Source organism: Pinus tabuliformis, chromosome 6 (assembly GCF_031772625.1).
Source record: "Pinus tabuliformis cultivar Carrire ecotype Pingquan chromosome 6, CPIR1, whole genome shotgun sequence".
Taxonomy (NCBI): domain Eukaryota; kingdom Viridiplantae; phylum Streptophyta; class Pinopsida; order Pinales; family Pinaceae; genus Pinus; species Pinus tabuliformis.
Genome location: NC_142292.1, coordinates 1,041,511,414 through 1,041,636,324, shown reverse-complemented (window position 1 = coordinate 1,041,636,324; position 124,911 = coordinate 1,041,511,414). Strand labels below are relative to the sequence as shown.

At 38.2% G+C, this 124,911-nt stretch overlaps 2 protein-coding genes across 2 annotated transcripts; one reads left to right on the top strand and one right to left on the bottom strand.

Moving 5' to 3' along the window:
• The first annotated feature begins 4,552 nt into the window (after nucleotides 1-4,552).
• LOC149262549 (MAR-binding filament-like protein) lies at nucleotides 4,553-106,661 on the top strand. The gene is made up of 6 exons (XM_089424888.1): nucleotides 4,553-5,023; nucleotides 32,344-32,552; nucleotides 75,183-75,489; nucleotides 76,394-76,501; nucleotides 105,876-106,120; nucleotides 106,389-106,661. The coding sequence occupies exons 1-6, from the start codon at nucleotides 4,751-4,753 to the stop codon at nucleotides 106,519-106,521; spliced, it is 1,275 nt and encodes a 424-aa protein (XP_089281014.1). The 5' UTR covers nucleotides 4,553-4,750; the 3' UTR covers nucleotides 106,522-106,661.
• A 3,938-nt stretch (nucleotides 106,662-110,599) lies between these two features.
• LOC149262548 (uncharacterized) lies at nucleotides 110,600-111,193 on the bottom strand. The gene has a single exon (XM_089380423.1). The coding sequence runs from the start codon at nucleotides 111,191-111,193 to the stop codon at nucleotides 110,600-110,602; it is 594 nt and encodes a 197-aa protein (XP_089236549.1).
• Nucleotides 111,194-124,911: the final 13,718 nt, after the last annotated feature.

Genomic DNA, 124,911 nt, shown 5'->3' with positions numbered 1-124,911 from the left:
AGAGCATTTATCTTATCTTATCATTACTCCTAATCCATGGATCTAATTCTTAAAACCAGAAGTGATATTGTTGCAGAAGGTAACTCAATAATTGCATTCATTTAAACATTCAATCATTCAATTTTGGAATATGATGAAATCAATCTCCTTGAAATGATTTTTCGAAATGTCAAGTGATGCAACTAAGTAAGGACCTGAAAGTAAAAGAAAAGGTAAAAGCATGTAAAACTAACAATGTACTGAGTAAATTCAATCATTGCATGAATTAGATATTTAACCATTTAAGTTAGAATCATCATCATTTTGAAATGGTTTTTGAGAACATCTATTAATACAGCTAATTGACAGTTATGTTCTAAGAAAATGAATAACAAAACAATAAGAAAACTAAGAAACTGTGTATTCTTATTACTTCAATCTTCATTCAATCATTTTTCCATAAAATATCTCAGAAGAACAAGGCTGCACAATTGTGATTTTATCCTTACACTATTGGTTACAAATTGAAATGAAACATCATTCTAAATTAGAGAAAACAGACTTGTTGAAAACAGAGTAATAGAAATTAAACTGAAAACAAGTGAAAAACCTCCTTCAGTGCAGGGGCCCTCTGCAACTGATGTGGCTGGAATGCTAGCTAGTTAAAGATGCACTTTAAACCACCATTGACAAAACGAAGTTTGTATTATGAACAAAATGAAGTCCGAATACAGAGTATCAACAAAAAGCCTGTAATTCCTTCTAGCTTCTAACTACTTCTCGGTTTCATGCAACCGATATTTATAGGAAGATAACATGTTTTAAGAGAAAAACTTGCAACAGGTGGCTAATTCGAATTAAATCTAACATGATTGTTTATGAGAAAAAACTTGCTACAAGTGGCTTAATTCGAATTGTAATAGGACTATTTAACTTCTGATTAGCTACATGTGGCTTAATTCGAATTAACTCTTCAATAGAACTGTTAGACTCTTGATTAGCTACAAAAGAGCAGATCAAGAGTCCTACTGCTTCTAGATAACATATTTGACTCCATCTTTGACCATGACTTTAGGCATGCTTTTTTGTCGATCTGGACTGAGTGAATAGGATAGAATCCATGTGGAGATGATTCTGGAAATGCCCATGTGGCCCAGTTCTTCATTTGACACCTGTAACTTGCTAAACCATGAGAGTAGCTACAGAATCCACAGTTAGCTGCAGAATAAGCTGCGTTCTGTAGCTAATTTGTAAAAATCTATTAAAATAGCAAGACCGTGAAAATATAATATGGTGATCATTTTAATGCTTTCCTAAGACAAAACCTAGCATTTATCATTGATTGGGTTTGTAGTCTTATGAGAAAATGAGAGAAAAAGGTGAGAACAAATGTCAATGAGAAGGTAATTCTGAGGTTCAACACCAAGCCAACTGCATTCCATCCTTATACTAATGGCCAGACAAAGGTTGTTAATAGAATGATAGTGCACATACTCTGCATGTACAACTCCAAGCATCCATGAACCTGGGATGAGGGCCTTCCCTATGTGCAACATAGTTATAACAAAGCTCTCTATAGCTCAACTGGTTGCAGTCCTTTTCAAGTGGGTCTTGTATTTCAACCATTGTGTCTAATAGATGTTGCCATGCCTCACGCGACTACACAGGCAAAATCTGCACATGTACAGTCCGAGGCTGATAAAGCAACCATGTTTATTGAATGCATCAAACACATCCACCAACAGGTTCATGACATCTTGGATAAGTCTAATGCCAAGTACAAGCAATGACATGATCAATATTAGGTGCCACATAAGTTTCAAGTGGGTGGCAAAGTTTGGTTGCATTTGCAAAAAGAACACCTTGCCAAAGCCCATCAGAAATTCCAACTAATTCGATACGGGCCGCACACCATCACCAACACTGTGGGAGACAATGCTTTTGAGCTCAACATTCCCCCTTTCCTTGACGTGCATCTAGTCTTCAATGTGGACCGCCTTCGGCCATACTTTCCACAACTGCTGGACACCTCAGACATTACTAAACAACTAACACCAACATAGCTCAACCTAGACTGCATGGAACAAACCACAACCGATCGGATCAGGGACACACAAATCAAGACCACTCGCCAACAAAAGATCCAAGTTGGCCAACTCATGCACCAAGGCAAGTGGCTCACTAGGGGCCACACTCATAAAAAATTTTCCCATCTCATGGAGGCACTCAACGCAATGGGGACCATTGCTTCCTAAGAGGGGAGGACTGATCCGGGTGGATATTGGTGCCCACCTGCCTATTCCACTTAGACCCCATCGTGTTTCTTTTAGTTTCCTTAATTGTAGCACAATTTACTATTTTTGGCAGTTTTTTCGAGCCTTGAACTTCCAGAGTCGTTTTGAGGCCGTAAACGACATTTTTATTTTTTATTTTTTATATTTTTTTACGAGCAAAATCATAGCTTGTGGCAAGGGTTTGTAGTGGAAAGTTGTAGTCATCAGATATATCTTTCTAACAAGGTATCACACGCTCAAACGAAGATCGTATGCCAAAGTTACGACTCCAAGAAGTTGGCGTACAAACTAACCCTAAGGGGACCCACAAACTTTTGGCGCTTCATCTTCTAGGGTTAGGTTTTTTGATGTTTAAAGTTTTCCCTCGTTTCTCAATAATAAAAAGGTTTACGAGCGTCATTATAACACAGTTTAGAAGGCATGTAGCCATCACATCTCTTCTCAAAGATAAACTACCATCGCCTCGACTAGTTTGTTTCCATTATGCATGTAAACAATTTTTAGTATTTGTCATTAATCAATTGAAGTTTAGTTTTCGGTGTAGCTCTGTGTTTCTGTTTAATTCTATTTTTCATTTCGTTCCTACATAAATTCAGATCATATGTGATCATATATCTTATGTGATTCTTGAATATCTAATTGGAAACACTATCTTCATAGATATAATCTTGTACTAACTTAAAGTTAAAAAGTATATAATAACAAGCCCTACCTTCCTTTGTTCCCACTTTGAATCAAATCTGCATCCTAAGTAAGCTTAGTCTTAATCCCTTCAACTATATTGCTTAGATCCTTATTCAATAAAAACATTTTCATTACAAGCTTCTACAAATTAAACCCAATACCATCCATTTATTCTACATTCTCCAAAAATCTTCTGTAACCACATATTTATTACACCTTCTAATACTCCTCTGTGAAACTTTGGAATCCCTACCTTCACCCAAACTTAATAGCACTTCAATCATACTATCCAATAAAACTTTGATACCATGAAACTATTTTTTTTGTGTGTAATACAACGAAAAATAAAACTTTGATACCATGAAACTCATTTTTTTTTTTAATACAACGAAAATAAATACAATAATATAAGATATACATTGTAAAAGTAACTTTTGTTTTGAATACATAAAAAAACACACTATCCAATGAAACTTCGGTAACACTAAACTAAAAACTAAACCTAGAAAATAGATAAAAAAAAATATACACTATATTGTAAAACAAACTTTATTTTTTAATACACAACTAAAACAAAAGTACATGCTTTATATAAACACTGGTTACCACCTTTATCTCTACTCATTCCAAAGGTTTTGAACCCAAATTTATACATTAATAAAGTACATGCTTTATATAAAAGCTTGTTACCAACTTTATCTCCACTCATTCCAAAGCTTTTGGACCCAAATTTACACTTTAATAAAGTACATGTTTTATATAAACACTTGTTACCACCTTTATCTCCACTCATTCCAAAGGTTTTGAACCCACATTAATAAAAGCTCTATCACCTTATTAGTTACGCTAAACCATACACCAAACAACACCCATAACAATTGCCCTATATCTACTCATTAACTTACCAAAATTTTATTCTTTAACATAATACAATTTTATTCTTACTACATGTATAGATCCATGTAATTAATTTGTTTTCTCAAGAAATCCTTAAATCCCTAACCAAAACCGCCAAGTATTTGACTACAATTAATGTACATTTCACACATATACTGAGTAAAACACAACCATACATTGTAAGGGTAGGAAAGACAAAGTCACGCTCCATGGTTATCAGCTTTTCACAAATACAACGACATAGATAGTCGTTACCAAGGTGGACTCGTTACCAGCTGCTTCCCATTAATAGCAAAGTTCCATTGGTCAGTGTATATATTAAAACCTCCATCTTCCATGGCAACCACTAGGGACTTCACCGTCGTGACTAATAAAAGACAAAAAGAGGGATTTGATTTATATTTTATATTACCCGAATAAAAATTGCCCCCACTACCCATCACATGCCTTGACCACCCGCTCGTATTATTCTTTTGCCACAGAATTTACGAAATACACGCATCTCCGGATTTTAACGCCATTCCACACCTAACCGACGCGTTCCACCAAACCATAGCCTCGGTCCCCAAGCCCCGGTGAATCTCTCTGTGCCGATTCTTAGCCCCCAGCTTCCTTCCCGAACGTCCATCTGCGATCCCGAACCTCCAGGGGGGCTGTGCCGAGCGTGGGAACCCCTCACTTGAATTGAAATCATTTGGGTATAATTCATTCGGATAGGAAGAAGCTGGGGGGGCGAGGGAGCACTGCTTCTGGTCATGGCGATTCAGACATGGAAAGCTTCGCAGAAGTGGAACCATGGACATCTTTTATGGCCAAGTCCTGCGCACTTGCATTAATGGAATGAAGCGTAACCCATCGGTAAGAGCGTTGAGCAATTCGGTGGTGTTTTGCGGATCATGGTGACAGGTTTAGCGTGTCCTTCGGTTGTGTTGCCCAGGATCCCTCTTTTAACTCGCCTGGCAGGATTTAACTTCAGAAATGGAGGGTGCAGGAGCCCCAGAAAATTGTGGACTGGTTTTTCTTCTGGCGGAAAGTCCGAGAAAATCGGGGTTCCGAAGTGTCTGATCCATGGCGTGGGCGGTGGAGGAGGAGGCGGCGGAGGGTTTTGGGAAGGAGCGGATAGTAGTGATAACAACCACTTCGCCTTATCCAAGGGCAGTTTCAGAAAAGTATGGATTCCTTCGCTTGGCCTTGGCCCTGACCCTTTTGTTTTAGATTCATTCATATTTCCAATATTCCCGTTACATGAATCCGAGCACTGGTGGCAGTGGGAATTTTAATGAGTGGAATATATTGATGTTATATGTTGAGTTGGTAATCTGTTTTTCTCAAAATTTTTAATCTCTAAATAAGATACCCCATCTTATCTCTGTGGCAAATTTGCCTCTTTTTCTTTCATTTGTGACGAGATACTCTCTATTGACACTGCTTGGCAAACTTTCCCATGTATACAATACTCCAGATGGATGGGATGTATACATCACTCTACAGAGATTCCATCAACCAAGAATTTACTATTTATTCTGCTAAATTCCCTCATGTCTTTCACCTGGTCTCAACCATTGCACCATTTGCCACTAAGTGCATGAAATGGCCCAATTACACGAGCAAGATGGCCCATGAGGTGAGTTATCAACCGTGTCTTGGGTGGATTTTAACATTGGTTGGGTGTATGAAACACCATCCACTTGACCAACTAACCATGACCTGTTGTTTACGAGTTCATTTTTTTTAAAACGTATGTATTGCAGAGAAATGCTTCTTAAAACATAAGCTGCTATTACTAATCCATTGTAAAAAAACATAACAATTATTACAAATATAAATGGAATGAGTTCAGGCAGCCAGCTGATGTTTCAGAGATTGGTTTTAATCAGGAAATTCAGCCTCTTAAAATGCTGAAAAATAGACGAGGTGATAATGTGTTGTATACTGTTGAAAAAATAGGGAATTAGTAGCATGCAAGAGTTTCAGTAGATTTGTTTGGCTTGAGAAAGTGGGTTTGGACAAGTAGTAATAGTCAATAATTGGTTAATTTAATTGGTGGCTTCAGTGTTCATTTTCTTGGAGAAATATTTGCAGTTAGCAGTTATTTGGGATGAACATGCTGACAACTCGGATATGAGACTTATGAAAACCTCAATAAAAGCTTTATAATGGTGAACATTGTGCAGAAATCTAGGTTGAGGAATGAGTCTGGAAAATGCACGTAATAAATTAAGAAATTAATTTAACAATGAAGAAAACCAGAGAATTATTTAAAGAAGAAATACAATATATAAGCGCACTGTGAACGAGTGTTGTAATTTTGAATTTACAAATGCTTTGAAAATGCCAAATTCTGTAATATGAAAGTATCGACTGCTTTTATCCATATTTCCGCAGATCTAGTTTTCCCAATGCTCATTGTTTCTTACATATAGGATTCTTACAGCATGCAAGAGTTTCAGCAGATTAGTTTTGGCTTGAGAAAGTGGGTTTGGACAAACAGTGATAGTCAATAGTTGGTTCATATAATTGGTGGCTTTAGTGTTCATTTTCTTGGAGAAATATTTTCAGTTAGCAGTTATTTGGGATGAACATGCTAACAAATGGGATATTAGACTTATGAAAACCTCAATATAAGCTTTATCATTGTGAACATTGTGCAGAACTCTAGATTGAAGACTAAAGTTGGGAAATGCATGTGCATAATAAATGCAGACATAATTTGACAATTAAGAAAACCATAGAATTATTTAAAGAAGGAATACAATATGTAAGTGCACTGTGAATGAGTGTGTAGTAGTTTTCAATTCACTAATGCCTTGAAAATGCCAAATTATGTAGTCTGAAAGTATAGACTAATTTTATCCATTTTTCCACAGATCCAGTTTTTCCAGTGCTCACTGTTTCTTAGAAATAGGATTCTTACAGATGCGAAAAATGGCAGCTGAATTTCTGTCTATCAAAAATTCAATAAGTTGGGACTTTTATTGAGTTGAATACCAAAATTTGTGACCATAACAAAACCACAAGAAGTGAAGTGGAAAATAAAAAAAAAACCGTGGCCATGGTGGAGCCAATGTCAGAAAATAAAGATGGTTAGGGCATGTAAGAATGAAAATTGAAGATTGGAAGGCTGTGGAGGTGAAACAAGAATGCAAGATAAACACATGACAGCTTAGTTATGAGGTACAATTGCTTCATTTTAAAATGAAAACTAGAATGAAAAGCTGAAAAGAATTTGTGGAGCATCAAATTGACCGATTTTTAAAAGAAAAATATCAATTAGCTACAAATATATGTGCATACACTTTTACATTATTGGCTGCTCATCATTAACCTATTGTGCAATCTCCTCTACCTGCATGCTTAAACACCCTGGGTTTTCTATTCTTGCATGTGAATTTTTGCATTGCTGTTGGTGCTCATATCAATTGGTATCAGAGTCTTAAGATTAGGACCCCTTTAGCATTCCACAATTTCTATCTCCTTGGAGTTTTTCTTCCGCAAAATTCTACTTGGGCTTCAAACTGCAAGTGATTTGAGCAATTTGTATGTGTGTCAACACCGCTAATTCTTCTCTTTAGGCCATCGAGATGCAGGTAACTTATTTTTACTTGGGCTCTACCCTCTCCATTTTGCTTTGCTGCAATCTATTTGCATAAACTTCTTGTAGTTGCAGTTCTTGTTCATGACTGCCAGTGTTGGCCCTTTTTAGTCCGTTCTGCAGTTTTTTCTGTCTATTCTGCTGATTAAACCCACTGAACAGTCTTGCAATTGTGATTTTTTTTCTTGTGCCCATTTTTCGCATGCAAACGTTGAATCATTATTTATGTCTTGAAAATGACAAAATTTTCATCCAGACCTGCACTATGACTCTGCACAATTCTTCAAGAGAGTTTGTTGTTTGCTAGGTTCCTTGCATTACTCAACACCTGGTAGATCAATGGTGGTGGAATCATCTCTTAATGGAAAGCCCTGGCACAACAATAACAAGAGTTTCTTTCCAAAATGATGGAAGACTGGATGGCCATATTCCGGACCCTGTTAAGCTGTTTACACCCCTTTTGACATTAGCTGCCCTCCCTCTTGCAGCAGTGTCCACACCTGAACACCATACTTTAGCATCTTCCATCTGTTCAACTATAATCTTGCAGACACGAGCTTGCATGAACAGTATGGTAAGCCAAGGAGACCTACGTTGCAGTGTGTTCTCATACCTACTATTTTTCAGGACATACTTCATTGCCAGTTTTTCAAGTTACCCAAACAACTAGGATGTCTCCATACATATGATATGTACCCAAAACAACAATCCAAATACTCACACACTAAAATGGAAAACCCAAGAGAGGAAGTGAGAATGCAAGTAGAAAGGAGATTGCCATAATATACAGTGTACACATCAATTGTACACTCATTTGTATTATCTATATATAGGATTACAAGTTGTGGGGGAGTGATCAAGTGTGATAACGTCTCCAATAATATAGGTGACTAGTCAATTTAAACCAAGTCACCCAAAAGTGCAAATGGTAAGTATAAAAGTACAAAATAGATAATGTACAAGTTTACCAAGGTACAATTATAAGAGAGGTTCACTAGACTAAGTCTCATTAGGCACGTAGGTTCTGTGCTGCATGTGGTGGATTGTTGGATTGATGTCTCATCAAACACATAGGTCCCTCGATGGTATTGTTACAGACAATGACACTACATTATGCCCCACCATATATAAACTCTATTTGTAAATATCTTCTGAGTTGACATCCTAAAAACTTTTGTCAAGTTGTAAATTTTATAGATTAAAACTTAAGTAGGAACTCTTATAATCTATGAGATAAAAATAGATTGCAGTAGCACTCTGTAAGGGTTCTAAATTTGCATACAATTTAGAGTGAAGCCCGATTGTATGTTTCAAGTTAGATATGTACTAGTATGGAGACACAACCGACATAACTGTCATGTACTAGTTGTGACACAATCTATGTTACCGGATCCGGCACTCCATGGTCTAGGATCCACGGATCCATGGATCTGATCCGGATCCGGATCCGCCTAGATCTGTCCAAGAACCAGCAACGTTGCGGATCACTGTTGGCCGGAAACGCATCCCTGAATTTAGAAATGGATCCTGCAAAATCGGAAACAGTTCCTGTGATATTTCCGGATTTCAAATTTTTTGCAACGTGGTTTTTAGTTTGTAAACTTCAGTTTTAGGTTTTTATTTGGCTTTATGTCAATCATTGTCTTTTTCACTGTTTGTCGGCACACATTGACATTTTTATAGCAACAGAGAAGGACAGTGAGACGACACCAGTTTTCGTTTCAGAAGATGGATAGCATAAATTTGTTTGCTGGCTGTGGCATTTATTGAAAAGATAGTGCCTGGAAAGACAGCGCCCGGATAGCGAGCATGAGCACATTATTCACCAGGCAGCACACTATAGGGAGCATGAGCATTTGTCTGCTGCACACTATTCACCAGGCAGTGATCACTCTTCATAGAGCGTTGAGCAACAGCGATGTGCAACAGACTCAGGACAATTCACCAGGCAGCGACTAATTGTTTTAATTTTCTGAGGACGATTCACCAGGCAACAATTCACAGTTTGATAATTTTTAATGTTAAATTAAATTTTTTAATCGGGTCTGAACTCATTCATTTTTTAATTTTTTTTCACGTTAAATAAACATTGAATAGTAAACTGTCTCCGCTTTGGGTCCGGAACAGACCTCTTGTTCCCCCTCACGGTCCCGACTCCCAATGGCGTTAGTTAATTAAAAATTTCACGTCTAATTTTAACTCAGCATCTAATGTTAAAGACTTCAACTCAGCGTCTAATTTTATCATTTTGATTTTTTTTGTCTATTCTTCAAAGTTCACATTTGATTCTGTTTTTATTCTCAATGAGGGTTTTGGGCTGTCGAATGTTTTAGTGCATTTAGTGACAAATTTGGGATATTTTGAAAACAAAATAAAATCCATTAGAATTCTGAAACAATGAAGATTAGATATTAAAGTTTTAAAAATATTATTATATTTTTTGTACGGGATCTAGTCACATAAATTAATGTGGCTATTTAAATTTTAAAAAATATCTAGCCACATTGCAATATAAATATGTGGCTTTTTTTTTTATAAATATCTAGTCACATAAATTAATGTGGTTATTAAAATTAAAAAAATATTATTATATTTTTTGTACTTGACGTATTAATATTTAAAAAATATTGCCCGCAGGGTTTGGTCTCGTGGCCAGCGACGATCTGATAAGTCGTCGGTGCTGCTGTGCAGGTCACGAGTTTGAGTCTCATCTTAACCGAGGGCTGTTCTTCCGGGCTGGGCGGTTCCTCCTAGAGGTTATAGTGACAGCCGGTGGGATTTGACCCCGTGTAACGGGAGTACGATACCACCGCTGTTGCTGATTCCGCTAGTCAACCAAAAAAATATTTAAAAAATATTATTATATTTTTTGTACTTGACGTATTAAAATTTAAAAAATATTATTATATTTTTTGTACTTGACGTATCCTTGCTGTATTCGGATCCTGGATTTTCAAAAAACTAGCGAATCCGAATCCGGATCTGTATCCGTATCCGAATCCTGGTAACTTAGGACACAATTGTGCTTGATCAGCGTTGGATCTATCTACACTGCCGCAGTTGCCATCAATACCATTAAATCTTGTTTCATTAGGCCAGCACAACAACCTGTACTGAACATAAAGCCTCTTATGCAACTTATACAACTATCTTGATTTAACTTGCTGCCTCAACCTCAGTTTTCTGGATATCACTGGAGACTGGGTCTACATGATGGAAGTATAGACACAAGGAATAGGTAAGAAGAAAAGTGGCATAATGTTTTGTTGCAGAGTGTGGGGAGTGGGGACATACAACTATACAATATTTTTATTCCCTTTCAACAATGCAGATGAAATGATCCATCTTTTGTAAATCGACAAATCACAATTCCATGTATTATTCAATGTTTAGAATAAAGAATATTAATCATATCTCTTTTGAGTGCCATGGTATAAATAATTGGTCTACTTGAAGCTAATGGCCTTGTAGTTATGAAAGGGTGATCTAAGCAAGAGGGGATTTGGAGTATTAGGCTCCTACAACCATCCTTTTCACTGTTTTGTGTGGATACAACTCTTTGCTGTTTTGTGGTGTTTTGGGTAGCTGCAGCCATAGGTTTCTGCCGTTTTGTAGTGTTTTTGTGTAGCTACAACCATCATTGGGTGCTGTTTTTTAGTGTTTTTGAGCAGCTCCGGCTACAACAAGTATTTCTGCTAAGTAAGTTTTTTTGAATTGTTTTGCTAGTTATTGTAGGCTTATACCTTTACATTAAAGCAATGCAGACAGATTCTTAGTAAAACACTAAAAAAGCCCAAAAATGAATAAAAAAATGGCCTTTTTTTCAAGGGGAACCCAACGAGCCCCTGTTGCGACCCCCTTGCTTCTAGCTCAATGTACAATGCATGGGGCTAAGTGTGCAAAGAACATAACACATACTCAACAATTATTTAGTTTTTCCTCAACGGTTTATTATTTTCTTTTTCATTTTATTTATTGCAGATTTGTTTTTAATTTTTATTTACGCAATAGGGCTTCTAATCAAGGTACTTATAATTTAGTGCACTAGGCCAACAAGAGGACTGACTATTATCCTCTTTGAGGGCATTTTACAAAGGTTTCAAGAATTCTTGGTGGTGGTTCATGGGAATGGATATGCAACCATTGCCATAAACCTTATAAGGGCTCTTACCCTCATAAGAGCCATTGAAGTCACATTTTTTGCATGACTCAAGAAAGGATATTGATTGTTGCCCAAAAATAAGTGATCCATAAAAATGGAGGAAGTATGAGATTGAGAGGAAGAGACTAATGAGCTAAAAAAAGATATGAACGGCTTGCCAATGCTACTCCTCAGATTGCGAGCATTGAGCTAAGGATTGTACATGAAGCAAGGAAGAGGAGAGCAGCTCAACAACAACAACCAGCATAAAAAAATGCTAGAAGTCCCTCTTTTCCAAATCAACAAAGTAGAATAGCTAAAATGATGAATGTTCAAGGGAGAGAAAAGCTGAAACAAGAGTGGCAAGAGCCATTTATGCTTGTGGTATCCCTTTTAATGTAGCGTTGTAGCCTCTAGGCTGATATGTAAAGGCTAATTTTGGATATATTGCCTCATTTATAAATAATAAAAGTTGTTTTTGGATATTTTTTCTTGCATTATATATCACTTGTCTAATATCTTTAATGTTTCTCATTCATATGTTCTTGTTTATTTATTCAAGAGTCTTTATTCTTCCTTTTTTTCCAAGGAAAGAAATCAGCTTCCCTCTCAGCCCAAAGGCAAGGGTGAGGTTGCTGATACCAGACTAACCCACAGTTGTATACTCACTTAAGAGTTATTTTCTGAGGCTTAAAGCCATTACAAGAATATTCATCAAGGCATCAAAGCTCATCATGTCACTAATGAGGATTTGAACTTAGGTGGGGAGGATAGTAATCGTTTCGACGAACCACCCAAGATAACCCCAATCAGGGTTGTGGGGGAGCGTCCCCCCCCTCACGATCCCGCTCCCAATTCCTGCTTCGAGCGGGAGAGGGTCGGGAGCGCTCTCCCGAAGGGAGCGATTTCGGGAGCGCACTTGGCAAAAAAAACGCTCCCTGGTTTTTCGGGAGCCCACTCCCGGCAAAAAAAAAAACGGTCCCTGTTTTTTTGGGAGCGTTGAGTCTTTTTTGCAATAATATTCCAAATGCAATGAAATGACTCAAGATGTTTGAGAGTGGTTCCGACCTTATTGGATTTCATATGGAGAAAGTAGAATTTTAGATTTCATTCAAAATCCAACAGACTTATCAGTTTTTCAGGATTTTAGGATTGGGGGGATTGCAATGTTTCCATTGGATTTTGTCATGTATTAGGGTATGTAACTCGTATTTAATCAAGAGCACCAATCCCTCTATGTACCTTGATGTTAGTGACATTGTTTGTCGAACTCCTCTATCATGACCCTCCTAAAAATGTACGCATCACTCAAACAAAATCTTGACTTGACATGCTATGCTTTTTCTATCTTATGTTAATGCTTGGAGGGTGATATTAATGACAAAGATCCCTATACAGATCCAAAGGTAATGACAAAGGTACCTTTGGATATTAATGCTTAGAGGGTGATATTAATGACAAAGATCCTGATTTTCCATCATGAATAAAAAATTAGACATTTCTCATGGCGGCAAGAGGCCCAAGCATTAGCAATAGATAATAGATTTACTTGTCTTAGTTTCTAGTACTTTTTATAACTATTGACTCTTTCCTATTTATTATGATATTTTTTGTAAACGATATATATGACAATTTAAGTTTGAAGTTTGAAGTTGGAAATTATAACTCGTTAGTAATAAATTATGAATATGATGCTTCGTGAAAGTTGAAAGTTGTTTCATTTCATTTCATTTTATAACATTTCATTTCATGTTAGATATTATTTGTTGTAATGGTTACACTTAGCTTACAAGTACAACTTTGGTGATCAATGAATTTTGAAAACTTGAAACTTTAAGATTGATGAATCATGAGACTCAATATGTTGTATGTTACTATGTTACTAACTTGTGGACATGGTTGATGAAGATTATAACTTCTAGATGATTGTTGTTATATGGTTCAATCTATGTTTTTTATATTTTTATATCTAATTCATCATTCTACATGCTTTTGTTGACATATATGCATCGGAATCGCTCCCAAACCGGGAGCTTCTGAAAATGTTGCTCTCGCTCTTGCTCCCCATTTTCGCTCCCGCTCCCAAGTAACCTTGACCCTAATCAACTCATGAGCCTAGATTGTGAATCATAATGTTGAAACTTTAATTCTTTCTTTCAAAGTTTCAATATAATTTCTTGAAATAGAACATGAATATGTTTATATTCCATAGGAGGAATTTGATGTTTCAATCCTTGAGGGACACTTAGATTGCAAGGCTTGAAGCCATTACAAGGATATACTCATTATGAGCTCAACATGTCACATGCAGGAATTGAACTTGGGTGGGTAGTGTTACCATTCAAACTAGCAGGGGACCTAAAAGGGGTTCCTAAGAGGGCAACTGCTAGGTTAAGGGGAACGGTGGAGGCTTAGTCCACTGTCACCACAACTAAGTCTCCCTGCTCTTTACGGACTTTCACCGATGGGAGGAGTCTCGGTAGTGTAGGGATCACTTGTAAAGTATATGTCAATGGATATGTGGAAAGTGACTGTGGAAACCCTTTCCCAAGGATGGAGTGAAGAATGGAACTTGCTTGCTCTTTAAGAAAGGGACTTGGTCCTCCAGGGGTGAGGATTGGAGGGTTGAGGGAAACTTGGATTCCCAAATGGTCCTTGACAAATAATCTTTATTGAGATGGGGCCAAGTGGACCCAGTCTAGGTTCAGGGATGGAATGTAGCAACCGATGATGTTCCTATCCCAGACAAGGTGAAAGGAAAGGACCAAACAAGAATATTTGTTTCAAAAGGTTGAATTGATCCCGTTGAGGTCTAGCCTTGGGGATGCCTAAGCAAAATTCAATCCTAGAGTTAGGGCTTGAGATTCTTGGAGATTCCACCATTAGAATTGCCTCAAATTTGGAGGAGAGGGAGGGGACCCACCAACGCAGCAGCTTGTAGGAGATTGAAATTTTTCCTTGGGTCAATTCCCAGGAAATCGATGCCATAGGTGACTTAATGGTGCTAGACCTAGGGGAAAAGGGGAAAAGGGTAAAAAGAGGGTTAAAATGATCACCCTTTTTGAGGGATCAATGCCTAATTCAGTTGGGGATATGGAGTCAAGGATGATGATTAGTAAACTCGGTTTCTTGATCAAGGAGGTTCGGAAAGTCATCTTCATCCAATGTTGAGAGAGAAAATAAAAGTGACCTTCAAGCATTTATACTTTAAAGCAAATGATGTAAGCTTATCGAGACCAATAATCACTAGGACGTTTCATTCATATAACATTAGCCCATACATTAAATTAGCTAAAACATTTTGAATTCCACATTTCAATCATGCAACAACTAGTCATAATTTTAGTAGTATGCAACAACAAAAATAACAACGTCAAAATTTACTTACAACGTTATAGAATATATCCAACCAACATTTCGTTTGCAAGACAACTCCAAGGCAAGAAAAATAACCCAAATCCATACGTCAAAATTGATCCATCTCCAAAAAATATCCTCCAAGGAAAAAATGCGAAGTTCTCTATGATTAGAGAGATCCCAAGTCAAGTGATGATCCAATTGAATGTATCTAACATCAATATATAGCCTCCCAAGGAGTTCGAATTAGCCTATGGGCCTACATTAGCCCCTAATGATAAAATAATGTGCAAATAAAACCCCTATTGGTGACTAGCCCAACAAACTAGCTCACAAGTGCAAAAATAAGCCTCACAAGGGGCCAAATAATAATATGTACATGTCATGGGGCCCTCCAAAGGCCTAATAATGTTTTGAAGTGCCATACTGAGGAATAAATTCCTCAGAATATGATGCATAATGGGGGGCCCCTTTTTCTCCAAATAGTAGACCTGTGGTGCTCCCAGTGGGTCTAAGGGCACATAAATGACCCCATGGGTCTCCATATGAATCAGAGATGCCTATAGATCCTCTGCAAGGGTTCGAGTGGTGGAATGAATGTTGTCATGACATCGTACAAGTCCTGGGACACTTGTCAAGTGCGTGGGGCTCCTGTGGGAGCCTGCTGGGCACAATGTACGAAGCATATCACCATCATCCCAAAAGTGGATCGCTAGTAATCTCTGAGCATCAATGAAGATCCGTGGAGTTTTGTCCGCTGGCGTGGAGGCCAATGGCTCTCGATGCACACCTTATATGTGCCAATGTAGACCTCTGGGGGTTAGGATCTCGTAAATGGAGACCAAACCCAAATGGAAACCACCTGTAATCCTGCATAAGATCCAATGCGTTTCCTAGGCTTCCAGTACAACTAGTCATTAAAATAATCGGGTAAAAGAGTTTACAAATCATGGATAACAAAGTGGGCACTTCATAATGGCATGCCCTTCCATAGTGGGCTTTAGCTTGTGCTAGTGTCTCCAAGCTCCAAAGGGGGTTAACCAAGTACCTTATTAGGTGGTTTCAGCCCTTAAAGGGGATAGTATGTCCAAGGTACATCCCTCTAATGGGGGTATTAAGTGATAAATAAGTGGAATGGAGTAGGGAATGAGAGGGGCAATCCTGGGCCACATATTGGGGCATAAGGGTAGCTAGATAAGGGGAAGCCCACACCTGGGTATGAAATGTGTAGGAGGGAGAAATTGTGGTACATGAGGTGCCCCGACCGTAATTTTTCCACCCTTCTTTATATGCCTTTTGCCTCATGATTTTTTTTTAATTAACTGCTCGAAGCTCAAAGGACAAGAGCATGATGTGTAATATATAGCAGTGATTACCCCTTTTAGGTAGGGCGGTTCATTGCCCTCCAAGGGTTGGGACAATCATGGGTTCTTGAATGATAAAGGAGGCTCATCTAGGGCCTATGGAACCAGGGTGATGACCATGGATTGGGGTAGAGCTCATGTATTGGCTTTTGCCCATGTGCTAATTATTTTGTCCCGACCATCTTTTGCATTTTGTGGTACAATTTCCTGTTGAATGTGGCCAATTATGCTTTTTTCTTTTTCTTACAACTGCTTCAATCTCTGGGGCATCATTTCAGGCCTAACCCAAGGTGGGGGCAAGGGGATATGGAAGTTGGCCCTATGTGGCCCTAGAATGGAAATGTGGACCCAGGTGGGTGAAATGACGAATGGGGTATAGTGAGTGGAAAAGGAGTAATATATGCGGATAAAGGAGTGGGGCCATGCACCCAAAGTCGTAGTTTCCCAAGTAGTACCACCCTAGAACCAAATGGTCAACAAAGGAGATCCCATGGGACTAAGATCCAAGGGTAACAACCAAAAGAGATCAAGTGGACAGGAGCACAAACTAAGCCCACCCTTTCCGCCAAATTCCCCCATCAATCCATACTTAGAAGTATCCATGATAAGTAAACCCAATACTCAATTACCAAATGACAAGACATACCTTTAGATTTAGGAGGCCCACCTTCAAACATACGATCAATACAGGTGGGTGAGGGATCACATTGCTAGGTGGTAGAGAAATGACACAACGAGCTAGTAGGAGGCTGCAAGGGGTTGCTGGCTGCTGGCTGAGGTTCATCATGGAGAAAAAATTATCTTGGGGATATTACCCATGAAGTGGTGGGTAACAAACAGTATAAGAACGTTTCTCCTAACCACTTGAGTTACATTCAATTGACTTTTTTAGAGGACATGGGGGTGGGCTTTGATCCACTTATGTGTGCATAGGTTACAAGACCATTTAATATAGTCTCTCTAGGTGTAACCACACATTTGACCACTACCTCAAGTTGCCCCTATGATTCCAGGTTAGATCCTCATGGGAATTTAACCTTTCCTAATGCTAAAAAACACATTGCTTTCCACCATTGGATCCAACCCCTTTGGACACCCCCCCCGCGCCTTGTCCCCCACCACATACACACAAAAATATATATCATGTTTCACCTTTTTGTAATTTTTGAGGGGTCATGTTTCTAACACATTTCCATATCTCCCTATCATGCAACATAACTATAGAGGTATTAATGAGACCAATACCTTCACCTCTTTCTCAATAGATGACACATCTTCTCTATGAGACTTTGTTGTCGAGCACTATGTAGAACACTAAGAAGACATGGGTTGAAGAAAAAAATGGAGGTAGTGCATGTGAGACTACATTATATTGTTGACCCCATTCAATTATTTGTGCATGGCCTTATAATGATGGAAATTCATTGCCCCTCGAAGAAGATGAGTCATGTATTGACCTCTTTGTATGAACTTGATGTGCACAAGGATCCTCTCGAAATAAACAAACTATTTCTACACTAAATAATAAAGTCGGATACACTTATCCCTATCCATTGCTTTGGATTTAAACTCTTGTGTGCCATGGTAGACAAGGGTGCCAAGAGAAGAGCCATCAATGTTGCATTTTGGTTTGAAATTGGTTGTTGTTTGATCATTGGCTCATATTGCGTTGTAACAATTGGCGATGAGAGGCCAAAAATGGTTCAAGGTATTTCGAAGAATGTCACTATTTAGGTTGACTATTTTGTTGACAAGCAAGATTTTCAAGTTATGGATGCATAAGAAAATGGATAGAAGGTTTGTTTACAACCATGGATGGAAGATATGTGTACTATGTATGGAAATAAGGTTTTAAAACTTGAATAGGATACTCATGATCACTTTTTTTTTAATTCTCAACCTTGACCATATGTGCATTGAAACCCATACATCCAAAGATTCCAAGTTTGAAGCAACCATGACCAAGTCTTCAATTGAATGATGAAGTTGTATATGATCTCCATGCAATGCAACAACCTATTGAAATTGGCAACTAAAACCCCCTAATTGATATGCGGGATTAGAAGAAGTCCCTATAAGTATGTGTACTTATCCTATTTGGCGCATCACTATTATACGTGTCTTCAAGCTTCCTAATCATATAATCTCATCTAACTTAGATATCCACTATTAACATGGACAAATCTCGTAGCTTATGGTGGATGTGATCTTGAATTAGTGTGCAATGTGCATTAATAGTTGTGAATGGAGATAGAAGATGTTGCTACATGTGCCCATCACACTCTTAACAACAACATGTTCCAATCCCTAATCCATTGACTTATTCACACAACATCTCACATCACCGACCCTCATTCATTCCACATTTGGGGATCCCTCATTCCACTTCACTATCTGTCTATGCATGCATACTAGGCCCTTTGCCACCTTAGCCTATTGCGTCCGTGCTTTTTGTAGTTCATTGTCCATCTTGTGACACCAGATAGAAGTGTTGAGTGTTACATCTTAGTTCGTGTGACCAAAACTTGCTACCTCATCTTGACAATTTTTTTGTTTTGTTCATTGGACGTTCTAGTATAGCATACATGAATGCAAATATTTGAATCAATTGATCCATGTATGATAGCTTATGGCCATCAACATCATGAATATTTCAATTTACAACTCCAACATATGTTCATGACAACAGAAAGGAAATGATAGGTATAATGTAATGATCACAATCAACCAAACAAACCAATGCAACTTGAGCAATATGTTAGATAGAAAACAACAAGCATTCAAAGGAGAAAACATACCATAAACAAGAAGCACTTATAGGGGTGTTGAAGATGACACGAACAAGTAGCCCAAGAGCGTGGAAGAGGAATCAAAGAGCTAGATCAAGAGTTGGTATAAATCCAACAATGTTTCTACAGGATAATGAGAGGGGGAAAGAAGATTTGAAGGGATTTTACAAAGGGGGAGGAGCAATTAAATAGGCAAAGAAACTACCCCAAGGTGTAAGTAAATGCTAGAATGATGTGTGCTAAAATTTCTTTCCAAGCAGAGACCTCTATTGGATGCTATGATTTAACATAACTTTCTTAGCCTTCTTTCCAGTCATGGCCCAAATGACCTATTTGATGCAAAAAATTTGGGTTTGAAGTTCAATCTTGATGATGCCCAAAATTCCAAATTTTGTTGTTGTACATTGTAAATCGTAGGGGACACTATACAAGCCTTTCGCACTAGAAGTATTTGCCCACAAGAAGTTCTTAAGGTCGTTCTCCATTCATCGATAGGCTACCTTAGAGGGCACCCAACATGAGGAAAGACATGGTGGCAACCAACACTTAGTGCAAAATTGAAACTTCGTTTTTAAGGATAGAGGTTTTGTAATCCATTTATCAATTTCTCTCAATCCTTTACATAAACAACTCCCGTAAGATTTTAGGAGAAGCTTGGAAAGCAAAGAAATACAAAGGAACTTGAATACCCAACTTGGTTGAAATTAAGATCATTGGTGGCTTGCCATCCAGTTTGGAATTGGGTTCTTGTTTTATATAAAACATTAAGTTTTGAGCCATTGAATGTTTGTGCTCGAGGTTGTGTAGAGGATGTCCAAATCTATTATGGTGTACCACTTCCAAGAGGATTGCTCTTCCATGATACTAAGGAAAAAATTGTTTGTAAAATGGCCATTCACCAATTGGCTTAATTTAGGGTTAGGAAGCAAGATACCCTTATTTGGGACTCATGCCTACCATGTTGTCCACCTTATTGCACAACAAATAACATAGAGCTTTTCCAATCAAGATGGGCCAAAATCTAAGGCCTTCATCATTGCAAGAATAAATGGCCACTTGACTTGGTCATGGGCCTTTTCAAATGAAAAGAACATCAAAGCCTACGTTTCAAGCCCATTCTATGGCTCTCCATGATATTATCTAGGACATTTTTGCGTTGAATGAACTTTGTATGCCCCACCTTTATTATTTAGGCAAAACATGCTCTATGCACAAAACCAAGGCCTTGGTCAAGATTTTATGCAAAGCATTATGAAGAGTAATTGGCCTAAGCTCATGATTAGCCTAGTGCCCCCTTCCTTGCTATGAATTAGACAACCTTGTTTTATGCTACTCTTGGGTGATTTATTTATAGAGTTGCAACAATTTTGGCTTGAAAAAATCCCATGTGGCCTTTTAGAACTCATGAGAAGTTTCCTAGTCCTCGGACCTTGTTATTCGCTATGTCAAGAAGAGCATTAGTTAATTCATTTAAATTTTAAGGACAACATCTAGTCACATGCATGTTATTGCTTTGTTGAGACTTTGTTCTAGTCGACGTCAAGGTAGCATTGCATGGTTGACTCCCACTCAATAATGAGATCTTGAGACTAAAAACCCATTTTTTATTGATTGAAAAACCCTTGCTTAACTCTTGGTCACTCATTTGTCCATTCTCATTCTTGAGAGAAGACATCTTCTCTCTTGCTACCCTTTGGCATGATGAACTTCATCCACTGTCATAAGGCTGTGGAGTTTTGTGGCCCGCACTCTACCTCTCTTCATCAAAAGTGATGAATTGAAGGGCTTGAGATAGTCTCAAATTGTTCTTGGACAACCTAGTTCCAACTGTTCCTTAAAACAACAATTTGATGACCATTGCCTGGACTTAAGGTCATTGTTCTAGAAATAAAAACCTCCCACGAGACAATCCATCCATCATCTCGATGTGTTATGGGTAATAATGTGGTTTTGATATAGGCAATACAACTTAGGCTTTGTAGGTGTGAAACATTCAAAATGAATTTGATCTTATGAATGCACATATTTTTGGCACTCCATGAAATAATGAATCAAATGGGTTGGTGTTAGCTAAAGAGGTTGTTCCATCGACATGCATTGACTTTCTAGTTAAAGTTTCAAAATATGAGTTATGCTTTGATAACATTTGCTTTGTTTAATCTTTGGAAGATCCGTTCTTGGTCTTTGTGAAAATTATTATGGGTAAACTACAACTCTATAGAGTTGTGGCGCTATAATCTATATAAGTCAGAAAGCCCTTATTGGGGCTTTAGGGCCATCCAATAAATGTAAAGTTGAAAGCATATACGGGTGGTGACATCACATTTCCTATTATGTTGAATTGATGGTGATCTTCACTTGTGGTCACTTGACATTATGACTAGGCATCCTCATTATTGTATTACTACGTTTTGGTCTGGTAGCCAACCCAGTCAACATTATTTTATATTATTCTTATTGGCTAAGGCCAACTTGGGCATTTATATGGGCCCATAACGCCTTTATAGGGGAAGGTGCCTTACCTAATATGGTGTGTATAAATGTATGACTTATGCATTTTTGTATTATAATCTTGGATACGTTAGTGATGGATTGATTTGTTTGAGGGCACCACTTCTCTTGTTCTTCTATTGATGGGTTCAGTTTGTTTTTATATGATATCTTTGTTCAAGGTTATTGCTGGATTAGGGTTTGCTTTAGTATCCAACTTAAATCCACAATCTCTTTCTCATTTCAACACGGAATGGACACATTGTTATCCACAAAAAGTTATGCTGAACCATTGGCATACGATGAGGTTGTTCTTGTAGGAACCAAGGTCCACTTGGAAAAAATTGGTTGACTAGAGGTAGCCTCAAAAATAAAGAAAAACAAACAAGAAACTTTTTGACATGTTTGTGGAGGTTTTAACCTTCCAGACATAAACCTTATAGCTATCATATACCCATTATCCGATAACTGCTTCAAGTGGGATCTTATTGTTGAAATGTGGTTGTCATTGATGTCAACCCAAGCAGCACCACAAGATGCCCTGCTTTTGTTGATCAAAATGTCATGGCAAATCATAGATTTTTGAATCAAGATCATCTTTGATGGATTCTCCTTGTCAACTCGATTGCGGTGGTATATGGCACACCACGAGAGCCTTCATAGTTTGGGAGTTATGCTTGTTTGAAGATGAAACCCACAACTTGTGGGTATAAACCCCAAAGGATGATGATGTGGTACCTCTTCCTTGGCCAATACAAATGCTCATGCCATGAGGCTCCTCACTAAGACTTAAAATAGTATTTCTTGTGGCAAATTGTGAATATTTGTTTTTAAAATGAAGGGCATGTGAGGGTTTTGAAGTTCAAATTTTAGGGGTTTTCCCTCCAACATATTTGAATTTCAAATGTCAATCTCCTTCCAAAATACAGATTCAGCTGCCTCTTAGGGGCCCCTCCAAAAACTATAAAATGGCATTAGACCTCACCTCCTTTTGAAGGAATTAACACATATCATTTCAAGTGATTAAGCTCTGAAATCATCTTTGCGGCCCTGTGGAGAAGAGTCTCATCCAATGATAGGCCTGTAGTATTTGTGATCCTTGAACAATGGTTTGGGAGCTCAACGTTCAGTTTTCTTGGGGATTCATTGTCTTTTTATTGAAGGCGATTCAAGGGCAAACTCAATCGCTTTCTCTACTGCAGCTCTCGGCCCTTTTAGGGCATCATCACTGTCCATAAGGTTTATCTTTGTGATTTCGACCCTCTTTAGGGCAACTCACCTGTGTAAAGATTTCGCCTTGTGCCTCTTCAAGAACAGTGAAGTCTGTTGGGATTTTATAACATGAATTCCGGGTTTAAGGATCATTCTTTTGTGCAGAACAGTGCGACTCCTCTCATCCTACTCTCTGTCCTTGTCACATCTCTGAGTGAAATTTGGTGAAGGAAAAAGGGCCATGTTTCATCACTAGGTCTCAGCCCCTCTTTCTGAGGTTCCATGGACAGATATATCTCCATATGAGGTTTGGGTAAGCCTAGAAACATAAGCAGCCTTGATCTACTACACTTAAATTAAAAAAGAACCCTAGCTTGGATACAGATCTGAAGCATCCTAAACTTTAAAGAATGCGGCCTAATCTTCTGAAGCTGATCATTTAAGCATTGGAAGTTTTGATTTTTATTAAGACATTGCCATTCCATTTAAGCCTGCGGCTCCTCTAGAAGAACATAATTCTGAGGCTCAACGGAGATTCTGAGTTTTATAGCAGTGCCCCATTTGCATTTGCAGCAATCCTCTTTGGACCTACACCTGTTGAATTCGCTGGAATGATAAGTACACATGTGCCTATTGAGGAGGAGTTAAGCTAACCTAATACAAGCAGTCCAAATCTATATTACAGTGACAACATCAATGATATTCATGTCTCTTGATCTGGAAGGATGGCTTATTAAGTGCTTCTGTAGCATCCAACAACACCTGAAGTGGAACACCTTGCAGCAGTTTGTAGCAAGAGTATCTTATCATTTCTGCTTGCAGCTAAAAGATGTACAATATATTCCACAGTGGTAGACAGTATTGTATATCTTGTGTGATGAAGTCTGGACTTTAGCAGAGTCTCATCATTGTCTTGTAGCATTAATTGTCGAGGGTCCTGTAGCAGCAGGTTGATAGTAATCTGTGCTTGAAGAAGTCTGGGAAATCTGATAGTTAGAATTGCATCATTGTGCAACAGGAAAGGAGTTATTGTCAACAAGTCTCACTGTGTCATCTTTAGCAGTAGGAAAGGGGTTATTGTCAACAAGTCTCAATGTGTCATCTTTAGCAGTAGGAAAGGGGTTATTGTCAACAAGTCTCACTGTGTCATCTTTAGCAGTAGGAAAGGAGTTATTGTCAACAAGTTTCACTGTGTCATCTTCAGCAGTACTATCACTAGTAAGGGTATCTGGCATTGTCTTATCATTTTGTAGCAGTTCATAAGTGTGTCCTATTATCTTGCATTAAGGGTTTCTATAGTAAGGGCTTCAGTATTTGGGTTTCATTGTTATTTCATTTGGTCTTTCATCATTGGTGTGAGGGTTTCATTGGTAGTAAAGTTTTTGAATGTCTTGTAAGTGGGTCATTGTCCCCGGTACGGGAGCCCACAATATCTTGTAAATGGGTCATTATCCCAGGTACGGGAGCCCACAATGGTTGGTTTGATCTATTATCATTTTCAGGGTGGTTGGGTGGTGCTAGGCAGGTGATTGAAGTCACCTTCAGGTTGGAGCTTGAAAATACTTCAGGGTGGTAGGGTGGTGCTAGGGCAAGTTGGAGCTTGCAAGGGTGTTGGAATATCCTTTAACAACAACTGATAAAACCAGGGCGTTGGAGCGTCCTTCTAGTTGGAGCTGGAAAATTGAATGCTTTTCTAAAGTGCTAGGTAGTTGGCGCTGAAGCATTAATGTACTCATAAATTATTAGAAAAACGTTTGGTAGTTTTTCTCCTGGAAGGTTTCCACCTAAAATTTTGGTGTCTATTGTCTATTGTTGGTTTATGCTTTGAATTTGATGCTAAAGATTAATTAATTCTCTGAAAAGATTAATAAGTTACTAACTGATAAGAAATACTGATTCACCCCGCTCTTGTATTTCCAACGATTGGTATCAGAGCCAGTTCCTTCAATAGCAGTTGACCGAATACCAAGAACCTTCGAATCATCCTTGGATGATGATGGCCGAAAGCTTTACGAAAGAAATGGTAAAACTAAAAATGCCCTCTTGAATGGTTTGTCAAATTCTGTATATAATTATATATATATGTCAATGTCAACGAAAGAAATTTGGGACAAGCTTCGAAATATATATGGAGACAAGAAGGTAAAGGAGGCCAAGCTCCAAACCTACCAAGGTCAATTTGAGCAACTGGAAATGGACAAAGAGGAAAACATTGCAACCTACTTTCTCCATGAGCTCGCTAGTGAAAATAGTGAAAATGAAATAGTGAATGCCATAAAAGTACTGGGAGAACTAGTGGATAGCAAGGTAGTTGTCCGAAAGGTACTAAGATCACTTCCAATGAGGTTTGATGCTAAAGTCTTTGTGCTAGAAGAAAGAGATGATTTAGAAAAGCTCAGCATGGACCAATTGCATGGAATACTTACAACTTACGAAATGAGAACAAAACAAGAAAGTCCATCTAACAGAGAAGCAACCTTCATAACATCCAAGAACACTGGGAAAAACAAACAGGAATCAAGGCCAAGCTCCAGTTGTTGCGATGATGAATACTCAGATGAAGAAGTTGCAAACTTTGTGAGAAAATTGAAAAGAGGAACAGGTAAATTCAAGGGTAAGCTTCCCTTAATATGTTTCAATTGTGGTGAGATTGGTCATTTTGCTGCTAAGTGTCCTCATAAGAACTTTGACGAAGAAGAAGCACCCAAGAAAGGAAAGAAAAATCAAAGAAGATTCAACAAGCAAGGTAAAAGGAAAGGCTTTAAGAAAAGCTTTTACTCTAAAGAACATAGCGCCTTTTTTGAAGAAGAAAGCAACAATGACAAAGAGAATGACATAGGAAAAGTGCTATTCATGGCTAGGGACAATAGGAAGGAAGTTCCTGAAGAAGAAGAAGAAGATGAAGAAGAGATGGGTGAGATCGAATTTCAAAACGAGATTGTTTGAGTTAGAAAGGAACTTAAGAGTGAAAAAGGAAATGTCAAATATCTAGAAGCCGAATTAAAGGAAGTAAAAGTGCATGCCAGTAGCCTCAATAAGAAGAATGAAGAATTGAAGGAGATCATCATCAACTTTAAAGTGTAGTTGGAAGAAGCCAAAAAAATTGAAGAATCATTCAACTTTACGAAAGGAAGCACAAAAAGTAAATGTCCAGTAGAACTTTGCAAATAGCTCCAGAGCATTGGATGACCTCATCCGCAGTCAAAGGCCATATAGTGACAAGACAGGTTTGGGCTAGAGGCAAACATTTGTAAAAGGCTCGATTTCATCAATGACAAATAAGGGAGATGAACAAAAAACCTTTGCAAAAATTACTAAAGGGCTTATCAAGAAAGAAGAAGGCTTCCCAATAGAACAAAAGGTTCAAGAGATGCAAAATTAGCAAGAAGGATCTTGGAGAACAGTGCCACAAAGGTCTCCCCCTCTCAGGTATCAAACCATCTTTCTTGGTGTTTGTTATTATTGTGGAAATTTTGAACATAAAGTTGTAAATTGCCAGACTTATGATAGGAATAAAAGCAACTTTGGAAAGTCTTTCAGGAATGATTATCCCAGAAATTCTCGAGAGGATTACAGGTAGAACTATAATAGGTTTGGATATTTAAACAATGAAGTAGAATGCCATAAATGCAACAACTTTGGACATTGGACATTTGGCTAAATATTGCAGGTTAACCTCTCCCCAAGGGAATCACAACAAAATCAAAATGCTCCTCCAAAAGTCTGGAAGAAGAAAACTAAGAGTTGCGCACTTGCCCTAAAAGCTCAAAGCAAGAAGAATGCGTGGTATGTTGATAGTGGCTGCTCAACACATATGGTCGAAAGAAAAAACAAATTCATATCTCTGAAAGAAGGAAAGGATGGAACAATATCTTTCGGAAACGACGAATCTGCAAACGTCATAAGAACAAGCACAGTCAAGCTTGGAGGCAAGGTTGCTACAACAAAAGATGTGCTTCTCATAGAAAATATGAATCATAGCCTGCTAAGTGTAAGTCAAATGTGTGATCAGGAACAAACATTGCTCTTTGATTCAAATAAATGTGAAATAAGGAGAGATAAATCTGACAAGCTGGTGGCAACTGCAGCTAGGACTTTAAATGACATATACACTTTGGACGAGATTGTTAATAAAGGTTGTTTCTTGGCAAAAGAAGATGGAAGTTGACTTTGGCACAGGTAGATGGGACACAAACTTTGGCAACCTCATGAGAATCAATAAAAAAGTAAGCTGTGAGAGAAATGCCACAGATTTCAAAACCAACCAACATGTCGTAAAACATTGCAGGCATGGAAAATAGACAAGAGTTGAATTCAAGACCAAGGAACTCTCCACGTCAAAACCTTTGGAGTCGGTACACATTGATCTCTATGGACCAATGAAGACCAAGGGACTGAATGGTGAACAATACTTCATGTTGATGATTGATGATTATACTAGGATGACAACAATCGGTTTTTTGAAAAAGAAGTTCGAAGCATTTGAATGTTTCATAATCTACAAGGAAATGGTTGAAAATGAAATTGATTTGAAAATCAAATTTCTGAGATCGGATAATGGAGGTGAGTTCACATCCAAAGAATTTCAACACTTTTGCAAGGAACATGGCATAAAAAGGCAGTTTTCAGCAGCCAGGACACCTCAACAAAATGGAGTTGTTGAAAGGAAAAACAAAATTGTGGAAGAGATGACTAGAAAGATGCTGAATGATTCAAAATTGGACAACAAATTTTGGGTTCAAGCAATAGATACAACAATGTACATTTTGAACAGAGAATTGCTTAGAAGCAACTGTGATAAGACTCTGTATGAACTATGGAAGGGAAGACCAACAAATGTCAAACACTTCAGAGTCTTTGGAAGCAAATGCTACATTAAAAGGGAAGACCAAAAGACTGGAAAATTTGACTCTCGGGTAGATGAAGGCATTTTTGTTGGTTACTCACGCAAAAGTAAAGCATACAAATGTTATAATGAGAGACTCAACCGGATAGTTGAAAGCATCAATGTAACATTTGATGAAGTTCGTGGACCAAAGGCTAAACAAGGAAAAGCTCATATTCAAGCGAACCGGATACACAAGAAACAAAACCAGAAAAAGTCAAAGAGGAAGACCCAAAGCAAGTGTAATCGAATGAGGAAATAACTCTCAACTAGGAAGAGATAGGAAATGAATAACAACCACCTTCTAATACTCCCAAGAAATGGTATCAAAAGAACCATATTTCAGACCAGATGGTGAAATTTGGTGAAGGAAAAAGGGCTACGTTTCATCACTAAGTCTCGGCCCCTCTTTCTGAGCTTCCATGGACAGATATATCTCCATGTGAGGTTTGCATAAGCTTAGAAACATACGCGCCCTTGATCTACTACACTTAAATTAAAAAAGAACCCTAGCTTAGATACAGATCTGAACCATCCTAAAGTATGCAACCTATTCTTCTCAAGCTGATCTTCTAAGCACAGAAAGTTTTGATTGTTATTAAGACATTGCCATTCCATCTAAGCCTGCGGCTCTTCTAGAAGAACATAATTCTGAGGCTTGAACATCCTCCATGACAGCGAAGATTCTGAGTTTTATAGCAGTCCCTAATTGCATTTGCAGCAGTCCTCTTTGGATCTACACCTGTTGAACTTACTGGAATTATAAGTATACATGTGCCTATTGCGGAGGAATCAAGCCGATCTAATACAAACAGTCCAAATCTATATTACAGTGACATCGTCAATGATATTTATGTCTCTTGATCTGGAAGGATGGCTTATTAAGTGCTTCTGATATCATGCAACAGGACACAAGCAGCACACCTTGCAACAGTTTCTAGCAAGAGTATCTTATCATTTCTGCTTGCAGTAAGGGCTTCTAAAAGAGGTATAATATAGTCCACAGTGGCAGACAGTATTGTATATCTCGTGGGATGAAGTCTGGACTTTAGCAGAGTCTCATCATTGTCTTGCAGCAGTAATCATCAAGGGTCCTGTAGTAGCAGGTTGATAGTAATCTGTGCGTGAAGAAGTCTGGGAAATCTGATAGTTAGAATATCATGGTGCAGCAGGAAAAAAGTTATTGTCAACAAGTCTTACTGTGTCATCTTCAGCAGTACTATCACTAGTAAGGGTATCTGTTATTGCCTTATCATTTTGTAGCAGTTTATAAGAGTGTCCTATTATCTTGTATTAAAGGTTTCTATAGTGAGGGCTTCAGTACTTGGGTTTCATTGTTATATCATTTGGGGTTTCCTCATTAGTGTGAGGGTTTCATTGGCAGTATAGTTTTTGAATATCTTGTAAGTGGGTCATTGTCGTTGGTATGGGAGTCCACAACGTCTTGTAAGTGGGTCATTATCCATGGTACGGGAGCCCACAATGGCTGGTCTGATCTATTGTCATTTTCAGGGTGGTTGGGTGGTGCTAGGCAGGTAATTGAAGTCGCCTTCTGGTTGGAGCCTGAAAACACTTAAGGGTGGTAGGGTGGTGCTAGGGCAAGTCAGAGCTTGCAAGGGTGTTGGAGCATCCTTTCAGCAGCAGCTGATAAAACCAAGGCGTGGAGTGTCGTTCCAGTTTGAGCTGGAAAATTGAACACTTTTCTGTAGTACTAGCGAGTTGGGGCTTCCCTTTTCAGTTGGAGCTGAAGCATTAATATACTAGCGAGTTGGGGCTTCCCTTTTCAGTTGGAGCTGAAGCATTAATGTACTCATAAATTATTAGAGAAATGTTCGGTGGTTTTTCTCGCGAAAGGGTTTCCACCTAAAATTCTGGTGTTTACTGTCTATTGTTGGTTTATACTTTGAATTTGATGCTGAAGATTAATTAATGCTCTGAAAATATTAATAAGTTACTAATTGATAAGAAACACTGATTCACCCCCTTCTCAGTGTTTCCAACATTTACCAACATAATTTTTAACTAGAGTATGATTTCCGATATCATGCATTGCCTGTTCAACAGCAGATCAATCCAAGATGACAACAGGGTTGGGGATTTTGGGCACAAATTTATGGGCGCAGTTGCTTGGTGGAGCCATTTTGATCAATTAGTTCTACTTATGGGATAGCAGTGTTATCACATGCAGTATGGTTTTCCTTCAGGCCTAGCACTTACAAAAGTTCTTTGATCTCTAAAGGGTTGAGTTTTGAGCTGGTTCTCAGTACAAAGCATATAAGGAGTAAATGCAGATCGTGCAGGGTAAATGCAAATTGACATTATTATTGAATGCCAAAACCGTTCCTACCCTTCATACTCCGATTGGAGGTATTTCTATCTTCAAGGGTGTTCATCTACAATTTTTGTTCAGGTGCATTTCATGGTGCAGCGAGAAGCAAGCAGCCATCTCTTTGTCAGCAAGGGAAGCAGAGTATAAAACTGCCAGAACTATAGAATGTGAAGCTATTTGTTGATATTTTTTTTGGAAGATATGGAGTAGCATCAGAACTAGTCTACAAGTATATTTTGTGATACCCAAAGTTACATTTTACTTGTAAAGAAACTTGTCTTTAATGCTAGGACAGGCACATTGAAGCACACTACCACTTTGTTCCTAAGAAGAATAAAGTACAAAAGTTGAAATTATGCATTATAATAATGTTTTTTTAACTAGAATAAGAATTTCTGGAGAATCAGTAACTTCAAAGGATTGGTTGCCACTATTACACCAGATGCAGCTATTTCATCAATTGCCACAAATGGACTGTTAAAACATGTCTCTGGAGACTTGAATCCATGCAGCCGGGGAAACAAACTTTTCACCAAACCACTTGAGCCTAAGATCCTTTGACTATGCACTGTAATAACAATAATTGTGCTCATATATTTACCAAAGGTCTTGGTAATGAAAAATAAAAATTAAGGTGTGGGGTGTAATAATGTAATATTTATTCTGTTTGTATGTCCAGGTGGCAGAAGTTGCCACATGTGATGGCGAGAGAAGTATTGACAAGTCAGAGGTTAGTAGGGTGATGCTATCATAATTTCAATATGATGGCATTAATTATGTTGTCAAATACTAGAACCTTCTATGACAGGAAGCTAGTTTTAAAAGAATCAATTTGTGGCTTTGGGCAACTTGTTGGAATTTCAAGCTCTAGGTGATGAATGTCCTTCCGATCTCAATCAAAGAAGTAGATTGCTGAATTTAAATGCTGAAATTAAATATCAGACCATAACATCAATCAGACATAGCTAGAAATTAAACAGTGGAAGCATAAAAATTAATTTCTCACACATACGTAATTACTCCTTCAAGTTAGCTTTTCATTCCTTCGAAAAAACTTACAAGGAAACCTTCACACACTGGCCAAAACAACCAGCGTGCACAGCTACCAAAAATGACGGGAACTGAGTTTGTACAGCCCGCTGAAAGACCCAGAAAGAGCAGAAAACTGCTATATGACCTGCAGGACAGCCTGTATGGTTTGTCTGTATGACTGTATGGACTTGCATAGACATCTCCATATGACTGTGTGGACTTACATACAACTGTATGGAACTGTACGGATGGCTGTCTTGTACTGCGTGCTGATGAAGAATGCCTCGTCTCTTGCTGCCTCCTCTCTCTCTGCTGCTCAACTGCTCAAGTATGTGTAAAAGCCTCTACCTAGTACCTTGCCCTGTCTTTATAGTTTTAGTGGAGAATCTATTTTTAAGATTACTCCTAGTCTAAGTACGATTTTAAAATCATCTGCTAAAAATAAGACTTTCACTTTTTTACTAAAATCAAATACAACATCAAATTATATTTTTCAAAAATAGAAAATGTCTCAAATTACTTCTCACATGTTCACTCTGAACATATGTGGAAGTTCCTATCTGAGCTATATTTCTCAACACTTGTATCTAGTGTTTTCTATGTGAGGAATCCTGCTTATGTGAGAGATGCCTTCAAAAGTGTATGTAGAGCAAGGATCAACATGTATTCTGCTGTTACATATTGAAGTAAATTCTGAGATGCTCATTTATATTTATTTTTTCCTACTCCTATACTGGATACAATGCTTCACCTTATCCTACTGATAATTCTTAGCAACAAATCCTTCATGTAAGTATAGCTTAGAACAAAAGCCATATACAGCAAAATTTCAGCTAATTTCCATCTGGTAGTGGAAGAACCCGCTTATGATTTAATTTAAGTTTTATCCTTGTTCAGTGCCTATGGTAAGTATTGCTGTGTAAGAATATTAAATCTAGAAGAGAAAATTCCTGGTAACAAGTGGCAAAACAGAGTTGAGGACATTGTTGTACTATAAACTAAATGCATTTTGAGCGTATAGTTTAACACCAATCATTTAGATCCAGAAGAGTGGAAAAATTGCAAGAAAAGCATAGGTTAGAAGAGCACTAGCAATCTACTTTCGTTAAACTGATAATTTGCAAACTTCATCAAAGTTGTAGACCAGTATAGCTTAAAATAGTATTTATGGTTGCCAATGATTGATAAAAGAAGGGATGTAAAGTCAATTGAATGAAAATTAAAGACATAGTAGTGACTTACCATGCTATAATTTAAGACGTTCATGGTGTCCTGATGTTAATTATTTTCTGTTCCAGGAGGATTCGGTGCTTTTGAGCTTGATACAGGAGATAGAGCCATTGGATGTGAGCCTTATACAAAAAGATGTATCTGCTGATACTTTGGATGCAATGAAGAGGACAATATCTGGAATGCTTGGATTGCTGCCATCAGATCAGTTTCATGTCTTAATTGAAGCTTTCTGGGAGCCTCTTTCAAGACTTCTGGTTTCTTCCATGATGACTGGGTAATTTACCTCTTATGTTTCACTTTGAACTAAATTGATATTGATGAGTATTATATAGTCACTTGTCCATGTCTCTTCTGGTGATATTTTTGACTTGTTTGTTCTGATCACAACATCGGAAGAAAATGTTAAATATTGTTATCTCTATCCAGTTGTGTATTGTTTATAAAGGGGAACTGTGGTAAGTTTCACTTGTCCATGTCTCTTCTGGTGATATGTTTGACTTGTTTGTTCTGATCACAACATTGGAAGAAAATGTTAAATATTGTTATCTCTTTCCAGTTGTATATTGTTTATAAAGGGGAACTGTGGTAAGTTTCACTTGTCCATGTCTCTTCTGGTGATATGTTTGACTTGTTTGTTCTGATCACAACATTGGAAGAAAATGTTAAATATTGTTATCTCTTTCCAGTTGTATATTGTTTATAAAGGGGAACTGTGGTACGTTGTATTTGTAAATGTTCAATTTTACCTTGTTACTCAGTAGCTGGTTCTCCTTCTGTATGGTGCAGCATTTCCAGCAGAGGCCACTTCAATTTCTGTGCTGTCAGTATGAGGGTGCAGCAAATCAGTATGATGGCATGGCACTAGTGTTCTTGGGAGGAGAGCTGGAGTTATTTAGGGGAGAGAGAGGGTGCATGTATGTCTCTAGTATGCATGAGCTAATCTCTTCCAGTTTGTATTTTAGACTGTCAATCCACTTCCGTGAGCTTTGCTATTATGGAGTTTGTTTCTGGATGTATTATCTACTGTTAGAGTATAACACAGATCCCTAGTACTGCTAGAGTGCTGGCAACAAATAACCAGCCTGCTGCCTGCCATAGGGCATTTAATGCCCCTATGGAGGCTGGTTCACCATACATGCCTATGGATTTACCATAGCCCGTTTTGACAGCAGCCCGTGCGGATTCGCTTGCGGATTCAACTGATTCTTTGGCCCCACCCGTCTCCATGCTGGCAGGTTCAAATGGCGAATCCATGCGAAATTGATATTCAAACATCCCACATTCAATTGAGAATGATTTTCATCCTCCCGCACTCATCCTCCTGACAAGGAACCCTGGCTGGAACTGGACGAACCTCCCCTGCAAAAAAAAACCACAGACCCACAGGTTCACTGCAAGTCCACCGAGCCCTCACAAGGAAGATCACACCACCTTGCTGAATCGCAGAGACGCACTGAGGTATTTGACTCCCTGTCTGCCCAATTTAACTTGCACTCATCTGAAATTTTGCATTAGGGATTAATTTGCGGGACGGAGCCCTTCCCATCTGCTCTGCATATTTTCCCTTGATGTATTGTAATCTGAGGTACCCGCCCCTGCGATTTTAGTGGAGATCGAATGAAGACCAAAGAGAACCGCATCTTCGCACCAAAACAGGTCGAAAACTTCAATCGTTAGCACGCCTTTACAGCCACAGTGCAAACCCTTGTTGCGTGAATAGCCTCTGCAGGTCCATCCCTAGCAGCATGCACAACCATAGCAGGCCAAGATACCCTAATCATAGCCTTGCAGCTTAATGTCCAGCTATAAAGAAAACTGTGGCACAATTGATTGATTGAAGAAATCTATGTCCAACTTCTAAGTAGGGATAAACTGACCCCGTTTTGTCTGTAAATATGGTGTCTTATATCTGTATTAGGACTGGTTTCAGATTAATCTCATATTTGTTAACGTTAGTTATTTTATTTGTTTTCCAGTGCAAGAAAGAAACACAAATTAATTACATTTAGAATGGAACCAAAACACATTGGATATAAAATAATTGTTCCTATCTACACGCAAACAAAAAAAAGGTTTATTGTAATAGTGTCAGAGCATAAGTCTTGATTATGATTTACTCGATAAAATAACATAATTATGTATTCATACCAAATTTTGTTATTTTCCTTCTTGTTGCTAGAGTTGTAAGGAAAAACAGACCAACTGAGGCATCAGTTTTAGCGATTTGTTTAATCAATTCACTGATATAGACCAAAGGTTGAAAGCAGTGATTTCAGGCCATTTTAAGGTAGGTTTTAGCACAACTTAGATCCAAAAAAACACAAACCAATCAAATGAGATAAAACAACCTTCACTAGAAAACTACTTAAATAACTAACTTTAACAAATATGAGATTAATCTGAAACCAGTCCTATTCCAGATATAAGACACCATATTTACAGACAAAACGGCGTCATTTTATCCCTACTTAGAACATAGATTTCTTTAATCAATCAATTGTGCCACAGTTTTCTTTATAGCTGGACATTAAGCTGCAAGGCTATGAATAGGGTATCTTGGCCTGCTATGGTTGTGCATGCTGCTAGGGATGGACCTACAGAAGCTATTCACACAACGAGGGTTTGCACCGTGGCTGTAAAGGCGAGCTAAAGATTATGGTTTTCGACCTGTTTTGGTGTGAAGATGCGGTCCTCTTTGGTCTTCATTCGATCTCCACTAAAATCGCAGGGGCAGGAACCTCACATTACAATACATCAAGGGAAAATATGCAAAGCAGATGAGTGCAAGCTAAATCGGTCAGAGAGGGATTCAAATACCTCAGTGCGTCTCTGCGAGTCAGCAAGCTGGTGTGATCTTCCTTGTGAGGGTTTGGTGGACTTGCAATCTTGGCGGTGAACCTGTGGGTCTGTAGTTGTTTTTTGTTGCAGGGAAGGTTCGTCCGGTTCCAGCCATGGCTCCTTGTCGGGAGGATGGGCGCGGACGGAGGAAAATCGTTCTCAATTGAATGTGGGATGTTTGAATACCAATTTCGCGTGGATTTTCCATTTGAACCTGCCAGCATGGCGATGGGTGCCAGCATGGAGATGGGTGGGGCCACAGAATCGGTTGAATCCGCAGGCGAATCTGCACGAGCTGCTGTCAAATCGGGCTATGGTAAATCCATGGGCATGTATGGTGAACCAGCCTCCATAGGGGCATTAAATGCCCTATGGCAGGCTGGTTATTTGTTGCCCTAGGGTGCTTGCTGGAGGAGTTGAGGGCACAGAGCCCAAGGAGTGTTGATGATCCTCCAATTGGGGTGCAGTATTTCTGGCACTTCTATCCATGTGGTGGGGTGCACTAGCAGAGTAGATTGGGGTTAGGGTTTGACTGAGTCACCTTGAGCACTTAATGCATTTGACAAGGTACATGGTATCTTTACTCTGTGTCTTGTTCTATAAAAAAGAGCTAGGGTGCAACACTGTGTTTGTTGGCGAGTTCTAGCTTTGAGCTATAACAGTATAATTTTTCTTTTAGTAAATAATAGATGCAGTATTGAGTGTTTCAGATGCAATGTTACTTGGGAGCGGGAGCGGGAGCGGGAGCGGAAGCGGGAGCGGGAGCGACCATTTTCAGAAGCTCCCGGTTTGGGAGCGAATCGGGGAGCGATTTTTTAAAAATATATATATTTTTTATATTTTTTAATTTTTGATACATATATGTCAACAAAAACATGTAGAATGATGAAATAGACATAAAAAACATAAAAAAACATAAATTGATCATTGAACCATATATCACATCAATCATCTAGAAATTATAATCGTCATCAACCATGTCCACAAGTTAGTAAAATACATATTACAACTGCAACATATTGAGTCTTATAAATCATGATTCATCAAATTCAATATTAAAGTTTCAACTTCAAGCTTTCAGAATTGAAAATTCAATAACATTTATCATCATTGATCACCAAAGTAACAAGTTGTACTTGTAAGCCAAGTTTAACCATTACAAGAAGTAATATCGAAGATATTTCTAAGTCCTAACTTCTAACTGTTAACATGATATGAAATGTTAAAAATTTATAAAATGAAACATGAATAATGAGATGAAATGAAACAACTTTAGTCTTTCACAAAGCATCATATTCATAATTCACAATCATTACCAATGAGTTATAATTGCCAAGGCCCAACTTCAAACTTCAAATTTTCATTGTCACAGTGATATAATGTTTACAAAAAATATCATAATGTCATAATGATATGAAAGAGTCAAGAGTCAAGAGTCAAGGACTCAAAACTCAACAGTTATGAAAACTAAAGTCTAATAGAAACTAAAAAAGACAAGTAAACTGTAAATCTACAAGTGGCCCTTGCCACGAGAGTCTCCAGGAGTATAAGTAGGTCGTGGTGGTCTTCTAGGAGTCTCCCGCACAGACCGACGACCAGAACTAGAGCCTCCATGCGAGGGTGTCAATGGAGGTGGCGACAGCAATGGAACAAGACTCGGGCCCCGAGAACTGCTACTGGATGGTGGAGGTGGAGGTGGCATGGCTGCTGCAGCTGCTTCATTTTCATCCCGTACAAGCTCCTCTTCTAGTTCTTCCATATGTACAATGCCATCCTCCAAATTGTTGTCCTCAGGGTGATTGTCCCAAATTTTATATGTGGGATCTTCATTAGCCCGATCACAGTAATGGCTCAGCAACCTCAAATTGTAGTGCACATAAACCAAGCTTTCTGCTCGGTTTTCGTTGAGCCTGTTTCTTTTCACATTATGTATATAACTGTAGGTGCTCCAACACCTCTCTGCAGAAGAAGAATTTACAACCTGTGAAAGAACTTTTTTTGCCAATTTTGGCAAAAGTCCGTGGCCGCCATATGTTTCCCACCATGTGAGAGAATCAAATTTATCTTTGTCGTCCATTGCATGGAAGTTACCATACAAACCACTGCCACTGAAGTATCTGCCTATTTCAAGGCGCACAGCTGCACATTCCTCCCTGTCAGGCACCAACTTTTCTAATGCTTCCAGATATCCTCTAGTTACCTCTTGATCTAAATGGGGTTTGGTCCTAACACCACCCCCTGCTGCAGGTTTGCCCAACCAAGATTCTGAGTAGTATTTTGGCGTAAGGATATACGCCAAGCAATGTAGTGGAAGGTTAAGCCTATTCCACCGTTCACACACACAATCATGAATCAATTTGTACAAGTTGGGATCTTTATTATGAACAATGTCTTTTATTTCCCCCAACATGGTATCCATTTGCTCATACACCTCGCCAAGCACAGGTTTGTCTGTATCTGCAAACCGAATCATGTTATAAATTGGCTTGGTGAAATCCAATACCTGTCTCACAGTTGTCCAAAACTGCCCATCAAGAGCGGCCTCCTCCACCGTTTCAAAACCTGCCATGTCAGCTACATTTGTAGCCCTTTCCTTTAACACCTGCCAATGTGGACTTGATACCATGCTAGCTAATGCCTCTCTTACCTTCAAAAGGCGCCTGAAGGTGAGGTAATAGCTACCAAATCTAGTCCTCGCAATCTTCAGCAACTCCAATCTCGAGTGACTGCGGAAAAGGCCATGGGTATTGCTATGATTTGTAATAAATTTTATCATTTTTTTTCCTTTCTTGTACAAATCACCAATCCATTGGTATTGTTCATTTTTGTTTTTGACAATATCATGCAACAGAAGGTTCAATGTGTGAACCAAACATCCAGACCAAAATATGTTCGGGTATTTATCCTCAATAATTGCTCCCGCTGCCTTACAATTAGGAGCATTATCAGTGATGACTTGGATGACATTGTATGGGCCAATACGCTCAATTGTTTCAAGCAATGCTTCTGCAATGTTGATAGCGGTCTTGAACTTGTCTGAGTAATCATGTGCAGCTAGAAAGATGGGACCACTTCGGGACACAGCAAGAACACTTATCAATGGCTTGCCTTTTACATTTGTCCATCCATCAGATACAATGGACACCCCATTGTCAGTCCAAGAACTTGTCATTTTATTCAAAGAATGTGATATTTTTGCTTTTTCATGATCAAGGCCAACAGTTCTTGCCTTGTCATACCCAGGGCTCTTGTATCCTTTAGGGGCATCATTTATGGCATAAACCATTTCGTGCCAATAAGGTGAGCGTAGAACATTGAATGGTATCCCACATGCATAGAGGAACCTGTAAACTTTTGAATCCACATCATTCCTACACCCCTCATCAAGGAAATCTGATATGGTTCTACGCCTTAAAGATGATGACCCTGTGCCTCCATGTCCATATCCACTGCCTTGGGAGGATGCTGAAGGAGTTCTTTGTGATGGTGAGATTGGTTCAAAGAAACCCCTTGATCTTTTTGTTCTGTATTGGGCGTCCTCCTCTTCCTTTATGTATTTGGCTCTATCTGCTGTTGACACCTTGTCACAAGTTTTGATTCCTATTTGTTTCTCTCCATCCCATGGCCTTTTCCCGCAGAGGTGTCTTCTAGCACGGGTGTATGAGCCTGTGTAATCAGTGTTGCAATGGGGGCAATGAAATTTAGTGGTTCCACCCCCTCTCCCTGTTTCAGCCCTGTGAACATATTTCCACAATGGAGTTTGGTCTTGTTTAGTTTTTTGACCCTCATGTTCACCCTCCTCCACCTCCTCCTCACTGGGGTTTTCACCCATTTGACTTCCTCCGGCTTCTTCATCCACCTCTTCAGTTTCAGGCCCCCTCCGTTTCCTACTCTCCACCACCATAATAACCATAAAAGGGACCAGGAAGAGGAAAATGCCAATAAATATCCCCAGGTCCATGGTGTTTGATGTTTGTAGGGTTTAAGTCTTGAATCTGCAAATTAATTTAGTTTATTGGGATTAATTCATTTAATTTATTAATTTAATTTAAATTAATGATCTTTAAACTGAAACAGGTAAATTAAACTAACCAAATTAACTACCTAACCAGCTAAACTAACTAAATGATTAAGTTACTTACCTCTGCAGGCTTGCTCCTCGCTCCTTGGCACTTGCTCCTCGCTCCTCAGCTCTGGCTCCTTGCTCCTCAGCTCTTGCTCCTTGCTCCTTTGCTCTTGCTCAGCTCTCAATCTCTTGCTCAATGAAGTTGAAATGATTTTTTTTTGGCCCATTGGGCTTATAAACTAAAAATTTTTTTCTAAAATTTTTATAAATTTCGGGTCCGGCGGATTTTTTTTTCCGCCGAACCTCTCCTGGCCCGTTTAAAATCGCTCTCGGAGCTTTTTTTAATGCCCGGGAGCGATCAGGGAGCGATCGCTCCCCGATTGCTCCCGGGCATTAAAAAATGCTCCGGGAGCGATCGCTCCCTGAATCGCTCCCTCACAGACCAGGGAGCGCAAATTTTTTTACGGGAGCGCGCTCCCGAAAATCGCTCCCGTCCGATTTTGGGAGTGCGCTCCCGAGCCGCTCCCGAGCCGCTCCCGCCCGGAGCGCGCTTCGGGAGCGGGTTCGAAGGGGGGGGGGCGCTCCCCCGCAACACTGTTCAGATGTAATTTCTAGCAGTGCATTTGTAGATTAACATATTCAGTATTTGCTGCTTGGAATGGGGCTTTCAATTTTAAGCTACCTAGGTTTAGGTTAATTTATCTGAGAGCAGAATCTGCTTACCATGGTCTGAAATTTAACATGGTATCATAGCACATTCACTTAAATCCTCCAGATGCATGTATGGAATGGGCGACTCCCTATGAGAGGAATTTGTTGATGGGTTTAGTGGGTGTGACGCATGAGTTTCAGTTAGTGAAGTAGATCTAAACCTATGATAGGTTATTGGGTGAGATGCCTAGGATCTTCTAGCGATTGGAAGGTTGTTATTGGCCCAAGATGGGTGATCTACACTTGGACTAGGCTGGATAGCTTATTTCTTTTGAGTCTGATCAATTTGTACAAGTGTGATTTTAGAGGTTGCTGTGATGGTCAGTTTTGGTCTCAGAGACTGTCACATGATGGTGGGCACTTCCAACTTTGTACTGTAGAAGTGCAGGGTGCATAATCTCTTCGAGGAAGTTGAATTGTGGTATTTTATGGATATGGAGGTTGCACCTTGCACTGCTTGGAATGGGGCTTTCAATTTTAAGCTACCTAGGTTTAGGTTAATTTATCTGAGAGCAGAATCTGCTTACCATGGTCTGAAATTTAACATGGTATCATAGCACATTCACTTAAATCCTCCAGATGCATGTATGGAATGGGCGGCTCCCTATGAGAGGAATTTGTTGATGGGTTTAGTGGGTGTGACGCATGAGTTTCAGTTAGTGAAGTAGATCTAGACCTATGATAGGTTATTGGGTGAGATGCCTAGGATCTTCTAGCGATTGGAAGGTTGTTATTGGCCTAAGATGGGTGATCTACACTTGGACTAGGCTGGATAGCTTATTTCTTGAGTCTGATCAATTTGTACAAGTGTGATTTTAGAGGTTGCTGTGATGGTCAGTTTTGGTCTCAGAGACTATCACATGATGGTGGGCACTTCCAACTTTGTACTGTAGAAGTGCAGGGTGCATAATCTCTTCGAGGAAGTTGAATTGTGGTATTTTATGGATATGGAGGTTGCACCTTGCACTGCTTGGAATGGGGCTTTCAATTTTAAGCTACCTAGGTTTAGGTTAATTTATCTGAGAGCAGAATCTGCTTACCATGGTCTGAAATTTAACATGGTATCATAGCACATTCACTTAAATCCTCCAGATGCATGTATGGAATGGGCGGCTCCCTATGAGAGGAATTTGTTGATGGGTTTAGTGGGTGTGACGCATGAGTTTCAGTTAGTGAAGTAGATCTAGACATATGATAGGTTATTGGGTGAGATGCCTAGGATCTTCTAGCGATTGGAAGGTTGTTATTGGCCCAAGATGGGTGTGATCTACACTTGGACTAGGCTGGATAGCTTATTTCTTTTGAGTCTGATCAATTTGTACAAGCGTGATTTTAGAGGTTGCTGTGATGGTCAGTTTTGGTCTCAGAGACTGTCACATGATGGTGGGCACTTCCAACTTTGTACTGTAGAAGTGCAGGGTGCATAATCTCTTCGAGGAAGTTGAATTATGGTATTTTATGGATATGGACGTTGCACCTTGCACTGATCCCAAAGGACTTGGCATTTCACATACTTGGAAGATTTCCTTGGTCATCAAAGCACTACATGCAAAATTCTTTCCTTAAGTAACCAACTGTTGGGCTATATTTAAAACTCTAATGTCAGTACCGTTTTGAATTCATATGTACAATGTAGTAGTGAACTAACAAATGCACATTCCAAATTCATGCATTGCCCATTAAATTCAAGGCAGCACACATCATATTGCAAATAGAAAGCATCATTCCAAACAGAGATAGATATGAATAAATCTATAAATGAATGCGAGTCCTCCAAACTGGTCGCTAAGGAGTGATTTTCCATCTAGCCATAGGAACCAGCTATGGATTCCATCGCCAAGCAATACCATGATTCTACCAAGGCAAAGGGAACTGGCTAAGGACTCTCAGGCCACTCACCCAACCCAGTTGCTCTCAGGGTCAGCAAAATTGTTCACCACATAACTCTCTAGGCAACCATTCAGCCATCTGCAGCCTTGGCACTTTCTTCCACTGCCTCACATGACACAAGGAAGATCTTTCCTTTCTCTAGTCAGCATCCTTAGGAATTTTCCTCCAATGCTGGAAGAAACTTGAAGGCGGAAGATGAGGAATAGGTGTGTGAGGACTCAGGAGAATCACACAAGAATGTTAATAGAGAATGAAATCTAGAATATAAAAAGAGAGAATAATATGCTTGATACATGTTCTATATGGTGTGGATATCAATACGTATAAGGGACACAATGTCCTGTTACCGCGCAAGTTAGCAGGGATTGTTGAAGATCTGTACAATCTTGTTCGGCTGGCTCACATAACACAATGGCACACTGTCACATAGGCTTAGGTCCCCATTCTTTAAACCCAACTCCTACCAAAAGGCTATAGGAGGCTTCCCATGGATGACTCCATCCAACCATTACATGACCTGCGCTTTGTAATGAGATCAAATGGCGAAAGCGGAGGAGTTTTTTATGCTGTCCTGCTGTTTTACTATGAAAAGTATGCATAGAATATACTAAAACAAGATGAAATATACCAAATATTAACAAAATAACACAGTAATCAAATTTGATGTACAAAAAACATCATAACCAAATGTATAATTATTTCTATGAACAAATGCTTCGTTAGAGGGGTTGCTTTATAAAACAGCTTTCTGCCATGTTTTTATATGTTTGTAACTTTTGCTGAAAATGAAGAAATCAGCAATCTAACCCCTTGAGATTTCACCCAAAAGTACCTAAACACTTTTAGATCTCGGATCTAGGGGTGGGGAGGCTAGAAAGTAGAAGGTTGATCAATTTAGACCATTTCTAAGGCTTCAGACCTATAATAAAGTGATTTTCTACCACATTGAAAATTAACCTTATGAGGTCTTTGGGTCAAAACCCCCCAGGTACACAAACCATAAATTTATTTCAGTTAAAAATAAGACTTTCAAAAGGCTGAAATAATTAAAATGTGAGCTTCAGATTTAAGATATGAACTATTAAAATGAAATTGAGCTTAAAACAAGGTGAAATTTGTTATTTGGAAGAAAATCACCTTGTTCAGTGAAAATCTGCAAATAAAAATCTGCTACAACTATATTCTCTTGCATATCTGCACACATAAGATTGATATACTGGTGTAAAATACATAAAATATGCTCAAGAAAACACATATTTAAATCTAACAATATGCTCACTTACTCCAAGGATTTACTAGCTAGTATGATAATAATTTTGCAGCGAGTTAGTAGTAAATATAAAAAAGGAATTTTTTTTTAGAATTTTTAAATATAAGATGGTTGAAGATTGAGGCTTACCTTTGCCTTTTCACCTTAACAATTTGTGGAATTATGATCAGAACCATTTCTTTGTCAGTTTTACCTTTTGAGGCTAGAGAGGAATGAGGAGTCGGGGGGTGAAACTCTCAACTTAGGCTTGGACTACCTGTAGGAAGATTTGACTTATTAGGAGGATCTACTCATTTGAGATGCCCCCTTCAAAATAGCAACAATAATGCCAATAGCCCAAAATTCTAGATGGAGATTCTCCCTATAGTGCTTGTCAAACACTTCGAAAAGTGTAGTTTTGGACACTATCTAGGGGTGAGGTTAATGTTTGGGCTTTGATCTCCCCTTTATGTGACCATCTGTCCCTCAATGGATTGCTATCTTGACCTTGTGATGAAACAAATACACCTGCAAAATAATCCTATAAAGCACAAGGCGAAAACTAAAAAGGAAAAAAAATAGAAGGATCAACTAAACACAAGTATTTCTTGCAAATTGGTTTCTTTGTATTATGGCATCAAATGATCTCACAGTGAACATCCTTTACTAAAGGGGAGACTAGCCTTTTATAATTTTTATTTTAAATAACTAGATAACTTCTAGTTTGACCCTTTCTAGAAAATAATATTTACTAGTCATCTACATGTTGGAGGCTTACTAATTTTTTATAAAATGTTACATTAAATTCATGACTTTATCCACTAAGAGGTCAAATTGCCTCACAAGTCCCAAAATAAGCGAACTCTCCACTTGCTAAGGGTCCAGAAAGTCAACAAATTAAGAACAGTAGCACTTGGAAGCCCAACGTTCCTCTCAACAACTAGATAGTAACTTGAATCAGTCTCCTAATCTTCCTTGAAGCTCAACTTAGTTGGAAAAATAATATCTTTTGACTTGCAACAATTAGAAGCTTGTCCACATTCTAATCCTCTTGGTCCAAGATACTTCAACATTCACTTTGACTCTCTAACAACTACCTTTATCTATTCCAACATCTAATTTCTTTGACTTTTACATGAATATTAACTTGATTTCACCACCTTTTTCTAGCTGTCTAACGCCGATCTGATTTGGCCAAATGTTCCACCTCATTTGAGTACTATTTGCCTAGTCATAACTTGACATATGCCTTGTTAGCTCCATGTGTCCAAATTTTTGCCACATCACCTTGGTCAAACCCCTGTAAACATGGCCAAATTGAGGATCTTTAATGCCCTTGAGGCAATGCAAAAACGAAGACATGGGTTTCGTTGCTCTCACTAAATATATCACTTTGGAATCAATGCATGTCCAAAACACCTCAATGCTCCACCTGTTTGCCCCTGGAAACCTTCACCAAGTATTTGACTTGACATATTTTGAGCATGCCACCTACAAGTGGAAAAATTTCACGTGGCATGTCATCCTCTCATCAAGCTCTGCAATTTGGGACCTTGTTGACTTTTTGACTTCTGGGCCACTTTGCATTTGGAAATGTGAACTGCCTTAGGAAGCATGAAATGTCGCTAATTGTGAGATTGTCATGTATGAAAAACGTTTGAGGGATACTACACCAATGCCAACGCCACCTACATACTCAATAGACTCATAACCATGTGGAAAGACATAGGTGCACCTAACATGGGCTGGACTGGCCCTTACATTGGTGATCACCCCTACAAAGGCAAGGCTCCTATACAACCATGAGTCTTGAAGTAAGCCTATCAAATGCCCTCAAATCATGTCTAGGACAAACTGAACAAAGATGAACTCAAAGCAATCGACCATGGTTTGACCCAACAAGGTCTAGGATACATAATACAGGGCCTCACAGGCTCTAACTTGTGATCTTGGGCTTGCAATGGTGTGAAAAATGTTGCAACGATATATGGGTACCTCTCCTAGTTAAGCTCTTAATCTAATTTGACACAACTCTATTTATGGCATGTGACATAGGTCACTTGATTACTAATTGAAAGTATGTTATGCCTTTATTATATGACCATTATTATATGCTAACTCTAACACTGTTGCTCAATAGTCATATGGAGAACATGTGTTGGTCTTGGAATACAAACCTGGTTGGACCAAACATGTAATTTTTGTTGAAATATGGCAACAAGAATATTTCAATTTAATTTGTCCTTGAATTAAATTGTGAATTAAAATCGAATTTAGTCTTAACAACTACTTGGAAATAATTAAGTTGCTTATTTTAAATTAATTAGTTGGAGAAATTCAAGTTAGAAGTCTTTCTGAAGTCATGCAAGAGTTATCCCTTAAATTAAGGAGATAAGATTGAGTTATATTTGAGTTGTAATTAGTTAACTCAGTTTACTGAGTTAAGTCCAGTTAAATTAGTTCCAAATTGTTTGAGGAACTAATAGTGAGTTAACAGTCAGTTGATGCATTAATGCACTCAACCAGTGCTATACAGTTAACTGAAGATTCCCTCATCAGAAACTCATGCATGTCTATTCTGAAAAAGACCTAGTTGAGATTAATGTTCAAGGATAGTGTACTATCAGTTGCATGTGTTTTCTCCTGGAGAAAACTCATGCATGTAGTCAAGGATTCATCTTTGAGGATTGCGCAGTTTTGAAGGTTTGTTTTCCACTTGGTAAAAGAAAATCATCCACAAGGAACAACACAAGGAAATAGGAGCTTGGAGGGCAGAGAGGAAGGCTGGAGAAAAGCCAAGATTGCCTGTGAGCATTTGTGAGGATTGTACTAAGAGCTGGCTAGCTGTGAGAGCTAAGGCTTTGTATAATTCCTATGTATTTCCACCATGTATGATAATACAATAGTGTGGGGTTTTTAGCAGAGGAATTCCCCAAAGTATTTTCATGTGTATTGTGCCATTGATTCTTCTTCTTCTGGTTATATTGTTCAGCTCGATCTTTAAGCTTCTACAAATTGATAGTGGAAGTAGGTTATAGTATTTTGCTTTGATTTATATTGCATTATCGGGTTAACCTATCACTTTCTACATGGTATCGGAGCTGTGAACAATATACTGAGAAGAGAATTTGAAGTTTGAAGTTCGGGATTGCAGGTGCAAATCGAATTCATATCATACTTCAAGGTTGGCCAATGGCGTTCTATGGCTTGAGACTCGAGTATGCCTTGGAAGTTAGCTTGAATTACATAGCATGGAAAGATAGAATGGAGGCTGTATTAGAAAGAAAATGGCTTGAAGGAATTCATTGATCAAGAAATCCCAAAGCTAGCTTCAACTAATGCACAAGAGTTGGTTGAGTGGAAGAAGTGTGTGGCGAAGGCGAGACGAATTATCCTTGAGGGAGTTAGAGACCATATTGTCTCGAGTCTCCATGGGAAGGATACTCCATTTTCAATGTGAAAGACATTGAAGGATCTCTACCAGAACAATAGCGACTAGAGGAAATTGGCGCTCAAGGATAAGCTTCGAAGAATCAAGATGGAGAAGGGCGATACTATTTTCACATATCTGAACAAGCTCACCACCTGCAAAGATTAGCTTGGTAGTGTGGGAATAACTACAGCCGATGATGATATGGTGAGCCTCGCTCTCCTTGGAGTTCCAAAGAGTTGGAATAGCTACCAGGACTTTGTGAATGGAAGGGAGAAACTACCGGATTGGGAACGATTGTGGTCGGATCTTATGCATGAGGAGATCAGGAGGAGCACACGAGATGGTTTTTCATCCAAGAATGATGATGAAGAAAATCTGGCCTTAGTAAGGCAAGGAAAGGGAAGGGGAAGGCTTCCCATTTCAAATCGAATTCTTCTCATGGAGGGAAGAAGGGTGACATGTCTAATGTAAGATGCTTTAATTGTCACAAGATGGGACATTATGCGACGAATTGCTCATCGAAGAAGTCCAAGAAGGGATCCTCGGAAGGATCGGAAGGTGAGGCATTAGCCTCTCAGTTCGAAATGGACTTTACCCTCATCGCATGCATGGTGTCATTAATGATGGGTTGTGTCCGGTATCTTGACAGTGGAGCCTCATTCCACATGACTGGTGATAAAAATTTATTCAGTTCCTTGGAGGAGAAAGACCTCAAGATGCACATAGGGATGGGTGACGACGGAAGGTATAGTGTTTCAGGAGTGGGCACGGTTGCTTTTCAGAGGGAGCATGGAGCTCCTCTCACCTTGACAGATGTGATGTATGTGCCTGGATTGAAGAAGAACTTGGTATCGGTCGCGATGTTGGAGGACAAAGGCTACGATGTTGTCTTCAGTAAAGGAAAGGCGTTCTTAAGACACATAGCCATGGGTCAGACCAAGAGGATAGGGATTCGGGTGAAGAATCTCTATAAATTAGAGGTAGATGATTGTGCAACATTGAGTACGACAACAGAATTGGTGCAAAGGCAAGACATTGACGAGTTGTGGCACAGGCGGTTGGGCTATTTGCATCATGGGGCTTTGAAGATAATGCAGCAGATATCTACATGACTTCCCAAAGGTAAACTTGAGCAAGTTGACACATGCAAAGGTTGTACCTTGGGAAAGTGCACCAAGTCTTCCTTTCATGATCGAGACAGTCGAGCAAAGGCTATCTTAGAGCGAGTTCATACTGATTTGTGTGGACCATTCTCGACGGCATCCACAGCAAAGCAAAGTTATTATGTGATTTTTGTTGATGACTATTCTCGTAAATGCTGAATTTATTTCATGCCGAAGGACCAAACTTTCACAAAGTTTTGTGAGTTCAAAGCTTTGGTTGTGAAAGAGTCAGGGAAGAAGATCAAGGCCTTGAGAAGCAACAATGGCGGAGAATATGTCTCTCAAGAGTTTAAGGACTTCTGTGCAGTGGAAGGAATTAAACGAGAATCGATGGCACCTCATAACCCACAACAAAATGGGGTGGCCGAGAGGAAGAACAGAACTATTGTAGGGGCAGCACGGGCAACGCTACATGACCAAGGCCTACCACTTCACTTGTGGGCTGAGGCATGCAACACAACGGTCTATTTGTAGAATAGAAACCTGCATCGCACACTTGGGATGAAGACACCAGAGGAAGCTTTCTCCAGTAAGAGACCAGATGTGGGTCACTTCAGGATCTTTGGTTCATTGGTATATTGCCATGTGACAAAGGATGCACAGAAGAAGCTTGAGTCGACAACAGAGTTGGGGATATTTGTGGGGTACGCTAATACACCTCACAACTATCGGGTGTACTTGCCTACCAGTCGGAGGACAGTGGTTCGCAGAGATCTCAAGTTTGATGAGCAGAAGGCCATGCGAGTTTCCCTTGAGAGGGAGCTACAACTACAAGCTGTGGAGGAACTGTTGGTTCCTAAGGAGTAGGAGCCTTAGATTGATGCGGAGCAGCCACATGTAGAGGTTCCAGGAGTGGAGACATCCACTCAAGTAGAGTCTTCCAGAGATGGACGAAAGTGCACAAGAGAAGCTGACAGATTGTTGGAGGATGCGAGAGAGAATGTGGGAGCACCATCTTCTTAGCGCAGATAGAGGAGGTCACTTGAGAGGTACACTAGATACATGGCCCTTGCTGGGGAATGTGTTGAGACCGAGCCATCTTCCTTTGAGGAAGCAATGCAGCAGCCGATTTGGGTTGATGCTATGGTGGAGGAGTATGACTCCATAGTTCGTAACAGTGTTTGGGACGTGGTTCCGAGACTGGAGAACAAGTCGGTTGTGAGTTCCCGTTGGCTTTACAAAGTAAAGCAAACTGTTGATGGTAGTGTGGAGAAGCATAAGGCAAGATTTGTTGCCCGTGGCTTTTCACAGGTCGAGGGGATTGACTATGATGAGACTTTTGCTCTTGTCGCAAGGTACTCATCTATCAGACCTATGTTGGCACTATCAACACAGATGGGTTGGAAGATCCATTAGATGGATGTGAAGACTGCATTACTCAATGGCCAGATTGAGGAAGAGGCGTACATAGAGCAGTCGTGAGTCGCATGTGTGCCGACTCAAGAGAGCGTTGTACGCGCTAAAGCAAGCACCTCGTGCTTGGTACACCAGGATAGACAACTACTTCACTGGGTTGGGCTTCATAAAGAGTGAAGCGGATGTGAACCTGTACCACATCGTGGTGAAAGGTAAGCTGTTGATCATCGTACTTTATGTTGATGATCTCATATTGACTGGTGATGCTCAGTTGATCGTGTCTTGCAAGGAGGACCTTGCAAGAGAATTCAAGATGAAGGATATGGATCTCATGCATTACTTCCTTGGCATGGAAGTGTAGCAGAAGGATGGGGAGTTGTTTGTGTCTCAGGGCAAGTATGCCAACGAGATACTCAGGAGATTCCACATGGAGAAGTGCAAGCCCATGCAGACTCCTTTAGCAGGTAACTGGAGGAAGGAGGTTGCTACTTCAAGAGAAGTGGTAGAGGCTACTGTGTACAGACAGCTTGTGGGTTCACTGATGTACTTAGTGAACACACGACCAGATTTGTGCTATGCAGTGAACCAGCTGAGTCAAGTGATGGTTCAGCCTACCAAGATGTTTTAGAAGGTGGCAAAGCATGTATTGAGATACCTCAGAGTCACATCTCAGTATGGATTATAGTATAGATGGATAGAGGGAGTGAAGCTACAGGGCTTCATTGATGCAGATTGGGCAGGGATTCCATCAGATCGGAAGAGCACATCAAGAGGGATTTTCAACCTTGGGTCAGCGGCAATTTTTTGGTACAACAGGAAACATAGGTCGGTTGCACTCAGCTTGGCAGAGGCAGAATACATGGCTGCAAGTCAGGCAGCATGTGAGGCCATTTGGATGCGGAAAATCCTAGTTGGTTTGTTTGATCAGAGGATGGATCCATTTGTGATCTATTGTGATAATCAGAGTTGTACCAAACTCTCTGAGAATCCAGTATTTCATGATAGGTCCAAGCACATCGACATCCAGTATCATCATCTCAGAGACTGTGTAGCAAGGAGGATCATGTTGCTGCAGTATATTTCGATAGAGGAGCAAGATGCTGACATTTTGACAAAGGCATTGTCAAAGTGTAAATTTGAGTTTCATAGAGACATGATCGGGGTAGCAGATAATCCCTTTCTTGTTGAGAGGGAGTGGTTGAAATATGGCAACAAGAATATTCCAATTTAATTTGTCCTTGAATTAAATTGTGAATTAAAATCGAATTTAGTCTTAACAGCTACTTGGAAATAATTAATTAATTTATTTTAAATTAATTAGTTGGAGAAATTCAAGTTAGAAGTCTTTTTGAAGTTATGTAAGAGTTATCCCTTAAATTAAGGAGATAAGATTGAGTTATATTTGAGTTGTAATTAGTTAACTCAGTTTACTGAGTTAAGTCTAGTTAAATTAGTTCCAAACTGTTTGAGGAACTAATAGTGAGTTAACAGTCAGTTGATGCATTAATGCACTCAACTAGTGCTACTCCAATTAACTGAAGATTCCCTCATCAGAAACTCATGCATGTCTATTATGAGAAAGACCCAGTTGAGATTAATGTTCAAGGACAATGTACTATCAGTTGCATGTGTTTTCTCATGGATAAAACTCATGCATGCAGTCAAGGATTCATCCTTGAGGATTGCGCAGTTTTGAAGGCTTGTTTTCCACTTGGTAAAAGAAAATCATCCACAAGGAACAATGCAAGGAAATAGGAGCTTGGAGGGCAGAGAGGAAGGCTGGAGAGAAGCCAAGATTGCCTGTGAGCATCTGTGAGGATTGTACTGAGAGCTGGCTAGCTGTGAGAGCTAAGGCTTTGTATAATTCCTATGTATTTCCACCGTGTATGATAATACAATAGTGTGGGGTGTTTAGTTGAGGCTTTCCCCAAAGTATTTTCATGTGTATTGTGCCACTGATTCTTCTTCTTCTGGTTCTATTGTTCAGTTCGATCTTTAAGCTTCTGCAAATTGATAGTAGAAGTAGGTTATAGTATTCTGCTTTGATTTATATTGCATTATCGGGTTAACCTATCACATATTTTCTACAATTTTATGTACTTCAAAATATAATTTTCAAGTTGTCACCAAATGAGTAATAGTGCCCACTGCATGAGATGTAATTGGCATGGTTGATGTAGTGGATAACTAACTCCTGACAAACCATTTGATGAGAGTCAATGCTGCTTGAAAGTTTCAATCCATATATCATAGGTGTTGAAGCTGATTTCAACTTCAAGAAGTTGTCCTCTTCCACACTTGGGTACCAAAATGTTATGAAAAGCATGAATCGGGTTTCTAAGTGTGTGGTACCATGTATTGAGTCTCATTGACAAGTTGCAACTATTGTGGTTGATCCACAACTATCCGTGTCTGATTGTGTGGCCTCTTTTCACTATTGTTTTGACGACGCTAGGACTAATCCGGATACATCCAGCATCTTCAAGCTTTCCACCTTCTCCTATGTCACTGGATTGTGGGAGCTATGCTTTCATTACATCTTCAAACCTTCTACCTTCTCCTATGTCACTGGATTGTGGGAGCTATGCTTTCATTACATCTTCAAGCCTTCTACCTTCTCCTATGTCACTGGATTGTGGGAGCTGTGCTTTCATTACATCTTCAAGCCTTCTACCTCCTCCATCAATGGATTATGATAGTGCTATCAACACAACATCATATGGTTACTACTCAAACTTCGACACTTTTAACTTCTTTGCAGGTTCGTTGATATGTGAGCCTGAAGCCAGTCATAATCATTTCAATTCAAATCACAATTTTCGTTGATTCTAACATCCTTCCTCTTAACAACTTCATTATTGCAAGAATCCACAAACCTATATGCTTTCCTTTCATCAACATATTCAACAAATGACAATTTTCTATGCATGGTGACATCAACAACTGAATCAAACATTTTAAAATGGTTTGCTTTTGGTTTCATACGAGTCCAAGCCGCCTCTTGCATGGTTTCTATCACTGTTTTGTTGGGACTCCTATTCAACAAATATATTGCTGCATTCATAGCTTCAGCTCAATATTCATCTGAAATTGACTCATGTGCACCATTTTTTAATCATATCTACAATTCTATTGCTCTGTCCACATCACCTTTTTGACTAATTGTTTCTTATAGCAATCATAACAAACTGATCTCGACTTTAGAATTGGAAAACACTTTTTTTCCTACAAGATTTTTTTCTCCACCCTCGCCTAATTTTATAATAACATTTCATGCATCTATGTCTTTCTTAAGAAAGAAAACCCATGATTTTTGTGAAAAATCATCAACAAGAAGAATAAAGTACCTTGCACCTTATAATGATGGTGTTCTTGTTTGACCACAGAATTCAACATGTATAATCTCTAACCCTTTCCCTGCCCCCATGTGGGTAGCTTCTTTGTAATGCTTTCCATTTGACCATGTCGTAGATCTCCCTTCTATTTTCTTAATATTAGGTAGACCATTAACCATCTCAAACCTAATTAAAATTGAAAGATAAAAAAACATAGATGTCCATACCTTCAATGCCAAAGTACGTTGACATTAGACTTTCTGATGTCAACCATTTTCTATAAATATAACTTTTACTTCTGACTGTTCCTGAACTTTACTTGAAGAATCTTTCTATTCCCAACGAAACCTCTGTTTTGAAAAACTTCATAGCAAACCTCTCTTATGTTATTCTCTAACAAGGAAAACAAACTTAAAGATCTACAATTTTATCTCAACTCTTCACCAAATCAACTTGGCTCCCAGTCATTTGCTCTATTTCATCTGATATGGTTGGACTAGACTATTTTTGCCTCACTCTCATTAGTCTTTTAGGTTGGCGGCCTTTTTTTTAGCTTTGATATTGTTACAACAAAATCTAGCACCCCCAAAGTGTGAAGTCCTAAACACAACGTGTTATCTTTGTGTAATTTAGGAAGACTACCCATTGTCACCTTAGTATCTCTTTCTATCTCTTTTGGTTGGCTCTTCTCCAACTAAAGGTGGGCTTTTGCAAAGATAGGATTATTAAGGCTATAGAGTTGGGGCTCAAGGTGAAGTTTGAAGAGTAAGATTTAATGAAACAAAGTGGTTATGGTATAGTTTGTGCAAGTGGAAGTGGAAGTAGAAATAGGAAAGGAGGCATGGAAAGGAAAGGAAGGGAAGATGAGGGGAACAAGGAAATTGGATGATGTGAGACTAGCGTCCATAAATCAATTGGGCTAATGGAATCTTGAAAACATTGCATAATGAAAAGCCCTGGTTGACTCATTCACCCCTACTACACATATAGGCATGGTGATGGAGGAAAATGCTAGTTTGTTGTATTCAACCTTCTGGATGAAAGAAATGGTTTGTTACCTTCATCATTCTATTAAATACTTAAAGAAAATGGATCAATGTGACATATACAACTTTAGAGTGCTTGTGGAAACTATATGGAAACTTATCTTGGAGGGCTAGAGGTGCCACTCATCAATGTTAACATGGAATTGCTGTTTTATTATGCTGAACTATCAATCAAATCAGCAACTAACTTGTTAGGTGAAAGACAACATTGTAGAAATAAAACAGAAAGGAAGAATACTTTGTAGGTGCCCTTAGGCAAAGAATAGATTAATTCACTTGAATGAGATGATATTACAAATGAATTAGGTGATGTATTTATACCACTCCACTATGGTTAAGGCGCTAGCCCCAAGGAGGAGACTAGGTCAGCCTTATAAGAAAATAAGAAAAAATAGAATAAAGTACAACAGTGGGTTTCACTACCCAAAGATTGGCCCATTAAGGGCCTCACCTACCCACATAGTGGGCCAGCACATTGCCACAAGTGAAGATCAGCCACATGTAGTCAACACCGCCCCTTAATCTAAACAAGGAGCCGTGTGAGATGATATTATAGTACATCATGTTTTCTCCCTTAATGGCAGCTAACATATACTAATATGTGGAGGAGAACGGGGACAACCATTGACTGTTGTTCCTGCTCCTCCCTATCCGGGGACAGAGGTCCCGCGCGAAAATGTAGCATAATCTTATCAACATCCCAATCCATCCATTCCGATCCAAAACTAGGATTAATTGTAAAGAGGGAAAATTTTTGTCTAGTTGATTTACTCCCAAAAGAAGCAGGTTTTCATATTAACATGATACTAGAAGGCTTCAACAATCGATTTACAACTTGAACAAAAAATATACTTCACAACAAATTAGATGTAGTACTCCATTTCTTCATTAAATCTTCAATGGCTGACTCGCAATAGAGCCCATTGATCATCTCCAAGCTTTGACCTTCAATCTCTTCTCAGTCTCTCACAATCCTCCAATTTTCAATTACACCAATGGATGGAGAGGAAGTTCCTCTTTATAGAGGGAGTTTCTTTTACCCTACAATATGATATTTCCTAATTCATAACAAGTCAAAGAAATAATAAACAAATGTAGTTCCATAATATTATATTGTAAAAGAGAAGAAGCTCCTTCCATAAAGAGGAGCTTCCTCTATTGATTTTATAGCTTCAAAAGGTCTTTTGCCTAGGCTTGGTGTCTTGGCATATAGGAGAGAAGTTCTCTTTAGATGGTTGTTTGGGAGGAAGAACTAATATGACTTACTTCTTAAGTTTTTAACTTAGGAAAAGTACATTGATTAATTATTTGATTAATGTTGACTCTGGTTAATGTTTATCTGAAGATAAATAATAAATTATTTAAGTGACTTAGATCTAATCTCCATTGTCGATCTATGAAGGCTGAGATTTAATCCTATCCACTTTAAAGATTAGGGATTAGGCCTATGGAGAAATTATAAGGACAACCTATGGGAGAGAATCGAGACACACAAGAGAAATTTCGAGAGAGATTTGCTAAAGAATTTGCACGAGTCATAGTGCAGATTTGATGAATGAGAGATTCACAGATAAAGAAATAAGAAAAGTGTGCAGTTTGGAGTTTGAGTGAGCACAATTTCGCAGGTGGAGTGCATAAGAGTAGGGCCGAGATTTGCTTGAGGGTGAGGCCAAGGTGTGCCACGAGCTTGGAGAGGCCAAGAGGGCTGAGGTCGAGTTTGTGGAGTGGTGCTATAAGTGCGGGGAAGCCGAAAGGGTTGAGGCTACACTGGTGGAGGGGTCAAGCAGCTTCTAGAGGACCGCACTTGTGAAAGACAACAAGCAAAGTGCAGGATGAATTTATGGGGGTAGATTTTTCCAGGTTCCATTAGTTGTATTATTTGTGTATTTTTATAGGGCCATTTTCTTTGGTAATGGAGCTCGTAATTTCCCTGAGAAAATTTAATGAAGAGAGATTGGAGCGTTAAAATTATTGTTCTTGTCTAATTTTTTTCAGGGTTATTTTCTGAAATATTTTCTGCTACTATTTGTTGAGTTAAAGTGCCAAAGAATTTTCTGTTTGTAGGTTTTAGATTTTATTTATTGTGTAAAAATTCGTTTACTAGGTAAAATAATTTGAGGGTAAAATAATTGCATGAGACATTATATGTGAAACTCTCTCATGAAGAATACCATGGTATTAGAGTTTCAACAAGCTCTGTGTAGGAAGATCAATGAACAAGGGTTACAACAACAATTTTTATTTAGCAAAATTTTTATTTGCAACAAGGGTTTTTTGCTACAAGTTGATCTGGACAAAATGACATCAAGTGGTTTAAGATTTGAGGACTAGTTGGGAGGGTTGTCCAACTTCAGTCCATGGAAAAAGAGGATCACGCTTATTCTGATGGAGAACAACGCATGGGAATTTGTTGAGACAAATATCCAACCTCATTTGGATGGTATACAACATGCTACTCACAATTTGAAATATGTGAAGGCTAGGTATATCATTTTGGATGTTGAGAAGGATCATATAATCCCTTACATTTGAGGGAAGAAGTTAACCCGTAGCACGTGAACAACCTAGACAACGTTGTACCAAAGTAGTAACTAGAACCGAAAGATGGTGTTAAGAGAAATTGAGAAATATTAAAATGAACAGATCTGAAACAATAGCCTCATACCTCAACAGGATTTAACAAGTTCGAGATGAACTTGCAGTTGTTGGGGAGGCTATGGATGAGGATGAACTTGTTAAGATAGCCCTGAGTGGTTTTTGCAAGCAATGGGCTACCTTTGTGACAAATATCCTTCCTCGAGACAAGCTTCTTGGTTGGACCAGGTTATGGGATGACTTCACACAAAAGATATGGGACAAATCTTTAACTGGTGAATAACACAAGGGTGAGGTTGAGGAGAATCTTGCTCTTGCTAGGAAAGCAAAGAAGGGCAAGGGGAAATTCAAGAAAATCCCAGGTGGAAGAGCATCTTCACAAAGTGAGAAAAAGGACATGAACAAGGTCAAGTTCTTTGCATGTCATAAATATGGATACTATGCAGGTCAATGTCCAAACAAGGACACGAGGAAGATACCTATGGCTACATCTTGCACAAATGGGTGAGCTAGCCGATAAGTTTGAAAATAAATCTTCCTTGGTGTCTTGTCTTTCTGGCACCATGGCATGTAGGGTGTGGTTTGTGGATAGTGGAGCTTCTCACCACATGACGGGATATCGTGACTTATTCACTAGTATGGCCAATGAGCATAGGGATCTACATGTGGACCTTGGTGATAATGCCAAGAATGTAATAGACGGTGTGGGAAACATACAACTCTAGTTAGATTCAGGGTGTCTTATGGAGGTGAACAAAGCACAAGTACCTAGGCTAGAGTAGAACCTACTCTCAGTTTTGGCCATGGAGGACAAGGGGTATGTGGTTAGCTTTAAAGGAGGACAGGTAGTTGTTAAGTCGAAAGGATTTGATCCTAGCATGAGGTGAGTAATAGGAGGCAAAGAGGGTAACTTATATCTGTTGAGAGGATAGTCGATACGAGCCCTAGTGCATGACAATGACAACCTATATGAGTTGTGGCACAAGAGGATGGGTCACTTGCACTATAGAGCTCCACCACTATTACGAGAGATGGTCATTGGTTTTTCAGAGTTCATTGTGGATGATGATGGAGTGTGCAAGGGATATGTGCTTGGCAAGTATGCCAATGCTGCTTTTCCAAGCAGCGAGACCAAGTCTAAGGGTGTGTTGGACTTGAATCATTTTAGTGTGTGTTGATCTAGATTTATGAAGGAACGAAATGAAATATAGATATAAACATAAACAAAGATACAACGAAAATAGAACTTCAATTCATTAATAACAAAGTATTGAAAACTGTTTACATGCAGAATGGAAATAACTAGCTTAGGCGATGGTAGCTTATCTCTAAGAAAAGGTGTGGTGGCTACATGCCCTCTGAACTGTGTTACAATGAGGCTCAGGGGCCTATTTATTATTGAGAAACAATGGAAAACCCTAAATATCCAAAAACCTAACCCTAAGAGATGAACCACAAAAAGTCTGTGAGCCCCGTTGGGGTAAATTGGTACATCAACTTCCCAGGGTCATAACTTTGGCATACAATCTCCGTTTGACACGTACGATACTTCGCTAGAAAGATTTGTCCGAGGAATACAAATTTCGATTGCAAACCCTTGTTGCACGCTATGAGTTTGCCCGTTTTCCAAAAAAACATCATTTAGGGTCTCAAAACGACTTCAAAAGTTTAGGACTTGAGAAACTGCCAAAAATAATAAATTGTGCTACAATTAAGGAAACTGAAAAAAACAATGGTGGGGGTCCAAGTGGAATCAGCAGGTGGCCACCAATATCCACTTGGATTGGTCCTCCCCCCTTAGGAAGCAATGGTCCCCATTGCGTTGAGTGCCTCCATGAGATGGGAAAACTTTTGATGAACTTGGTCCCTGGTGAGCCACTTGCCTTGGTGCAGGAGTTGGCCAACTTTGACAACCTGATACAGTTGGATCTTCTGCCCGCGAGTGTTCTTGATCTGAGTGTCCATGATTCGATCAATTGTGGCTTCTTCCATGTAGTCTGGGTTTAGCTTTGTCTGGGGATGGAATGTAGTCGACTTGGTGAGCTTGGTGTCCAATAATGTCTCGAGGATCGACTAGAATGTGCTCAGGAACCTGCTATCCCGATTTGATATAATGGTATGCGGGATCCCATTGTACCCATACTCATTCAAAGAAGAGTTTGGCAGTGTCCCTTGCTGTGATACTCTTCTTGCAAGCTGCCAATATAGCCATCTTAGAAATCTGTCCAAGACCACAAATACACAGTCATTACCATGCTTGGTAGAAGGGAGGCCCGACAGATAGTCCATGGAGATGGATTACTAAGGCTTGCTGGGGGTAGGTAGAGGAGAGTACAGGCCTTGCTTCTTAATGGTTGGCTTGGCGATGGCACAAACAGTGTAGGATTTGATATATTTTCCAACGTTCTGTCGGAGTTTTGGCTAATAAAAATACTTTTGTAGTATGACCACAATTTTCTCCACACTAAAGTGTCCTGCAATCCAACTGTAGTGCGCCTCCCAAATCAACTTGGCACACTTGCTTGAAGGAACACAAAGGTGGCATAGGTAGTATAATAATGTGTCCTGGAGGTGGAAATCTGGAACTTGCTTGCCATCCATTAACATCTAGTATGTGGTGGCGAACTCTGGATGATTTTTGTACAGTTGCTGCCATTGAGAGGTCTCCTGGCCACAAGAGTTGAGAACAATAGGCAGTGTTGCAACAAGGAACAACATAATGCTTCTAAGGAGGGGAAGAAGAAGTAGAAAAGGGGAGACATATTAGTGCAAAGGTCCCAACAACCACTGCAACATTGACGACCATACAAAGAGAAGTGTTGTAAGTTGCATCCAGAGCTTAACTCGAAGAACAAAAAGAAAGGAAATAAGAGGAAGAATCTCATGGCCATTGATTCGAGCAACCAAGTTGAAAGCAACTCGATTGTGTATGAGAAGATTGTCTGTACGTCAGTGCAAAAGCAGGTGAACTTGAGTAGCCTTCAACAACAAGAAGAGAAAGAAATGCCCAAACCCTTCCACATCAAGATACAGGTCAAGAAGAAAAATATTGATGCTCTATTTGACTCAGGGTCGCAGGTAAATCTCATTGCAACAGAGCTGGTCAAGTTGGGGTTGGAAATTCATGATCATCCAAGCCTATATCCATTAGGATGGGTAAATAAGGATGCAAAGTTGAAGGTAACAAAACAATGCAAAATTAGATCTGTCATTAATGTTGATTTTATTGATGAAGTAGAACTAGATTTGGTTCCCCTTGATGTACGCGGAGTCGTGTTTGGGAGTCCCTACATATACATGCAAGATGTGATATTCATTTGGTGAGCTAACTAGTATTGGCTCATCAAGGATGGAAAAACGTTCAACATCAATGCACACAAAGGCAGGGTGAAAATTTCGTTGTTAAGTGCCAACCACGCCAATAAATCGTTCAGTTCCAGCAAGAAGTATGTTTCACTATTTTTAAGAGAAAATCTGTAGAAGAGCCAGTAAGAGGTAAGGCATCCCTGGAGGGGTGTAGGAAACATAAACAACAACAGGAAGAGTTTCTACATGAATATAAGGATGTGTTCTGAGCAATGTTGCACAAAGCGAGGATGTTTTTTTGGAAGTAGATTCGCAGAAGCGTCATTTCCCAAAAATCTAGGAAGCGAAGCGTCTACTATATATATATATATTTTATATTTTTTGCATTTATATTAAAAAACATCCAAAATACCAAATTAGTTGTAGAAGATATGGAAACATGCATATTTGTACATAAATCAAGATAGATATGGCATCCATTGTACATTAATGATTAATTATTTGAGAATCAACCATCTAGAATCTAGATTCTTCTCCTCTTGTCTAGCGTTTGCCTCTACCTCGATTGTTTAGGGATATTAGTCAACATTGCCCAATTTTGATCAAACTACCTAAATCCCAAGCCTTAAAATATGGTAGAAAAAGCTTAACATGCTTGATCGATGATTTTGACTTGATTGAAAGGTAATTTTTTGCTAAGGGCATGACAAAGGAGTTCAATAATTAACACCACCAACACTAGGGTACAAATAGGGCTTGGTGCTCTTGATTAAATGCCAATCACATGCCCTCATACATGACATAATCTAATCAAATGCCACAATCCCATTGATCGTGAATTATTGAAAACTGTTAAGTCTGTTGAATTTTGAATAGGATATGAAATTCTATTTTCTCCATATGAAGTCCGATGAGGCTGGAACCATTCTCAAACATCCTAAGTCATTTCATGGTAATGTTAAAAATTGAAGTAAAAGGATGAAAATAAAAGATAAAGGAGAATGTCACTTTTACTTAAGTGAAAGAAAAACTAAATTTAGAGCCCTGTGGAACTGCCTGTCTCCCTTTAGATCTGCTCGGGATCTGTACAGATCTGTGCCCGATCCGCACGGATCTGGTCGACGGAACGGGCTGGCATGGTTTCGAATTTCTAGGAACCATCTTTGCTAGCATGATCCGCAGTTCCAGATTTTCGAACTGTGGATCCGACGACGGATCCCCAACGGATCTGTACAGGATGTGGTTCCCAGTTTGGATCCTTTGGGGGCGGGGGCATTTCGTGCAACATTGGTTTTGAGAGCCTAAAGGGTTACCATCAAAACGAGAAGTGGAGCACAAGATCCAACTATTGCCAGACTCCCCAACGCCAAACATTGGGCTGTACAGGCAGTCTATTATAGAAGCAAGTGAGGTGAAAACAGTTGTAGCAACTATTGGAACAAGGTGTCATTCGACCAAGTAAATCACCATCTGGGTCACCCATCATCATTGTACCAAAGAAGGATGGGATTTGGCGGATGTGTATTGATTACAGGGCATTGAACAAAATCATGCTCAAGAATAGGTACCCCCTGCCCAGGATAGATGATCTGTTGTATCAGTTGAAGCAAGCGAAATACTTCATTGGACTTAAAGTCTGAATATCACTAAGTTTGAGTCAAATAAGAAGATACTTGGAAGACTGCCTTCAAAACCAGACAAGTTTTGTATGAGTCGTTAGTCAAGCCATTTGGCCTATGTAATGCACCAACTATGCTTATGAGATTAATGAATGATGCACGACACCCTTTTATAGATTCATTTGTTATTGTCTATTTGGATGATATACTGGTGCTGGAGACATTAAAGAAGCACTAGTTGCTAGCAAATCTCAAGAAGTGTGAGTTTGCACAACAATTTTTGGTGTATTTGGGGTATGTGATAGGTGAAGGAGAATTGAAGATAGATCTTGCCAAGGTTTGGGCCATTATGAAATGGCTAGTTCCTACTAATGTTTCTGAGTGTTAATTTGGGGTAGCATCAGATGTGCTCTAGGCTTCAAATTTTGCAGGGAGGCTTGATAAAGACGGAGATCAAATCAAAACGATCTGAGCCTTTGATTCGGAGTTAATCTAGGCCATTGGTTGTCTAACAGGAAGATATAAGAAGGGGCTAGAGGGTCATTTGGAAAATACACCAAGAGAGATCAAGAAATTGATATTCTGAAGTGAGAAGTTCTCAGGAGGAAAAATCGATCGCGGAGATTTCTTGAAGTTGAGGGGCAAGGATAACAACTTCCTGAGAGAGATTCTCAGCCGGAGAATCATCAACAGAGAGAGGCATAGAGTGATCCAGTAGCCTTGACGCAGAGGTTGACGTAGGGCCAGAAGAGCCACGCAGAAGCAACGCAAAGGGAGAGAGAGAGAGTTGAAAATAAGACAAGAGAGTTAGTTTCAGTAGCCAGAAGCCAGGGTGTGAGACCGGGAGGCTAAGAGCAGTGACTCTGGGCTACTGATCGATTCCCCAGTTGGGTGACGCTGTGCCTAAGAGGGTTGACACTGGGACAACGTAGACGTAGCGTAGGGCCTGCCAGGGGCACCTCATCCAACAACGAGATTAGCCGTGACTTTTTCTCAGTGATTGTGTGAGGTAATCTCACAAAGTTCCTGCCAATATTTCTCTCACAAAGCTTCTGCCAATATTTCTCTCTCTGTAACTGAATAACCTTGTGAGGTATTCATCGATGTATTTAGATTTTGCTACTGCTTAATAATAATAAACCCTCAGAATTGTTGCACCGGTTTTCCCAAATTGGGTTTTTACGGGGAATTTTGTCCAAAAAATGACGATGTCCTATGTGTTTGTATTTCCTTGCTCAGTTTCTATGTTTCAGAATCATATTTAAATTGGTGTAGGCTGCTTCAGTAATTTATCTCAATATTTCAAGAATAAATCTGAAATAAGTTTGTAATGTAATTTACGATCTAGGTGAAGTAGATTCAGTTGGTTGTAGTATGATTCTTGAGATTGTTAGATCTAGGAATTTTCACACTGAGGTCAGGAGTTTCATTGGGGCAACACAATACCTGAGGAAATTCATAGTCGCATTATCAACGGTGGTAGTATCACTCCACGCCACAACAACAAGTGGCAAGAGTTTCTAGTGGCGAAAGGATCAACAGAGGGTCTTTGAGGAGCTAAAGGAGAAGATTAGTCAAGCATCAATTTCGGCATTACCAAACTTGCAACAATCCTTTGAAGTGGAGATAGATGCGAGTGGGTATTCTATGGGAGCAGTCATGATGCAAGGAGGGAGGCCTATATGCTACCATTTTGAATTATTTCATGGGGTAGTTCTTAACTACCCTACCTACGATAAGGAGCTCTATGCCCTGGTGCAAGCTGTGAAGAGGTGGAAGCAGTATCTGATAGGAAAGGAGACATCGATCCACACAGATCACCAACAATTACAGTACCTGCAGGCCCAAAGTAAGCTACAACAGAGCATGCATTACAAGTGGATGGGGTTTCTACAATAGTTTCATTTGGTGATCAAGTATAAGAAGGGCAACACAAACAAGTTGGTTGACATGCTTTCAAGGCCACCCTAATCAAAGATCATAACTTTTAGGACTCTTATGCACATGTAGAAGTTCCACCCATGATGCATACAAAGGCATATTCAGAGGATGAGGACTTCAAGGAGGTGTTTCGGCGGTTGCAGAGTCAGAGTCATGTGCATGATGGTGACTACACCGTTGACTACCACCTCTAAGATGGGTTACTCTACAGGCTGGATAAGCTATGTGTTCCTAAAGGTGAGTGATTGCAGTTGATTAGAGAGGCTCACACCTCCAAGGTTGCAAGGCACTTTGGTGTAGGAAAGATCGTGGCCAACTTGCAAAGGTATGTGTGTTGACCCAATATGCAAGAACATGTAGCTAGGTTCATAAGAGGATGCATGCTTTGTTGCACCAACAAGCCTAGCAATAAGAAAGAGGGTCTATATCATCCCTTACCTGTACCCATTCGTCCTTGGGAGAGCATTTCCATGGACTTTGTGGGAGGTTTACTAACAACTAGGAAGGGACATGACTACCCATTCGTGGTAGTTGACAGGTTCAACAAGATATGTGTTTTGATGCCCTATAAAAAGATCATCAGTGGGCAAGAAACAACAAATTTGTTCTTTGGATAGTTCTGGGTGCACTTTGGGATACCAATGAGCTTCATTTCAAGTAGGGACACAAGATTTCTCAATGCATTCTGGACTACATTGTAGGAGAAGATGGACACAAAGTTGAAGAGATCTACAACATTCCATCCATAGAAAGATGGGTAGGCATAAATAGTCAACAGGAATTTGGTGCAGCTTCTGAGGGATACAACCAGAAGCATCCAAAGACTTGGGATGAAAATATGGTATATATATAACATTCTTACAATGCAACAATCAACACTTCTACAGGAAAGTCTCCATTTTAAACTTGTTTTGGATATTTGCTGCCTTCACCTTTTGAACGTTGTGTATGGGCAACAAGGAGTGGGGGAAGATCTTACAGGAGATGCCTTGAGGGCTGAAAAATCTATAGAGAGGATCAAGCATATCCATATATAGGTACAAGAGACACTGCAGAAGTCATAAGAGAAATATAAGGCCAGGCATGATCAACATAGAACAAAGAAATCGTTCCAGGTGGGAGATAGAGTATGGCTACAGTTGAATAAGGAGAGACTACAGGGGCTTGGTAAGAAAATCAAGGCTTTGCAATATGGCTCCTTCGAGATATTGGAAAATGTGGGTGATAATGCTGTTCGACTCAGTTTACCATCACATATGCACATTTACTCAATTATGAATGTAGAGAATCTGAAACTCTATGAGCCTTCCATGCTATATTAGGAAGAGGAACAAGTCCTACCTTCTTAGGAGGATTTGTGTTAAGTTTAGGTATGTTCTATGCTTAGACGAATTTATTTCAATTTTCATAGATAGCTCAATATCTTTTCCAGATTAGCAATCACATCAGCGTTAAAGTAAACTGCAGATAGCACATAAACATAAATCGTAGAAGACAAGCCAAGACAAGAGGGCACAAGATGTGGCGCTAGCTAGGGACAAACCCCAATGTGGGGAAACCCTTGATCAATTCTTCTTATATGTTCTTCAATAGTTCAGCAAAGAGAAAGAGAGATAGTACATTTTCAACAGAAGTCAACACTTTGACCTATCTAGATAAGAGCATAGATCATCTGTAAGAAGATGATACATGAGATTAGTTGAAGACATGTTGCTTCAACTGATTCTCCAAGGTGACTCCTTCACTTATCATTGTGCTGCATCTCGTCATCATGTTGCACCTCACTGCACCATGCTGCGCCCATCATCACGATGCTGGACCTTATGACCATGTTGTACACCTCATACTACTGTACCTTATGCTGCACTGCTGTCCCAATGTTTAGCACTGTTGTACCTTGTGCCACTACTGCACCATGCTGTCACCCATGTGCTTGTTGCATCATTGCTGCTTCATGTACTCGCTGCACCAAGTACCATACTACTATCCAATGTGCTTGCAGCACTATGCTTGCTGCACCTTGTTGTTGTTGCTGTCCCATGTACCATACCACTATGTATAACCACCAATTTGGCTCCCATAGACTGCCCAACAATCTGGTCCAAACTAATCCTCAACACCTACAAAAAATGTCATAGACAACATACCTTAGCTCACTGTTTTAAGGTCTGATTGGTTTGCTGCAACTTAGGTCTGAATAGGGCATATCACAGTCTCTTTGCACCTTGTTGTTGTTGCTGTCCCATGTACCATACCACTATGTATAACCACCAATTTGGCTCCCATAGACTGCCCAACAATCTGGTCCAAACTAATCCTCAACACCTACAAGAAATGTCATAGACAACATACCTTAGCTCACTGTTTTGAGGTCTGATTGGTTTGCTGCAACTTAGGTCTGAATAGGGCATATCACAGTCTCTTTGCCAGCCTTCTTTTCCGCCCAGATTTGCTCCAAGGTGATGCGGCTGCCCTTCCTTGTGGGGATGAGAGTCGAGACGCTTCACAATAATCCTTGGCGGTTCTAGCCTTTACAAGGTCCACGACCTGCCCTCACAGCAAGCTTCCATAGATTAGCAACAAACTGGTTAAGGGTTTGCTCGTCCTCTAAACAGTTAATGCGGCTGTCCTTCCTTGCAATAATTCAGTCACCTGAGATGGCCTAAGACAACCCTTCAAACCTTCGCTGGAATGTTGCCTTAGCTGCGGCCTAGTCATCCCTTTACTCAGCCTGTTACAAAGAACAGTCCTCAAATACATCCATTGCTTGGCCTCCTTCATCTCCTCCTCATCACGCTGTCCAGAATCTCCTCGGCCTTCTTAACAGCCTCCAAAACCCACGCTGTTCTGTCCTCTTTTTGCTATGGCTAAAACATAGAATGTTTAGGGTGGCTGAACAACATTTAGGGCAGCTTCGATCTGGACAACGTATAGCCTTGTGTCCACCATAAGAATTGCCCTCCATGTAAGCTACCACATTAGGACGTAGAGCCTTCTCTTCATTGCTTGCATCTAGATCTAGGGAATGCCTTCTCCATGACAGCGTTGAGCTAGGGCATCCTCTCCTTAGGGCTGCTTAGATTCTTAGGATCTCTTCCTCCCACCAAAAACCCAAAGACAAGTGGAGAGGAAGAGAACACAAGAAGTGTGTGTGAGAAATGACTCTCAAGTCATCTCCTTTTATACTAAAACGTTGAGCACATGTGGGGTTTATTTGGTTGCTGGCCGACCTTGACGAATTGTCTTATAACACAAATAAATTCATAACTCCATGAATAATTATCGGAATTGGATGATCTTTAGATCAATCCTACACCTCTCGATGAGAGGGATCCAAGAAAAATATCAGCTGCCATAAATAAGATGACCCACATGGACTTTGGCCCTAGTTGCCAATTTTAACAATTTGGCACTAGATGCTCAGGCGGAATTGACAAAAGATAAAATTTTGTAGAAAAGGTCCAGAACTACAAGATAGGGGCAACATGACCTTTGGAAGATTGGGTTGAAAGGACAACTTCCAAGCAAAGCTAAATAATAAACTTGAGAAAAGGTGGAGGAAAAATTTCCTCACCTTATTCCAAAATGGGGAGGTGTGATTTAGATTGGATTATTGGAAAATGTGGGTGATAATGACTATCGACTTAGTTTACCACCATATATGAGCATTTACTCAGTCGTGAATGTAGAGAATCTGAAACTCTATGAGCCTTCCATGCTAGATTAGAAAGGGGAACAAGTGCTACCTTCTGTGGATGATTTGGCACCAGATGCTCAAGCAGAGTTGACAAAAGATATAGTTTTGCAGAATCTAAGTTACCGGAAATGCCATTCCCCATTTCTAAAATGGAATCAGGTATGATCCTCCTCTAAAACGCCACAATTTATTTATTTTTATTTTTATTTTTTAATTTTCTTTATCTGTTTCCAAAATTTTGAAAAGTTTGTTTTGTGAACGAAAACGTATTTGGGAGGTTTTCAAATTTTTTTATCCATTTCTGGAAACGGATCCACGAAAATCATGATTTGTTTTCGGATTTTTGGAAACAGATCCACTCTAAAACCGCCGGGAATTAGTGTATTAAACTTTTTTTTAGGTTTCACTTCATTAAAAGTGACGCCTTCATTTAATTGTCCGACCGAATGATTGCGCATTTGAAGTCGAGCTGCTGTTGGAGCTTAGAGCTACTGTCGCTGTGAGCATTTTCCGCCATTGTTCGAGCTACTGTTGGAGCCTAGAGGAGCTGCCGCCATGACACTCGACTATTGGAGCCATAAGGCATAGAGCTTTCTCAGTGCTGTTGGAGCCATTCCCTCACCCTTGAGAGGAGCCATAGGTACATTTTCTTTGTTCTGAGCCACTAGCCGACACTGATAAATTGAATATTCATTTTTCTGTTAGGAATAAGGATTATGCTCTAATTTAACTTAATATATGAAGGATGCTAACAACATAAAAAATTAAATGGACAACTACTTATTTTACTTATTTTAATAAGGGCCTATGTAAAATACTTTAAATGGTTTTGCTCACATACCACCATGTGTAGAAACACTTGTTCTTCCCATATTAACACTATTGGAAGCGACATCCATTGAACCTTGGGTCAACTCTTCAGATAAGCCTTCTTTAAGAGCTGGAGAATCATACCCAACAACAAATCCAAGTCGTGTGACATGTGGAAACAACTTCCGCTCATTCAATACTAGAGAACTCACAATCTAATTTTGTGTTCTAGAATCCAACTATCATAATATTCACAATTTGCAACAACCTTCAGGCTTCAACACTACAAGTTCACAACAGTAAATGATATGAACAATTATAATATCCATAAAATTCTCCTTTGATTTAGGTAGATGGAAGAATCAACTATCACTTCCAATACTAAAATAGCTATCTTGTGAGCCATCTACAACATCTGGAGTTAGCATCTTCATATGCTTGATCATGAAGCATAAAACCCTGTCCTCATATCCTCTACTACTTCAAATATTTGTCATAGCGGAGTTGGGAATGAGCCCTCATAGGGGTTCCCATCCTCAAGGGCTAATTTCAAGGGCCTAGATAAAGGAATTATAGCCATAGGGAAGATGCATATATAGTTTCAATTTGCAGTGGCACCATAGGTTAGTTACTTTGGTCACTAGTGTAGTTTGTTATGTTCATCAGTTAACAAGTAGTCTCTAATCAATATAAGGAAGATTGCTTTCAATGTGCTACTAAATCTCTTTCACTGTACATATTACTCAGCGTAGCTGCAAGTTTCAAAATGATTACCTTGTGACAAGATACTATTATTCACACTTTTTACATCTAAATATATCCATCTTGCTCATTTTAACTTAGCATTGTTTAATATGTTTTAAGTTTTAACTAGAGCAATTTGTAATTGTCAATTTTATTTTGCAATTTCATTTACTCATCATCATGGCAACTTCAAGTTCAACCATTCGCGAGGCAGAGGAAGTGGAACATAAAATTGAATTTGCCCCTTTGGAAATATGTAATTGTTGTTGGGAAGATCCAAGGAGGGGGATCATTGGCATGGGTTTGCAGTGAGTGTAAAAAGGAGTATAAGGGATCCTATACTCGGGTTAAAGCACATTTACTTGTGTTAAAAGGCATGGGGTTCAAATATACACTTGCCCACCTAAAGAGAATGGGACATATGGAAATGGTTTAAGGAAGGCAAAACTTGCAAAATATTAGAAAGAACAAGATGAGGCAGATGCTAAAGCAAATGAGGCAAATCCCACCTCTCAATTCAAAGTTAAAACAACCAACAAGGTTGGGAGCATCTTCATCAAAGCCTCCACTTCCCTCTCATGGAATTGTCAACCTTGGTTCAAAGCGGTCTAATTTGGGACCGCTTGAAAGGAGTTTTAATAACGATGCTCGAGAGACGACAGATGCAGCTATAGGTCAATGCATTTATGCGAATGACCTTCCCTTTAGCCTTGTGTGATCTCCTTATTGGGCGAACATGATAAAAGCAGTGAATGAAGCCCCAAAAGGGTATAAGAGCCCTTGATATGAGAAGGTCCACACTACAATGTTGAGAAGTTAGATTTAGAGGCTAAATCAAGCCCCATTCGTAATTCATGGGACATTTCAGGGGTGTCCATCATTTCTGATGGATGGAAAGATCAAAGGAATATGCCTTTTTGATTAATGTGATTGCTCAAAGCCCAAAGGGGGCAATGTTTTTGAAGGTAGTGGATTGTGAGAGGCAGATGAAAGATTCCCAATTCATTGCTGACATCTTGATTGAAGCAATTGAATTGGTGGGGTAATAAAATGTTGTCCAGGTAATAACTGACAATGCAATGGTGTGTAGAGCAGTAGGCCTAATTATTGAAGGCAAATATCAACACATCTTTTGGACCCCTTGTGCTGTACATTCATTGAACCTCATGTTGAGCAAGACGGGGAAGCAAATTGAGTGGATTCGAGTTATTTTTGAAGAGGCAAAAGAAATTCAAGCCTTCATCACAAACCACCACATGCCCCAAGGAATCTACTGGGAATTTGCGATGTTGGAGTTCCTTAAGATACCTAAACTTTAAAGTTTATTTCATAAATTTTAATTTTTGACTCTAAATTCAAATATGTAAATTGGATTCTCAAATGTCATGATTCATGAATCATAATAGTTATTCAATCAAATTATGATTTTTAATTTATTGAAACATTGGCAATTTGACACTTGCAGGTTGCCAAGACTCGTTTTGTTTCTCACATCATAGTTTTGACAAGGCTTATGTAGGTGAAAGAAACATTACAATCAATGGTAAGTAGTTCTCTTTGGAATCAATGGAGGCAATCTCAATCTGAGAGAGCACAAGCAGTGAAAAGGTTGGTTGTTGATGATGAATAGTGGGATAGGGTGGAGTACCTCTTGGCATTTACTAAGCCAATTGTGGATTTGCGTCACTTGTTTGACACAGATATGCCTAATTTTGGAGAGGTGTATGAGGGCATTGATTCCATGATAGAGAAGATAAGGGTGGTTATAAATGCCAAGGAGAATGACCCAGATGAATTATTTTACAGAGAAGTAAAAGTTATATTGACCAAAAGGTGGAACAAGATGACCACTCCATTGCACCTTTTGGCCTATGCAGTGAATCCAAAATATTATGCTGTTAAGTGATCCAAAAAGAACCAAACCAAACAAAGACCTAGAAGTCTCACAAGGATTTAAAAAATATTTTTGTAGATCCTGAGGATTGGGGTGCTAATATTAATTGTATGTGGGACAAGACCAGATTAAGTCCAATTGATTGGTGGAACTACTATGGCGGGGAACTTCCACATATCCAAAAATTGGCCATCAGGATCTTTTCGTAGGTTGCTAGTTTCTCTTTAGCAGAAAGGAACTGAAGTACATATGGCTTCATCCATGCAGTGAAGCGAAAAAGATTGGGCTCCAAGAAGGCCAAGGAACTAGTGTATGCTCATTTGAACCTTTGCCTTCTGTCACACAAGATAGACGAATACAAATTTGGGCCCACCAAACTATGGGATGTGGAATCAGAGTTGCCTGACTTGGATATGACATTGAATGCTAGGTCTCATATGACTTTGTTTGATGAAGAGGTGCCAATAGTTGGATCTTTAAGTGGACATGGTGGTAATGCTCCCACTCTTGAAGAGGACGTGGTTCTTAGTGACATGAATGAAGGCATATTTGATGATATGTAAATGTAATTTATGATGGTGCTTTAAACTTTTGAACCATGAATATTGAATACCATAATATGCCAGATGAATTATGAATAATGATAGTAGACTGCTAGTCATAGTTCATTTTGTACTTTGTACTATGTATTGTGCATTATTAATTTTGGTGATGATGTTGTAACTTGTCATGTTGATGATTGAAATTTGAAACAGAACTTGATGATATGTTGAATGATGAATGATGAATGTTATAATAATCATTAATGATGATGACAATGTTTATGCTGAATTGATGATGACAATAGATGATAATTGATTATGTATTTTTAAATATAGAATCTAGATTCTAAAAGATGAATGGTACACCCGAGAGAAGGTAGAGGAAAAAATTCCTCACCTCATTCAGTAGAAGCTTTTGGGGACCAAAAGCATCCCAAAATGGGGAGGTGTGATTGGGATTAGATTATTGGAAAATGTAGGTGATAATGCCTATCGATTCAGTTTACCACCATACGTGCGCATTTACTCAGTTGTGAATATAAAGATTTGAAACTCTATGAGCCTTCCATGCTAGATCAGGAAGATGAATAGGTCCTATCTGCCGTGGAGGATTTGACACCAGATGCTCAGGCAGTTGACAAAAGGTCCATTTTGGCAGAAGAGGTCAAGAACTCCAAGATAAGGGCATTATGACCTTTCGCAGATTGTGTTGAAAGGACAACTTCTAGGAAAAGCTAAATAGTATACCCAAGAGAATGTGGAGGAAAAGTTTCCTCATTTCATTTAGTAGAAGCTTTTGGGGACCAAAAGCCTCCCAAAATGGGGAGGTGTGATCCAGATTGGATCATTATATTGTTTGTCATCCATCTTGATGTTTTCAGAGTAATAAAAGTGGAGGAATCAACTCTCAGGACCATTTTTACTGGCGGGACCTAGTTTGGCAAATTGGGGTTTGAAACCTTCCGAGAGCATTTTGAAGCATCAAATGACATTTTTTGGGGGTAAAAGCTTTGTCGTTCTAGCGCAACACCTTTTTGCCCTATTCTACACATAAAGACCTTTCCAATGGTGCAAGAATTGTGTCAATCAGAGTTTGTATGTGAAAGTTATGCCACTCAGAAGTCAAACTTCTTGTTTTCACCACCATAATTCGAGAGGATGCCACGTTAGCTCCCATTTTTCATGGAAAAGGGGCTAGCCATGCGATTATGATGAAGAAGACTCTAGAAGAGTCTATATTGTAACTTTGGTTAAGAGTTGAGGTAGTCAGACCTAACTGGGCCACTAGGAGGAAAAGGGGTTCCATTCTTTCGAGTGCATTTGTTCCATAGCTGAGAAAAAATGACCAAGAGAGATAGGAGATAGAGCACACAGAGAGGATTTGTGCACTGTAATAGCCCACAGGCCATAGGCCATACTTCTTTGTACTTGCATACATTTTCTATTCAGAGAAAGAGAGCAGACTGGTCACAACTTCCAGCTGGGTTTTTATCTCGAAAGGGTTTCCCAAGTCATATCTTGTGTCAAATGTGTGTGTCAGTTTTTATTTTGCTGTTTTCTATTTTCGGCATAGATTTAATTCGCATGCATACTTTATTAACAATAATCTGCAGATCTATAAATCTATAGAGAAATAAACCTATAATAGTGTAGATTTTGGATATTTAAGTATAATTTTATTAGATTTGTTGTGATGAACTGCCCAGTGGAATATCTACAACTTCCCAAGTCATATCTTGTGTCAAATGTGTGTGTCAGCTTTTATTTTTTATGTTTTCTATTTTCAGCATAATTTTAATTCACATGCATACTTTATTAACAATAATCTGTAGATCTATAAATGTATAGAGAAATAAACCTATAATATTGTAGATTTTGGATATTCAAGTATAATTTTATTAGATTTGTTGTGATGAACTGTCCAGTGGAATATCTACAACAGTTTACAGATCACTTAAGCAATATTAATAAGGTAATGTGTGAACTGCCTCAACATGTGTGCCAATGAGAGGTGTGCTCTACCTAGGGATGAAATAAATGTATTAATAAGAGACTCAACCCTGCTGAAAACTTTAGGGTTCACCATAACCATGAGAATAATACATCAAATGTACATCAAAAGGCTTAGAAAGGCTAGATTACCATAGGAACTCATGAAGTAACTGCATGGAATATCTCGTATCCCTGAAACATGTGAAAAAATATAGATCAAATGGAGTATTCAATGTCATCAAATAAATAACCCCCAAGGTGATGTTCTAGTAATGTTATAATGCTAATGTCACCTAGGGAGTTTCCCATGAAGGAAAAGTGTCACCATAGGAACCAAGTACATAGGAACACTCAACCAAGAATGATAGTCCATAATACCAAAGGTTCAATTCACATGTGAAACACATCGCCATGTGGTAGGGCACTCATCCACCAAGCCTAAGTACCACCATACCTCATTAAAACTGATATATCACCATAATGCTGAAATATAACATGGCCACCCATGATACTTTGATAGTAAACCATTGCACATCCACAGTTGGCTGTGGTCGGACAATCCATAAGTGAAGTGCGAGGGGAAGTATGTGCATCCATAATAACACCCTTGTATTTGTCAATTACTCCATGCCACATGGTGTTATGCTGTAAATCATGTGTTGTGATGAAAAATCAACAATATTGTGATAATAATCGTAAGGGTATTCTCTCATACAATATGAGGGACAATGGGTCTTATTTGTGGAGTTTCTTGTCCAAATTTAATGGGTGAAAGTGCTCATTGCATTGCAAATGATTTTGAAATGTTGCTAGATGTTATCACTTCTCAGAGATACCATTGGAATTTCAAGTGGTCTTTGAGAATAACTCATGTTTTGGTCTGTCTTGTGGAACTTCTTGTCTTAATATGATGGGTTGAGGGTGTGACTGGTATGTTTTCTCTTTTCAAGTAGTACTCAGAACAAAAATTTTGAAACCAAGAAAGAAGGATTCAGAGTATTCTATCATGTTGAAAATATGATCAAAATGTAAGCTTTTATTATGCTAGATAATGTTTTCTTGCTATCTTAACAGATCTGTCATGCTCGGGTGTTGGGTCCACTGAGCCTTGGATCTGATATGGGTTCAGATCTGGATCCATGGGGATTTGCCCAGGATTCGTCTGTGACATGACATCCCTAACCCACCAATTTTCGTTGACTCACGAAACCAACACCTCTACGGCCCTTTTCAAAATTCACATTTGTGATGGCTTTTGATTGTCGTTCCATGAAAATGCAACTATGGAGTCTTTTCCAAGTGCCCTTTATGCTCTGTTATTCCGAATAGGGGGCAAGTCTCACTGAAAGTTCTAGCAATCAAGAGACAATGACATATATAGGATGGACTTCTCTCTCTGGTCACTTTGATAGATTCTAGATGAGGAATGCTTCAACACATCTTTGGACTTCTCTCTCTGGTCACTTTGATAGATTCTAGATGAGGAATGCTTCAACACATCTTCATTTGTGCCTGTGTTCCCTTTTCTGTAAGAAATGCATATTCATATAATATTTTTGTCACTAGCCTTTTAGTATGCTGGAGATAAGGGGAAAATTATTTCTTTTTGGGCGAAAACATGGGTATATGATTCTATATTAAGCTATGTATTATAATTATTATATATTGTTAATTAAGTTATATAAATTATTTAATATATATGAGTGATGTATTATATATATATTCTTTATTTTTATGCAAATTTTATTTTTAAAAAATATACGAATGTCGAATATACTTATATTGTTTGTACTCGCCATTTCCTTGCCGTATGTGGAACTTGGCTTTTCAAAAAAGTGGCAGATCTGTATCTGGATCCGGATCTGCATCCTGGTAACTTAGGTTTCTTGAGACCATGCACTGCAAAAAACACTTTAGGGCAAACATTAATGTCTAGGATTTATTTATGATAGTTTGGTCAAAATTAAATGAAAATACCATTAACTTTCTATACCTCTTAATATTGTTGATTGTCAAAGAATCCCTAGATGCCTTAAAATTCAGCTAAAACGTTTTAACTTGTTATTGACTATTAATAACATTATGAAAACAAGAATTCTTTAGATATTACTTTACATCAAAAGAATGGGCAAAGAAATATGACAAATACTTGTACTAATCTAATGTTGCTTCTATGTTAAAATGATAACTTAAAAGGGAATTATTCGGATTAGAGTTAGAACTTAGCAGCTGTCACATAAAATCTCACTTAAAACTACCTGTTTTTTCCCCAAGGAAAACCTCATGTTCGTTATATTCATGGATGACATTTTTAATAAACCTGTCATTGTAGACTAGTATGCCTAACTGAGGGGTTTCGAACTGGGCACCTACTGGCATGGAACTAGCCAGATACCCAAAAACATTGGCAACCACCAGTTGAGCTAACCCCTTGGGCTACTGAGAGATGCCTATTAGCTGTTCAAACTTGATGTTCTTAATGGTTAATAGTTGTGTGAATACAAAGTTTAAACAGTGTTACTTTTGTGACGTGATGAAATCTAATTGAATATGAACATTTTGATGTTATGCATTTTGTTATTCTTGTTCGAATATTTTCTCTGAATTTTCTGTTTCAACGTTATGATAGGTCATATGCATGTCTATCTGTATTTAATTTGTTGTCCGCTTCATATAGGTACACACTACAAAATGCAGAGTATCGGCTTTGCCTCCAGAAAAGCCTCTACATGTCTGAAGATTCTTCTTTGGCCAGGCAAAAGGAAGAAACTTCTGACATTAACAATCCAGAGGCTTTGGATGATGGCGATCGCAATGAGTCAGACTTGGCCCAGGGTAAGCAAAAGACATCTAAAATGGAGGTTGTCTCTGAAGAGGAAGCAGGCCTTCAGGACTTGGACATACCTGAAGGGCTTGGTGAATTATCTCCCGAAGCTCAGGACTATATTCGTGACTTGCAGTCCCAGTTAACCCGATTTTCAAATGTGGGTATTAGATGCCAGTTTTCTGTGGCTTTTGTTTGACTGTTATATTTTTGACCTATTCAAAGCAGCTATATGTTTTGGAGGGGAAAGATTAGGCTGGTTTTATAAATTTATTCTTTTGGGCGTGGGAAGGGAGGGAATGCTTTTGTGGTGGTGTAATATTTAGATCCTTTTTATGTTTACTTAATGAGACTGGAGAACTAGGAACTCGTTGAGAAGAGCAATGGGTGATTTCAGGCCACTTTATGTTTCAAAAAATTATTGTAAGGTCCATTGCATTCTGCTGCAACCAAAGAGAATTTATTATATTTTGTTAGCAAGTCAATTAGTTTTATTAACAGGTTGCTAAGCAAGATATAGGAACTTGTAATCTGTTAAAATAGGTCTGAACAATATCGAGGCAAAGTATTAAGTAATGTGATCTGCATATTACATGACTTCAAAGAATGGGCATTGAAAGTTAGATAGGGATGGTAAAGACTCCGCATGGATGGGGAAAAGGAATATTGTTACCTTTAAAGAAGTCCTGGACAGCTTTGGCATTTCTGCCTTACTTAAGCTTAAGATGGATGTGTATCATTTTCATTTTCATTTCCATTTTCCAGTGATTAGGGTTCTATGTTGACTTTCAAAAGGTCCATATTATATTTCATTTCGCATTGTAAGTACATTGCCTTATTTTGGTTTTTGTGTTTTTTAATCCCTAGAGAGTGTTTCTCTTTGTCTATGTTAATTGTTTGTTTACTGTTTCTTTAAACCTATTTTTATTCTGCTTCATTTCGATACATGTATACTTGTTTCTCCCTTTTCTTTTATTTTTCCCTCCAAAATTTCCTTTCGCAATCAAATCATCTCTTCATATCCCATGACATCCTCTAACTAAATACCTGCCATTTGTCTACAGGAACTGCAAGAAAGCCAACTGAAAAATGCAGCACTGCAGATGCAAAATTTAGCTGGGGAGGAAAAGAATGACTTATTGGATTACTTGAGATCTTTGGAGCCAGAAAAGGTTTATGTTTCTTCCTGCTTTCTGCTTTCTTAACAGGAACTATTTTCAGGCCTGCTGTTGAAGTAATATTGTTAACACACATCAAAGGTGCAAAAGAACACTGTTAGTTGGCACTATTCCTTGCAAATTACTAAAAACAAGTAGTCTGTATCTGCTGCATGTTTCAATGCTTTTATAATATCAATCTTCATCTCGCAGGGAGTTTCTCTTAGAAATAAAATGGCTATGTGTTGTTATATTGGCAGAGATGATTATTTTGCTGTTTTCCAAAACTCTCAGTCTCCATTCAAACAACTTGACCTTAAGTTTTAGATAAGAAAGTCTTAGTAGGCAAGATGAGAATATCATTGCCAGTAAGTAAACTGTATGCTGCCTATTTTTTAAACATTTGTGTGATCATTAGCATATTTCTCGATGAGAACCTAAGTTGTTTTGTGAGGGGTGCATTCTAATATTCTATAGCTCAGTATGAGTGAGATGTGTAAGGTTTGTTTTCTTTTTGTAAATGAAGAAACGGAAACCTATACTCTGAAGGTCCCATGGAAGAAATTTTCTTAATTAGAAAATCAAATTACAATTGCATTTATGAATTTAAACATGCAGATTCTGAATGATTTCAGTGGGGTAGAATAAAATTCTTACAAGATAAACTATTTGATTGGACTATAAAGGATGATAAAGTTAAATATATGATCAGAATGGGAATGCCTGATATGCAACTACATCATTTGGACTTGGCTAGGAGTTCCAAAGAAATTTGGGATGAGTTAAATCAGCTATTTGGGTCAAAAGCATAGAGTGCCGAGCTTATGTTAAAGAAACATTTTGCCAGCTTCAAGATTGACGGCTAGTGGGTAAAACATGTCTGTACATATAAATACTTTGAAATCATGAATGCCACGACAAGAATGGGCATGAAGGTTGAGGAAGGTGATGCCAAAGAAGTATTATTGAATAGTTGGCACACAAATTGTAACAACATAGTCTTCACTCTCACTTATATCCCTCGGTCCTTGGAAGCCATGATGTCAATCCTCATGGCTGAAGGAAAAACTCTCTTTAATAAAATTAATGGCACTAAAAAAGTAACAAAGGTGAAGGCAACAATGCATATAAAGGGAAAAAATGATTCCACATAGGGAATTAAGGCCATAACCTTCAGGTTGTAAACTACAAGCAATTGGTGTACGAAAAAATAGTCACCAAAATGAATGAAAATTGACATATGGTTCAAGTTTCAGGTGATGAAGACTTTGATGCAGATGATGATGATGAATTTGATAAAGATTTCCTGTTTTGATCATCAACTTAGCATCTCAACCTCAAGACAAAGGATATTCAAGAGGAGATGTTCAGTTGATTGATTGTCTAGGGAAGTCCAACTTAACTCCACCTTCAAACAAAGAGGGTGATAACAATTTCATAGAGTTGACTGATTTTTTAGTGGCGTTTGGTGGAGATCAACCTTTAGAATGAGGGTGATGTTGGTGAGATGGAGCACTGCGAAAATTTGTTTAATTAGAGAAAAAGGGCAAAACAAGAACATTATACAAATTTCGTTGTTGAATCTAGTTGTTTGAAAGTGTTCTTATAAATTTTGTATTCGTTGTAAAACTAGCTCCATCTTATGGGGAGGTGTTAGGGTGGTAACACTCAATAAAATGTTGTTAGGAGTCCTAGTGTTAGAGGATAACAATAAATCATAATAACCCAACATTAAATATAATTTAGTCAAGGAGGTAGTTAAATAACATATCACTTGATATATAAAAGAGGTTTATGTGATGTATTCAGTTGACTCCATTGATAAGAATACATTCTTTGTATATTTGTTTCTTTCTTTTTCTGTATATCTGTTTCTTTCTTAGTGTGTATACGATTCCATTATGCTAGTTCATGGTATGTTTGCATTGACTTTAGCTTGAAATTGACCGCCATATCCTGATTTGAGATGACCTACTAGGTCTATCACTTTAGAGAACACTGAGACAGGATCATGCTATCTTTCTATGCTTAGTTTACTATGAGATCAAGGGGAGGTTCCACTGCTTCTGCAAAGAGTAAAGGGGACCCTTAACCACTTTCTTGAGGGACTTGGATTGGAGGTGTATAGCTTGTTCTTAAAGGAGGTTTTAGATCTCTTTGTCTGAAAAGCTAAATTCTATGGGGTCCACCTAGGAAAAACCTTGTTAGATTGATTATTTCTTTCTTTCCTCCAAACTGGATGGTGGAATCCCATGTAGTGACGCTAGAACGTGAGATATCTCATTTCCTCTAGACCTGAAAACAAACAATTGGGCCCTGTTACTACAAAATTTAGCAGCCTAGTGCTAAGCCTTGCTAGGTACTCTAGGTATAGGGCAACAATGAGATCAGGCACCATTGTCATGTCAGTGGCTTTTCCCCTGCTGTTTTGTGGTTGGATAGTATTCCACGAGGTAGGCTTCCCCAGTAAGACTTAGAGGTTAGATGACTAAGGTGAGCCAAATGGCTCTCTAAGGGGCTTGCAAATAATACATCATAGAAATGTCTTCAATAAAGAGAGTCTCAAGGTGAAACAGAGATGATGGATTGGAGGAAACTACTGGCAAAGCCTAAGAGGCAGAGATAAGATCGATGGATTCTCAAGTTAGTTCTTCCACCAGACACAATCAATTTATAAAATGCTTAAGGCTGCTGAAAGGGGGTAAACAAGGCCATTTCGATTTCTGTTATAATGTTTTGCACACTGTAAATTTGCATACTCTTGAAACCCTAACTTATTACAGGCTATCAATATGCTTAGGGCTACTGAAAGGGGGTAAACAAGGTTATTTCCATTGCTGTTATAATGTTTTGCACACTCTAAATCTGCATACTCTTGAAACTTTAACTTATAACAGGCTAACAATATGCTTTTGGTGGCTGTGAATGCATAAAACAACAAATAAGACCTAGAGGGTAAAACATCCATAAAATATGGATTTTTCTTTTTAAACATTAATAGACGCAATTCCTACTTAAACAGCATTAACATATAGGTGCAGTTATGCTATAAAATGTGGATTAAACAAACCCTAACCCTAGTTTACCATAAAATAAAGAAAAATAGAAAAATTATGATGATCGAGACACAATGACTAGTGCCTTCATTCAAATAGGTAATGGAATCAATAGGATGAGGTCAAGATAAAAGGACCTTGGACAGAGAGGGAGGAGAGAGAAATTGCTTCACCTCCAAACCCTAGCAACTTTCTTCTTTAGGAGATTTAAGGTCAAAGGATGAAATCTTTTTCTTTTGATGAATACTTGATGACAAATTTTGCATAATAAGAAACAAGAGTTCATAAATAATTTTGCAATTTTTAATATGTCACAAGAAAAACCCTAATTTTATTAATTCACATAAAATGAAAGAAAAAATAGCATTAAACTTACACCATTCAAGTAAGCATCACTTCATCAATCCATAGAAAGTCTCTCCATGCAAGACATATTCTTCGTAAGACAATTTACATACCCTATTTAGCCTTTGTTTCCAAGTGAAAGAGAGAGAACCAGTACACACTCTTTGCAAGAGAGAATTGAGAGTGTGTTATAATCCTCCAAAACAATTCAACTTCCCTCTATTTATATGAGGGCAGTGAATTCAATTATCTTAATTTACACTGAAAGCCCTAAAAACATGACTTTAAGCATTCAACGAGTCCAATAGGTCACAAGTTAACCTAAAGATAGCTTTACATAACGATAAAGCATAAGAAATGGCTCTTTTCTCCACATTGATGGGAAAAGTAGCTCTCCAACATGACGTCATCCTCATAAGGTGAGCATAGCTATCAAGCAAGGTGCCAAGAAGGTTCCAAGAGTGCTCCTCATTCCAAGGCATCTCATTAGTGTGAAAGGGTGCATCCCTAAAGCCACAACTCCTCTTCCAAGATTCCATCATCAAGAATCCATACGCCATCATCCTAGAGTTTGCATGGGTGACGTTGCAACCCTAAGGTATGACGTCATCATAAAAAAGGTGTGCGCTAGCCTTCCCAAAGTATCTCAAGCCATCATCATCCTCGTCTGGGCTTTGGAACTAGGAAATGCCCATCAAGAAGGGGCAAGGCCAACCTAGGGGCGTCTTGGGTCCTTCGGGCATGTCATCAATCTTGTCAATGTCATGACTTCTTTGCCCAACGTGTTAGCATCTAGAGATGTAGAAGGTGCCATGCATCCATGTGAGAGCTCCTCAAGGCCCAATTCTCATCTTTGTGTGACCAACGTTGTGGTTACAAGGTCATAAGTGCTCTCTTGACTAGGCTAGATTCTTCAAGGTATTGTAGAAGTGTCAAGCCATCCCTCAAGGGATATCCAATGCATCTGGGAGAAACCACCTGAGATGTACCCTTAAGATCAAGTGAGATCAATATCATTAGGTAAAGAAACCATAAAACTATCGTAGTGGACCATTTTTAATGCTAGGGCATCAAAATACTTCACACAAGTCTTGCTTTCAAATGTCTTTCTACTTGATGATTTTTAAGCAAGTTACCCCACCTATGTTTGGGATGGTTATTCAATAGCCCTATGTTAAAATCTGCAACTAGGGCCAAATTCCACTTTGGACAACTCATTTGATAGAGATGATGATTGAATTGAATTCCTCTTTTTGAGAGGACTAAAATCGACCTAAAGATCATCAAATTTGGACAAGGGAAAATATGTTTTTGAGGTCAAGCCCACAAATGTGCAAATTGTCAAGGTCGGCCACATCTTCATGGAGGCTCATGAAGCCCAATGGGCATCTCTCTTCACCCTCAATGACTTGTATAAATATAAGAGACCTCAAAACTCATTTGGCATCATCTCATCTCACACGTTCTTCTCTCTACTCATCTAATTGGTATTTGACCAAGTTTGATTGCGATTTTTGTGTGAATCTTTTTGTTTGGGCAGGCTGCATTGTTTGGCACACAAATTGAGATTTTTGGGTAGGTTGATTGGGCTGACCGCAGGCGTGAAGTGCATATTTTGACCAAGTTTGACCATTGTCTTTATGACTACTTTGGGCTGACTTTCACCACTTGTGAAGGCTGAGTTTGACTGCCATTGACCGAGCTCCAAAGAGGATTGTTTGCTATTGATTTGACCAACGTTGAATTTCTAGTTAGGGATATTGACTAATGCAGAAAATTTTAGATTTAATAGGATTGCTTTGATCATCATTTGGTAAGAAAATTTTGACTTTATTGTTCTCTCTCTCTGTTGAACATTTGATATAATAATAAGAAGCACTGATCAAAGGGTTTTTCCCATCTTGGGGTTTTTCCCTGGCATCCACCAAATTTGGTGTCCTCTTGTCTTGCCTTGTTTTTGCATTTTATTATTCATGTTCTATCTACAGTTACTACCAATGTCATTTATGGTTAATGTGATTGCTATTGGAAATTGTCATTGGGCTGCTAAAGGACATTGAAGTAATTGTGCTAAGCATAGAGCATACCATTGTTAACTAAAATTAACATGGTATCAGAGCCCAGGTGAAAACAAAGCCCAAGCAAGAGAGAGAAGCAATCACTAAGAGAGATCTATTGGACAAGTCCCCATGGCATCTACATCTTACTTTAAGAGCGAGGACAAGCTCAATGATAAATCTGATTATCATGCATGTAAGATGACTTTGGACTTGACTTTGGAGGAGCATGAAGTATTGGACTATGTGCAGGGAAATGTGGTGGAGCCTCCTTCAAATGCACCGACAGCTGCTAAGATGAAGTATAGGAAAGGTGAGATCAAAGCAAAGAAAAATTTGGCTGACTCTATTCAAAAGCATTTGGTTGACTATATTTTTGATTTGGGAGCTTCTAAGGAGATATATGATAAGCTGGTTGGGATGTTCAAACTTCAAAGTGAACAATGCAAATCAAATCCTCTTTCTCAAACACAAGTTGTAGGACATCAAGATGGATAAAGGGGAATCTATCCAATCCTACTTCATGAGGATCACACAAATCAAGAATGACCTTCTATCTATTGGAGAAGTTATTGATGATAGGGAGCTCACTTTGATTGCACTTGGGGGTCTTTCGAGAGCATGGGATGTGTTTAACACCACCATTCTCAACAATGACATGATTCCTAGTTTTGATGAATTATTCGCTAGATGCACTCAAGAGGAGACAAGGATGAAGGAGAGAGACAAACCCTCAAATGGAAATGAACCCGAGACAAGCCCTCAAATGGAAATGAACCTTTTGCTTTCTCTGCTCATGCAAAGAAGAAAAATAATGTTGGTCCAAAGAGACAGGGTCAAGGATTCAAGTAGGGATTCAAAGAAGGAAGAAAAGGAAGGTGCTTCAATTGTAATAGGTTTGGTCACTATGCTAGAGAGTGTCCTCACAAGAAGAATCGTCCAAGGGACGATGACAATAACAACAACAACAAAAGCAATGGAAATCAAAGGAACAACAATTTCAACAATAAAGAAAAAAGGAATGCTCCTGCTGCTCGATATGGAAATGGTCGACCTCCCAAAATATCGAGAAATTTCAGGTATGAGGAAAGTAATTTTGTAGAAAAACAAAAGGAGTTTTATCTTATTTCTGCTCTATCTACTGCCTCTCCTTCGGATAGTTTGGATCATTGGTTGATTGATAGTGGAGCCTCAAGGCACTTCACTGGATACAAAGAGGCCCTCTCAAGTTTGATTGAAAAGAAGACTAATTTGGAGCTCATACTTGGAGACAATGCCACTTACCCGTGAAAGGGATAGATATTGTCACTCTTCACTTGAATCAAGGTCAAACCATTCATCTACAAGAAGTATTGTATGTGCCCGATTTGAAGAAGAACTTGGTGTCTATTTCTGCGATGGTAGATAAAGGCTTCAAGGTAGCATTCATTGATGGCAAGATATAATAACCATAAATGCAATAACATGCAATAGTCATAAATGCGGTCCCCAAGGTGTAATAACCATAAAGTCATGTGCAAATAGTTAGGTCCTCTCGTGTGAGGGGTGAAATTGCCAACTAACTCCTCAATCCATGCTCAAGATACTAACAAACACCTTGGAAAAAGGGCATATCCCCTCTCTTGCAAAAAACAATGATATAAATAATGAGATGTTATACATGTGTGCTAAAGTAAGGATAATTGGTGCACTCCTCAATGGTGGACATCCACATGTTAGTAATCTACTTCAACTCTTATTGCAATGTTGTAACTCTCAATGCGATGTGACAACTCTCAAGGCAAGCTACAATGCCTAGTGTATTGCTACAATGCCCAAGGCAATGACACAAATCTCAATGCATTGTCACAACTCCTATTGCAATGTCACAATGCCAAAAGAAGAAGGCTTCTCAAAAGCTACAACATGTATGGGTCGACCTCCAAATGTGTGCCATGGATTCAACAATGGGAGTGTGGTCCACCAAAAATGATAGTAAACCCCATCTCAAGTCTATTCAAGTGCCAAACAATCACCAAACAAGTAAGGATGCCCAAGTAGAAGACCTCCATCAAGATGAATCATGCCAAGGCATCCTTAAAACACTAGGACACTTCATCCCAAGCTCAAATAAGTCAAAATGAGTCAACTAGCCATTGCGAGTATTAGGTTTACATCAAAACTTATGTACAAGATGAACACTTTACTAGGAGTTATATTCCAGGTTAAGAGTGCCATCTCAATGTCATAACATGTCAAATAAACAAAGCGCTCTAGCAATAGAATGACATTTGGAACCATGAGTGGATTGTTAGCATATCATCATGCGCTCTAGCAATAGAATGACATTGAAACAGTGAGTGGATTAGCATATCATCATGAAAAGCTTTGCAATAAAGGGAGTGCTCTATGAAAATCTCTCTAGTATGTCAAGTATCATAACGAGATCATCATGGACATCTCAAGTGTTAAGGTGCTCTCACCATTATCCATTAACCAAGAACGACATTATGATGCCATGTGATAAATACTTAATTGTACAATAATGCATGAGGTACATCCACTGTGTAAAGGGTGATTGTCATCTAGCAAAACAATAGTGTAAAAGATCATCTCATAATAATCAACCAAAATAAGGGTAACCATGAAGAGAGAACCAGATCATGATCATCAATCAAGAAAAAAGGAATTTCCTCTACCAAGCCAACATCCATTAGTAGTAACTTCTGCCAAAATTACCAAGCTAACATTGTTGAAATTGGATAGCATCGGGAGGTACTCTCACATGCCCTTGGTGCTAGGCTTGTGAGAGAGAAACACCCACAAAAAATGATGTGTGGCATTTGCACCCAAGTTCAAGGTTTTGGACCAAAGCGAGTGGGCTTTGAACCCAAGGAAATTCTAATTTAATGTTGAGGTTGTGTTGGAGGTTTTTTGAAGGACAAAGGGGGCTTCCTAAGGGACCTAAGGACTAGTATAAGTAAGAAATCAATGGAGAGGTTTGGAGGACAAGGAGCATAAAGGATCATTTTTCTTGTGTGTTGGAAGAGGCTAGAAGTGACCTAGCCGTAGGCAGCAAAGGAGTCCGTAGGAGAAAGTTTGAGGACAATTGGCTAAGGATAGGATCTGTAGACAAGACCGAGTTTTTGTGGTTGGAAGGAGGCCAAGTAGGACCTGTTTTGGGGCTGAGAAGGCTGCAAGTTTAGCTAATGGAGGCCACAACTAGGGAGGAAGGCCATACGCCCTGTGGAAATTTGTGTAGGAGGGTCGAAGCCTAGAAAAGAGAGGTTGAGGTTGGTTTAGGGTTGTTGTAGCAGCTCGCAGGGCTTAAAGAGCAAGTCGCAGTGGAGGAAAGGGTTGGACTGAGCCTTGGTTCTGTAGTAGAAAGGAAAGCCCAACAATGAGGGCTTGTAGAGGTTGGCCACAAGATTGATAATAACTTGAACAGAGCAAGAAAGGTAGGCCGAGGGTTGAAGGACTTGGCCGCAAGCCTATCTAGGTTGGTCGTGGGCTAGAGGAGCAGTCCGAGGGCTAGAAAATGGGAGTCGGAGCAAGCCGAGCCTTAATAGAGCTACAACAAGGTCGCTGAGGGCTAAAGGAGCAGGGAAATGCAAGATGATCGCTATTGGAGACTGTGCTAAGTCTGCCAGGTGGGTAGATAGACTCGTGAAGGCTGGCTGTAGGTTTTGGCAGCAAAGGAAAGCCATTGGTTAACGGTAGATGAGAGCTAAAAGGACTGTATCTCAACTCAGGTAACTTGTACTAGTATTTTTCTATTTTGTCTTATATATTTGGCATGGTACAGGGATTGTAAAGGGCCATTTTCCCTGTTACGGGAGCCCTGAGGATTTTATTATTAATAGAATTGTAAGAAATCAGATTTGGGCATTAGACATTGTTTACTGTACATCGATCTGATTGTTGGTGTAATTTTTGCCGTGCAAAAGTTTAAAGTTAGCCATTTTCAATGTGTTTATGTTTTTTAGCTAAAGCATAGACCAGACCTGGGGTGCATGGAATTCTAACAAACATCCACTAGAAACAACTTCTACCAAAATTCCAACCTTTAGAAGGCTAGAATCAACCATGCTACCTTGCAAATCTATCAGTCGTGATGAAATCACATGTGCACTACAAAATGGGGGATAATGAGCATGAAGCTCCACATGCTTCATATTTTCATGTGAAACATGATTCTATGCAACTAGTATTACTCTTTGGTTGTCACAGTATACAACAATTGATGTCTCAAATGGAAAACCAAGTTCACCCATGAGATGTCGAATACACGACTTTTCTGCTAGCATTACTCCACCACGATATTCAACTTCTATGGTCGAAAGTGAGACAACCTTTTGGTTTTTACAAGATCGAAGTATGGGTTTATAATTAAGACAAAACACAACCAAATGTAGACTTTTTTGTCATCAACATTTCCAACTCAATGCAAAGCAATGTAGCTGATCATCTGGTTCACTTTTTCACTATAATATTTTATACTAAGTTGGTAAGTGTCCTTGATATAAGGAACAATTCTCTTTTGGCTTTTTGGTGGCTATCTTTCAAATTTTGCATAAATTGAGATACGACACCAACAACAAAGGAAACATTAGGTTGATTGTGAATTACATAGATAATGCTATCAATAAGTTGTGGATAAAGTGTAGTATGAACTTTCAAAGAACCACACTCCTTGATTAGCTCCACTCTCCATTGATAAGGTGTAGTAATGGTTTATAGTGTTCCATTCTAAACTTCTATAACAAGTTCAAAACATTTAGGTGGAGAAATATATGCCATCATTTATTTGTAAGACTTGGATCCAAGAAAGAAATGCAATAGACTAAGGTTAGTCATCTCAAAGTATCTACTAACTATTTCTTCAAACTCAGTTAAATCAACATTGATCCCTGTTTCCGCTTTGCTTGCACACCTAGGTCAGCGTGGGAAAAATCCTCAACCCCACAAGCTGCAACTTGGTGGCAAACTAAGAGATGGGGTTGTCACCTATTCCCAACTCTCTCCATTAAAGCTCTCTCCTAGTCAAAGCTAAGGGGGGTGGTCCCTAGTGGAGGTTAGTAAATGAAATGTGAGTTTGTAGCAGATTAAATTAAATGGAAAGCTTATCAACAATAGTAAATTGATCCCACAATATGAACAAGGAAGGAGATATATGAGCAACTTTCAATAATTCATTCAAGAAAAATATGATATCATAGACCAATGCTTAAAGAATTAATTGCTCAAAGAAAATAACATGCACTTGCTCAAATGAAAATGAGATAACAAACAATCCTGCAAAAGAGAACAATGATAGACAAAATATGAAATATCACTTGCAAGATACAAATGGAATAATGTACTTGTAAAGAAATGCTCAAGTAAAAGATAATATCATTCTATGATCATAAGCTAAACATCAAGTACATGTGATAGCAATTTAGCAAGTAAAGTAAAGATTGCAAGATGAAAGATCCACACTACTGGCAAAATGTCACTTTGAAGGAAAGATAACTTGAATTTGCAAATGAGATTCAATGGATCCAAAAGTATTACTTGCAAAATGTAAATAAATGTCACGCTTGCTAAAGGAAGTACTCAACAAAAAGAGAATAACATCAATGGACAATGAGGCCATCCATCATGACAAGCACATGAGATAAATAAATTTGCAAGTAAATTTAAAGTGCTCTAAGGTAAGTGAATTAGAAGGATATGCAATCTATTTAATATGATATGTAATTATCTTGGTAAATTTTAAATCCTTATCTAGATGTGACCTTTCTCTCAACTATTTTGAAACAAATCTCTAGCGTGAGGTGAGGCTGTATTAACGATACCTCCCCTGGAATATCTTGTTGAGAAATCTATAGGGCTGCAACTAAGATGATTTTTGTTAAACTTGATAACTGTTTGTGATGCATTTTTATTTTTCTTGATTATTAGCTTCTTCTCTTATTATTATGTTGTTATTATCATCAAACAACTACGACAACAAGAAGACCAACAATACACAAGAACACAAAATGTAGGTTGCAAGCCAGGGCCAAAACTTCTCCACTTGAGAGGAAAACTTGCAAATCTCTTCTCTTCTTATAGATTCTTTAGATGACGAATTCCAAGACCTCTAGACCAAGGCCAATACTCTTCCAAGACCAAGTTAGACCTTCTTGATGATGTGCTTCCCTTGTCCAAGCCAAACCCAGTGAAATCTCTTCCAGCTGCACAACTTTGACCGCTAACTACAAAATTTCGGCCTCCACTGTTGGTTTGAAATTTTTGGCCGCAATAGTTGCTACTTCCACACATGTGAGCAGTTTTAGGGCTTCTAAGGCTTCCTTTGATCTTCGCTTGGGTTTCCCCTTTTTCTAGGGCTTGTAGGTGACCTAATTGATTTTCCTTCGACCTTCTTCCTACAATTTTCTCAAGTTCGATCTTGCAGCATCAAAACCCTAACCTTCCTTCTTTGCACTTATGTGTGTGAGAGAGAGAAACAACCCAAACTTTCGTCCTTCGTCCTTCTTCCTTCTTTGCTAGTCTTCTTCTGCTTTTCCTTCACTTAGATGATAAGATGAGTGAGTGTCCATAAGAGGTCGAGTTCCCTCCTATATATAGGCTTCCAAGGAGGACGACATGCCCTAATGAGGCCGACTTGGTCTTGGAGGGTATTTTGACTCTTTTAAATACAAAAGGTAAGCCATCTCATAAGCTACCATTTCAGCTTATCTCAATGCATCATACCAACCAACATTGTCACATAGCAAGGCCTTGACTAACAACTCTATCTCTCCACAAGATCATAGCACAATGCTGGCAAGACCAATGATTGATAGACACCATCATCATTGTCTCTCAAGGCACATACCCCACCCGGGTGTTCACAAGGTATGTCCTTTTAGGACAATTCCTATCTTGGAATAACACATCCTCAAGGAATTTCCTCTTCAACTATTATCTTGGATGCTCGACCTCATCCTCAAAGAGTATCGGAAATCAGATGCTTACCCAGTCCTCCATTCTTTTTTCACGAAGTGCAGACAAGAATGATGTGTCCATCTCTCCCTCTCAACTATGGAGGATATATCAACCAGTCCAAGCTTGTCTCTCAAATACACAAGCTTCTTATTAGGAAGAGATTTTGTCAAGATGTCAGATACCTATTCATTAGTGGAGATATACTGTAGCTGCAACACTCCATCTTGCATCAAATTTCATATGTAGTGATACTTGTTATTTATGTGCTTTGTCTTTCCATGGAACATTGGGTTTTCAGACAACCTTATACAACTAGTGTTGTCACAATGTATCACTGGAGGGTCCATCGGTCGTTCAAACAGGTTGGAGAATAGCTTTCTCAACTAGATAGTTTCTCTGCTTACTTCATAGGCTGCAATGTATTCAGCTTCAACGCTAGTCAAAGTAACTGATTCCTGCTTTCTACTCATCTAGGATATCATGGAGGATCCCAAACTAAAACATCCTCCAGTAGTGCTTCTCCCATCCATCTCACTGCCTCCCCAGTTGGAATTTTTATATCCAATCAAGTGAACATTCCTTTTATCATACTTCAGGCAGTAGTGGATTGTTCCTTGCAAATATCTCAATATATGCTTGGCTGCTATCCAATGATCATGCTTGGGCTCTACTTGGAATTGACTGAGAATATTCACTGCAAAACAAATGTCTGGTTGAGTATTTACCAAATACATTAGTGAGCCAACCAATTGTCTATACCTTGTCGGATCCATAGGGGTTGTCATAGGTTTGCAATCCATCATGTCAAACCTTTTTAGCATCTCGATCACATACTTTCCTTGACCTAGATAAATATCATTAGGTCCTTGCCAAACTTCCAACCCCAAATAATAGTTCATTAGTCCTAGATCCTTCATATCAAATTCTGCTGCCAGTTTCTTTTTGCACTCTTGAATACGACCTTCTACACCTGTCATGAGAATGTCATCCACATATAGAAGAATGATTACGAGCTCATCCTTCACAACCTTGATATAGAGATTCAAATCATCAAAATTCTTTGAGAAGCCCAATCTTTGTAGGTATGTATCCATCCTTGCATACCACGCTCTTGGTCCTTGCTTAAGGCCATAAAGTGTCTTCTTCAACCTACAGACATAAGTCTCTCTATCTTTTATTTCAAATCCCAAGGATTGTTCTATATAAACTTCTTCATCGATTGAACTGTTCAGGAATGCTTTTTTGACATCCATTTGATGGATGTTCCATCCATCGATGTTGCGAAAGAGACCAACGAACGTATAGTTGTATACCTTGCTGTAAGTGCAAATGTCTTTTCATAATCGATTCCTTCCTGTTGGGAGAAGCCCCTAGCCACAAATCTTGCCTTATATTTATCAATACTTCCATCTGTTGCATGTTTAATCTTGTAGAGCCACTTGGAAGTTACCACAAATTTGTATTCAGGCCTAGGTATGATTGTCGAAACTCCATTGTTCATTATTGATTGCTATTCTTCATTCATGGCATCTTTCCATTCTTGGTGTTTGACAACCTCTTCAAAGGTGGATGGTTATGCTTCTATCAACTTCGTCATATAGACTACATACCTTGAATATCTTTTGGGCTCCTTACATTCCATGAATATGCCTTTGGTTGCTCCATGTCCTTTTGCATCTAGAAGTGTAGACTTCAACCAATTAGGTCTTTTTCTGCGTTCAGGGATGATCACTTGTTGTACAGGCTCACTGGGACCTTCTTCTTCATGATTTGAATTCTCTTCCTCCCTAGAGCATTCTTCTTCAAATATTGGAAGTCCTTCATCATTTGAATATATTGGGAGGTCCTTTGATTTCTTGAATACAATACTTTCATCAAAGATCACATCTCGGCTCACTTCTATTCAGTGTCCTTCCTTTATGTAGATCCTATATGCCTTTGAGGTGTTACTGTAGCCAACAAATATACCCTTCATGCTTGTAGGATCCAAATTCTTTCTCTTATCTTTCAGAATGTGAATATAGACAAGATAACCAAATATTAGGAGATGGTCTACACTTGGTTTCTTCCTAGTGAATGCTTCCTCAGGAGTCATGTTGTCTAGTGATCTGTGAGGACTTCGATTTTGAACATACACAACAATTTTTGTTGCTTCACCCCACAAAAATTTAGGCAAGTCTTGATCATGTAACATGGCTCTTACACTTTCCTCAATTGATCAATTCTTTCGTTCAACAACTCCATTTTGTTTAGGATTATATGGGACTATCAACTCCCTCTTAATCCCAGCCTCCTTACAGAAAGCTATGAGTTCCTTTGATGTGTACTCTCCTCCATTGTCAGATCTTAGTACCTTTATCCTCCTTTCTATAAGGTTTTCTACTTCAACTTTGAATTCTTGAATTTGTTAAATACTTCATTCTTGGACTTCAACAAATAGATCCAAGTTTTCCTTGAGTGGTCATCAATGAATGTTACATAATATAGATGACCTCCAAGAGACTTTGTAGACATAGGACCACAAACATCAGAATGAATGAGATCCAAGACTTCTTTTGACCTTGAAGCACTACTTCCAAATGGTCTTTTAACATTTTTACCTAATGCACATCCCTTGCATACTCCTTCATGATCCTCCTTGAGTTCAGGGATGCCATTCACCATTGAATTTAGAGTTGGTAAGATTTTGTAGTGAAGGTGTCCAAACCTTCTATGCCAAATTTCACATGGAATTACTTCAATGTGAACCAAAGCTTGAGAGAGGGGTCAACAATCTGTAGAGTCTTCCTTCATGAATCCCAATGATCTTTGCATTTTCGATGTTAGATTTTTTATCCCAAACCACAACTTTTCCATCTATAAAAGTGACTCTATCTCCCTTATCTTCTAGACATGAAATAGAAAGTTCGTTCTTTTGCAAACTTGGTACCAACATAATGTTATTGAGATGGATGTTTCCTCCATTTTACAGCTCCAACGAGGTTGATCCAATTCCTATTACAGGATAACTCTTCTTATCATCAAGTTCAACAAAGTAGGAAGATTTTCCTCTTGATAAGGTCTTTAGTTGTTTGTGCTCACTTGTGATATGTCTTGATGCTCAATTTTCGATTACCCAAATATTCTCATCTCCAAATGGGCTTGTAAGAGCTGAGAATAATCCTTCATCCTTTGTAGAAGTCTTGGTCATACTATTCTTAATGGATAATAGGAGATTCCACAATGCCTTGATACCTTGCTTGAGATGACTTGCTACCATAGAACACTGCTTCAAAGATTTCTTCAAGGATGTAGTGATCTTCATCATGCCCTTAGCCAACCTTAGCTCTGATACCATGTTGAGAAATCTATAGGGCTACAACTGGGATGATTTCTCTTAAACTTGATAACTTCTTGTGATATATTTTTATTTTTCTTGATTATTAGCTTCTTCTCTTATTATTATGTTGTTTTTATCATCAAACAACTACCACAACAAGAAGATCAACAATACACAAGAACATAGAATGTAGGCTGCAAGCCACAGCCAAAACCTCTTGACTTGAGAGGAAAACCCACGACTCTATTCTCTTCGTATAGATTCTTCAAATGATGAATTCCAAGACCTCTAGACCAAGACCAATACCCTTCCAAGACCAAGTCATACCTTCTTGATGATGTACTTCGCTTGTCCAAGTCAAACCCAGTCAAATCTCTTCCAACTGCACAACTTCGACCCCCAACGACAAATTTTCAGCCACCACCACAGGTCTGAAATTTTTGGCCCCTGCAACAGTTGCTGCTTCCACACATGTGAGTAGTTTCAGGGCTTCCAAGGCCTCCTTCGACCTTCGCTTGGGTTTATCCTTCTTCTAGGGCTTATAGGTGACCTAATTGACCTTCCTTCGACCTTCTTCCTACAATTTTCTCCAGTTTGATCTTGCAGCATCGAAACCCTAGCCTTCCTTCTTTGCACCTATAAGAGAGAGAGAGAGAGAAACAACCCAAACTTTCGTAATTCTTCCTTCTTCACTAGCCTTCTTCTGCTTCTCCTTCACTTAGATGATGAGAAGATTGGTGAGTGTCCATAGGAGGTCGAGTTCCCTCTTATATATAGGCTTCCAAGGAGGACAACATGCCTTATTGAGGCCAATTTGGTCTTGGAGGGTATTTTGACCCTTATAAATACAAAAAAAATTCTGTTTACAAGTTAAAATGTGCCTGATGGGGCCTTCTTCATATGTCAATGACTCTTTTGACTTCTTAATAGTGGGACAAACCCTAGAAGCACTCAATGGGTGCTTGACCTCTAAATAAAAGACCTTGAGCATGAAACCCATGCTACAAAAATAACAATAATAAATTTTCTTTCTTTTTACAATATATAAGAACCAAAAGTACATTTCATACTTATGAAGACCGAGCCTAGTTAGACATTTCAACATATCCAACCATCCAATGCCTTTGGTGCTACAGAGATTGTGGCTTTGACGACTGCAAGGTCACTGTGTTAACCACAAAAGAGGGTCTATGTTCCTCAAGTTGGGTGAGAGAAAGGGGGTCCTAAAAGGTCTTACAACCAAGCTTGTGCTTGGAGCTAAATTAATTAGAGATGCGAATTAACAGTAAGGATGCCTAAATGAGATGCATGTGAACATTAGTGTTTCCCAAGAGAGTGTAATGAGAGAATTTTTCAAGTATCTAATGTCTTTCAATGGAAACAATGAATGGAAGTTAACTTAATGCCTTTAAAACATCAACTCATAAGCTTTGAAAAAGTAAATTGCATGAGAATATAAGCTTCACAAGTTGCTTATAAACAAGTAAGTGTTCACTTTGCAATTTGCTCCAAGTAAATGAAAGTGCTTCAAAACAATATATCAATGAGCAATGTGATTAAGATGACATTCAAGCACAATTTGACATATGAAAAAGGAAATAGTGAAGCATCTATTGACAAACATACGAGGCAAATGTTAAGGAAATTAGACCAATCAAAGTTGCCAAAGTGAAATGTTTGCTTGTGATATGTTGTAGCAAATAAAATGAGTCTATCAAAAAATTTGTAGATGTTGTAGCTTAAACAACCATGAAAGTTAATTGCCCAACACAAGAGATCTAGCAAGTTTGATTGCAAAAGTTAAGAAGTTGTGAATGCTATGTATTGAAATTATGAGTTAAATCATGTACACATTAAAGTAGATTAACAAGAGAAAATGCATGCAAGTAACTTAAAAACTAAGCTAAGAAAGTTAATCCACCCACAAAGAGAAGTCCTCTGTCTAAAGGAGGAAATGGGATACCATGGTAAAACTTCCCAAGCTCCCTCAAGAAAAATGAACTTTTATTAACTTGGTTACAAGAGATGAGAACCCTTCAAAGGCCCCAAATTAACTCAAGGAAGATCTTTACAATAGTTGCTTAAAGCTCAAACACTAGATCTTCTCCTTGATAAAGCTAAGTTGATTGCAATGAGGCACAAATGGAGAGCCTTCAAATCTGAAAATTAAAGGATTGCTTTACATATAAAAACCAGACCTCCAAGAAGATGAAAGTTTGCACAAAATGAGAGGGATTAGGCCTCTAAAAAGCTCATGGCTTGGTAAAAAAGAAGTCTGTCTTGAAGAGGGCTCACGACCTTCATAAAATTTGTCCCAAATATGCTCATGGCCTGCTCAAAAGTAGCCTCAAATCAACGTTAAGGGGCTGCACAAAAGGATTAGCAGTTTCAGGCATGCATTCCCTCAACTTTGCCAACAAAAGGTGAGCCCAAAGCCTCAAAACAAATCTGATTTTCTGCAAAACAATCTTCCATGTTAGTGAAAAAATGCACAAAAAAAAGAAATGATTATATACAGATAATGTACAAGAGCTAGATCAAGTTATGGGAGAAGAACTCCATATTTGTCTAGTTTAAAATAGTGTTCTAAGTAGCTCATAAAATCATTGAAAGCCCCAAATTTTGATTAAGAGAAATATGAGATTTGAATTTTATATGATTCTAGAAGAGTAGAAGAAAGGGAAACTACCCACATTACTTTTCGTTTGATGATGTCTTTGGAGCCAAAATTGATGGGACCTTCGGTTCTTGAATTTGAGAGTGAGTTGATCTATTTGAGATTTCTCCCACGCCCAATTGATCCTTTACAAAATTTCAAAAGAGTTTTTTACACACTTGGAAACGAATATTAGCGTTCATGAGAGAATTAGAGAAAATACAATGGGTGAGAGAACTCGATTTCTCCTAAAACCGCCCAATACTATTCACTCCTAGTGTTTTTTTCTAAAACAAAAATACATACAAGATAACTTGCATATATTAATCCACAGTGAATGGCAAAATCATGCTAATATAATCCAAATTGCATAAAAATTGAAGCACATAAACTAGAAAGGTATCACCTCAAGAAAGAAGGAGAACACCATCAGTCATGCCCCAAAATCTTTTGTATTATTATCAAAGCAAGTATACAATCCAATAGTATCTTCAAGCCTAATAGTTCATATCAAGAATCATAATGAGAACCAATGGATCATTTAAATAAGAAAAATGGAGAAGATCTCAATGTGAGAACCAATGACAAGTGGAGGAGTTGATAATCCCAATGAGGGAAATAGAATCACAAGTGGCTTGAAGGACGGCTATAGGTGGCATGAACTGTTGGTAAGTATCTTCACTTAACTGTGCATTCTTCCCTGTTCTAGCCAACGTACAAGCTTCTCTGGCTAAGTGTAGATCCATTTCCCATGTGAACTTTTTGATGGCTGCCAAGTGTGGATTTGGGTGGGTGAAAGGGGAGAAAAACTCCAACGAATCCTCAACAAGAATAACCATGAACTGCCACCTCTCAAACTTATCCAATCAACCATGTGTATTGGCTGTGCATAGGTGCTGATAAGGGACTGCGTATAAGCATGGAGCCAACAACTGCGTACATGTGTAGATTTTGTTGGAGTAAGTGGAGACCACGCTCCAAGATTTTCTCAACAAATAAAACATGCATTGATTATTTGCATTGACCATTAATGCTGCCTACACGGATCTTTGCTGCTTGCGTGGATCTCTAATTCATCATGTGCGTTTTTATCCCCTTGCTGAGTTATGCGTACACAATGGGTAATGAAGTGAAGTGGGTCCTCTCCCGCTCATTTCTTTTCACCTTAGACTTTATAATATTTGATTTATATTAAATCATAGTTTGAACTTTAACAATTCAATGTGCCTCATAATCTGAACATGGGCCCTCTTTGACTTGATTCACTTTGACTAGAGTTGTGCTTATGTGGTGGGCCTCACATGGTTGCCACATCACCATTTGCTTCTCCACTTAATTTCCATGTCAAAATTTGACTTATTTTGACTTTGGAAAAATTTATAAAATTTTCCAATTATTCATTTTTTTTTTTTTATTTTTTTCATTTTTTGCTACTAACATTTGAAAAATTGGCTTTTGAGGGACTATAAGTTGTTTTTTGACCCTCAAAGTGGGTCCTAGGACAATGTTGGGTCTTTGAGGATGGATTTCGAGTGGTCACACACCCCAAACATTTCCTAAGACCAGTTATTTATATTATTACATAAAAAATAATAAAAAATCCCGTTTTGTGGGAAATTTTTAACTATTAAAAAATCCTACTCAGACCTAGTCAAATTCCGTGAATTTTTTTGAGTGATCTAGTATGGTAATATACAATGATTCTAGACACTAGGAATCACCCAAGGCCTTGCCATCAAGCCACACTCTGACCTTGGGGTTATTACTTGGAGGGAAAAACTCGATTAATTTTTAAGTGCTAGAAAATATCAATAATTAACCAAGTTAAAAAAAATCTACTAGATTAAACTCACTTGATGACAATGTCCCAAGTTACCTAGGCCTGTTACATGACTCAATTCATCACACTAGCATCACTTTACAACATCACTGTAGGGCTTGCGGAATCTGAGTACAATATAGAAGGAGATGAGAAGAAGAAGATAGAGTTAAAAAACTTTGATGATGTATGAACTCTGATGATACGTGAAGTCTTTGACATATCGTCAGGTATGGTGTCTTCAAAAAATTTTAAGTGCAACTTCAGTCGTCAACACTTCCAATAAGGACCGAGTCATCACTCACAATTCAACAATTAATGTTTCACCATTAATGTCTAATACATCGATATTGTGATTTGATTCTTAGTGTTTGAAACTAAGATTGGAAAAAATGATTAATCTTCTCCTACCATGCCCTAAGGACCTATTCAAACTATACAATGATTTCTTTAGTTGATAGACAATATTGCCATCCTTTTCAAGTTTAGGGGTTGTACTTGTTCCATGTAAATCCCTTTAGTGAAATTACCATGTTGGAAATCACTTTTGACATCCATTTGATCTACCTCCTATCCAAAACTAACAATAGGTGAAAGTAATAGTCAAACATAATTCATGTTTGCAATAGGGCTAAAGTAATAGTCAAACATAATTCATGTTTGCAATAGGGCTAAAGGTTTTAGTGTAGTTGATGCCTTATTGTAGAGAAAAACCCTTTATTACCAAAAGAGTCTAATGTCTTTCAACGACATTTTCAGATGTAAATTTGGCCTTGTAGACACATCAATACTTTATTTCATTTTTTCCTTGCAGTTTAAAAGCTAGATCCCTTGTTTCATTCTTCATCAAAATATAGTACTCATTAGTGATATCATTTTCGCATTTAGGTCAACCATATTGTTAATTTTCCTAACCCTAGTAACTGGACCAATTATTACCTAGTAGAGTCCTTGCAGTAATATTTAATTATTATGTAGATTTGCTAAATAAAAGACACCACTGGGATTTTAACATAAATAACAAAAGCAAATTAATCATACCAATCTCATACACATGCACACAATATTTTTTGCTCGTCAAATTAGTTTTTCATTCAAATAACTTCAAAACTTAAAAGGGCTCTCTTACTAGGATAATGACTCACTAAGGAAAATACTAATACAACAAAAAACCTAGTGTTATCCTAGTTGATCAAACTCCTTTGCGGATTTGTCCTTTGACCTTGTTGGCTAATTTGGATCTGTTTCCTTTGTTTCCCCTTGCATTCTTCCTTAAACCTTTTACAATTGAATGGAAGTCCTTCTCCACTCTAGACCTCACTCTCATTTTGTCTTGTGCCTGAGATGTGTTTTCTCCCTTAGCCTAGCCTTCCTTTTATAAGCTTAGTTATTGACTGAATCCACAACCCTAATCTCCAAAGTGATTGACAGTGGAGATTAGATCTTAACATCACTTGATATCAATGGTTGAAATTCATCTAATTCACTAATGCAAATAACCTTTGCATTTCATTAGATCAACTCTTTTTTCTTATAAAAGTCAATTACTTTAATAGCTAAAGTAATTGCTAAGGTTTAGGGTCAATTAGCCGACTCCCACATTCCTAAATACTTAGGCCTGCGTGGAAGTACCCTCCTGAGCTACTCTCATCAACAGATGCATTTGCATAACTATCTAGATAACATGCATCTAGCACACTTGGCACATGTGCCAATAGAGGAGCCCTACCAAATTGTTTTTGACTTCTTCTCTTTATTGAATCATGGATATCTCTTGCTTTAGCTCTATTAGCTTCAATTCTCTTGGTTGCCCATTTAGGAAGACAAATCGCCCTTGTTGATGGAGTTTTTGTACCAAGATCACCATTATTAGATTGAACAAGGGTTTCAAAATTGGTGGTCGACTTTGTTGGAAGGACGGATACAAGCTAATCTAGATGAAGAAGTCGTTTGTCCTATTGACAACCTTGTATACTAGTCATTTTATCCAGAATTCTGAACAATTCCAAAGAATCATTTCTCAGCAAGCTAGAAAAGGAGTTCAACAGAGTGACGCATGAGGTCCTCTCATTAGAGAGGACATCTGTCCTACAGATAATTTGTTGTTTGACAGGGTGAAACTGTTTGTATGGCTTCGATTCTTTAGAGTAGCGCATCATTATACAAGCATGAATTTTTGCATCCAACATTTTCCTTTTGTCATCTTGAATGTGAGCCAATGCTATGCATCCAAAGATTCTAAGTTGTCTGACTGAGGGTTTTCTAACACCCTGTTTCTTAACACGAGTCACATCCCATACAACTTTAGTTGCAGTTGGATTTAGTATTTAACAAACAATTCAAGTAGTAGATAGCTTCCACCCAAAGCCTAGTCGACAAACCTTTGGCCTAAATCAAACAACAAGCCATTTCTACTAAAGTTTGTTTCTTCTTTTTTGTGATGCCATTCTATTGAGGTGTGTAAGAAAAAAACTCTACCAAGATATATGATTCTATTGACAAGTAGCTTTTAAAGCCCTGGCCCACATATTCTCCTCTATTGTTTGATCTTATACATTTCACAAGTCGACCACATTTTTTCTCAACTAATGTCCTAACTTCCTTGAATTTTTAAAGAAATGATTCTTATTCCTCAAGAAATATGAAATATAGCCAAGTATACCTAGAAAGGTCATCAGTGAATGTCAAAGCATCCCTTGCATTGGTTAGTGATGAGTTTTCAGGGAGCATAGGTTACTATGGACACGTTTTGACTGACTCTTTGCTCTCCAAACCTTGTTTCAAAAGTCATCAGTGAATGTCAAAGCATCCCTTGCATTGGTTAGTGATGATTTTTCAGGGAGCATAGGTTACTATGGACACGTTTTGACTGACTCTTTGCTCTCCAAAAACCTTGTTTCAAAAGTAGTGTGGTGATGCTTGCCAAGCATACAGCCTTCACATAACCTTAGGTAGTCTAATAACCATGTTAATTTTACCATCAATTTCAAGCTTTGGAAATTCAGATGTCCAAGACATTTCCGCTCAAGTCATTTAGTCTACATTATGAATGTAGTTGGTCCTTGATCTTTCTTGGAAAAGTTGTAGAACTTATACAATCTATCCTTAGGGTCAGGAAGGTCCTCGATGGCAAGGAGAAAGTTATTGTGCGTATCTTTCACAATAGACTAATTTGGAAAAAATTCAATCTTTTTGCTAGTTTGGGTTAGTTGGGGTATATACAACAAATTAGCACTCAAACTAGGCACATGATACACAACAATGGGCACACCATTTTGACATTCAATCTTGCCATAACCAACACCAATAAATGCATAATCATCTACTACAAAGGTTTTTATTTTTTATTTTCTATAGCTTGACTTAAAAAATAAGAGAGAGAAGCATCTTTAGCCATATGATGGATGTAACCAGAGTGAACTGAGAAGTGTGAGCATGCAAGCCCTCAGAAGCACTAAGTAAATAGTAAAAGCATTAAGTTTAGTGCTACAAGTTGGTCAATCTTCTAATCAACATGTCTCCTTCAAGCTTCTTCCCTTTTTTCTCTGGGTCAGCCTTTTGCCAGTAAGCCTTCTCCATATGTCCCAATTTCTTGCAATCACAACGAGTTTTCTTCTTCCTACCTTTCTTAACATCTTTATTGGTGCAATCATGTTCTTTCCCCTTTCTAGATTGTTGACCTCTTTCTCTATAATTCAATCAACCTTTTCCCTTTAGCAAATGGGTTGCTGACATACCACAAAAAGATTCACAGGAATAATCCTTACCATTGTCTTTTCTGGAAGTTCAAGTGGCATAGAATATCAAACTAAACACACATATGGTGTCTTAAAATTCTTTAGGATTAGTCCTATGAACTAGCCATCTTTCTTTGGAATTTCTTTCTACAATCATTCAATTTCAACTAAGCTCCTTTATGTGAGTCAAGTAATGTTCAATTCTTTCAGAGAGAGGATCCAGAGTGATCAGCTCTTTTCTGAATCTGCATAACTTGACTTTCATTTGTTTTATCAAAGAGTCTTTTAGCTTCTTCTAGGCAACATCAAGAGAGTCGATCCCACTTATATGAAACGAATCTACCTAGAGATATAGGTTGTTATGACTCCTCAACCTTGTCCTTCTTCCCATTGATTACAATTTTTGTTGGCCATCCTTCGCGTTTGGAATTGTAGCCTTTGTGAACTGCTAGAGCACTTTACTCTTTAATAGTGTTTCCATATCTTATTCCCATATTCCATAATTGTGGCTATTCATGACCATAGGCTTTTGCTTGGAGCACATGATGTTGATCTATAGATCTAATCCTAGATTCAGTCTGCAAGTCAAAACTCTAAGTCAATCTATTAGGCAAATTTGACTTGTCAGGAGCTAAGTCACCATGTTCAGCGAACTTTATTGATCAAGTTCAAAGTGTGGCCGAACTTCATACCATGCCAAATTTGTTCAATTAAGTTTGACGAACTTCAATCTGAACCTCATGCCTAACCCGAATTCGAACTTGAACATGAACAATCTCGTCACATTTGCCTGAAATTCTCTTCACATTCGCCGAAAAATTCATCTCTGGACTCTGGCGCGGGAGATTCTAGAAGTTTTGTATTAAAAACTTAAAAATCCGAGTAAAGATGAAAACTGTGGAATATCCGAGTTCAGATTCTAAAAAACCTAACCACAGAAATCTACAATTCATAATCCCTAATCTACCTGCCTGCTCTAGCGCTGAAAACCTCATGCAGTGGCACTGCTGCAGCTCACAGTCACAGGCTATTCCACTACATCACAGTGAACAGTGAGCAGCCGCGAGTCGGCCCTTGACGATGCAAGCATAGCTGCGCAAGTTGTGCGCCTCGACCGTCATCCATTGGTTTGGTGGTTCCAGCCTACAGGTTCTGATTCTTGGTAAATAAGCTTTCCAACTGTCTCTGCAATTGACAAATGTAAAATGTATACCAAGTTTGAGAGCCAAGATCTAGTTCTACTATTAAGATACAAGTTGGAAAGAGTTCCCAACAGCATTCAAGGAGTGTTCAACGTGGGATATTGAATATTGAATTTCATTGACAGTCAATATAAGAGTCAACCGCAATATTGAATTTTATATCTATATATCTATACATATATATATATATTTATTTAAACTTTAAAATTTAAAATTTCTAGTATGTCAAACTTAATGTCGAACTTTATCCCCAATATTGTAACTGTTGAGCTTTTGTCGAATTTCAAAGTCTGTAACATGACCACGAACATAGTGACTTAGGTCAGGAGCATGTACAATCGACAGCATCCAAAGGATTCGTAGTCAGTAGATTTGATCTCAAACCAATAGCTTTGATATCATGTTGGAGAACCAAGAAATTAGGTCGATCAGAGAGGGAGGTATTGGAAGAAGAGGTGCTATCTAAAGACATCATTACAATTCTTAAGCACAACCGAGCATAGATGTTAGGAGTATAAGAAACCAAAAAAATTTCATACACAACACATATCACACATGTTCTTGTTATTCATAGTGCAACCCATAACATCATCTTATATAGTTTTGGTCTACCGTCTAATTGCCTGATCAGTCGAATGCCCAGTTGATCACATAGTTGATTGCTCAGTCATCTCTCCTCAATTGTCGACTATTGACTAATTGTCTCTAGACAATCCAGAGGTGTGATGAACTTGCTTAGCCTGTTGTTTCAATTGTGAGGGCCACATAGGTCCTCCAGTTGGTTAAATTTCCCACTGTCTGTTCAGCCATCTCTGAACTAGAGTGCCTGAAGAGTCCATGTAGGGGAACCGTGGATGAGAGTCCATTGTGGCTGGTCTCAAGTTGGCAGTTTATGGATGGGGACCTCTTCCTAAGGACAAAACCCCATGTTGCAGCAGGTTTGGTTCCAACAACTTCTTAATCTATTTGTTTTCTTTTGCTAGTTTGCCTATTTGCTCTTGTTTATTGCTTTTTGCATTGGGCATCGTGGATTGTAATGTTTCTTTACTTTTGATGCTCCACGTGGTGATTTCTGATAGGCTAGGTGGTTTTTCCTTGCAGACTTAGCTGGTAGAGTCTGTTTTCTCTGTTCTTTGTTTGAATAAAAGGTATTTTCATTTTAAATATTAGAAAATTAGAAATATGAAGCATTTGATCATTTTTGGACCCTTAGTTTAAAGGAGTGTTCTTGACACTTCCATAGTGCATGGATTATGGATTGTAATTTTTAGTCCCATTGACCTTTTCCTTTGTCATTTGTGGATGTTCATAAAATTATCTTATCTCATCTGCAAACTTGCCTCTGCTAGAATTTTCCTTTTCTAGGCGTCCATGCTATTTTTTCTGGTGGTAGACATCTTTTCGTCCATAGACTTTGTATGTTCACTGACGTGCAAATTCTGTCTGTTTTTGGAATTCACTCTATGAAGTTTCTTCTGCAAATGCAATGGTCTTCAGAACTATGAATTTTCTGATGCAAATGATGTGCACATGCCAAGATTGTACTCTAATATAGCACTCTAATATGGCTGGTATCGATTATCACTCTTTTCGCTGCACTGTTCAAACTACAGAACACTGATGCTATCTGGTTTATCTCTTGCAGATTCATCTCTCTCCATTGTCATTGTTTGATGGGCTAAGCTTTTTTTGATGCCCTTGCTAATGGTTTTCTTAACTTCTTTTAGCTCTTCTAGATTTTGAACTTTACTGATTTGAAATATTTGTTTTACAGGATTGTTTTTAAAAACAGATCGACTTGCCTTCTTTTCCGATTGTGACATGACCTTTCTCAACCATTTTACTTTTGCCTCGTCTCCTCTTGAATACTCCTCGCGAGTCACATGTATCTTTTCTTTTCTGAGTCTTCACACAATCATAGGGTCCCATCATCATTCGATGGGATAAATTTCCTTTGACAAATAGCTTCGTTTAACTAATTTTAGTTCTTCAACGTCAGAACTTGACTAGTTTGACATATTTCTGTTTTTATATAGATTGCCTATAAAAATAAATAAACTTGCCTTTCTTTCCTGGTTGTGACACGCCCCTTTTCAATCATTTTAACTGTCTTCTCTATTCCTAAATACTCAGACCATATATGTATCTTCTTCCCCAATCTTTGCACGATCACAGGCTCGAGGACCAGTATCACACTGATACTATTTAGAAACTTAGGGCTCAGATTTTATTATTAATGCTGCAACCAAACACACACTTCTAGATCATGTCTGATTGCAATTTATAGCACTTCTAAGTGGTTAGGGTGGTTTAACGGATAATCATCTAATTCCTAACCCCATCAACTAAATGTTACATTGGTCACATGTCACTAGCATATAAAGTGATAACATTAATATTAACCTAAATATTATTGGGGTGTAAATGCTCCAACATATGCTTGCCATAAAAGCTTCTGGAAACATGTAGCGGTGGTGTCTGAAATGCTACTCAGCATTTTGGAAGCGAAAGAGGGTGTATGGGGGATATGACGCTGAAACTTGTCAGGGTTGTATCAGATTTTTGAAATGGCATTTCAGATTTGCAGGGACATTTCCAGCACATTTCATCTATATTTCAGGTTTTATGAAATAGTTCCAGCCAAAAATATGAGAAAGAACTTAGGAAAAGCCCAAAAAAATACCTAAAAGAAGGCATTTTGGTAATCATACTAAAAAGACATTATTTAAAAAATAACTGATTACGAAGCAATCACTGGTAATTCTGTCCCCGGAGGCAGCTCAATTGGTGATGGCCATGTTATGAAGTATTATGTAAAGTATTTGATTCAAGGTTCAAGCCCCCGATTTAACCCATGGGCCATGTGTTGGGGCAGATGTGGTTTTACCTAGAGGTTATAGTGGCAGTGGTAAGAATCAACCGTGTCATGTGAATACGAGCCCAGCCCAGTTGCCGATTCCTCTAGTCACAAAAATTACTAATTAAAAAAAATTCACTGGTAATTCTGAATTTTTAATTTGTGCGTGGATAAAATTTTAGGCATTGGTGTCCACATAGGAAATATAATTCATACTATTCTCTAGCCCAAATACAAGTGTGAGAGTGCTGGTACCTTGCCAGCACCATACAAATGTCCACAAACAACAGATTGCTGACTTGTACGTACTCTGCCTGAATTGAACATGTGACCTCTGAGGAGAAAATCCATGTTTTTTTACTGTTCTGAATATTTGCCATATCCACAGCCCCCTCCCCCACTCACCCTGGGGTCTCTGTATTTGTTTCCATTTGTGTTTCAGTGCAACCTAGCCATAAAATAATCTGCAAAACCATTTGAAGTTAGAAACCTTGGGCCTGTTTACGAGAAGAAAGAAAGCCTTTGGATAAGCAGACAGGTAACAGGTTTATCTGTGGCAGGAAAGATCTCTTTCTATGAATTACTAGCCGTAGGATATAATGCTGGGTCTTTGTATTAGTTCCCATTTATGTTCCAGTGCAACCTAGCCGTCGAATAATCTGCGACACCATTTGAAGTTAGAAACCTTGGGCATGCTTACTAGAAGAAAGCAAGCCTTTGGATAAGCAGACATGTTTATCCTCGGTAGGAAAGATCTCTTGCTGTGAATTACTAGCCATAGGATATAATTGGATGAACTAATAACTTTTTAATTTAATTTATGATGGCTTCATGTAATTAGAAGGACTAGCCTGAACAGATATAGAGTAATAGAGATCTGCAACTGTTGCTTATTCGTCTGGTAATGTAATCAGCTCTAAATTTATTGTTAAGGTTTTCCATTACTTTCCATGCTTTGAGAATTCCAGAATATCTTCTTTTCTGCTATCACTGCCATCAGCATTTGCTCCCGAGTGCATGCCACTAGGGAATAGTCTATATTTTATAACATATATACTAGCATGCCATTTCAATCACCATGGCTGGTTTTTCCCTCAACTTGGCTGCGTCCTGTTGGATTTTTCTTTGACAGGCTTCAAATATTTTTTGGATGATAGTATTAATTAGTCTTTTAAGGGTATTGCTAGAACACTGCCTGGAAGTTCTGGACATGTTAGAAGTCTTCTATATAGGGTTTTGGTAAATCTCTTTGCATATTTCTTGATACATGTTAACGTGGAAGCTTCTGCATGTACTATTTTCAAGCTCTTAGTGGCATACTTTTGCATTATGATTTGAACTTTTGGATTAGTCATACATCCTCGACTTGTTTGCTTCATGACCTCAGGTGGCCGAACTCTCAGAGCCTACCTCTTCTGAAGTTCAAGAGGTAATTCAATGTGTTATACATGGACTTCTTGCAACACTATCTCCTAAAATGCATTCAAAGGCACCGCCTCAATTTGAAAATGGAACTGCTGGTGTTAGAAGATCCTGGGATGAGGACAATGCTGAAATAATTGAAAATGCTTCTCTCCAGTTTCAACCATTGGTATCTGTAACTCGTGATTATCTTGCACGACTCCTATTTTGGTATGTACCTACTATCTATTCTATCTTGACTTTTTAATCTGTCAGAACAAAACTTCTGCACAAAATGGGTTGTTGATTAGTCATTCAGCTGCCCCGTGCATATCTCAGTAGGAGAATGATAGTGGTGCTTCATAAGTGAAACGATTAGCAGGCATGTTGTAGTATAACCTAAATCCATGATGTGGTGATTATATGAGTGGATCGAAATCTCGTCTTACCATGTTTGGGTTCTTGCTTAGCTGTTAACAAATGTCTTATGTGCTTCCAGGTGCATGCTCTTGGGGCACTATATGAGAGGCTTGGAATATCGGCTTGAACTTACTCGGATGCTAAGCTTGTCAGGAGACATAGTGTTTGGTGTTCCTGATCAAAAACCACCACAAACAACTGATACATTATGAGTACATCCCTAGATTTAGGAATCAGGATTTTTTACAACACTATCCAGAAAATAAATATGTAAGGCAGGAAAAAATATTTATTGTGGTCTTTCAAGTCTTTGATGTGTTCATTCTGTAGTATATGTTTCATTTTGGGTTTAGATCGACTCTTCTTTTCCATTGTTGTTGCAGTAATTTTTTATTTGATTGTGTAAATATGAACTGGACATCTCTTCACCGCATTTTTGTCATCTTGAGTTTCTAAATATCTAGTGAAAATTTCATATTGGCAGCTCTCATTTAGGTAGCCATTCCAGTCCACCGCCAAGGCTACCATGCAAATAGTATTGATGCCATAGATTTTCCAGAATAACCTCCATTACATTTCAACCATATTTTTGGGTTAACATTCTGAGGGTTTTGACTAAAGTTTTCTCGTGTACAGTAGGATTGTGCATAGTGCATCTCTCCCGCGAAATTGTATAGGATTACTTTCACATTATTGTTGGGCGTCGTTAACTACTTCTGTACAAGTCTCATGTATGTTTTCCTTCATAATGCAATCGCAGAAATAAACATTTACATAAACCTTAGTTCAAAAGAGCTGACGGTGTGCTCTATTCCATGTCCTTGGATGGCAAGGATGCAATTTAAACATTGAATACAACTCGCTTGACTTGCAAAGTATAATTTGAATTAGCTGAGGTGGGAGGAAATATTTTGTTCCTCTATTCATGGAAATTTTATCTTTTCGTTAAACAGGGCTTAAACAGTGATTGTATCAGTGCAATCAAAGTGACGTAAGGTAATCTACATCTCTTTCTAATATGTAAGCCAAGAAATGAGGGGCACTGAAATTCCTATATCATATATGTAAGCTTGCGTTATCATCTCGTCAATTTTAGGTCATTTATCACTATTTCCATATTTCGTCTTTGTATTGCAAAACTGTTCAGATAATTTTTTAGTTAAAAAAAATTTAATAAATGAAATACAAGAAAGATAGCAGGCTGAAAGGGTTTAAACAAATTTGTTATAAATATGCTTGCAGATTTAGAGAACTTCAAAATACATTTTGTTATATATTTGGCTGGCAGGTGTAAGTCTTAAAACCAAGGCTGGAAAACTTCCAGTTTCATGCAGGACCCTTCCAAGGATGGCTGATTTTTTTGTTATATGGGAATATATTGCTGGTGACAGAAGGCATGCTCTGCATTTTAGTCTACTACTGATATTTGTAGATGCACATCCATATCTAAAGGACGGCTCATTCCATAGACAGCATACATTCTTATTATGTATTATAGTCTACACAAAAGAAATTGCTAATTTTCTCTTCGTTTGAAGCTTATATGATAGTTCACAACTTTTCCAAGACGTGAATGGTGTATAAAGCAGCTGCCATACTAGAGTTTAACAACTTTTCCAAGACGTGAATGGTGTATAAAGCAGCTGCCATACTAGAGTTTAACAACTTTCGTACTCGTGTTGTGCAATGTTTTGTGCTGTGTTACCGATCCGTTGGTCGTGGGAGATGGATCTGCTGATCCCCGGCTTGGATCTATGTCTACGATCTGTTTCATATCCAGACCCCGTGCAGACAGAAACATATTCCTCAAACGGAAACGTCTCCCGATCACCATTCTTGGATCTTGCGATTCTGGTTTCGGAAGTAAGCAAATAAAACAATTTTCATTTAAAATATTGACAGGTTTTATACGCGATTCTTTTGAAGTTTGATTCAATTTGATCCAACCTGCACCAAATCGCTGAACCCCGTGTCTCATAAACAAAAATAAAGCCTTCCAATCCTAAATCCTAAACGAGTCATTCTTCCATGCGGCCATACATTCTCCTATCCCGCGGGCATGTTCGACAGTGCTGAATCGCTTGAATCTAGACGATGCTAGAACTCCCAGACCAACTATGTTGAAACTCCCATACTTGATTCTCGATAGTGTGGTGTAGCCGAAGTTTGACGGTTTATGGTGTGCTGAAAGTGTCACACGTCTCCACTAATTCTCAGTGCGAACCCAACTATGATTCGCTCATATCTATGCTTGAAGTTGACGGTGTCATGTATTTCATACTGGGAATTGAATTGAAGGGGAGAGTGTTATGTAATCTGGAATGGGAAGATCCCAGCCTAGATCCATCTTTACTCTCTATCTTTACTTTGGATCTACCAAGTGTGGACAGAGATTAAATCTTTTGAGGTGCAAATCTCTTTTAGAGTGAAAAGAGATTTGAGCAATTTTGACACTTGGTAGATTTGGAGTTGAGATGGATCTAGGCTGGTTTAATATATGTAAGAACACTATTGGCAAAATCATGGGTTTTCAAAATCTGGGGCCCAAAAGCCACAAATAGTAAATTGACTCTTATATATATATATTTTTTCAGAGAAAAAAACCAACATAAATTTATATTAAGAAAATATAAAAGTCTTCAATACATAAGGCTGTAAATTGAGCTGAAGAAAAGCCCCACATGATTACAGAAAAATGATACAGATAGTCCTAATCATCCATATCTGAAACAGGATAAACCTATACATCACATCTACAAAGCCCGCTTGTCCTTAAAATGCCACACATTATACAAAAAGTAGACGGAACAGCCCTTCAATATATAAGAATACCTTTTGCAAAACCACGGGTTATCAAAATTTGGAGCCCAAGAACCACAAATTGTAAATTGACTATTTTACCGTAATTAAATTTTATTTTAATGTAATTTGACGTCTTAAAATAAGACATTACAACATCAACCATGGGTTATCAAAATTTGGAGCCCAAAAACCACAAATTGGAAATTCACTATTTTACTTTAATTAAATTTTATTTTTATATAATTTGAGAAGTTAAAATGTTTACATATAATTTGGTTATCAAAATTTGGAACCCAAAAACCACAAATTGTAAATTGACTATTTTTTTTTTTTTTTTTTTTTGTTTTTTTTTTTTTTTTTTTATAATTTGAGGAGTTAAAATGTTTACATATAATTTAGTTATCAAAATTTGGAGCCCAAAAACCGCATTGTAAATTGACTATTTTACTTTAATTAAATTTTATTTTTATTTTTTACATAACAGAACATTATACTAAGCTAGAGAGTGCCACTTGCCCTGTAAAAACAACTATATAAGTTATAAAACAAGTTCTAAGACCAGTGGTAGTCTTTGTAGAGGTTAATTTTGATCGTCATAAATTAAAATATATATTCATAAATGTAGTTATTAAAATCTATTACCCAAGTATTCTGTATTTCAAATGTATATATAAGGTGCATATATTTTTACAAATTATAAAAATATACTTATTTTGCTTGTACTCGTCATTTGCCTCTCTATCTAGATTTCCAAAGCCTGGTATTTTAGGTTGGGAACTGATGGATCTGTATCCAAATCCTGGTATTTTAGCTTGTGAACATTTGGTGCAGGTTTAGAACCAATTAGGTTTTGAAAGTCTTAAAAATGCTACATATCATAAATGATGGAAACCAAGTATTTTAATACTAAAAGAGAAACCTGCGCCTTGTATTATTTTGGCTACACTACTGCTTATGAAAGAGGCCCGTAGGTACCAGTAGGAGCTTTATAATATCCAAATTCATTGGGCTTGTCGACAAGCCACCCTTAAGCCTAACCCCAATATAGATGCTCTGCCACACAAGCCTGATGCAAAGATCTATTTCCTGGTATTTCATCGAACTATTTTCTTCACGAGTAAATGTACCTATTTAACAGTAAAAAGACTCAGTAGTGGTAAGACTAGGTATGGGGTGCTTTCCTTTGCTCTAAGGCCCATTGTATCTGGCTTTCAGGTAAGGGTACAGGGTATGCTAAAAGCTAAGTTTTTGTTTTTGTGTTTTTACAGAAACGGTTATGGGATTTCATTAGATACTTGGCATAAAGCCACAACTCAGTTTACAGATATTGGAGGTGATTTCTGAGCACCTCTCCAACAAGAGGATCAAGGCGTATACGCTTATGATTCGTCTCCTCTTACATTTTACAATGAGCTCTATTTCTGTTATTTGACCGAGCTTGTGGATGCATACAAATTGCTTCAATAAAATGCAGTAAAACATGGAAGATTAAGGAATTGGGTCCCACGATGTTTCTTTGTCTCTGAGAATAGTCCCAGCAGGTAACTGGGCTGCCTTGTTTGCTTCAATATCTGCCTCTTTGTTATTTATTCTCAGCACATGGAAAAATTCCAATTTCAAGGGCTTTGCCATTGCTTTGGCTCTTGTGATCGTCCTTGCAAGACGCAAATCTGCTGGAGTAGAGTTTGTCGCCATTGTTTTGATGATGACCTGCGAATCACCAAAGACATTAACTTCCCTGAGTCCCAACTCTTTAAGCAGTTTGATCCCTTGGAAAAGAGCCAACGCTTTAGCTTGCATGCTAGAGGACTGACCCAATCCCCAAGTATATCTGTGGATAGGAGTTCCTTTTGTATTTATTATGAGCCTTCCCGCGCCAGCGATAACTGGATTTACCTTAGTTGCCCCGTCAAAGAAGAGAGAGGGAATTTTTTGCTTGGAAATCCAGGATTGAAAGTCGTCTTCATTTTTTCTGATTTGCCATTCTTTGGAAGGAACGAGGATGGTAGCCGATTTTTGGAATTGGAGACTGAGTGCAGCACCCAACTCAATGTCTTGTTGGCATAGGTTTGAGTCATCCATTCTATCTCTCAGGCATTCATTTAGCTGACATTTGATTGTGGTTGCAACAAGACTAAAATCTTGCTCTTTGTTTCTGAATATCCTTCTATTAATCTCTAACCAAATCTCTCACTGATAATTTTGGGAAGAGCAGTCCAAGCTGCTATGATTAGATTGTTTTTTGGGGTTGGACCTGGGTATCTGGCCAGCCATCCAGCAAACAGATCCGGGATAATGCAGGGGAGAGTGAAGCTAGATTTCCAAGCTCCTAAGAGCTCTTGCCAGATTTGGACTGCAAATCTACACTCCAGCATGAGGTGAAGGGTGGATTCTGGCTTATCTTTACATAGCATGCATCTTGAAGGGCCAAAAAATCCCCTCTTCTGCAACCTATCATACGTTAAGATTTTTTTATGGCAGAGCAACCAACAGAAATGGTCAATTTTCGGGATGGAGGGGAATTTCCATATCCCAATCCAAGGAGCAGGGTCTGGCTGAACGTATGGCCTTTCCAAGCTTTTAATGTACCCCTGTGCCACCGAGTAGCCTTCACGCTGCAGACCCCAACCACGGGCATCTTTTCTCCGAGCGTGAATGGGAGCCAACCCGTGCAGAAGGTTGTAGAGCTCTGCGCAGTCACTTTGGAGAGCAGGAGGGATCGGGAGCTGCTTCCAGCCTGCCCAGCGATTACCGATCCAACACGACATATCCCACAACGAAATAATGTGAGCGTCCGTCATCCACGTCTGCAACGAATGCAAGGGGTGCATTTCAGCCAGCGGGGGCCTGCTCATGATTCGATCTTCCCAAAGATTAATGTATTGGCCATTCCCAGGGATCCAATAAGCCTGCACATTCACCAAAGGAGCTGCTTTGTTGCTAAGAATGCTGAAGGGAGATCTGAGGTGGGATTTGGGCTTATCCAAGCAGTGAAGTCGCCTTCCTTTGAAGTATTTTTTCCATAATGCTAAATGTGCCTAGCCTGGATTGGGAGCTATAATTCTCCAAATCAGTTTTGCTCCCATGGCTAAATTTTGAGCACAAAGGTTTTTAAAGTTCAGTCCTCCCTCCTATAGTGGCTTGGAAACAATTTCCTAGTTGACAAGTGGGATTTTCTTTTCATTTTGCTTGCCTCCCTTACAGAAAAACTTTCTAATAAGATCCTCCATCTTCTTGAGAATACCCACAGGTGCTAAGAGAACAGAAAATTGGAATAATGGAAGATCGCTGAGAACTGCTTTGATGAGCACTGCTTTCCTTGCATTATTGAGCTAGGAGGAGCCCCAGGCCTACATATTTGTTTTGAATTTCTCTAGATGAGGGTTCCAATCTTTGCTCAAGGCCCTCTTGAGGAAGATAGGAAGGCCAAGGTATTTGAAAGAGGTCCAATTTGAAGAGGCTGCAAAGCCTAGACATCTAGCAATGGAGTTTAGGGAAGATGGAGATATATTCCAGCAATAAATATGGCATTTCCCATTGTTTAATTTGCTGCCCGAGACTTCACAGAAATCATCCAGCACTTCTTTAAATTTGGCAGCTGAAAGCGAAGTTGCAGCCCCCAGCAACAAGGTGTCATCAGCAAAGAGGGCATGATTGATGTTTTTTACCCCTCTTGCTATGCTTAGCCCAGCTATCTCTTGGTCTTGTTGCTTCTTATCTAGATAAAAGCTGAGGACAAAAGCCTGCAACACAAAGAGGAGGGGTGAGAGGGGGCACCCCTGCCTCAGCCCTCTAGAGGCTTTGAAGAAATCTGCAGCCCTACCATTTACTAGGGGAGCAATCCAGGGCTCCGAAATACAAGCCCGAATCCAGTTTATAAATCTTAAACCAAATCCCATCTTGTGCAGAACATCCATAAAAAAACTATGTCTAACTCGATCAAAAGCATTTGCTAGGTCGAGCTTGATCACCATACCTTTTTCTTTTCGATGCAAGCTGGAGTGGATCGCCTCTTGAACCAAAATGAAATTATCCACTATCTGTCTGCCATGAATGAATCCTCCTTGGTTCTCCGGGATGATTTTGGGGAGAATGTTCCTCAATCTGTTCGCTATTACTTTGGTTATCACTTTGTATCCAATATTGCATAAGGAGATCAGACAGAATCTGTTGAAGGAGTTTGCTCCTTTTTCCTTGGGGATAAGGGCGAGGAATGCTGAATTTGTGCAGCCTCCAATTTTCTGGCAATCTTGGGATTTTAGGATCATTTTAAGGAATTCCTTCTCCACAATCTGCCAACAGGACTGTAGAAATCTGGCTGTGAATCCGTCCGGTCCCGGGGCTTTGTCGGGGTCCATATCAAAGAGGGCGTCCCTGACTTCATTTTTGTTGACTTTAGCTTCTAACAGTTGGTTCATTCTAGCAGTGATAAGGTGGGGAACTACATCCAGGAGTTTAGAACTATGTCCAACCTCCATTCCCTCACTGTACAGATTCTTAAAATGGTCGGAAGCTGCCTTTTTGATGCTGGTTATATCCTTTAGGATGTAGTTCTCTTCTTTAATTTCATAAAGAGAATTTCTTGGCTTGGGCTTGCTTATGAAAAAAGGAGGAGTTTCTATCCCTTGCTTTGAGCCAAAGGCTCCTGGATTTAAGCCTCCAGAATTCTTCCTCGGCCAAGCAAGCCTTGTGAAATTTCTGCTGAAGCTGCGTCTCCTTGTCCAGGTCTTCTTTTGTGATTTCAGTTTCTTCTAGTTGAAGATGATGCAGTTCTAAGGAACTTTGGATTTTTTTCCTTTCAGTTGCAGGATTGGGCAAGGTCTTGGCCCAACTTTTCAGCATTGCTTTTACTCTTCTGAGTTTTTCTTCCCAAACAAAAAAGGGGGAACCCTTGACTGGATCCTTCCAGCAATCCCTAACCTTTTGCATGAAATCTGCCTCTTTGATCCATAGGGGACTGAATCTGAAAGGGATAGGGCCCAGGTCCTTGGGAGCCAGCAGCTCAAGTCTAATGGGCTTGTGATCCGAAACACTGTTGTGGAGGATGTGCATTCTAGCCTCTAGACCGAGAAGAAGAAAGGAGCTTTGAACAAGAAATCTATCTAGTCTTGTAGCTATATGACCAGGACTGACTCTCTTATTTGACCAAGTGTACTTACTAGAAGAAGGCTTGATGTCTAGCAGGTCTCAGTCCTGCATGAGATCCTCTGCCCATTCCCTTGCCGGATCCCTTACTATGCTGCCTCCTCTTTTTTCTGACGAGAGAAGGGTGAGATTGAGATCTCCAACGATGATGATATTTTCTCGATTCTCTAGGTCTGCTAGATTTTTTATGGAGTCCCAGCAAATATTTTTCTCCCCTACATTGTTAGGGACATACAGATTGAAAAGACAAATGATCTCTTTGGTATCAAGATGTTGCATCTTTGAGAAGATCCAGTGGGTGTTCAAAGTCTCAGAGATTATTGAGACTTGTTGGCATTCCAGAGTGAGCCAAGCCCTCCCGAGGCTCCACAAGTAGAGATAGCTTGCGCTCCGCTTTTATTCCAATTTACTTGCTTGGAGGAAAGCTGTATCCTCCATGGAGGTGCTGGGTTCAACTCAGGGACCACACATATCCCCTTGTCCACCTTCTGCCTCTGAAGCATTCAGCTCTGTGCTTGCATCCTTGCCTAAGAAGAAGAAAGTTGAAGCTGCAAAGTTTGTGAAGAAACTGGATGACATCCCTGAGATTTCTCTTGCCAGAAGGGCCGATCCAAGTCGCTCTGTCTCTAGCAGATTGTGCCCTCGTCGGCCAGTTCATAGGGCTTTGGCCTTTCCCTAAATCCACAGAGATTTGGGTCGCCAAGAACTGAGCACCCTTGATAAAAAACAGAGTAACCTCGTACTTTCTTGGGAGAGGCTACTTTCTGTTCGAGTTCACTGCAAAAGAGGACAAGGATCTGATTTTCCAAAATGTACCTTCATGGGCCCTCAGGGATTGTATATGAATAAATGGACACCAGACTTCGATCTAGCAGTGGATGTTCCCACAGCGGTCCCGGTGTGGGTGAGACTCCCTAACCTCCCAGTGCATTGTTGGAATTGGGATTCGCTGAAGCACATAGGCAACACCCTAGGTAAATTTATAGATCGGGCTAATAATAAAGACCAGTACGATTGCGCCAGAATCTGCGTGGAGGTAGATCTAGAGCTGGGGCTTCCAAAGTCCATCAAAATCATCGTAGGTTCCTGGACTCATGTGCAAAAACTTGACTATGAGCAGTTGCCCTTCAAATTCCGGAAATGCCACGTCTACGACCATTTTCCCAGAGGCTGTCCGTCCAACGGGGTGGAAGAAAAAGGGAAAGAAGAAGGCTAGAACCAGGGCAAGCGCACCAAGACCTCTCACAAGAAGACTGCAACTGCAAATGTTAAAGCCCCTCAGACGGGCCCTACTCAGCAATCAACCATGGAAGGTCAAGGGAACAAATTCGAGATCCTAAGATCTGAAACAGTGACCTCCCAAGAGGTTGAGATCCCAAAGGAAATTTCTCCCGCCAAAGCTTCCCCCTCCGTCTCGATCAAAGGTGGAAGTGCCACAGAGAGATCCAAAGGAAAGCTCTCAGAAGAGGAGGAGGAAGTCCAAGAATCTGAGGAATCAGAAGAAGAAGGAGAAATAGGAGATTCTCAATCCTCTCTCAGAAGATCCACAAGAGGACGTAAGTCTGCCAGGGAAAAAAGAGAGCTAAAAGCTAAGATTATTAGAAGCTTAAATGGATCCCTTTTCTTTCTATTAACTTGATACTTCTTTCCTTGTATACTTCAAGTGCAATCTTTAAAGAGATCCTCTTGTGTGTTTCTGCTATTAAGAAAACATTTGTTTGCAATCATATTTTATCTCGAGTAAGATATCTGCTTTGTATCACTGTCCAGTTATTCCACAAAGTTTAAGACCCTAAATCTACAATCTTAGGCTGTTAGTGTAACAACTTTGCACGAGAAGATCCCTGTAAATATAGCAACGACACTATGAATCTTAAATATATTAAATGCAGCGCTATGAATCTTAAAAACATCAAAAGATAATGCTGATGTAATGTTCCTGGCAGTGTCACTTACCTCCTCACTAAGGTGTTATCAAAATTGTAAGATTATTTCAGATATCTGTCCACACTAACTCTATGTATATATATATGTATTTAGCTATATAAATAGCAATCACGGGACATATTAATAATTTTTAAAGATACAAAAATAAGGTCATTTCGGCTCAAATGACCTATTGACAGTGATTACAACTTTGAAAGATGCTCCATTGTAGTGAATATGACACTACATAGTGATATTACAATTGTGAGAATTAGAGAAATAAATTACAAAGGATTGATTCAACATCCAACTGTCACTATATAGTGATATTACAATTGTGAGAATCAGAGAAATAAACTACTAAGGATTGATTCAACATCCAATTATAGGTATCCTTACCCCTAACCTAGGGCAATGACACCCTTAACTTAGGGAAATGACATAATAAGGATGACAAGGGCAATGACACCCTTAACTTAAGGAAATGACATAACAAGGATGTCATGACTCAAAAGTTGATCCTTTGGAAAAAAACAATCCCTATGACCATTTGAGCAAAATCCAACCATTCAACATTAATGATTTTGTTGTTGTTCTAGTTAAATCCAACCATTCAACATTAATGATTTTGTTTTAGCCTCCTTGCTAGAACCATGGGAAGACGTGCCAAGCCTTGCAATAGAAAAATCATTGCAGACTTCCTTTTCTAGAACAAGGTGAACATTTCAATAGAGCAAGACCGCATCAAGTGGGCATTGTTGTGACAAGCACCATTACCTTGCCAACATGGTAAGTAAAATGAGTGTCCCTGGTTGCTCTTAATTGGATCAAAGGTAAATATATCAATTCTCCTTGCGAACCTCTTCCTTGGAAATGAAAAACTTAAAGAACACTTGTTGTCATCTCCCATTGCAAACTCCTCACGAGTGCAACATTAGAATGGCTAGAGAAGTCATGAGTCCAAGCCAAGGTTTGTAGTAATTGTGGTGTGTATCTTCATATTTTCTTCTGAAGTTGTTTTTCTTGCCATGAATACATAACTTTATTTCTCTCTTCTTAGGTTGCCCATGAAGTATTTTGTTAGTGTAGTAGTGCATATGTAAGTTTTTACACAACATAGCATCTCTACATTTAAGAATAACAATGTAAACTTTGAAATGGGCACTGGAAACTCAAAATGAGAACTCTAACAAAAAAAACTTGAAAAATGACTGGAAAATGAAAAGTGTTAATGCTGGAATACTTTTTTTTTTTAAATATTTACAAGGGTAAATTTTTAACAAGTTTTAAAAATGACCGCAAAAACCATTTTTTTGGTGAAAAAAACACTTTGAAAACGTAAAGTGTTGATGTTCAAATAAATTTTCAACATTTTCAAATAATGGCGGAAAAGATTTTATCAAAAAACCTTAAAATTTCAAATAGTAATGAAACAACAATCTACAAATAAAAACAATAAAAAAAACACAGAAGTTAATATATATATATATTATAAAAAAGCATAAAATAAAAACACAAATCATTTATATTAAAAGACAAAAAATTAAACAGAAAAATGTAAAAAAAAAACCAAAATTAACCTAAGAAGACAAAAAAAATCCAACATAGAAATGTTAAAAAAAACAAAATTAATTTAAAAAATAAAAATAAAAAATAAAAAATAAAAAATATAAAGAAATAAGTAGTAAAAAAATATATATTTTCAAAAAACACTATTAAAGAAAAAAAAGTGAGAAAAAAATAAAATAATAAAACTAAGACCATTAAGAAAAACAGAAAAAACATTAAAATAAAAAAATAAATAATGCCTTAAAAAACACAATAATATATATATGTTTAACTTAAAAAACATAAAAAAAATTCAAAATAAAAAATAAAAACCAATAAACAACTAAAAAACATTTAAAAAAACAATTATTAAAAATATTTGAAGAATCGGGTGAGCCCGCTTCGGGGAGCCATTCTTTTTTATCGGGTGAGCCTGCTTGGGGAAGCCATTTCTTTTTAAATTTATTCCATTGTTTTTTAATTTTTTTAACCGTGTTTATATTTTTTAAAATTTTATATTTAATTATTATTATTATTATAATATATGTTTTTTATTTTTAATTATATATATATATATATATATATATATTTTTAATTTTTTTAACCGTGTTTATATTTTTTAAAATTTTATATTTAATTATTATTATTATTATTATATATGTTTTTTTATTTTTAATTATATATATATATATATATATATAGTTTTTTCTTTTTTTTTAACTGTGTTTATATTTTTTAAAATTTTATATTTAATTATTATTATTATTATTAATGTTATATATATATATATATATTTTGTTTTTTCGAAAGTTATTGAAAAAAGTCAGTAAATACCCCTGGTATGAAAGTCATTAGTTCTCCAATGGATTTAGAAAATTAGCAGTTTTTGGATCCTTGTTCTCTTTTCCTAACTGTTCCCCCTGCCATGCTCCTTTTGTTGTTCTTCCCCCTCGATTTGTGGATTGTGGGTATTTCCTTTTTTATGGTCTCTTTGATTTTTATTTTTGTTCCCCTGTTCTCTTTCCATTCCTCTCAATTAATATTGAAAACTTTATTGTTTGCTTAAGAAATTAAAATCCTTTTATAAAAACTTTCTTTTCCTAATTCTTGATGAAGGATTTTTATGATGAACTAACCTACTTTGAAACAAACATCTTTCTCCCCATTGGTTTAGTTAATTTTTTATCCTTGATATCTTATTCAACTACCTTAATAAGTTATCCTTTAAAGAATTATTCTTATTATATTTTAGATAAGGCTTAAATTTATATTTATTTTAATAGCTTCATTAATAAGATCGATTAATAAATTTAACAACAATTAGTGGTTATGGTAATAAATATAACAATATTAACTTACAATTAGATTTTTATTTTTATTTTTATTAACCCCTTTGATTAAATATAAATTAAAAACTAACTTATAATTAATTAACTAAATATTTAATTATATATATCTATATATCTATATCTATATATATATATATATATATGTATATGTATGTATGTATATATATATATATATATATATTTGGGTAGGTAAGCGATTTGAACCAGTGACCTATCCTGAGGAGTGCCTTAACAGTGCACCCATTCACCCACCGTCAACCCAAAGCCCTGTGGGCTATAATATTAAATATTTAATTATATAACTCTTATGTACATTTAATGTAAACCCTTTTGATTCATATTGATTGAATATGTTACCTTATTTAGTTAGGTATTAAACTAACTTACTATTAGTTTACTAATTATTTAATTATGCAACTTTAATTATATAACTTATTTATATATTTAATATTAATACTTTTGGTTCATACATTGCCTAGTTTATATTTGGTATTAAACTAACTTTCAATTAACTAACTAAATATTTATTTATATTACTTAAATATAGATCATTTCTGTAACTAATTAATTCCTATTGATTAATTTTTATTTAAATTTAGTTATGTTCTCCTGTCCCCGTCCCCTGGTCTAGGCCGATTAGCCGTTTCCCAGTGAAATATAGAGGTTAGCCAGTCTAGCTGACAAGTTCAATATAGCTGTTGCCTGGTCAAATATAGACGTTGGGTGTTTTGCTCTGTCTACTTAACATGCAGCCTGGATTTGATTCTTCAACTTGTCTTGATGATGAACCACACTCGTTGGTTCAAAACGCGTCGAACCACACTCGTTGGATCTGATTCTTCAACTTGTCTTGACGATGAACCACACTCGTTGGTTTGAAACACATCGAACCACACTTGTTGGTTCGAAACGCGTCGACAAATGCATTCTAATGTGATTTATGCTGAAAATTCTTCTCAAAAAACTTGATATGTATCACAAAAGCTTAAATTCAACAAATTTTTTTCTTGTTTTATTGTTTTTTAATTTATTTTTTTCAATGTTTTTATTTATTATTATTATTATTTTTAACAAAAACGGTTATACTTTGTATTAAAATATAGTCAAAACCAGGTGGCAGATTACATTTAGATAGCCCAAGAATCGACTGTCCTCAACAGATAAATAAACTATGACCATAGTCCTAATGTTCTGGGTCTTCTTAACACCGTCAAACAAGTCGATTTCTAGAATTTTCCCAAGATTTCTAGAACATGATAAACAGAATTAAGGGATTGGATCCCAATCTTCAACCCCGTCTCTTATTCGAGTGCCAACAGGAAGGAGGATAGATTTATTAGCTTCCGCATCTGCTTCCTTGTTATTTTGTGGAAGAACGTGAGAAAATTTCACCTCAAGAAAGGAGCCTATGAGCTTCCTTATTCTGGTAACCACTCTTGCTAGCTGGAAATCATGGGGGAACGTGTTATCCACGAGGATTCTAATCAAGGATTGGGAGTCACCAAGAATAATGGCTTTCTCAATACCAAGATGCTGTAAATGCTTAAGGCCCTGCAACAAGGCCATAACCTCTGCTTGCATGTTGGTACTATGACCCAAGCCCCAAGCATACCTATTCACTATGCTGCCATCCGCATTCTTGATGACACCTCCAGCCCCAGCAATCCCCAGATTTCCTTTGGCAGCCTCGTCAAAAAACAAGGAGATAGCATGCTTTTGGAGCCACATGTGGAATTCGCCCTCATCAAGCCTAATCTGCCAGTCTTTCCAAGTGCTATACTGTCTCTCACCATCATAATACTAGAGACTAAGCACACTCCCCCACGCCAGGTCTTGAGGACTTGGATTTTTATTCTCCAGCTTCCCAAACTTCTCACCAAGAGTCTCAAAGTCTCAGAGATTATTGAGACTTGTTGGCATTCCAGAGTGAGCCAAGCCCTCCCGAGGCTCCACAAGTAGAGATAGCTTGCGCTCCGCTTTTATTCCAATTTACTTGCTTGGAGGAAAGCTGTATCCTCCATGGAGGTGCTGGGTTCAACTCAGGGACCACACATATCCCCTCGTCCACCTTCTGCCTCTGAAGCATTCAGCTCTGTGCTTGCATCCTTGCCTAAGAAGAAGAAAGTTGAAGCTGCAAAGTTTGTGAAGAAACTGGATGACATCCCTGAGATTTCTCTTGCCAGAAGGGCCGATCCAAGTCGCTCTGTCTCTAGCAGATTGTGCCCTCGTCGGCCAGTTCATAGGGCTTTGGCCTTTCCCTAAATCCACAGAGATTTGGGTCGCCAAGAACTGAGCACCCTTGATAAAAAACAGAGTAACCTCGTACTTTCTTGGGAGAGGCTACTTTCTGTTCGAGTTCACTGCAAAAGAGGACAAGGATCTGATTTTCCAAAATGTACCTTCATGGGCCCTCAGGGATTGTATATGAATAAATGGACACCAGACTTCGATCTAGCAGTGGATGTTCCCACAGCGGTCCCGGTGTGGGTGAGACTCCCTAACCTCCCAGTGCATTGTTGGAATTGGGATTCGCTGAAGCACATAGGCAACACCCTAGGTAAATTTATAGATCGGGCTAATAATAAAGACCAGTACGATTGCGCCAGAATCTGCGTGGAGGTAGATCTAGAGCTGGGGCTTCCAAAGTCCATCAAAATCATCGTAGGTTCCTGGACTCATGTGCAAAAACTTGACTATGAGCAGTTGCCCTTCAAATTCCGGAAATGCCACGTCTACGACCATTTTCCCAGAGGCTGTCCGTCCAACGGGGTGGAAGAAAAAGGGAAAGAAGAAGGCTAGAACCAGGGCAAGCGCACCAAGACCTCTCACAAGAAGACTGCAACTGCAAATGTTAAAGTCCCTCAGACGGGCCCTACTTAGCAATCAACCATGGAAGGTCAAGGGAACAAATTCGAGATCCTAAGATCTGAAACAGTGACCTCCCAAGAGGTTGAGATCCCAAAGGAAATTTCTCCCGCCAAAGCTTCCCCCTCCGTCTCGATCAAAGGTGGAAGTGCCACAGAGAGATCCAAAGGAAAGCTCTCAGAAGAGGAGGAAGTCCAAGAATCTGAGGAATCAGAAGAAGAAGGAGAAATAGGAGATTCTCAATCCTCTCTCAGAAGATCCACAAGAGGACGTAAGTCTGCCAGGGAAAAAAGAGAGCTAAAAGCTAAGATTATTAGAAGCTTAAATGGATCCCTTTTCTTTCTATTAACTTGATACTTCTTTCCTTGTATACTTCAAGTGCAATCTTTAAAGAGATCCTCTTGTGTGTTTCTGCTATTAAGAAAACATTTGTTTGCAATCATATTTTATCTCGAGTAAGATATCTGCTTTGTATCACTGTCCAGTTATTCCACAAAGTTTAAGACCCTAAATCTACAATCTTAGGCTGTTAGTGTAACAACTTTGCACGAGAAGATCCCTGTAAATATAGCAACGACACTATGAATCTTAAATATATTAAATGCAGCGCTATGAATCTTAAAAACATCAAAAGATAATGCTGATGTAATGTTCCTGGCAGTGTCACTTACCTCCTCACTAAGGTGTTATCAAAATTGTAAGATTATTTCAGATATCTGTCCACACTAACTCTATATATATATATATGTATTTAGCTATATAAATAGCAATCACGGGACATATTAATAATTTTTAAAGATACAAAAATAAGGTCATTTCGGCTCAAATGACCTATTGACAGTGATTACAACTTTGAAAGATGCTCCATTGTAGTGAATATGACACTACATAGTGATATTACAATTGTGAGAATTAGAGAAATAAATTACAAAGGATTGATTCAACATCCAACTGTCACTATATAGTGATATTACAATTGTGAGAATCAGAGAAATAAACTACTAAGGATTGATTCAACATCCAATTATAGGTATCCTTACCCCTAACCTAGGGCAATGACACCCTTAACTTAGGGAAATGACATAATAAGGATGACAAGGGCAATGACACCCTTAACTTAAGGAAATGACATAACAAGGATGTCATGACTCAAAAGTTGATCCTTTGGAAAAAAACAATCCCTATGACCATTTGAGCAAAATCCAACCATTCAACATTAATGATTTTGTTGTTGTTCTAGTTAAATCCAACCATTCAACATTAATGATTTTGTTTTAGCCTCCTTGCTAGAACCATGGGAAGACGTGCCAAGCCTTGCAATAGAAAAATCATTGCAGACTTCCTTTTCTAGAACAAGGTGAACATTTCAATAGAGCAAGACCGCATCAAGTGGGCATTGTTGTGACAAGCACCATTACCTTGCCAACATGGTAAGTAAAATGAGTGTCCCTGGTTGCTCTTAATTGGATCAAAGGTAAATATATCAATTCTCCTTGCGAACCTCTTCCTTGGAAATGAAAAACTTAAAGAACACTTGTTGTCATCTCCCATTGCAAACTCCTCACGAGTGCAACATTAGAATGGCTAGAGAAGTCATGAGTCCAAGCCAAGGTTTGTAGTAATTGTGGTGTGTATCTTCATATTTTCTTCTGAAGTTGTTTTTCTTGCCATGAATACATAACTTTATTTCTCTCTTCTTAGGTTGCCCATGAAGTATTTTGTTAGTGTAGTAGTGCATATGTAAGTTTTTACACAACATAGCATCTCTACATTTAAGAATAACAATGTAAACTTTGAAATGGGCACTGGAAACTCAAAATGAGAACTCTAACAAAAAAAACTTGAAAAATGACTGGAAAATGAAAAGTGTTAATGCTGGAATACTTTTTTTTTTTAAATATTTACAAGGGTAAATTTTTAACAAGTTTTAAAAATGACCGCAAAAACCATTTTTTTGGTGAAAAAAACACTTTGAAAACGTAAAGTGTTGATGTTCAAATAAATTTTCAACATTTTCAAATAATGGCGGAAAAGATTTTATCAAAAAACCTTAAAATTTCAAATAGTAATGAAACAACAATCTACAAATAAAAACAATAAAAAAAACACAGAAGTTAATATATATATATATTATAAAAAAGCATAAAATAAAAACACAAATCATTTATATTAAAAGACAAAAAATTAAACAGAAAAATGTAAAAAAAAAACCAAAATTAACCTAAGAAGACAAAAAAAATCCAACATAGAAATGTTAAAAAAAACAAAATTAATTTAAAAAATAAAAATAAAAAATAAAAAATAAAAAATATAAAGAAATAAGTAGTAAAAAAATATATATTTTCAAAAAACACTATTAAAGAAAAAAAAGTGAGAAAAAAATAAAATAATAAAACTAAGACCATTAAGAAAAACAGAAAAAACATTAAAATAAAAAAATAAATAATGCCTTAAAAAACACAATAATATATATATGTTTAACTTAAAAAACATAAAAAAAATTCAAAATAAAAAATAAAAACCAATAAACAACTAAAAAACATTTAAAAAAACAATTATTAAAAATATTTGAAGAATCGGGTGAGCCCGCTTCGGGGAGCCATTCTTTTTTATCGGGTGAGCCTGCTTGGGGAAGCCATTTCTTTTTAAATTTATTCCATTGTTTTTTAATTTTTTTAACCGTGTTTATATTTTTTAAAATTTTATATTTAATTATTATTATTATTATAATATATGTTTTTTATTTTTAATATATATATATATATATATATATATATATATATATATTTTTAATTTTTTTAACCGTGTTTATATTTTTTAAAATTTTATATTTAATTATTATTATTATTATTATATATGTTTTTTTATTTTTAATTATATATATATATATATATATAGTTTTTTCTTTTTTTTTAACTGTGTTTATATTTTTTAAAATTTTATATTTAATTATTATTATTATTATTA

Coding starts and splice junctions, on each gene's coding strand:
- LOC149262549 (XM_089424888.1), top strand. CDS start 4,751: ATGGTGACAGGTTTAGCGTGTCCTTCGGTTGTGTTGCCCAGGATCCCT. Junction 5,024..32,343: donor CCAAGGGCAGTTTCAGAAAA/GTATGGATTCCT, acceptor TTTCTGTTCCAG/GAGGATTCGGTGCTTTTGAG. Junction 106,121..106,388: donor CTTGCACGACTCCTATTTTG/GTATGTACCTAC, acceptor ATGTGCTTCCAG/GTGCATGCTCTTGGGGCACT.
- LOC149262548 (XM_089380423.1), bottom strand. CDS start 111,193: ATGGATGACTCAAACCTATGCCAACAAGACATTGAGTTGGGTGCTGCA.